The sequence below is a fragment of the Jaculus jaculus genome, chromosome 15, assembly GCF_020740685.1.
Source record: "Jaculus jaculus isolate mJacJac1 chromosome 15, mJacJac1.mat.Y.cur, whole genome shotgun sequence".
Classification (NCBI taxonomy): domain Eukaryota; kingdom Metazoa; phylum Chordata; class Mammalia; order Rodentia; family Dipodidae; genus Jaculus; species Jaculus jaculus.
Genome location: NC_059116.1, coordinates 66,870,666 through 67,014,844, shown reverse-complemented (window position 1 = coordinate 67,014,844; position 144,179 = coordinate 66,870,666). Strand labels below are relative to the sequence as shown.

The following is a 144,179-nucleotide window of genomic DNA, read 5'->3' as shown; positions in this document are numbered from 1 at the left end:
TAGGAGCAAGCTGCTGGAGATTCAGAATTCACTAAGTAGAGAATGGAACCCATCCATGGGAGTTAACTGTGCTTTCTTTTTTTTTCTTTTCTTTTCTTTTTCTTTTCTTTTCTTTTCTTTTCTTTTCTTTTCTTTTCTGTTCTGTTCTGTTCTGTTCTGTTCTGTTCTGTTCTTTTCTTTTCTTTCTTTCTTCCTTCCTTCCTTCCTTCTCTTTCTTTCTTTCTTTCTTTCTTTCTTTCTTTCTTTCTTTCTTTCTTTCTTTCTTTCTTTCTTTCTTTCTTTCTTTTTTGAGTCAGGTTCTCACTGTAGCCCAGGTTGACCTAGAACTAACTCACTCTGTATCTCAGGCTGGCCTTGAACTCATGGCAGTCCTACTACCTCAGCTTCCCAAGTGCTAGGGTTGCAGGAATGCCACCACACCCATCCTTAAGTATATTTCTTACACCCCTGAGCTGTCGCTCCGGGATCTGTACCATCTACACTGAGCTGTTCCAATCAAAGCTGATTCCTATAATGTCTCAATTTCTTCAGAAGTCTCATCAGAGGCCACTGACACTCAATTTTCCATACTCTTCTGTTTTCAGCTGCTCTTCTCTAGGGCTGTGCAGCATGCTGGTGTGCAGTGGAGGCAGCCTCCTGTACAACAGGCCAGGACACCTAAGGGAAGGAGCACATCTATTTTTTTTTTTTGTTTGTTTTTTTGTTTTGTTTTTCGAGGTGGGATCTCTGTCTGGCCCAGGCTGACCTGGAATTCACTATGGAGTCTCAGGGTGGCCTTGAACTCTCGGCGATCCTCCTACCTCTGCCTCCCGAGTGCTGGGATGAAGGGCGTGCGCCACCACGCCCAGCTGGGAAGGAGCACGTCTATAATGGCTGGGAGCAAGTCAGGAAGATTTGATATCAGAAAACCTGGTTTGAACTCTGGTATGTTCTTCTTTTTTCTTTTGGAATTCTATTTATTTATTTGACAGAGAAAGAGAGAGAGAGAATGAACGAATGCACCAGGGCTTCCAGCCACTGCAAACAAACTCCAGACGCCTGTGCCCCCCCACCCCCCCCCCGTGCATCTAACTAACATGGATACTGGGGAATCAAACCGGGTCCTTTGGCTTTGCAGGCCTTAACCCCTAAGCCATCCCTCCAGCTCCTTTAAAAAAATTTTTTTAGCCGGACATGGTGGCACACGCCTTTAATCCCAGCACTTGGGAGGCAGAGGTAAGAGGATCGCCGTGACTTCGAGGCCACCCTGAGACACCATAGTGAATTCCAGGTCAGCCTGGGCTACAGTGAGACCCTAACTCGAAAAAGCAAAAAAAAAAAAAAAAATTTTTTTTAAATATTTTATTTATTTGTTTGTTTATTGGAGAGAGGAGAAAGAAAGAGACAGAGATTGAATGGGTATGCCAGGGCAAAGCCACTCCAAACAAACTCCAGATGTATGTGCCACCTTGTGCATCTGGCATATGTGGGTACTAAATAATCAAACCTGGGTCCTTAGACTTTGCAGGCAAGTGCCTTAACTGCTAAGCCATCTCTCCACCCTCTAGATATACTCTTGAGGGTACTGGAGTCAGCACACAATAGAGACATCTGCACATATGTCTTCACTGTGGGACTATTAACAATAGCCAAGTTACGGAATCAGCCCAGGTGTCCATCAATGGATGAATAGATAAAGAAAATATGCAATATATACCCAGCAAATACCCAATTCAGCCATAAAGAATAAAATTATGAGCCGGGTGTGGTGGCGCATGCCTTTAATCCCAGCACTCGGGAGGCAGAGGTAGGAGGATTGCCATGAGTTCAAGGTCACCCTGAGATGACAGAGTTAATTCCAGGTCAGCCTGGACCAGAGTGAGACCCTACCTCGAAAAACCAAAAAAATAAAAAAAAAAAAAGAATGAAATTATGTCATTTGCATGAAAATGAATAGAAGCAGAGATTATCATATGGAGCAAAACATGACAGACTCAAAAAGACAAATACTATATGTTTTCTCTTATATACAGAATATAGGTTCTACATACACATATATGCCTATATATTATATGAAAATAGAATAGAGACTCTTTGAGGGGGTGGGAGGGATTAGAGGGAGAAAGGAGGGGAATAAGAAAGGGTGAATATGGGCTGGAGAGATGGCTTAGCGGTTAAGCCCTTGCCTGTGAAGCCTAAGGACCCCGGTTCGAGGCTCAACTCCCCAGGACCCACGTTAGCCAGACGCACAAGGGGGCACATGCGTCTGGAGTTCGTTTGCAGTGGCTGGAGGCCCTGGCGTGCCCATTCTCTCTCCCTCTCTCTCTCTGTCTCTCTCAAATAAATAAACAAAAATTACCAAAAAAAATTTTAAAAAAAGAAAGGGTGAATATGATAAAACTATATGAAATACATGTATGAAAAATTTATAATGAAACCTATTATTTCAATAATACAACTAATAAAGTCTTGGCTTGAAGTCCACAAGTAGAGAACTGTCCAGGGACATGTCTTTTGATCTTTCTCTTCTTCCATCTCAGGAAATGTACCCAAACCAGGAGCTCAGAAGCCATCCAAACTGCACAGCCCCCAAGGCCTCCCGTGTGACCTCGTGAGTCATCCATCACACCCTCAGGACTGCGCCTCTGAGACCAGTTGGGACGCTCTCTGCGGTTCTCAGGGCACCCCACCTCTCCGAGGCCAGCACTCTGGGATGGCGGCAGGAGCTCCTCTGCAGCTCGTCGCTCCAGGCTGTTCATCACGGGAGACTGATCCTTCTGAGTAGCCAGTGCTTTGTGATCAGTCAGGCAAGCAGGTCCTTGTGGATGCTCGGAGTTCACCAGCTCTCATTCCAAGGGCTTTGGCAGCTTTCATGCTAACTCCCACATCAGCTTGTGGCAGAGAGAAGGATTAAGGCAAAGTGACTTTCCAAGGCCACGAAACTGGGTGACTGCAGAGCTGGAGCTGAGCCCACGTAGACTGGCCCTGGAGTCTGTGCTCTTTTTTTTTTTTTTTAATTATTTATTTATTTGAGAGCGACAGAGAAGGGGGGCAGAGAGAGAGACACACACACAGAGAATGGGTGCCCCAGGACCTCCAGCCACTGCAAACGAACTCCAGACGCCAGCATCCTTTTGTGCATCTGGCTAACGTGGGTCCTGGGGAATCGAGCCTCGAACCGGGGTCCTTAGGCTTCACAGGCAAGTGCTTAACCGCTAAGCCATCTCTCCAGCCCGAGTCTATGCTCTTAACTGGCAGCCACTCCTTTCTGTCAGAGATTAAGACCTGACTCCTCCTGGTACCCAGGTGGTGCCTCCCTCCACGCCTACAACACAGATTTCTGAAACTAAGGGGTTTGCAGGTTATCAGGGGGTCTCCAACTGTGGGCCTGCGACAGCGTCTTCCATTCTAAAAGGGCTTCATGCATTTTCTTCAGTGTCATGAGGTCCCCTTGAGAGGAAGTTTCTGTGTGGTTCATGCCTAATACAGAGCCTCACTCAAATTGGCTGCTTCATAAAAGTTTATTGACTCAATCAAGGAAAATACTCTTGCCTGAGAACATTCTCACAGGGCTTCGGGAACCTCTTCCTTCAAGTGTCCTTCTCAGCCATCGCCTCCTCTTTGAAGACCTCACCCAATGCCGTGGTCTTTGCTGCACATGAGAATCCTGAAGCTGTTTATTACACTAGGTAATATATGTATTTTTATTATTTTGTGACAGCTTTTTTTTTTGAAATTTAATTTGCACACCATATAGTACACCCATATAGAGTGTACTGTTCAGTGGTTTTTAGTATCTCACAGAAGTATGCAACTTTCACCATAATAAATTTCAGAGCATGTTTTCTTAGCCTCAAAAGAACCTGCACAATCAGGAGCAGTCATTCACCGTTTCCCTCAGCCCCAAGTACTTAGGCAGCCACTCACATGTGGTCTGCGTCCACGGCATTGCCTAGACCAGGCGCTTTATCTGACTTTCTGTGCTTACAATATGTGGCATTCTGTGTCTGGCTTTGTTCACGTGGAATGTTTTCAAGTTTATACATGGCATTCCACCCATCAGCACTCCATTTCTTTTTATTGTTGAATAATACTGAATAATAAGGATATCCCACTTTTGTTTCTCTATCATGATAGACATTGAGTTGTTTCATATTTCCACATGTGTTTGTGTGTGAGGTACACATGTGCGTGTGTGCTTGTGTAGACGTCAGAGGCTGACATCAAGTATCTTCCTCAGTCACTCTCAGGTTGCTTTCCTGAGACACAGCCTCGTACTTAAGCCCAGGCCTAGCCAATTTGGCTAGTCTAGCTAGCTGGCTTGCTTCAGGATCCCTGTCTCCACTTCTCAGGTGCTGGGATTACAAACAGGCTGCTATGCCTTGCATTTACGTAGGTGCCAAGGATTCAATCTGGTCCTTGTGTTGCGCAGGAAGCACTTATCCACCAAGCCATCTTCCCAGCCCTGTTTCTAGCGCTCGGTTTCTATGACTATTGCTGCAGTGTACTTTTCTGTACAAGTTTTGGGGTGGGTATATGCTTTCGTCTATGTTGGGAAGATATGTGGGTTTCAAGATAACCTTGTGTTTAATGTTTTGAAGGATCCTCATAGCACATCTAAATTTCACTTCTGTAGGGTAGACATCTGGGTTACAAGATAACTTCCCTGTTTCATATTTTGAAGCATTCCTGTAGAACATCTAAAGTTTTCGTTTACTCATCTGCTTCATTGGTGCCTTGAAGTTCTTTGAGGGGATTTTCCACCTGGCTCATGCCTAAAGTACTGCTTGACACAGAGCAACTGCTTCATAAATGTTTATTGAATCAGCCAATGAAAATACTCTTGCCTGTCAGCATAAGAAAGCAACATTCATATGCTCATTTCAATGTACCATTCATGAGAAGAAAACCATACAGGGCCTGAAATTTCCACCCTTAGATGTGCCTAAAGACCCTTCTCAAGCACTAATAGTGAATTTTGGGGGGTGCTTATGAAAGATTGCCTAAGAGGATGACCTAGATGGCCTTGCTATTCCCCCCAGTTTGGCTAAACCTTAGAGAGATTTCGTTTTGCATCTAGCTCCCTGACCAACCCTTTCTTAGCACTCACTATAAAAAACTGTGATTACAAGTTCTTCCTCTGCCTCTTTCAAATATAATCACCCAGGCATAGCCACAGAGAGTAGTTCCAGGACTCCCTATGCATACCCAAATCCGTGGATGCTCAAGTCCCTTATATAAAAATGGTACTGTGGTGGAGAGATGGCTTAGCAGTTAAGTTGCTTGCCTACAAAGCCTAAGGACCCATGTTCAACTCTCCAGATCCCAAGTAAGCCAGATGCACAAAGGTGAGGCAAGCGCAAGGTTGCACATGCCCACTGGGTGGCACAAGTGTGTTGTGTTCAATTTCAGTGACTGAGGCCCTGGCATGCCAATTCTCTTTCTCTCTAAAAATAAATAAATAGAAAGGCACTGTATTTACATAAACTTACAATTATTTTCACATATACTTTATTTTTTGCTTGCTTTTTTTTTTTAAGACAAGATCTTACCATGTAGCTCAAACTGTCCTCAAACACACTATGTAGCCCAGGTTGGCATTGAACTCCCCTGTCTTGAAGGTACCTATCTTGGCTTCCCAAGTGCTGGGGGAACAGGCCTGCACCATAATGTCTGGCCTCCATGTACTTCAAGGTATCCCTAGATGGTGAGTAATGCCCAATACAATGCAAATGCTGTAGAAATAATGGTCATTGGTTAGGGAACAATGATAAGAAAAGGTCTACTTGTTTAGTACACATACAATTTTAAAAAATGTTTTTGAAGAAAAAAGAAAAAGAAAGCTGAGGACCACGTTAGAGTGCTTAAGCACGTCACAGGTCAGCGGACGCTGCACAAGACTTAAAGCAAAACATGCTTGCTTTCACTCTTAGGGGCTCTCCCATCTTTTTTTTGTTGTTGTTGTTGTTGTTTTTGTTTTTCAAGGTAGGGTCTCACTCTAGCCCAGGATGACTTGGAATCCACTATGGTGTCTCAGGGTGGCCTCGAACTCACAGCTATCCTCCTACCTCTGCCTCCCAAGTGCTGGGATTAAAGGCATGCGCCACCACCCCCTGCTCTCTTCCATCTTTTATTTGATCAATATTTCCTTTACTCAAAAAAAAATAAAATAAAATAAAAAAGTTCTTGGATGCTTTGGTTGACTCTCCAGTACATTATTCCAGTCTTAGTTGCAACTCTGAACAAAGCTCAGCTTCAGACTGCAAGTCTTGTCCCTGCTCATCGGCTTCCGTGAGTGACAGCGCCACAAACCAAAGGCTGGTACAAAAACCAAGGCGCTAAAAAGGAATTAGTGCCGGGCTGGAGAGATGGCTTAGCGGTTAAGCACTTGCCTGTGAAGCCTAAGGACCCTGGTTCGAGGCTCGATTCCCCAGGACCCACATTAGCCAGATGCACAAGGGGGCGCACGCATCTGGAGTTCATGTGCAGTGGCTGGAGGCCCTGACGTGCCCATTCTCTTCCTCTCTCTCTGTCTCTCTTTATCTACCTACCTTTCTCTGCCACTTTCAAATAAATAAATAAAAATTAAAAAAAAAAAAGAATCAGTGCCTGTGCCCCAACTGCCAAGATCCTTTTTTCTTTTCTTTTTATATAATATGATCTTAGAATGAATTTGGCTCAGTGTGCATATGATCTGGGCATCAGATATTTAAAGTGATTGCAATGAACTGGGGATATCGCTGAGATGTGTGTGTGGATATATATTTTTGCATCGCATTTTTCTTTTGTCTGTTGTTCTTATATAGAATCCCCAGATATGATCACACCATGTAATATCCAGGCTGGTGTCAAATGCGTGTGACCCTCCTACCTCAGTCTGTAAATGCTTGGGTTACAGGCCTGTGCCACCATGCCTTGCCTTTGGAACTTGTTATGTAGGCCTGGCTGACTTTGATTTTATGATCCTCCTGCCTCCACCTCCAAGAGTGCTTGGACTACAGATGTATGCCACCATACCTGGCTTCATCCAGTTTCTTATTTGAAAACACACACACACACACACACACACACAGAGTAATGGTTTATTGCAATTGTCACCTTGACTGGTTCTAGAATCATGTGGAAGACAAATGTCTGGGCTGTCTGTGAAGGAGTTTCTAGATCAGGTTAATTGAGGTGGGAATTGATGTGGGAAGCCCCATCTCATGGGCTTGGGTCCCAGTCTGAACAGAAAGGACAAACTAGATATTGAGCATCAGCATTCATCTCTCTATGCTTCCTGACTGTGCATTGAATGCTATTGCTTCATGCTATGGCCTCGCCCATGCCTTCCCCACCATGGACTGAATCCACTCCTATTGTAAGCCTGAATAAATCATTCTTCCTTTAAGCTACTTCCCATGGGGTATTTTGTCATAGCAACAAGGACCTTTTCACCTAGTAGATCTCAAAATGCACATGCATGGGTGACAAACACTTGTGCTAGGGGTGGTCTTCATTTTCTTCCTTCGTTGTTTATCTATTAAAAAGATTGCACTGTGATTGTGATTTTATAATCAAGAGGGGGGAATCCAAAAGCATTATGAAAAAATAATATGGGCTGGAGAGATGGCTTAGCAGTTAAGCGCTTGCCTATGAAGCCTAAGGACCCCGGTTCGAGGCTCGGTTCCCCAGGACCCACGTTAGCCAGATGCACAAGGATGTGCACGCATCTGGAGTTCGTTTGCAGTGGATGGAAGCCCTGGCGCACCCATTCTCTCTCTCTCCATCTGTCTTTCTCGCTGTGTCTGTTGCTCTCAAATAAATAAAAAAATGAACAAAAAATATTAAAATAATAATAATAGATCACTTCTGGGTAAGATGGTGGTGGTAGCCACACCGATGCAGCCTGAGGTGTGTGTGGGGGACACGGAATCAGCAGAAAAGCAGCAAAATACACTCTTCTACTGAAAAGTGAATATAAGGAATTAGCAACCACAGCAGAGAAGTAGGAGATAATCAGAGCTTCTAGCAACTAGCCAAAATTGTCCCCTGCCCCTGCACCAGTGGTCCCAGTGTGAATGCCTGCCTGGGCTGCCGGAGCCAGGTGAAGGATCTTCCTCTCACAGCGGCCTCCTCACAAAGTCAAGAAACCTGAAGGGAGAGAGTCAGCAGGGAGCAGACGAGCAGCTGCGGAAGGAGAACCCAATGGGAGCAGCTGAGCAGCACCAGTCCAACGCCAGGCTCCCGCACAGCCTTCCCTTCCCCAGCCGCCAGTGCTGCAAACAACCAGGAAACCACCCCGCAGCCACACAGCATGCAGCACAGCCGACCAGAACACAAGATCCAGGGACCCAGGAAGCCTAACCAAGTCCACGGCACGGCACAGAGGGCCCGAGGTGGACACGCAGTATAGGTGAGATTGGAAGCCATCCCCAAAGGTATCAGGGCTTGCTTACACACAGCCAGGCACATAGGCCGGCACGGGAAGTGCTAATCTCACCTTCCATGTCAGGACAGGTTATATGTTAGATTTGGTTAATGTATTCTTGGTCAGCTTTATCATTCTCAAATAAGCTGTATTTTGGAGTTGGCTATTGTTGCCTTTGATATTTCCTGACTACAGGCCCCTTTTCATTTTCTTCTGTCATTATTGGGGGCAGGGTCTCACTTGGCCTCAGGGTGATCTGGAACCCATTTCAGACCAGAAATCTCAGCCCTCTGGCTGACAGGATTAATTAAGGGTATGAGGCAACAAACACATGCCCTTAGGGACTTTGACTTGATTAGATTATGTGTTTGTTTGAATTGCCACTTTTGTGAAGATATTCCATGCTGATGGAAAGGGTACATTGCTCAGTTGAATTTAGAATTTGCCAGTAATTTGCTCCACCCAGCCTCCTAGAATACTAGCATAGTGACAAACTCAACGCCAAGAGTCACTTCTGCTACTACGTTGGAAGTAATAAAAGAGCCACACCTGGCACCTTAAGCTCCTACCCTGAAGATATATAAAGTCATATTTACATATCTCAGAATACTGCAGATAATTAGGAAACCCAGGTATCAAATTAACTCAAGATGCAAAAATCTCTACAATATAATACAAGAAACACAAAAAATTAAGACAATACAATTGCCACCAAAAAATATAAATCTATCAGAGACCTCCAGTGAGACTAAGTTACCTGAAATATCTGACAAAGAATGATTATATCTATGTTCAAAGGAATCAAAGAAGAAAACAAACTCCTGAATGAATCTCAAGAGAACACAGGAAAGCAACTTAATGAAATAAGGAGGTCAATATAACATATGAGTAAGGAAATAGAAATAATGAAAGGAAAACTAGAAAGGCAAAAAGAGTAAGTCAAATAGAAAACTCTGTAGAAAGTCTGACCAGTAGAATGGATGAAAGAGAAGACAGAATCTTTAAACTAGACCAGGTGGCAGATCTAATACAGTCCAACAAAGAGAAAGACAAACTAATAGGAAGGTATGAATGGGAATTTCAAAACATTCAGGACACTATGAAGAGATGAAGCATAAGAATTCAGGGCATAGTAGGAGAAGAATTTTACTCCAAAGGCATAGTAAGTATTTTCAACAAACTCATAGGACAAAATTTCCCCCAAATAGGGAAAGAGATGCCAATACAGATACAGGAAGTCTTTAGACTTAAGAATGCCAAACAGACAAACTCAGGAAAGAACCTCCCATCATCATATTATAATTAAACAACAAAACACACAAACCAAAGAAAATATGTTGGAAGCAGTTAGAGAGAAAAATCTAGTCAAGCATAATGGCAAACTCATCATGATAACAGCAGATTACTCAACCCTAACCTTAAAAGCCAGAAGGGCTGGAATGATGCATTCCAAGTTCTGAAAGATAACAACTGTCAAATAAGATTACTTTATCCAGCAAAGCTATCTATCCAAATTGATGGAGAAATAAGGACATTTCACAACAAAAGCAGGTTAAAGGAATAAATGACCATGAAACCAGCTCTACAGAAAATACTTGAAGGGATGCTTCATGCTGAAGAGAAAGAAAAGCACACATATGAGGAAACAGGAAAAAAAAATACTCAAATAATAGTTAATAAAAGAGAGTAAAGAAAAACTAGAGCAAACTATAAAATAAGAAGAATGACAAAAATAAATGCACACCTTTCAATAATACCTTTTAATATCAGTGGCCTCAATACCCCAACCAAAAGATATGGGCTTGCAGACTAGATTAAAAGGCAGGGTCCTTCTCTTTGTTGCCTCCAGAAAATTCACCTTTCCAAAAAAGATAGACACTATCTTAGGGTGAAAGTGTGGGAAAATGGTATTTCAAGCACATGGGCCTAGAAAGCAAGCAGGTGCTGCTATCCTAATATCTGACAGGATTGACTTCAAACAAATATCAGGAAAGATAAAGAGGGTTACTTTATAATAATTAAAGGAACAATCCAACAGAAGGACATTACACTTCTAAACATATATGTACCTAACACAGGTGCTCCCAATTTCATCAAACACTATTAGACTTAAAGTCACAGATAACACCAAACACAATACTTCATGCGCATCAATTGACAGTTCATCCAGGCAAAAAATAATCAGAGAAGCATCTGGATAAAATGAGCTCATACAACAAATAGACCTAACAGATATCTACAGAACTTTTCATCCTAATGCTGCAGAATACACATTCTTTTCAGAAACACATGGAACATTCTCTAAAATAGAACCTATACTAGGTCACATATCAAATCTTAACAAATATGGAAAATTGAAATAATTCTTTGTACTTTATCTTATCACAACAGGGTTCAATTACAAATCAACCACAAGAAAAGCTATAGATCATACACAAAATCATGGAAACTAAACAGTACACTACTAAATGTGAATGAAGAAATCAAGAAGGAAATTTAAAAATTGTAGAAACAAATGATAGTGAGAACACAATATACCAAAACCTTTGGGACACAATGAAGGCAGTCCTAAGAGGGAAATTTATAGCTTAATTTAAGTGCCTAGACAAATAAATTAGAAAGGTCTCAAATAAACAACTTAATGCTTCACCTTAAGTCTTTGGAAAAAGAAGAACAAGGCACACCAAAAGTCAGTAGATGGGAAGAAATAATAAATATTAGGGCAGAAACTAATGAAACAGAAACAAAAAAAAAACCCCAAAAATCAATGAGACAAACTTGATTCTTTGAAAGAATAAACAAAATTGATAAACTTTTAGCAAACTGACCAAAATAAGACAGAAGAGACATAAATCAATAAAATTCAAGATGAAAAGGCATTATCACAACAGATACCAAAGAAATGCAGGAAATAATGAGGTTATACTTTAATAACATATACTCCACTAAGTTTGAAAATCTGAAAGAAATGGATGATTTCCTTGATTTATATGACCTACCAAAATTAAATCAAGATGTGATAATCCATTTAAACAGATCTATAGCAAGCATGGAGGTCAAAATAGTTATTAAAAAATATCCCAACTAAAAAAGTCCAGGCCCTTATGGATTCACAGCTGAATTTTACCAGACCTTCATGGAAGAACTAACACCAGTGCTTTTCAAACTTTTCCAAAAAAATAGAAAAGGAAGGACTACTACCAAATTCCCTCTATGGAGCCAGCATTACCCTGATACCAAAACCAGACAGAAACAGAACAAACAAGAATATGATAAAAAGATCATCCACCCCAACCAAGTCAGCTTTATCCCAGACATGCAGGGATGGTTCAACATATGCAAATCAATAGATATAATACACCATATAAGTGGACTGAAGGACAAAAATCACAAAATCATCTCAACAGGTAGAGGAAAGGCATTTGACAAAACCCAACATCCTTTCATGGTAAAAGTCCTAAAGAACTCGGGAATAGAAAGAACATACCTCAACATACTAAAGGCTATTTATGACAAGCCTACAGCCAATATAATACTAAATGGGAGAAAACTTGAAGCTTTTCCACTAAAATCAGGAACAAGACAAGGGTGTCCACTGTCCCCACGTTTATTGCACACAGTACTGGAAGTCTTAGGTATAACAATAAAGCAAGAGACACACATAAAGAGGAATACAAATTGCAAAGGAAGAGATCAAATTATCATTATTTGCAGATGACATGATTCTATACATAAAGGACCCTAAAGACTCTACCAGCAAACTGAAAAAGCTAATAAACACTTTTAACAACATAGCAGGATACAAAATAAACACACAGAAATGAGTAACCTTCCTGTATATTAACAACAAATGTGCTGAGGATGAAATCAGGGAATCACTCCCATTCACAATTGCCTCAAAAAACAAAAACACTTTGGAATAAACTTAACCAAGGAAGTGAAGGAAACTTTAAAACACTCAAGAGAGAAATTGCAGAAAACACTAGAAAATAGAATGATAACCCATGTTCTTGGATTGGAAGAATCAATATTTGAAAATGTAAATCTTACCAAGATCAATCTACACATTTAATGCAAAATTTTGTCAAAATTCCAATGCAGTCTTCATGGAAAGAGAAAAAAAATCCTAAAATTCAGTGGGAAGCCCAAAGACACTCAAATAGCCAAAACAATTTTGAGCAACAAAAATAAGGCTGACAGTATCACCATACGTTATTCGAAGCCATGTTACACAGCCATAGTAACAAAAACAGCTCAGTAGTGGTACAAAAACAGACACGTAGATAAATTGAACAGAGGATCCAGATGTAAGCCCAATCATCTATAGCCATCTGATTTGACAAAAATGCCAAAAATGTTCAAAAATACTGGAGAAAAGACAGCCTTTTTAACAAATGGTGCTAGGAAAACTGGATATCTATATGTGGAAGAATGAACATAGATTCCTTATCTCTCTATGCACAAGAATCAAGTCCAAGTGGATCAAAGATCTTAGTATCAAACCTGAAACTGGCAGAGGTAAAAGTAGGGGAAACCCTTCAGCATATTGACCTAGGCAATGACTTTCTGACCACAACCCCATGACTCAGGAAATAAAACCACACATCAACCACTGAGACTTCATGAAGTTACAAAGCTTTTGTACAGCAAAGGACACTCTGAATAGAGCAAAGAAGCAACCTACAGAATGGGAGAAAATCTTTGCCAGCTATACATCTGGCAGAGGATTAATATCCAGGATGTACAAAGAACTCAGAAACTTAGTTAATAAATCAAAAAACCCAGTTATAAAATGGGTGATGGCCGGGTGTGGTGGCGCAGGCCTTTAATCCCAGCACTCAAGAGGCAGAGGTAAGAGGATTGCTGTGAGTTGGAGGCTACATAGTGCATTCTAGGTCAGCCTGGATTTAGCAATCAGGGAAATGCCAATTAAAACAACTTTGAGATTCTATCTCAGTCTTGTCAGGATGGTTTTCTCAAGAAAATAAATGACAGTAAATGCTGGTGAGGATGTGGAAAAAGAGGAACCCTTCTACACTGTTGGTGGGAATGAAAAGGGTCCAGCCATTGTGGAATCAGTGTGAGGTAACCCATCTCTATTACAATTTCCAAGGCTCAGGGTTCATTGAGGAAGAGATGTTGGAAAGAATATAAAAGCCAAAGAAAGGGTAGGACTTTTTACAATGCATTCTTGTCTTCTAGACCCAAAATGACCTTGATGACCTCCAATGCCAGACATAACCTACACAAAACCTTCATAATAGGAGGAAAAGATGATGACGTCGAAATAAAAGAGAGACTGATTGAGAGGGGGAGGGGATAAGATGGTGGGTGGATTTGTTAAGGGGAAAGTGGGGTTGGGGAGGGAATTATCATGGTTTATTGTCTATAATTGTGGAAGTCGTCAATAAAAAAATAACATTGTGGAAGTCGTCAATAAAAAAACAACATCTCTCTTCTCGGCCTTTCAGCTAAGATCAAGTGTAAAAAAATAATAATTTAAAGCCAGGCGTGGTGGCACATGCATTTAATCCCAGTACTTGGGAGGCAGAGGTAGGAGGATTGTCATGAGGTTGAGGCCACCTGGAGACTACATAGTGAATTCCAGGTCAGCCTGGGCTAGAGTGAGACCCTACCTCAAAAGAACAAAAGAAATTATATATATATTTAAATAGATAAAATAAAAATAAAATTGTACCAACCTTTCTAGACCCAGCTAAATCAGATTCCTGCCCATGCCAACACTGTTAGCTCTGTCTGAATTTGCCCTGGCCCTAGATAACTGTGGAGTGGACCTGGCATTTCATGGAGATTGCAGATACCTGCTTTTTGTTCTATGTTAGGATTGTCCTTCCCTTAACCTGGAAAGTGCCAGGAGGGTCAGGTATTTACACCTGACGTGAGGCCTTTGGGCAGACATGTTTTTTTGTTTTGTCTTGTTTTTGTTGAGTGTGTATGTGTGTGTATAAGTTTGATGTATATGTGTGCATGCTTGTATGTAGGTGCACATGTATCTACAGTCAGAGGTGGCTATCAAGTGTCTTCCTTAATCATTTTAAAATTTTTATTTATTTATTTGCAAGCACAGAGAGATAGAAGAGAGACAGTCAGAGAGGATAGGCATGCTAGGACCTCTAGCCGCTGCAAACAGTCTTCAGATGCACGTGCTGCTTTGTGCATTGGCTGTCTGTGGGTTCTGGGGAATTGAACTCTCATTGTTAGGCTTTTCAGACAAGCGCCCTAACCACTGAGTCATCTCTCCAGCCCCCCCCCCACCCGCCTTTTTTTTGAGACAGGGTCTCTCACAGAACTAGGGCTCACCAATTGGCCAGCAAATCCTGGGATCTTCCTACCTCTGCCTTGCCAGTGCTTGGATTACAGGATCCTGCCACCACACCTGGATTTTACATGAGTGCTGGGGATCCAAGCTCAGGTCCACATGATTGTAGCAGGCACTTTATTGATCATCTCCTCGGCCTCCAGATGTATTATTGATAGCTTGGCCTGAGCTGGTGCTGGAAGATGTGGGTGTTTCTCTAAGCTCCTCTCTGCTCCTCCCCTCTCCCTCCCTCCTCAGACACGGGCCTGTTTATTGGTCTGTGGATGGACTTTGTGCAGAATGGAAAGGGAAAAGCTATTGGCAAGGTCCATGAAGCAGCATATAAATGAAGTCTTTGATTAAGAAGTGCTGGCTGGGGCCTCAGCCTTCCAGGAATCTGTGAATGTGTGGCCTATGTTCTGAGCTCTCCACAGATCTGGGAAGCTGGGCCAGGACCATGTCTAGGCTCTGCTTGAGTTAGGCCCACCAAGGATGGAACTGAGTCACCACAGGAAACCTGGGCCAGGCTGAGCCATGCCAAGGTAAAGCAGCCGCATAGGACCCTCCTTGTCCTCCTTGTGGGGTGGCTGCGAAGGCCAGCTTGATCCAGAGGCTACTTAGCCACGTCCTAAATGGTTGGACCCCAGGAACCAAGAGGATTAGGATGTGGCAGGCCTACCCTCTGATTACTCTCATTCTCCTCCCTACTAGATCCCAAAATGCATACTCTGAAAGAGAGGCCCATGGATCTCACTTCCCAGTTGTACCCCAGCACCAGCGAAAAGGCAGGCACCTTCCCCAGTGTTTCAAGACACTGCTGTCATAAGACACTCCCTGAAGAATGGGGCTGGGGAGGTGACTCAGTAAAGTGATAACCCTGCATATGAAATGCTGGCATTGTGGTGCTGGTTTTGTTTTTGTCTTAGGGTTGACAAGAGTCTCACTCTATAGCTCAGGCTGGCCTCAAATGAAAAGCCAGCCCTCCATCTCAGCCTCCCAACTTCTGGAATTGCAAGGGTGAGCCACCATGCTCTGTTCAGTGTCCATATATATGTGTATATATATATATATATATATATATTTTTTTTTTTTTTTTTTGAGATAGGACCTCACTCTAGCTCTGACTGTCCTGGAGTTCACTATGTAATGGCAGGGTAGCTTCTAATTCACAGTGATTCTCCTACCTCTGCCTCCCAAGTGCTGGGATTAAAGGTGTGTGCCACCACACCTGGTAGTATCACTATTTTTTAATTTAACCCATCCAGTGGGGGTTACAGTGATTCCATTATGGTGTTAGTTTCCATTTCACTGTGATTAATGATATTAAGTGTTTTTCCCCATCTATTAGTTTTTCTTTTCTTAAGTATTTAATTAATTTATTTGAGAGAGAAAGAGAGAGAGAGGGAAAGAGAATGAATGGGGATCTCAGAGCCTCCAGCCACTGCAAACAAATTCCAGATGCATGTGCCACTTTGTGCATTTGGCTTACATGGGTCTATGTCCATAGGGAAATGGTATGTAGTTTCCTTTTCTTTTTTTTTCTTTTTCAAGGAAGGGTTTCACTCTGGCCCAGGAATTCACTATGTAGCTTAAAATACAGAAATCCTCCTATCTTGGCCTCCTGAGTGCTGGTATTAAAGACGTGTGCCACCATGCTTGGCTAGCTTTCTTATTTCAGTTGTGATTTTATCTGGTTTATGCATCAGGTAAATATTGGCTTCGTAGAATGAATTTTGGTGAAATTTTTCCCCTTTCTATATCATGAAACACCTTGAGAAGAGTTGGAATTATGTCTTCTTTAAAAGTTTGATAGTGAATTCACAGTGAATTAATCTATCCAAGGGCTTTGATTTGTGGAGAAATTTTTAATTACATCTTCAATCTCATTGCTTGCAATGTGTCTGCTTAAGTTATGAATGTCATCCTCTTATAGTTTTGGGAAGTTTAGAAATTGTACATATCTTCTAGATTTTCCTTTTTTTAATATATTTTAATTATTTGAGAGAGGGAGAAAGATAGAGAGAGAGAGAATGGGTGCACCAGTGCCTCCAGCTGCTGCAAACAGACTCCAGACGCTTGTGCCACCTTGTGCATCTGGTTCATGTGGGTCCTAGGGAATCAAACCTGGGTCCTTTGGCTTTGCAAGCAAGAACCTTTACCACTAAGCCATATCTCCAGCTCCCTAGATTTTTCCAACTTTTTGGAGTATAAATTTTCAAAGCATTCTCTGATATGCTTATGCCATTGGAGTCTATTGTAGCAACTCCATTTTTGTCTCTAATTTTATTACTTTGCATATGCTCCCTTATTCTGTTTGTTCTTATTTATTTTCTCAAAGAACCAACTCTTAATTTGATTAATTCTGTGCATTGTTCTTTAATTTCATTAATTTTTACCTTACTTTTTATTATATCTTGCCACCTGGATTTGGGGTTGGCTTATTTTTCTAGAGCTTTGAGGTGTGCTGTTAGGTTGTTTATTTGAAATCTAATTTCTTTTTTAAAAATTTTTATTTATTTATTTGAAAGATAGAGAGAGAGAGAGTGTTGCAGTCCGGTTCGCATTGCTGGTAGAAATCACCCAACCAAGAGCAGCTTCTGGGAAAAAGAGGCTTATTTGGCTTACAGGCTTGAGGGGAAGCTCCACGATGGCAGGGGGAAAACGATGGTATGAGCAGAGGGTGGACATCACCCCCTGGCCAACATAAGGTGGATCACAGCAATAGGAGGGTGTGCCAAACACTGGCATGGGGAAACTGGCTATAAAGCCCATAAGCCCGCCCCCAACAATACACTCCCTCCAGGAGGCATTAATTCCCAAATCTCCATCAGCTGGGAACCTAGCATTCAGAACACCTAAGTTTATGGGGGACACCTGAATCAAACCACCACAGAGAGATTGGCATGCCAGAGCCTTGAGTCACTTCAAACGAACTCCAGATGCATGTACCACCCTGTGCATCTGGCTTACATGGGTCCTGGGGAATTGAACATAGGTCCTTTGACTTTGCAGGCAAGCACCTTAACCACTAAACCATCTCTCTATCCCTCCAATTTCTTCATGTGGCACTTATATCTATGAGCTTTCAGCTTAGGACCACCTTGGTTATATTCCAGATGACCTAGTATGTTGTATAATAAATCTCATTTGCTTCTAGGAAGTTTTCAGTTTCCTCCTTGATATTTTTAATGTTGTTCACTCAAAACTGTGTTTTCCAGTCTCTAAGAATATTTTTTTTTTTTATGGGAGGGAGAGAGAGAGAGAGGGAGGGAGAATTGGCACTCCAGGGCCTCCAGCCATTGCAGTAGAACTTCAGACACATGTGCCATCTTACGTGCATGTGTGACCTTGTGCACTTGTGTCATGTTCTGCAACTGGCTTACGTGGGATCTGGAGAATCCAACATGGGTCCTTGGGCTTTGCAGACAAGTGCCTTAACCACTAAGCTATCTCTCCAGTCCAGTCTCCAAGAATTTTCATAGTTTCAGTGTTCTCTCCTTTTGTTAATTTCTACATTTATCCCACTGTGATATGACAGAATACAACAGATTACCTCAACTTTTTGTCTTTGTGAAAGCTTGTTTTGTGTTATGCATTCAATGTTGGACTAGGTTCCATGAGCTTCTGGGAAAGCTATGCTGCATGCAGCCCTATGGGAGAGAGAAGTCATCAGTGGAAATAAACAACAGTGGACACTGCAAGCCTTAAGTTTGGCCAGCTAGGCAAAATGACCTAATGGGTACAATAATGGCCTGTCTGTTATGGGAGAAACCAACCACTCTGTAATTGGACTGGAGGCCCTCTCCAGGTGAGGGAATACTTGGCCTTTAGCCACTGCAAATGAACTCCAGACGTATGTGCCACCTTGTGAATCTGGCTTATGTGGGTCCTGGGGAATTGAACTGAGGTACTTTGGCTTTGTAGACAAATGCCTTAACTGCTAAGCCATCTCTCCAGCCCCTATAAAACTTTTTTTATTGATAACCTACATAATTATAGACAACAAATGATGATAATTCTCTCCCTGGGTCTTGCTTTTTTAAAAATTAATTAAAGAGAGAAAGGGGGTTAGATAGAGAGAGAGAGAGAGAGATTGGGTGCACCAGAGTCTTCAGCCACTGCAAATGAACTGCCACCTTGTGCATCTGACTTATGTGGGATCTGGGGAATCGAATCTGGGTCCTTTGGCTTTAAAGGCAAGTGCCTTAACTGCTAAGCCACCTCTCCAGCCCCTGCTTTTTAATGTAGTTATTAAGTTTGCAAAATTTGGAAAATTGAGGCCATTTACACTTATGGTTATTATAAAAAGATACCAGCTGTTCCCCAATATTTTGTTGGGTGATGTTCTGGTTGGCTGGAGAGCTGCCTTTCCATTTTCTTTCCACTGAGAGTTTGCCGATTTGTTGCATTAGGCATAATTGAGTCTTTCCCATTTCTTTTTGCACATCTGTTTCTTTCCTGATTGTATCCAATATTGTTTTTCATAGGTTGGGCAATCTTTCTTCTTCTTCCCTGTGAAGTGTTCTCTTAAAAGACAGTTTTGCTGGGTATAGCATTCTTGGTTGGAAGTTATTTTACCTTCAGAGCTTGCAATATATCATTCCATTGTTTTCTGGTTTTTAGGGTTGCTGATGAAAAGTTTGAAGCTCTTCTGATACATTCCTGCCTTTGTAAGTGAGTTGGCATTTTTCCCCCTTCTAGAATTTTTTCTTTGCTTTGGATTTTTTTTTTTTAAGAGAGAGAGAGAGAGGGAGCGAATTGGCGTGCCAGGGCCTCAGCCACTGTAATCAACCTCCAGATGCTTGTGCCACCTATATGGTATGTGTGACCTTGCACTTGCCTTACCTTTGTGTGAGTCTGACTCACATGGGATCTGGAGAGTCAAACATTGGTCCTTAGGCTTTGCATAAAAGCACCTTAACCACTAAGCCATCTCTCCAGCCACTTTTTAATTTAAAAAAATTTTAATTTAAATTTTTTTTAGAGATAGTGTGAGAGAGACAGAAAGAGAGAAGGAGAAAGAGGGGGGAGTGTGCTTTGGGTTTTTGACATTGATACTAGTATGTGTTATGCAGAGGTCCTTCTCTGGTCAAGTCTATTTGGAGTTCTTATGTTTGGATGTCAATTTCTTTTTGTAAATTTGAGAATTTTCTCTTTAATTTCATTGAACAAATGATCAATTCCTCTTGTATTTATTTCAGCTTTTTCTTCTACCCCATGTGTTCTGAGGTTTAGTCTCTTGGAAATATTGGTCAGGTTTAAAAATTTTTTTTCTATATGTGAGTCTGTGTACATTTGAATTTGTCCTCTTCCCCCAAGATTCATTCTTCTGCATAACTGTGTCTGATAATATGGCAGTCTAGTGTAGCTTTCACTCAATTGATCATTGCTTTCATTTCCATTTTTGTTTAATTCTTTCTCAGCATTTCAATTTTCTTGCTAAATTTTCCCTCCATGTTTATGATTTTTTCCTCTAACTTACTCATTGTTTCATTTACTTTGAAGATTGTCTTGTTGAGATCTTGAATGTGTTTTTTTTAGACATTCATTGAAAAGAATCTACATGATCATTAATTGTTTTTAGGAATAGAACTCTAAATTTTACTCCCTGGAATTTCTGCTGTCTTATTTTATGTTCTCATTGTGTGGGAGATGAAAGCTTGGGGGTGTGATGGGGTGGCTTGCAGTCCCTTACTTTCTGAGTTTCTTTGTTGTGACTTGGGCGTGTAAGGATGGATGTTGTTGTTGACAGCTCCATGTTGCTGGGATGAACATCCAAACAAGATACAGTTCATTGGAAGAAGGAGTTTATTTCAAGCTTACAGATCCAGGGGAAGTTCCATTAGTAATGGACCAAGCTACTTCCATACAAGTAGAGAGGAAAAACAAACAAACAGCAAACAGCAAAAGCAGAAAACACAAATGGGCATCAAGCAATGAGGACCCCACCAGAGTTCAGACTGCTCTGCTCATCTTTGGGCTGGAAGTCAGATCCGCCCCCAAACACACCTTAGAGCTGGACCCCAGGATCCACCCCCAGTGACACCTCCTCCAGACAGGTGGCTGGACACCCAAGTTACAAACTTTAATAAAACACCTGAGTCTATGGGGGACATACATTCAAACTACCACAGGTGGATTTCCTCCCTCTTTTATTTGTTCCCTGCTTTTCCCCCTACTCTATTTAGTTGTTTCTTTTGTCTTGTGTAGTTCTGTGTCATTTTAAATACATTTCTATGAGATTTATAGGAAGTAGACCCAATGTTCAGTCCTGCAGATTCGAAGGTACGTTTGATTTTGTTCAACTGAATGGTAACCTTTTGTGTTATTGTTCTGTGTCCTTTGGATAACTTGACAATTAATATATAATAAGCCAGCTTAATATCAACATACTGTTAGAGTGGCTTGGCTACAAGAGCTTTGACATCAATGTTGAAAAACAAGAATATCAATATTAATATAAGGTAAGAGAACTGTAAAATACAGATAAGTGAGGCTAAAAAGCAAATGAGAGTGAGAAAAGTCGAAAAGGAAGGAGAAAAAGAGAAGCAAAGAGCATGATAGAGCAAACAAGAGTAATTAAACAGACCTAGGCATGGTGTCACACGATTTTAATTCCAGCACTCGGGAGGCAGAGGAGGAAGATCACCTTGATTTCGAGGCCACCCTGAGACTTAACATAGTGAATTCCAGGTCAGTCTGGGCTAGAGCGAGGCACTACCTTGAAAAACAAAAACAAAAAAGACAAAAAGAATAATTAACCAGATGAATATTTTTAAATGACAAAAATAAAAAAGGAGAATAGAGTTCAACAAACCAACAACAAAGTCACACTAAAGTTGGGTGTGTTGGTGCACACAGGAAGCTGAGTGAGGATCACCAAGAGTTCGAGGCCAGCCTGTGCTACACAGTGAGTTCTCCAAAAAAACAAAAACAGCTCCGCAGAGCAGGGCCCTCACTGAAATGGAGGTGGGGGAGAGGAAACACAAGACAATAGTCTGATGGGAATATGACCGAAATATAATATGTTCATACAGTAAAGTTCACAATTAATAAAGATAGAATTTTTTAAAAAATGAAAACAAACAATCTTGCCCCTAAAAAACTAATTACATTGAAGTTTTGGAATTGGGCTTCATGCCTATAATTTCCAGCACTCAGAAGGCTGAGGCAGGCAGATTGCCTTGACTTCAAGGCCAGAGTGATATATGTAGTGAGTTTAAGACTGCTTGGGCTACAGGGTGAGTCTTCATCTCAAAAAAAAAAAAAAAAAAATTAAAATAAGAATCACATTGATTGATTCTCTAACATTGGGGCTGGGGAGATGGCTCAGCAGGTGAGAGGACCTGCTATGGGCATGGGACCTGCTATGGGCATGGGACCTCCTATGGGCATGGGACCTGCTGTGGGCATGGGGCCTGCTATGGGCATGGGGGTCTGAGCCCTCCTGTCGCCCACGCACCCTGTGATCCCAACCATAGGGGAGTAGAGGCTGGAGCATTGCAGGGGCTCGTCTAAACTTCAGCTCTGTGTTCAGAGGAAGACGCCTCAAGAAAATATATGAATGAGCAATAAAGAAGGACACCCAGTGTTATTTTCTCATTCTCTCTCTCTCTCACACACACACACATCTTACTTACTAGACATAGAAAAACTCGGAGGGAAAATTTTCAAGTGTTGTGGCAATTTTGTATGCCTAGGGCAAACCCTCTTTAGTTATACTGAGTTATTCTAATTATTACTGAATCCTATTGCTTATATTTTCTTTAAGCTTTTTGCATCAAGGATGGGTCTTGCCCTTAACATCAGACCTGAAACTCTGAAACTGCTAGAGGAAAAAGTAGGGGAAATCCTTCAACATATTGGTCTTGGCAAAGACTTTCTGAATACAACCCAATTGCTCAGGCAATAAAACCACAGATTAATCACTGGGACCTCATGAAATTACAAAGATTTTGCACTACAAAGGACACAGTGAAAAAGCAAAGAGGCAACCTACAGAATGGGAAAAAATCTTCGCCAGCTATATATCTGATAGAGGATTAATATCTAGGATATACAAAGAACTCAAAAAGTTAAATAATAAGGAATCAAACAAGCCAATCAAAAAATGGGCTATGGAGCTAAATAGAGCATTCTCAAAGGAAGAAATACAAATGGCATATAAGCATCTAAAAAAATGTTCTACGTCACTAGTCATCAGGGAAATGCAGATTAAAACTACATCGAGATTCCATCTCACTCCTGTCAGATTGGCCACCATCATGAAAACAAATGATCATAAATGTTGGCGGGGATGTGGAAAAAAAGGAACCCTTCTGCACTGCTGGTGGGAATGCAATCTGGTCCAGCCATTGTGGAAAACAGTGTGGAGGTTCCTAAAGCAGCTAGAGATTGATCTACCATATGACCCAGCTATAGCGCTCCTAGGCATATATCCAAAGGACTCATCTCATTTCCTTAGAAGTACGTGCTCAACCATGTTTATTGCTGCTCAATTTATAATAGCTGGGAAATGGAACCAGCCTAGATGTCCCTCAACTGATGAGTGGATAATGAAGATGTGGCACATTTATACAATGGAGTTCTACTCAGCGGTAAAGAAAAATGAAGTTATGAAATTTGCAGAAAAATGGATGGGTCTGGAAAGGATTATACTAAGTGAGGTAACCCAGGCCCAGAAAGCCAAGTGCCACATGTTCTCTCTCATTTGTGGATCCTAGCTACAGATGACTGGGCTTCTGCGTGAGAATGAAAATACTTAGTAGCAGAGGCCAGTAAGTTAAAAAGGAGACATAAAGGGAAGAGAAAGGAAGGAGAAAGGTACTTAATAGGTTGCTATTGTATATATGTAAGTACAATGATTGTGATTGGGGAGGTAATATAAAGGAGAATGGAATTTCAAAGGGGAAAGTGTGGGGGGGGGAGGGAGGGAATTACCATGGGATAATTTTTTATAATCATGGAAAATGCTAATAAAAATTTAAAAGAGAGAGAGAAAAAAAAAAAAAGGATGGGTCTTGCCCTGTAGCTCAGGTTGGTGGCACCAAATGTGCTATGTGGCTCATTTGGCCTTGAACTTCCACTTCCTGCCTCAGCCATCCTGGGCTGAGACTAGAGGCAGGTACAATGCCTGGCTCTTTTTTTTCCTAGCCTGTGAGTGAAGGTTAAACCACTGCCTGGAGCCACCTCCTTTCTTCTGTTCTAACATGGATGTCCATGTTAATGGACATCCCTCTAGTCACCTTTGAATAGCACAGAATGTGATATATTTTATTTTCATTCTAATCTCCTCTGTGATTTTTTTTTCCCCAAGGTAAGGTTTTACTCTAGTCCAGGCTGACCTGGAATTCATTATGAGACTTCAGGTGGCCTCAAATGCACAGCAATCCTCCTATCACTGCTGGGGTTAAAGAAATGTCCTACACTCCCAGCTGATTTTTCTTTTCACCCAGGCCTTATTTTAAAGTGTATTGCTTAATTTTCAAATGAGTGGGAATTTTGCAGAAATTTTTTTTCCTGTGGGCTGGAGAGATTGCTTAGTGGTTAAGGTGCTTACAGGCAAAGCTAAAGGAACCAGGTTAGATTCCCCAGGACCCATATAAGCCAGATGCACAAAGTGATGCATGCATCTGGAGTTCATTTCCAGTGGCTAGAGACCTTGGTGTGCCCATTCTCTCTCTCCCTCTTTCTGTCTCTCAAATAAATAAGTTATTTAAAAAAATTAAAAAATAAATTTTCTCCTGATTAATTAAATATGCTCAGAGAACATAGTATGAACTCAGCCTTTGAAATTTAAGATGTTTGTTTGTTTGGTTTTTGTCATTTTTTAGAGAAGGGTCTCACTGTGTATCACAGGCTAGCCTGGAATTTCCTACGTAGATCAGACTGGTCTTAAACCCATGACCTTTCATCTCAGCCTCTTGAGTGCTGGGATAATAGGCATGCACCACCACGTGTGGCTAACTTATTGAGATTCGAATGTTCAGCATATGGTGTATGTTTCAATTTCACTTACAAACAGAAACAACTGTGTTCTGCAATCACTGAGCAAGTGATCTAAAAGTATCTCAATTAGACTCCAAAAGAAGTGTGAGAAACTATGATTCTCCTCACATATCTTCAGTTGAATCTACAGTTTTGTTATGAGTTTGAAAATTATAAATATTGGGCTGGGTAAATGGCTCAGTAGTTAAAGATACTTGCATGCAAAGTCTGCTGGCCTGGGCTCAATGCCTCAGCATGCACGTGTCTATGGGAAGCCAGATACATAAAGTGGCATATGCCTCTGGACTTCCTTTGCAGGGGCAAGAGGGCTGCTGTGCTTATTGCATTCATATTCGTATTTTTTCTCTTTCGCCCTCTCCTTCTCTATCACGAATAAATAATTTTTTAAAATTATAAATACTTTAGACATATTGTAGGCATTAATGTTTTGTAAAATTGCTACATTTAAAAATGTATTCTGGGGGCTAGAGAGATAGCTTAGTGGTTAATCACTTGCCTGTGAAGCCCAAGGACTCCGGTTCAAGGCTCAATTGCCCAGGACCCACGTTAACCAGATGCACAAAGGGGTGCATACATCTGGAGTTCATTTGCAGTGGCTAGAGGCCCTGGCGTGCCCATTCTCTCACTCTCTTTTTCTTTCTCTCTGCCTCTTTCTCTCTGTTGCTCTCAAATAAATAAATAATAAACAAAATTTTTTTTTAAATGTATCCTGGAAGCTCAGTGTGGTGGCACATGCCTTTAATCCCAGCACTCAGGAGGCAGAGAGGTAGGGGGGATTGCTGTGAGTTCAAGGCCACCCTGAGACTACATAGTGAATTCCAAGTCAGCCTGAGCTAGAGTGAGACCCTACCTCGAAAAACTAAAAAAAAAAAAAAAAAAAAGTAGCCTGGGCTGGAGAGGTGGCTTAGCAGTTAAGGACCCAGGTTTGATTCCTTAGAACTCACATAAGCCAGATATATACATGGTGGCTCATGTGTGTGGAGTTTGTTTGCAGTGGCTAGAGGTCCTGGTGTGCCCATTTCTCTCTTACTCTCTCTCTCTCTCTCCATATATATATATATATGTATGTATACACTTCAGGACCCACATAAGGCCAGATGCACAAGGTTGTGCATGCATCTGGAGTTCATTTGTAGTGGCTGGATGTCCTGGTGGGCCCATTCCCTCTTTCTCTCTCAAACAAATAAAATATATTAAAAATATTTTGTTTTAATTATCCAATGAGAGTGAGAGAGACACACAGAGAGAAAACATATACACCCTGTGGCTCTTACATTGTTTCTGCCCCTCTCCTCTGCAATGTCCCCTGAGATTCAGAGGGTGTGGCATAAATTTCCTTTTAGTGTTGAACTCTTGACAGCCTCTCATTTTCAAGTTTGGTGAGTTTTGAGTCTCCTCAGTTTCTGTGACCATCTCCATGGAGACAGTTGTTTGGCTATCAGTGAGCACAACCCTCACACTCTTTCCCCAACCTCCTCTGCAATGTGCCCTGAGCCCTGGCAGTGATAGACATGATGTGTTCAGTGCAAAGCTTTCTCTGCTGGTCATTTTGACAGCAGGCTATTTGTAAGCAGTCAGAAATTGGGCGTATCTTCTCCCCCTCCCCGAATTTTTTTTGTTTATTTATTTATTTATTTATTTATTTATTTGAGAGCAACAAAGAGAAAGTGGCAGAGAGAGAGAAAGAGAGAGAATGGGTGCACCAGGGCTTCCAGCCACTGCAAATGAACTCCAGACGTGTGCGCCCCCTTGTGCATCTGGCTAATGTGGGTCCTGGGGAATCGAGCCTTGAACCAGGGTCCTTAGGTTTCACAGGCAAGCGCTTAAGCGCTAAGCCATCTCTCCAGCCCTCTCCCTGAATTTTTTTTTTAATTTATTTTTATTAGAGATGGACATATATATTTAGTATGTAAACATCACATGTTGGTACCATCCTTTCCCTCCTCCCTGCCCCTTTTCTGAAGAGGTCTTCCTTGTTGGGGATGCAGGTCATTCTTGTGGGGATTCTGGGTCATGCATTATGGGGGCAGCAGTCAGTTATGGGGGAGAGGCAATGTCTCTGTGCAAAATGTCCCAACTTGTGACTCTAACAATTTTTTTGCCCCTCTTCCGCAAAATTCCCTGAGCCATGCCGGGAGCATTTTAAGTTTACTTCAGTGATGGGCTCTTGGGAGCCTCTGGATCGCTGGTTTGGTAGGTGTTGAGTGTCCTCAGTGTCTGTCTCCATCACCATTGTGCTGATATCAGATTTTCTGAGAAAGCAGCATTCTTGCTCATTTCCCCATTTCCTCTGTGGTTTCAGCTGGGGCCGGGGTGGAGTGAACTAGGTTGTTTATCTCCTCAGGTCCAGCTCCTTTTTTCTTTCCACCACCTCTTCCGCAGAAGACCCTGAGCCTTGGAGGGTGTGACAGTGATAAGTCAGTGCTGGATACTCCTCTGTCACTTCTTCTCAGCACTATGTTGCCTTTTGGGTCATCCCAGTGGTCACCGCCAACTGAAAAGAAAAGTTCTTTAACCAGAAGTGAGAGTAGCATTAATATTTAAATATGAACATTAAGTATAGTGTTTACAGAGCAGTTTAGTGAGCATAATATATGCATTTAGCCAGACAAGAGCAGGCTTTACACCCCTAAGGCTCATGACCTCCCCCGCCATAGGCTTTTGGTTATGTTTTCAGCAGCAGGCATGTATTCCCTCCCATAGAGTGGGCATCCAGTCCAATTAGAGAGCCACTGGTTTCTGTTAGAGCAGACATACCACTATTGCACCCATTCAGTCATTGGGCCTATCTGGCCAAACTTGAGGCTTCCAGTGTCCACTGTTTTCACCGCTGATGACTTCTGTCTCCCATAGGGCTACATACAGTGCAGCTTTTTCCAGCTTTCAGTCGGCTGGTCTACAGGGAGAAGGTTTTCAGCTCAGCTCCAGCTTGATTTCTCAGTGACCTTGCTGCTCAGGCATGTGGAATCTTCAACAATATGGTCTTGCCATCTGTTTCTGGTGGGAAACCAAGAGCCTTGGCAATAGCCTGTAATGTTTTGGAGGCAACAGGGACCTCCCTGGCCAACAACTCACTGGAAGGTATCCCATCTGTGGCACTGAAAATTTTCTAGTAACAATCTATGGCTTCTGGATGTGCTATTATCCAAAACGAAGGCTTTCATATGTCTTATTCAGAATATCTTGAATTTTGATTGACCCTTCCCCCACCCTTCTTTTACTCAATCTCTTCCCCTGGTCCTGCTTAAGTCATTCACTCCCTGCAATCTGCTCTTCTACTTGCACCTACACTGTCACTGCTTCTCAGCACTTTGGTGAGTTCTGAGTCTCCCCAGTGGTCACCACCACTTTTTTTTTTCCTTTTTTTTGAGGAAGTATTTCATTCAAGCCCAGGTTAACCTGGAACTTATGATGTAGTCTCAGAGTAGTCTCAAACGCAGGGTGATTCTCAACTCTGCCTCCCAAGTGCTGGGGTTAAGGGCGTGCACCCCCATGCCCTGCTAGGTGTACTTTTTTTTTTTTTCCTCAAGGGTTTCACGCTAGCCCAGGCTGACCTGGAATTCACTATGTAGTCTCAGGGTGACCTTGAACTCATGGTGATCCTCCTGCCTCTGCCTCCCAAGTGCTGGGATGGATGTACATTTAACATGATATTTTCAACCTACAACAGTTTTATCAAGATGCACCCCTACTGTACGTCAAGGAGCATTTATATTTCCCTAGATCTTAAAAATACAAAATCAAGAAAGACTGCTCAAAACACAGAACATGGGAATGAAAACCATGAACAGATACATACAGTACAATGTTTCCAATGAAGAAAAGCAGTATTCAGAATGTACTGTGGAAACATGATTCAGCCTTGGGTCAGTAAAGGCAGCGTCTTGGGGAAGGGTCTATATTTCAACTGAATCTTAAAAAGACATAAATCAGAGCTATAAGGATTGCTTAGTAGTTAAGGGACTTGCCTGCAAAGCCAAAAGAACCAAGTTTAACTCCCCAGGACCCAAGTAAGCCAGATTCACAAGGTGGCACATGCATCTGAAGTTCATTTACAGCAGCTGGAGGTCCTGATGTGGCCATTTTCTCCCTCTCCTTTTCTCTCAAACAAATAAATAAAAATAATAAAAAATAAAATAAATATTAAAAATGCATAAATTAGAGAAATTGAATCCATGGAGCAGGAAGAATTCTAGGCAGAGGGAAATGCATTAGAAGAGATAAGGCACAGACAGGAGAAACTAGAGCAGCTTGGCTTTAAATTCTTGCCCAGAAGATGGCTGGGTGTAGGAGAGATGACTCAGTGGCACACCCAGGAAGTGGACAGCAGGAGTCCCACCACTGAGCAGGCCCACAGGGGCTGCCCTGTTAGTAGGGTCTATGAAAACAATAAAAATGACTAAGTGCTAGCAATTCCAAAGGTGGCCAGGTGTACCACTGCAGGCTTTTCCTGAAGGTGGGGACAAGGAAGTAATGATGGTTAATGAGATGCCACCTAAAGTGATGCTTAAGGGACAGAACTCTTTCCTTGAATCCTCACTCTGTCCCAGACAGAGCACCTCCACCTAATGTTCTGAGCCCTGAGCACTTTCCCTTATTCACTCAGTAGCTTATAATTATATACACCAGTGGAAAGAAAACCAAGGAGGGAGAAAGAACAGGTTGTCAACAGACGCAGAGATCTGGGGACAAGTTGCACTTCAATTGGTTTGTGGACAATTAAGAAGAGATAGAGGGCTGGAGAGATAGCTTAGCTCTCCCTGAATTTTTATTTCTAGTCCACTGCATCAACTAGCACATGTCAAGGCCCTGAGGGCTTTCTGTTCTACTTCTACAGAAAACATTTTCTGTTTTGGGTACTTTTTGAGGGCAAGGGGACAAGGTTTAAGGTAGAGTCTCACTGTAGAGCAGGATGACTTGGAATTAGCCTCAGACTGACCACAAACTCACAGTATTCGCCTATTTCAGCCTCCCCTGTGCAGGAATTAAAGGCATGCACCATGCATGCGTGGCAGAGAGACAGAATGGGCACACCAGAGCCTCTCTAACCACTGCAGCAAACTCCAGATGCACGCTCCACCGTGTGCATCCGGCTTTGTATGGGTACTGGGGAATAAAACGTGGGTATTTAGGCTTTATGGACAAATGTCTTAACTGCTGGGCTATCTCTCCAGCCCCTTTGTTACTATTTTTATTTATTTATCTGGAATCAGAGGGTTGGGGGGATAGGCATACCAGGGCCTCTGGCTGTCACAAACTCCAAATGCATCCACCACCATTTTGTGCATCTATCTTTACATAGCTACTGGGCAATCTAACCCAGCCTGGGAGGCTTTGTAAGCAGTGTCTTTAACCCCTGAGTGACTTCTTCAACACCCCAAATATTTTCCTTTTTTGTTTAAATTATTTGTTGTTGTTCATTTTTTATTTATTTATTTGAGAGCGACAGACATAGGGAGAAAGACAGATAGAGGGAGAGAGAGAGTGGGTGCACCAGGGCTTCCAGCCTCTGCAAACGAACTCCAGATGCGTGCGCCCCCTTGTGCATCTGGCTAACGTGGGACCTGGGGAACCGAGCCTCGAACCGGGGTCCTTAGGCTTCACAGGCAAGCGCTTAACCGCTAAGCCATCTCTCCAGCCCAAATATTTTCTTTTTTATTTTTAAAACTTTTTGTTGTTTCTTTTTTTTTTTTTTTTTTGGTTTTTCGAGGTAGGGTCTCACTCTAGCCCAGGCTGACCTGGAATTCACCATGGAGTCTCAAGGTGGCCTCGAACTCACGGCGATCCTCCTACCTCTGCCTCCCGAGGGCTGGGATTAAAGGCGTGCGCCACCACACCCGGCTGTTGTTTCTTTTCAAAGTAAGGTCTCACTGTAGCCCAGGATGACCTGGAACTCAGTCTGTAGTTCCATGATGGCCTCAATAAAAATGTTTTTTATTTATCCATTTGCAAGTGACAGGGGGGGGCAAGGAATGGGCACAACAGGGCTCCTTGTTACTGCATATAAACTCCAAATGCACATGCTACTTTGTGCATCTGGTTTTACATGGGTACTAAGGAATATAACTCAGGCTATCAGGCTTTGCAAGCAAGTGCCTTCTATCTCTGAGCCATCTTTCCAGCCCTCAAAATATTTTCTTAGCCGGGTGTGGTGGCGCACGCCTTTAATCCCAGCACTCAGGAGGCAGAGGCAGGAGGATTGCCGTGAGTTCGAGGCCACCCTGAGACTCCATAGTGAATTCCAGGTCAGCCTGGGCTAGAGTGAGACCCTACCTCAAAAAAAAATTTTTTTTTCTTAATGCTAGCATATGTTGTAGCCTGTAAATATCATATTTATCACCCTTTTGCTTTGCCAATAGGTTTTTCAGAGACCTTAATCCCTAGTTTTAACTTTTTCTTCTAGACCAGTATGCCAGTATAATTCATGTTAGTGCACAACTGATCAAACAACATAACTATTATGTATTTAATGGTGAAATGTTAATCATTAGGCATTGCTTCACTAATTAAATGATTATGGTTATTTGTAAATTAGATTGTATATGGGTTGATAACTACTCCTTATTGTTAGACTGAAACAAGATTGAACAACAATATTCTATATTTTTTAAATTTTTACTTATTTATTTGCAAGGGGAGAGGAGTGGGAATGGGCATGTCAGGGCCTCTAGCAGCTGCAAACAAGCTCCACATGCCACCCTGTACATCTGCCTTTACGTGTCTACTAGGGAATCAGACCTGGGTGTTTAGGCTTTGCAGGCAAGCATCTTAACAGCTAAACCATCTCTCCAGCCCTCTACAGTTTTTGTTTATGAAGACAAGAGCTAAGGAAGATTCTTCTCAGAAATAGTGAGACAAAACAATCATTATAGCAAAGTCACTCAGTTATTTGAAATTTTTCTGAATTATGTTCTCCCACCAAAAGAATCACACTGATCTACCATCGAACATTATTTGTAAGGACCTGTCAGCTGACAGTTTTATTAGATCTTCTTTCAGTTTTGAGGAAAGCTAAGAATTGAAAACCACATTGTTAGAAAATAATTTGTTACTTGTCATTAAAGTCACCTGCTGTCAGAGCTTCTGGAAAATTAAAGCAAGGTGTCATCAAACTTCCTAAAATTGGCTGATGGATATCACTCAGTAGAAGAGCTCTTGCCTGGCATGTGAGAAGTTCTAGGTTTAATTCCCAGTACAGAGTAGGAAGGGTGAGACTCCTAAAAGTATTCATTATAAGCACTAATAGGGTATGTTATGCTTTCTTCTTGTTGCATGGGTGTGTGTGTGTGTGCAGACACATGCGCATGAGGGCTGGTGTGGATGTGCGTGTACGCGCGTGTACATGCAGGGGACGGAGGTTGGTACTGGAGGCCTCTGTCATTCCCCACGTTGTTTACTAAGGCAGGGCCTGTCACCGAACCCAGAGCTCAGCGCTTCAGCTGGGCTAGCCAGCCTGCTTACTCTACGGGTCCACCAGTCTCCACCTTCTTAGTACTAGGATTGAAAGTGTACGCCCCATGACCAGACTACGTGGGTGCTGGGAACCCAAACTCAGGTCCTCAGCTCAAGCTGCCCTTGAACTCACTCTGTAACCCCACGCTAGCCTCTAACTCACAACAATTCTCCTACCCAGCCTCCTAAGCGCTAGGACAAAAGTGCTGGGAAAACTGGCCTACCAATAAAATATTTAAACAACTTTTAAAAATTGTAACCATGGGCTGGAGAGATGGCTTAGCGGTTAAGCGCTTGCCTGTGAAGCCTAAGGACCCCGGTTCGCGGCTCGGTTCCCCAGGTCCCACGTTAGCCAGATGCACAAGGGGGCGCACGCGTCTGGAGTTCGTTTGCAGAGGCTGGAAGCCCTGGCGCGCCCATTCTCTCTCTCTCCCTCTATCTGTCTTTCTCTCCGTGTCTGTCGCTCTCAAATAAATAAATTTAAAAAAATTGTAACCATGTTTTAAATACACTGGAGTGCATCATTTTGGAGGAAAGGAGGTGACACAGTGTCAGGGACAGAACCCATGGCTTGCACATGCCAGGCAGGTGCTTTTCCACTGAGCCTTACCGCCTTCATACTTTACTAAATAAATCTTGCCACCTAACCACTCTGAAGAATCCATTTTATCTTTACATCATCAGATCAACTGACCGCTATCACCAAAAGCCAAGCCTTTTATTTTATTTATTTATTTATTGGAGAGAGAGAGAGTGAAAGAGAGAGAGAATGAGAACACCAGGGCCTTCAGCTGCTGTAAACAAACTCCAGAGTCATGCACCACCTTGTGCATCTGTTTTGTGTAGGTCCTAGGGAATGGAACCTGGCTCCTTTGGCTTTGCAGGCATACGCCTGATCACTAAGCATCTCTCCAGCCCAATCCAAGCTTTATTATTTATTTATTTATTTTGGTTTTTTGAGGTAGGGTCTCACTCTAGCCCAGGCTGACCTGGAATTCACTATGTAGTCTCAGGGTGGCCTCGAACTCATGGCAATCCACCTACCTCTGCCTACCAAGTGCCGGGATTAAAGACATGAGCTACCATGCCTAGCTAAGCCAAACTTTAAATTATTTTTATTTATATGTAAGAGAGAGAGAGAGACAGAGAGGAAAGAATGGGTGTGCCAGGGCCTCTTGCCACTTCAAGCGAACTCTGGATGCATGTGCCCTTATATGCATCTGGCTTATGTGGGTCCTGGGGAATTGAACCTGGGTCCTTTGGCTTTGCAGGCAAGTGCCTTAATCGCTAAGCCACCTCTCCAGGTCCAAGCTTTGTTTTTCAGATTAAATAAACCTGTTAGTAGATTTCCTATGACCACCATCTTGTTCTGAATTCTGCTTTGGGGGTCATGGGGGGAAGGCATGGGGCCTTGCTAAGAGTTGTCCTTAAAATTTTTCTCCCTGACATTTCTGTTTCCTCAGAAGCAGATGTACCTGGAGGTTTTATTCCCTTGAGAAATAAATCTCAATAACCGAAATTTCAGGTTGGGGTAGGGTTAGCTATGCTTATCTCTGTTTTACTTTTTTTTTTTTTTCTGATTCAATACACATAACATAAAATTTACTGGTATGGATTAGGGAACAAGTAAGAAATAACCTTGATATCTCATGACCACTGACATATTGCCTTTACCCTGAGCTACCAGTTATATGGGAAAAAAATGCACACTCTTTATTGGTGAAGCCTTTAGAATCAACTTTTCTTTCTTTCTTTCTCTTTTTCCTTTTCTTTACAGTTTTCATTTCTTTTCACGACAGGGTCTTATGCTGGCCCAGGCTGACCTGGCACTCACTCTGTAGTCCCAGGCTGGACTCAAACTCACAGTGATCCTCCTACCTCTGACTCCTGAATGCTGGGATTAAAGGCGTGCACCACCATGCCCGCCTACCCTATGATCAACTTTTCTATAACTTGCCACTAAAAACACCATTATGTTTTACATTAATTGTCAACTTTATAGACCTAAAAATCACCCGTGAGGGATCCCGCAGATGACATCCACCTCTGTGAGGGGTTATGTTGATTAGGTCAATGAAGGTAGGTAGACACACCTTAACCTTAGGCTCCATTCCACTGGCTAGAGTGCTGGCTGAGCAGCCGTGTTCATTGCTGTTCTTCCTCCCTGTTAATGTGATGATGGACGCCAACTTCTTGCTCCTGCCCTGCGTCCCTTCCCCCCACCATGACGGAACTGTAAGCTGAGATAAACTCTTTTCTGGCCTACGCTGCTCCTGAGCTGCTAGCAATAAAGTAAAAAGATACAGTCATTGCAGTTGAATAAGCTTGAAATGACGTGGCACGGCATGATGGAAGTTGTGTTAACTGTCTCTCTGTGCCCTCCAGCCACGTCACTGTCTTGTCCTCGGTCCTGTGGCATATCACACTCTGGGATGCCATGAATCCCCCTTTCTCCACATGTGCTGCTCAGTGCCCATCTAGCAAAATCTTTTAAAACTTTGATGATTTTCCCCCCAAACCTTGTCTTCTCTTCCATGCCTCTCTTTCTTCTTCTCTCCAGGTAGGCACCAACTGCTTTTCCTCGTGCCCCAACCCTTTTCTTCTCTGGCCACGTTTTCTCACTTCTAGCGTCAGTCTTTCCAAGAGCACAGCATTTCTTGGGTTGCCCAAACCCATTCTCCAGCAGACTCAGCAACCTAAGAAGCGCAGAACAGGCCTTCTTCAGTTCTGTTTCTCTCAGGGGTCTTGGCAGGGCCTGGCCCGTCATGCCACTCAGTAAATATTTGCCAGGGCTATTGGTGTGGGATGTTGGATGGAAGCTGTGAGAAGGGGAGACAGTGGCCAAGCAAAGCTCAGGAAATGAGGCTGGTGTTGGACACACGAGTAAGGAAACTCATGAAAGGGTGACTGTGAACAGCGCATTTGTTCACAAATGAGTGCGTGCTTGTGCAAAGGAAGTCTCCCATGAGAGGATGTATGAAAGGGGGCTTGTGCAAGGGACTGGGACCTCTGTGACATGGCTAACAGCGACACGGAGAGAAGCCCTCAAGGAATGTACCTAGATGTTTCTTGTTGCTCAACATTTTGCACAGCCTGAGATTATTTGCTCAGGCTGGCTTTCCTTTCTATGAAATCCTAGTTTCCTATCATTTAATTACGTTCCTTCCTGCTCACCTCGCCTGGGTCTCCCCCAATCCTTTCGAGGAACCCGAACTCCACAAGGCAAGTTGTCCCAATGAAAAGAAGACCATCAGTGGCTAGACAGGTGGCCCCGGGTGGCTTAGGTTGTTTGGTTTTTGTTGTGTTGTGTGTGGGCGGTTTTGTCTGTTGGGGTGTGTTTGGAGACAGTGGCTCATGCAGTACAGGCTGCTCTTGAACTTCTGATTCTCCCACCGCCACCTGAGCGCCTGGCTTGCCCCGCCTGCGCCGCCAGACCTGGTTTGCGTGGTGCTGAGCATTAAGCTGGGCGCACGCATGCGCGAAAAGCACTTTACGCTTGGGCTACGTCTCCAGCCAGCCCAGGTGGTTTTGCAAACAAAACAATTGTTTTTTTGTACTCAGTCTTGGAGTAACCTGTGGACCTACAGGCCATCCTGGGTACTGCTTGGGACTTGATGTTTTGGAGGGTGCCCGCCCCCATCACAGCAAGGAGGAACTGTAGCCCTACCAGGGACTAGCAACATTTTAGGTAGCATTGCTTGGATAAGGGATGGCTTTCTTTGCTTTTAAAGAATATTTTATTTACGGGTTTGGAGAGGTGGCTTAGCGGTTAAGCGCTTGCCTGTGAAGACTAAGGACCCTGGTTCGAGGCTCGATTCCCTAGTACCCACATAAGTCAGATGCACAAGGTGCATGCAGAGTTTGTTTGCAGTGGCTGGAGGCCCTGCTGTGCCCATTCTCTCTCTCTGCCTCTTCTCTCTCTGTGTGTCTCTCTCACACAAATATTTTTTAAGTTTTAAAAATTATTTATTTGCAGCTGGGTGTGGTGGCGCATGCCTTTAATCCCAGCACCTGAGAGGCAGAGATAGGAGGATAACCATGAGTTCATCCTGAGACTACATAGTAAATTCTAGGTCAGCCTGAGCTAGAGCGAGACCCTACCTCAAAACAACAACAACAAATGTATATATGTATTTGCAAGGGGAAAAAGTGGGAAAGAGAATGGACTCCCCAGGGCCCATTGCAAAGATTGCCGATGCAAACATACTCCAGATGTATGCACCACATTGTGCATCTGGCTTTATGTGGGTACTGTGGATTTGAACCTGGGCCAGACTCAAGCCAGAAAGTTTTGCAAACAAGCACCTGTAACAGATGAACCATTTCCCCAGTCTAGGTTTCTTTGTTTTATTGATAATATAGACTCCTGTTTTGTCAGGTTGAGGATTTTTGTTTTCTTGCCATTGATATTTAAGACAGGCTGTTGTGGGCTGGAGAGATGTCTCAGTGGTTAAGGCCCTTTCCTGAGCCTAATGACCTCGGTTCCATTTTTCAGTGCTCACGTAAAGTCAGATGTGTAAAGAATTGCATGTGTCTAGGGTTCGTCTGCAGTTGCTGGAGACCCTGGTGTGCCCTTTCTCTCTATCTCTTCTCTATATCTCTATTCTGCTTGCAAATAATATATATAGAGAGACAGATTCTTGTGGGCTGGAGATATATTTCCGTGGTGCAAGGCACTTGCTTGCAAAGCCTGAAGACCCTGATTTGATTCCCCAGTTCCTACATAAATCCAGATGCACAAAGTAGTGCCTGAGTCTGGAGGTCATTTAAGTGGCAGAAAGGCCTTGTCATACCTGTTCCCCCATCTCTTACTAAAATAATATATATATATAATTTTTCTTTAAAAAGCAGATTCTTGCTATGTGGCTTAGGTTGGCCTTGAACTCAGTGATCCTCTTGTCTACCTAGTGCAGGGATAATAATCATGTACCACCACACTGGGCATAGACTCCATTTCCAAGGTATTTAGCAGGGGCTGAGAGATGGGTTAATGGGTATAAATCTCATCATGCAACTCTGAGTACCTGAGTTCAGAGGCCCGGATGTGAAAAGACAGAGAGAGTGATGGGCTCCTGTAATCCTGTGTCCCGAAGGTGAGAAGGGAGGTAGAGACAAAAGAATTTTCAGGAAACTCAAAAACTGAGTGGTGAACAAGAGACCTTGTCTCAAAACAAGGTTGCAGGACCCCCACTAACACATGCGCACGGGAGCACGTGCACACATGCATGCGCACACATCAATAAATAACACTTTTTAAAAAAGATATTTACCAAAAACCTCTGAATGGCTGCTTAACAAATGACAAGAATGAGAAAGAAGAACACCAACACCTTTATTCTTTTATTTACTCTTCAATTTCCCCATGAAGCCCCATTTCATCAATGGAAAAGTTAAGTTCTAGAAATGTCCAGTGACATACAAAGGGTATAATGATGAAACCTCAATGGTCCCTGTCTTCTGGGTTTTCTTGGTGTTTTGCTTTTTATTTTTCCTTCTCCTTCTCCTCTTCCTAATCCTTTTTTTTTTTTTTTTTCTTTTCTGTTTTTTCAAGGTAGGGTCTCACTCTAGCTCAGGCTGACCTGTCGTTCACTATGCAGTCTCAGGGTGGCCTCAAACACTGATTCTCCTACTCTGCCTCCTGAGTGCTTGGATTAAGGGCGTGTGCCATCACGCCCGGCTTCCTCCTTTTTAAAATCCCAGTGAGGGTTCTGAGAAATGCTTGCAGAATGGGAGCGGACTCTCAAGACTTCTTCTTCAAAGGTCAGCTGGCTCCAGTGACCACCCCCAGGCCCAGCCATCAGTGCTGAAGTGTTCAGGAAAAACTGAGAAATGACCAGCTATGTCAGGAGCACCACAGGGCCTGGACAAAAAGAAGCAAAGCTTAGCTTCTGGGTGGGAGCGAATCGCCTTGGTCTGTGGTCATTTCACTGGAGTCCTCATAAAGACTGTGTGTGCACTTACACAGGCCCAGAGCAGAGCAAGCAGTCAGGACCCTGTTGCAGTCAGCAGCTTGTAGGAGGAAAGGGTTTATTTTGACTCACAGGCTCGAGGGGAAGCTCCTTGATGGCAGGGGGAAACATGGCATGAGCAGAGGGTGGACATCACCCCCTGGCCAACACCAGATGGACAAGAGCAGCAAGAGAATATGCCAAATACTGGCAAGGGGAAGTTGGCTCTAACACCTAAAAGCCCACCCCAATAATACATCACCTTCAGGAGGCTCCAATTCCCAAGTTGCCACCAGCTTGGGGAGCTAGCATTCAGAACACGTAAGTTTATGAGGGACCCCTGAATCAGACCACCACAGACCCTCTTCTGTGAATTTCGCTCTCTTGCTGTTGTTTTCTGCCTGCTGTGGCAGAAGTGGCATCCAGCCTCTGCTCTGCCATCTTTCCCTGCATCACGAAGCTTCCCCATTGAGACTGTAAGCCTCATCAGCTACTTGCGGTCAGTGCTTTGTCCCAGCAACATTATGGCAACCCCAGCAGGAAACTGGTGTCGTGGTCTGTGTCCTGTATGAATCTATGACCTGTCATATTAGTAGAAAGAAGGCACCTTAATAAGTAAAACTGTCATTATTGTGTCTGTATATCAGTCACTCAAGGTGGCAGAAGCAAGCCTGGAGTCCCGGGGGGCGGGGGGTCCCCACCTGATGCTTCAAAGTTCCCTGGTGTATGTCATGGGCTGAATTCAAGATTCCTCAGAATGTGACTGCATTGGGAGAGAGAATCTTCAAAGAACTCGTCAAGGGAAATAAAGCCTTCGTCTAATTTTACCAGTGTCTTTATAACAAGGGGAAATTTGGAAACACAGGCGCACGTGCACACACATCAAGACCATCTAGGCAAGGGAGAAGTCAAGAAGAGAGGCTCTGTTGTGTACTTTTCTTGTCACAGTGATCAAATACTTGACGAGAAGCGACGCAATGGTGGGAGAGTTTGTTTGCGCTTACAGTTTAAGAAGGACACATACAGGCTATCATGGCCGGGAAGCCATGGTAGCAGGGCCCCGAGGCAACCGGGTCCATTGTGTCTCAAGTCAGTAAGCAGAAGCAGAGTGGACAGGAACTGGGACGAGGCTACAAAACTTCAAGGCCTTTGCCCAGTCCCACTTCCTCCATCTGCTTCCACGACCTTCCAAAACAATGATACCAGCTGGGGGCCAAGTGTTCAAACACATGAACCTATGCAGGACATGTCACATCCAAACCACAATAGACACCTCATAAGGGGCCAGCCCTGCCAACAACTCCATTTCTTTGTTTTTATTTGAGAGCGACAGACACAGAGAGAAAGACAGATAGAGGGAGAGAGAGAGAATGGGCGCGCCAGGGCTTCCAGCCTCTGCAAACGAACTCCAGACGCGTGCGCCCCCTTGTGCATCTGGCTAACGTGGGACCTGGGGAACCGAGCCTCGAACCGGGGTCCTTAGGCTTCACAGGCAAGCGCTTAACCGCTAAGCCATCTCTCCAGCCCAACAACTCCATTTCTTGCTTTGGCCCTCCAAAACTGTGAAGAAATAAACATCTGCTGTTGAAGCCTCTCCGCCTGTTACATTTCACAAGGGTAGCCCTGGAAAACTGACCCAGGTGTGAGTCGTGAACCTGGCTCTTAGTTTTTGACCACATGGTCCAAAATATGTGTGCACATTTAAAACAAAACACAACATCCCTTGTATGTGCACAGCTCCCTGACCCTCTCCATTTTAAACTGTTATTCACAACTGAGAATGTATCTACTAAATTAATATGGGCAATCCCACAATGTGTCACCACCAGCTGGGTCCCAGAGGTTGACCTAATGCCAGTCTGTGTCGCTGAGAAGCCACGACATCACGTCTCAGAGGAAGCTGAGAGTGGCTATCTGCTGAGGGAAGACTCGCTGGCCCACGGAAGGTGACCCGTGTTATGTAGCCCTTTGCTCCAGTGTGATCAGAATGGGGCTCTTGCTCTGTCCAAGATGAACCAGCAGTCACATGCATCCCCAGAGCCACCAGTCCTTCTGGTCCTTTTGCATTGTCCCTGTTCCTGGCTATCCTTGGCCTCCTGTGTCACTTCTGGCCAACACAGTCTGTTTTCTGTTGCATACAGTCAAAACCAGCTTCTGCTGTTTGCAGCCACCATTTCTGATTGCTGCTATTGTGTGTGTAGTTGGAATCTATGACTGTCTCACCGTCCCCTGCACACCTCGGAGCAGTTCCTTTCTGAGCTGTAAGTGACACTTCACTTCAGAGACTTCTGGGTGAGCCTTTGTTATTAGCATACATTAATTGTACACAATAATGGGTTTCATTGTATCATTCTCATGCATCTATGTAATGTGTTTTGATCGCATACCCCCATTACCCTCTGGTTTCCTCTTCCATTGCTCCCTTCTAGGTTGTGAATCTTTTAAAATATTTTTTATGGGCTGGAGAGATGGTTTAGCAGATAAACGCTTGCCTGTGAAGCCTAAGGACCCCGGTTCGAGGCTCCATTCCCCAGGACCCACGTTAGCCAGATGCACAAGGGGGCGCACGCGTCTGGAGTTCATTTGCAGTGGCTGGAGGCCCTGGCGTGCCCATTCTCTCTTTGCCTGTTTCTCTCTCTGTCGCTCTCAAATAAATAAAAATTTTAAAAAAATTTTATTAATTTATTTAAGAGAGAGAGAAAGAGAGATAGAGGGAGAGGGAGAAGGAGAGGGAGAGAGGGAAAGAAGCAGATAGAGAATGGGCACACAAGGGCCTGTAGCTATTGCAAATGAACTCCAGATACATATACCATCTTGTGCTTCTGGCTTTCTGTGGGTTCTGAGGAATCAAACCTGGGTCCTTTGGCTTTGCAGAAAAGCACCTTAACCACTAAACCATCTCTACAGTCTATAGGCTGTGAATCTTAAATGCTGTATCAAATTTATTTATTTAAAAATGGGTTTGGGGGCTGGTGAGATGGCTTAGCGGTTAAGTGCTTGCCTGTGAAGCCTAAGGACCCCGGTTCGAGGTTCGGTTCCCCAGGTCCCACGTTAGCCAGATGCACAAGGGGGCGCACGCATCTGGAGTTCGTTTGCAGTGGCTGGAAGCCCTGGCGCGCCCATTCTCTCTCTCTCCCTCTATCTGTCTTTCTCTCTGTGTCTGTCGCTCTCAAATAAATAAATAAATAAATAAATAAATAAATAAATAAATAATTTAAAAATGGGTTTTAAAGCCGGACGTGGTGGCGCATGCCTTTAATCCCAGCACTCTGGAGGCAGGGGTAGGAGGATCACCGTGAGTTTGAGGCCACCCTGAGACTACATAGTGAATTCCAGGTCAGCCTGAGCCAGAGTGAGACCCTACCTTGAAAAACCAAAAAAAAAAAAAGGGTTTTAAAGCTGGTCATGGTGGTGCACGCCTTTAATCCCAGGACTCGGGAGGCAGAGGTAGGAGGATCGCCATAAATTCGAGGCCACCCTGAGACTACAGAGTGAATTCCAGGACAGTCTGGGCTAGAGTGAGACCCTAGCTCCAAAAACAAAAAACAACAACAAAAAAAAGATTTTAAATTTGTGTGTATATGGTGAGTGTGTTTGCAAGGGTGTCACAGCATGCGTGTGTGTGGAAGTTGGAAAACAGCCTCGTGTTGATTGGCGGGTCCTCACCTTCCACCTTGTTTGAGGCACGATCGCTCCTTGTTTATCCCTATGTTTGCCACACTAAATTTCCCGTATGCTTCTGAGGATCCCCATCTCTGCCTCCCGTCTCGTTATAGGAGAGCTGGGATGAGACACTCACTCACACTGCGCTCAGCTTTACGTGGGATCTGGGGATCCATGGTCAGCTGCTCGCACATGTGTGGTTAGCATTCTAACTACCGAGCCCTCTTCCCAGCCCCCAATTTATTTATTTATTTTTAAGGCTTGTGCCACCACGCCAGGTGACTTCTTTTTTTTTTTTTTTAATTTTTTAATTTTTTTTATTTGAGAGCGACAGAGAGAAAGAGGCAGAGAGAGAGAAAGAAAGAATGGGCACGCCAGGGCCTCCAGCCACTGCAAATGAACTCCAAACACGTGCGCCCCCTTGTGCATCTGGCTAACGTGGGTCCTGGGGAATCAAGCCTCGAACCAGGGTCTTTAGGCTTCACAGGCAAGCGCTTAACTGCTCAAAACCATCTCTCCAGCCCCGCAGCCCCCAATTTAATCTAAAGACCGGTCACTTCAAGAAAAGTAACAGCCACATTTATACAATGGAGTTCTACTCAGCGGTAAAGAAAAATGAAGTTATGAAATTTGCAGAAAAATGGATGGACCTGGAAAGTATTATACTAAGTGAGGTAACCCAGGCCCAGAAAGCCAAGTGCCACATGTTCTCTCTCATATGTGGATCCTAGCTACAGATGATTGGGCTTCTGCGTGAGAATGAAAATACTTAGTAGCAGAGGCCAGTAAGGTAAAAAGGAGACATAAAGGGTAGAGAAAGGAAGAGAGGAGGATACTTAATAGGTTGATATTGTATATATGTAAGTACAATGATTGTAATGGGGAGGTAATATGATGGAGAATGGAATTTCAAATGGGAAAGTGTGGGGTTGGGGAGGGAGGGAATTACCATGGGATATATTTTATAATCATGGAAAATGTTAATAAAAATTAAAAAAAAAAAAGAAAAGTAACAGCGAAACACATGCAGGTGAACAGGCCATTCTGCTTGGAAAGGAAGATGGGCCCAGCAGAAGCTTCCCGTGCATCCCACCACAGCATCCGGAAGCAGCATCCTGAGGCAGCAGCTATGCAAGTCCCAAAGCGTCATCGCGCCCAGGATGCTCTTTGCCAAGGTACAAGACAGTTACTTGCATAACTTAATATGCACGTTTCTTAGAGTTAGAGGGTAAGCTACAGTCTGGAGTCGAATCTGGCACGCTGTCTGTTTTTTTTGTTTGTTTGTTTGCAAACAATGTTTCTGGGTCCCAGCCGTGCTTGCCTCTGGCCACCTACCTGCTCTGCTGGCAAGAGCTGAGTTACTGCCACACATAGAACGTAGCCTGCAAAGCTGGAAATACTGACTGTTCAACGCTTCTTTGGAGAAGGTTGCCGGTTTCTGACCTAAGGCAGAGGACTCAACTAGACTGAAAGTCTTGCTCATCTTTCTGAGCGTTCATGCTCCATTCCTTCCTGTTCATTGGTTCAGGTTAAAACCTCACTTTGGTTTCTGAATAGGAGGTCCATTCGTGTAGTACAAAATCAAATAAATGTAAACATTGATCTTCTTCATCTGTCCACTAAGCCACACTTGGAAGTGTCACCTGGAGGGAGGCACAAGGGAGGGGATGGCAGGGAGAAGGGGGCTGTGCCAGCCAGGATAAGTGCCGTTGCTGCTTGCCTCTGCCCACCTATTTATATATTTCCCTGTGGACTGATTGATGAAGCAATGAGTCTATTATGATTACTTACAGAGCAGGGTGGGGGTTGTTTAACGGACCATGGGTGACTTAAAGGAAGTGGTATCATGAAAAATCTCAGCCCAGCATACATGACAACTCAGGGATGCCTCATCTCAGGAATACCCTAGAGCACTTGCTGGAAGCTCCAGGAAAGTCTCTCCCAGTTATCCCCTCTCCCTGGCCCCTTTCCAGTGAGCGTCCCCCTCAGTGAGGTTATTGGTATTCAGTGTAGGGTCCTGAAGGCATCAGTCAGTCTTGTTGAGGGGGCCATGTCTCGGGATATTCCTACCTACCCTGTGACTCTTGCAATCTTTCTGCCCCTTCTTCCATGATGTTCCCTGAGCCTCAGTGGCTGTGTAAAAGTCAGATCCAGTTTTGAGTTCTCTACAGCCTCTGGATTTAAGCTTTGATGTGCTTTGAGTGTCCTCAGTGTCTGCCACTGTCTTCTTGGAGCTAGCTGTCAGGCTAGCAGTGAGAGTAGTGCTCATTTTGACACTTCCTCTGCAATGTCTCCTGGGCTCCTAGCAGATGTGGTAGAGGAGACACTTCTCACTGTAGCCATCTTCTCTTGGAGTATTTATGGATCCTGAATCTCCCAAGCATCCTCTGTCATCTGTTCTCCAAGCAAGAGTGAGAGATGTTTGGATTGCAGGGGATAAGCATAGTTACATGTCCAATCTGAGAACAGTTGGTTACCTGCATAGGCTGTGTGCCACTATTACACAGGTGTGAACTTCTTACCTGGCTGGATGATTTCATAGTTTGCAGGACCTCCTTGGTATTCATGATATTGTTGACCATTATCTTCCAGTAGCTCCATAGTACTTCCCAGTGCTCTGAAAGTTATCCAGGAAGGAAATAGCTTCCCTGTCAGCTCCAGCATGGTCTCTCAATGTTCTGTGACCACAGGCTGTGGTGTCTTCAGCAACATTCAGCTCTCTCTTTTTTTATTTTATTTTTCTCAAATTTTAAAACATTTTCCATGATTATAAAAAATATCCTATGGTAATACCTTCCCTCTCCCCACTTTTCACCTTTGAAATTCCATTCTCCATCATATCCTCTCCCCATCTCAATAAGTCTCTCTTTTATTTAGATGTCATGATCTTTCCCTCCTCTTATGATGGTCTTGTGTAGGTAGTGTCAGGCACCATGAGGTCATGGATATCAAGGCCATTTTATGTCTGGAGGGAGCACGTTGTAAGGAGTCCTACCCTTCCTTTGGCTCTTACATTCTTTCCGCCACCTCTTCCACATTAGACCCTGTCAGCTCCCTCTTTCTAAGGCATGTTTTCATGCTTCCCTGCCTGTTCTAACTAACCTTTCAACTGCTTGCTCTACTGTGGTGATATGTCTGTATTGTCTTTGGGCATTGCTACGAGCTCACGACCAGTCTTGGCTACAGAGTAAGTTCCAGGTCAGCCTGGGCAAGAGTGAATCCCTGTCTCAAAGAACCAAACAACAGGCCAAAAAGTCATAGTCAGCAAAGTTCTTCCCTCAGCATGAGGACCTGTGACCCTCCCCAGAACACGCATGAAAGTTGGGCATAGTTGTGCACGCCTGTCCTGGCAAGATTGAGACACGAGTATCCTGGTGCCTGCTGGCCAACCAGTCTAGACTACTTGGCAAGTTCAGGCCAGTGAAAGACTCCATCTACAAACACGTAGATGGTTTCTGAGGGACAGAACCCAAGGTTGTCCTCTGGCTTCCATACACACCCACTGTGGTGGTTTGATTCAGGTGTCCCCCATAAACTTAGGTGTTCTGAATGCTAGGTTCGCAACTGATGGAGATTTGGGAATTGATGCCTCCTGGAGGGAGAGTATTGTTGGGGGTGGGCTTATGAGTGTTATAGCCAGTTTCCCCATGCCAGTGTTTGGCACACTTCCTGTTGCTATTGTCCACCTGATGTTGGCTGGGGGTGATGTCCATCCTCTGCTCATGTCATCATTTTCCCTACCATCATGGAGCTTCCCCTTGAGCCCATAAGCCAAAATAAACCTCTTTTTTTCCCACAAGCTGCTCTTAGTTGGGTGATTTCTACCAGCAATGTGAACCTGACTGTGACACCCACATACATAGACCTGAACACTCAAATATGTATGCACACACAGACAGTGCAGAATATGTGCACATGCTAATTAATTTAATTTATCCTTACAAAGGGATGAGGCATACTTCAAGCATCCCTGATGGAAAATTACATTCAAATGATTGAAATATCTTTATTTTTTAAGATTTTATTTTTATTTATACATTAGAGACAGAGAAAGGGAGGGAGAGGGAGAGTGAGAATGGGTGCACCAGGGCCTCCAGGCACTGCAAACGAACTCAAGATGCATGTACCACTATGTGCATCTGGCTTACATGGGACCTGGAGAATCGAACAGGGGTCTTTGGGCTTATCAGGCATGTGCCTCAACCACTAAGCCATCTCTCCAGCACAGACTGAGATATCTTTATTTAAATCTATACTAGATGATTTCCAATTGCCATAAGGTATGGTAGACATAGTATCTTCTGTTGTGTTGGCATTGCACATGCCAGGCAAGAGCTCTATCATGAGCAGCATCCCATGTCCTTTAGACATATTTTCTTATACATAATATGAATGGTATTTGTTTCAGTTACTTTTTCAGTGCTGGGAGCAAGTACCTGACCAGAAATTACAATATAATATAATATAATATAATATAATATAATATAATATAATATAATATAATATAAACAATATATTAGTTTCAAGGGAATGCTTCATCATGGTAGGGAAAGGATAGAAGTGTGCCCATACTGCGTGGCACACTCCCACCAGCAAGGCTCCACCTCTTAAAGATTCCACAACCTTCCTGAACAGTACCACCCGCAGGGAAGCAAGTATTCATATACATGAACCACAAGCTCATTGTACATGCAGACATTAACAGGTGTTACAAAATGTGCTTGGCTAGAAAGAACATGTGGGCTCAACTCTTGTCTCACTTAAAATGAGGAAGAAACTGTGCTAATTTGAATGTATGTCCCCTATTGACTCAATGTTTCATGAAAGCTTGTAACTTGGATCTCCAGCTGCCTGGCTGGAGGAGGTGTTGCTGGAAGCAGATCCTGGGGTCCAGCTCTAAGGAGTGTTTGGGGGCAGATCTGATTCCCAGGTTAAAGGTGTGCAGAGAGATCTGTGCTCTGGTGCAGTCCCTGCTGCTTTTCGGACTGTGTGTGTGTGTGTGTGTGTGTGCATATGTGTGTGTGCTGGTGTTTTGCTTGCTGCAGATTTTCTCTCTACTTGGATTTATAAATGGGAGCCAGTTTCTTCAGCCAGAGATGGAACTTCCCCCTGGATCTAGAAGCTGAAATAAACCCCATACAAACTGTGTCTGTGTTGGATGTTCATCCCAGCAGCGTGGAGCTGCTTACAACGCGAACGTGGTCAACAAACCTCTATGGCAAAGAACTTTAGGTCTGGTGCCCTCACTCACTGAGGACTCTGATATGACAATCAGATTAAGGGACAACTCTGATGCCAGATCACCAGCCAGAGTGGCAGAGATGGTAAGGGCAAGTCCTCTGAGGTAAATAAACCAGGGTAGATGGCTGACCCAGGTTCCATTTGCCCACAGTGGACTGATAGGCAGCATAATTTAGTTCATGATTTGCTCCTACTGTCCATGACACAGTGAATGAAAGCAGGTGCTATTAAAATGTTGATTGACAAATGGGGTGTGTCCCTGGTTTGAGCAGTCATGGAGGTGTTTCAGGCATGGTGTCCCCTGTTTGTTTGCCAGTTGGGGAAGGAAAAAGTGACTAATGAGAAATATGGGAGCAGCTGGAATGAAGAGGTGGCACTTGTGACAGTGAAGGATCTGCAGACAAGGGCTAGTTGCTGGTCATTAGAGAATTTCAGTTTGTTTTTTCTTTCTCAGTTTTTCGAGGTAGGGTCTCTCTAGCCCAGGCTGACCTGAAATTCACTCTGTATTCTCAGAGTGGCCTCAAACTCACAGTGATCCTATCTACTTCTGCCTCCTGAGTGCTGGGATTAAAGGCATGTGCCACCACACCCAGCTTCAGCATGTTTTTAATTAGCAAAGTAATGAGCTTCACTGTGACATCTTCACAAATGCTTGCCATATACTTGATCTTATTTACACTGTCCTGTCCCTCCTTCCTCTCCAGATGGTTTTAGCTTTCCCCTCAAGTAGTCTCCATTCTACTTCCACACCATACATGTATATACATACACATCTATTTATTTATTTTTTGTTTTTTTGAGATAGGGTCTCAGGCTGACCTGGAATTCACTATGGAGTCTCAGGGTGGCCTCGAACTCACAGTGATTCACTTACCTCTGCCTACCAAGTACTGGCATTAAAGGCATGTGCCACCACACCCAGCTTCTGTATATATTTTTAAAATTATTTTTATCATTGTGAACTTCACAGTATGAACATATTTGCTATTTTCCCATTCAGTTATACTATTACATCCCTCTCCCTCTCCTCCATTCTAGTAAGGGCCCTCCTCAGTGGGGTCATTGGGATTCACTGTGGGGTCATGAACACATCAGTCTCTGTGGGGAAACAATTGCCCCCTCTTCAGCAATGTTCCCTGAACTTTGATGGTCTTATTGTAAGTCTTCTTGAGTGTTGAGCTCTCTGCATCCTCTAAATTTCTGCTTTGATGAGTTTTTACCATCACATCTTTGGAGGAGGTTGTCAGGCCAGCAGTGAGAGCAGTGCTCATGTTTAAATCATCACATCCTCTGTGGTTTCTCCTGTCTTTTGTCTCTCTCCTTGTCTCTCAATCTCTTCTCCTCTCCTCTGTCTCTGATTCCACTCTCTCCTTGCCTCATTCTAGTGCCTTGCCAATACTATTAATGTTTACTATAACTTTTAAAAAATTATTTATTTATTCTCAACCAGTCAGAGATAGAAAAGAGGCAGAGAGATAGAAAATAGAAAGAATGGATCATAAACTGGATGTGGTGGCGCACGCCTTTAATCCCAGCACTTGAGAGGCAGAGGTAGGAGGATCGCCATGAGTTTGAGGCCACCCTGAGACTACATAGTGAATTCTAGGTCAGCCTGAGCTAGAGCGAGACCCTGCCTCAAAAAACAAAAAGCAAAACAAAAACAAACAAACAAAAAAGGATCATGCCAGGGCCTCTAGCCACTGCAAATGAACTCCAGACACATGTGCCACTATGCATCTGGCTTTACATGGGTACTGAGAAATCAAACATGGATTGTTAGGCTTTGCAGGCAAATGCCTTAGCTGTTGAGCCATCTCTCCAACATAGCTTATTATAACTTTAAAACAAATCAAGCAGTTCTGTGTTTAGGAACCACATATGAGAGAGAACGTGGCATTTCTTTTTCTGAGCCTGTGTGACCTCAATTAGTATGATGTTTTCCAAGTCCATCCATTTTCCTGCAAATTTCATTTTTCCTTAACCACTGAGTAAAATTCCATCGTGTATATGTGCCACGCCTTCATTATCCATTTAATAGTTGGTGGACCTATGACCTATTTCCAATCCCTAGCTATTTTGAATAGAGCAGCAACCAACATGGCTGAACAAGTATCTATGTAGTAAAGGGTAGAGTCTTTAGGGCACATGCGCAGGAATAGTACAGCTAGATCAAATGGTAAGCCTATTTTCAGATCTTTAAGGAACCTCCATATGGATTTGCATAGCAGTTGTATGTTTGCACTCCCAATGTGATGGTTTGATTCAGGTGTCCCCCATAAAGTTATGTGTTCTCAATGCTAGGTCCTCAGCTGATGGTAATTTGGGAACTGGATCCTCCTGGAGGCAGTGTATTGTTGGGGGCGGGCATATGGGTGTTATAACCAGCTTTCTCTTGCCAGTGTTTGACACACTCTCCTGTTGCTATTGTCCACCAGATGTTGACCAGGAGGTTATGTCCATCCTCTGTTCAGGTCACATTTTCTCCTGCCATCATGGAGCTTCCTCAAGTCTGTAAGCCAATATAGACACTTTTCTCCCAGCTGATAGACTCAGAATAGAAGCAGGATGAAAAGAACCAGGAGAAACCAGGGTTTATAAACAACTGCGTGTTATTAGTTTTTCCCATCCATTAAGCAAACCGCACTTACCTCACTCATATCAGTTGCTGTTTGCCCACACATCTCTCTTTGTCTTGCTAAAACACCTTGGGGCACACTGGTTGATGGGAAGTGAGCAGAAAGAGTACTTTCAGTCTCTCGTCTGTAACATTCTATGATGGTGTCCTTTCTGCACTGGTGACAGCCTTCCCATGTGTGGTTCTATACCTGAAATCACAGTGCCCATGACAACAAAAGCAAATTGATGGATATGCTGGGTCACAGTCAAGCGTGTTATTAACCTGGGTGTGACAGTGTTGAGGGGGCGAGAGAGTTTCAGGGTGGGGCAGACAGGGACCTAAGGGGCGGCTGACGCATGCCTGCACAGAGAGCGCACTCCACCCACAGCACAAGGGGCGGTCCCAACTTCAGCGAGTTCAGGCACTGAGAAGATCTGAGAGGCATGCAATTGGTGAGTTACATTTTACATCTAGGGCCTTGTCACCTGCATCCTTTAAGTCTGAGGTCCATGGCTTAATTATTTCTCTAACTTGTCCCACTCACCATGAAACAAAATAAGTATTGTCACCATTTGCTTCCTACGGCTCAGAACTTAATTACAGAGTTAGTATTTGTGAAAAAGTTTTAAAACGTAGATTTTTGAAAGCTGTTTTTTTAATATTGAGAAAGGTTTAGACGTAGAGAAGGGAGTCCAGAGAGCTCTCACCATGCGGGAGGTGACAGGGGATAAAAGCCAGCCCTGTGACCCAAAAGTGTGTCATTTATAGATTCTGAATGGGGGCTGAGCTAACCAACCACAGCGTCAGGATCAGGTTTACAGCTGTCAGGAATGCTCCTTCCCAGGGAGGGGCTCAGGTTGTTTGGGGAGAAATAGATCCAGGGAAGTCCCTTAAGCCAGAGAGGAGGAGAAGCCAGCTTCTTCCCTGGTCTCTTAGCGAAGTGGAGAGTGAGGGAAAACCCAAGGCCTTGCCTTTCACCTTCAGGCCCGTCACGGTGCTGCCTCAGTGTGTGCCACCTCCGTCCCCACTGCCTTTCCGTTCTTGTCACCCTGCCCTCCTCCCTGCCACTGCCCCGCCCACCAGCCACAGAGCTGGCCGCGCGCTGGACACGCGGGTCGGTGTTCCACGTTCTAAAGGGCTTTGCGCGCAGCGTCCACTCGGGCTCTAGACCCAAGCAACTGAGGACGGAGGCGGCCAGCGCGGAGGTGGAGCAGGGAGGGCGGCTGAAAAGTTCGGGTGCTGAGAGAATAGCAGAAAGAGGCGGAGGATACCTGGCAGCCAAGAAAAAAACCAGCCATCTTAGAGCAGGACTTCGGAGGGACAGAGCTCTGTTCCCAGGACAACGGGGCACCGGGGACAGGGCTCCCCCACCAGGAGCAGGCGCCTGACTGCAACCCCCAGGCGGCCGGGGCAGGTCTGCAGGGCGGACAGCGCCTCCATGCGGTAGTGCTCAGATGACAGCGCAGGACCCTCTTCTGACCACGGGCAGACACTGACCACAGGTGCCCAGACAGGAGGGGACAGATATGATGGGCACCCAGCATCGCCATCAGCAAGTGCTCATCCGACAGCCCAGGACACTCCACTGTCCAGGAGCAGTCACCTGACCATGAGTCCCAAGAAAGGCGTGGACAGATCTGCTGAGCCAAGTGCATCTCCAGGGGCTACTGCTCGGCTGACAGCCCAGGACACTCCACTGTCCAGGAGCAGTCACCTGACTGTGAGTCCCCAGACAGGAGGGGACAGATCTCCTGGGTCACCTGACCTCCACTGGCCAGTACTCGTGTGACAATCCAGGACTTTCCACTGTCCAGGAGCAGACACCTAACAGCAGGGGTAGGAGCTGCCGGGCCAACCATACCGTCAGATACTACGGCTCATGTGACATCGCAGGACATGCCACTGTCCAGGAGCGGACACCAAATCATGGGCCCCAGAAGACAGCCGGAGAAGTTATCGGGCCTTTCACGACGCCAGATGCCCGTGCTTCTCTGATAGTTCATGAGCAGCCCCTGACCACAGGCCCCCACACCGCTGGGGTGGTCCTGCCGGGCGGCCCACGGGGCGAGATGCCAGCGCCTGGACGACAGCAGAGGCGCCACCACGGCGAAGGAGCGGGCGCTTCCCCGAGGCCCCGCAGTCCGCGGGGGAAGGAGCTGGGGGCCAGGCACAGCAGCAGCGGGCTCACTCCGCTCCGAGAGCCCAGCAGCGCAAGAATCCGGAGACCTGGTCCGGGAAGAGGGCCACGTGCGACTTCCGGGTTGGGTGGCCGGAGCTGATTGGCCAGGCGGGAGCCGCGGCGGGGCACGTGACCCACGAGGGCGGGGCCGAGGCGCAGCTCAGCGCGCGTCAGCCTCGCGGACGGCAGCCGCCGGGCGCCTGGCTTCCCGGGGTGACGCGCCGGTGAGGGTCCCCGGAGCTCCCCTCAGACGTCTCCGTGCGTGACCCCCCGAGACAGCTGCCGGACGTGGAAATACTGACCCAGTGGGAGAAAGGAGCGAGAAAAGCCGGGAAGGTGGCGGCATTTTCCGTGTGCGGGCTGCTCGTCTGCAGATGTGGGGGTTCTGGAGCGAGGGTGGGCCCGTGTTTGAACAGCGTGCCTCATGGGGCATAGTCGAAAATGAAAAATACGAAAAAGAAACCATTCTAGAATTCAAAGTTCTGCTTATATGTAAAATGGATGACAGATTGAAAAGTGGATCAGTATTCTTTAACTGTATATCTAACCTTGGTCCTGAAATATTCATTATTAAACAGTGTTGCTGTTAAAAATAAAAAGCTGACACCTAATTATTCAAAAATGAACATACATGGAAGGATCGTGAAGCAGTGAACCCCGGCAGGCCCAGAGCAGGCACAGATCCTGAAGGTCCCGGCCGAGTGGCCTGCGTCCCTGGGCCGTGGTAAGGAGCCTGGAGGCCCCGCAGAGAAGGGCTCAGAGCCAGGTCTCAGTGTTCCTACTGCATCTTGGTGGGGATTGGGCATGCTGTGGGCATAGAGCAAAGTGGCATGGTGGGCACTGCCAGAATACAAGAGGTCCAGGATGTATTCTCTAACCAACTTCCTGTGGCTTAAAATGATGGGCAACTGTCCTGCCCAGACATCTCCAACTCCCAGCGCAGTGCTGGCTGCTGACAGGTGTGTGTGTGTGCGCGTGCGCGCTCGCTCGCTCGCTCATCTGGTGTCTTCAGTGGTCTGAAGCAAGCAGCAGAAACCCAAGGGTCCTGCTGAAGGGCTGTCATGACAGTGACCTTAGCACAGCTCACAGCTTCTCATGAAGACCTGGCCCAGCGTGATGGCTCAGGGCGATTTTGATCATTCCTTATCACCTCCAGCAGTTTCCGCTTCAACAGGCCAAACCTCTCCTAACGGCAGCTGTCTGTCTGCCTTGCACACAGGGCTCTGGTCGCAGTGCCCGGATTCCTCCTGCCAGTTTTCAGCCACAAGCGCCAGATTCCGGGAATGAAATGCTGGACAAACATCTCCTGCACACATTAGGTCCCTATAAACAGCAGGTGCTCAACACATGGCAGGAAAGAGCCTGTTAGAGTCTAACCACTGGGTAGGGCTGGCTGGTGGCAGCTCCTGACCTAAGCTGGCACAGAACCTCCTTAGCTCAAGTACCCTGAGCCATCCATTTGACAACCTTTGTTTAATTCTTTTATATTTATTTGAGAGAAGGAAAGAGGCAGACAGACACAGAGAGAGAATGGGCATGCCAGGACCTCCATCCACTGCAAATGAACTCCAGACACATATGCCACCTTGTGCATCTGCCTTACATGGGTACTGGGGAAATCGAACCTGGGTCATCAGGCTTTGCAGGCAACCACCTTAACCACTAAGCAATCTCTCCAGCCTTGAAAACTTTTTAATGTTGAATTTAATACATGTACATACGTATCTTTTTAAAATATTCATTTATTTAGGAGAGAGAAAGGGAGAGAGAGAGAGAGAGAGGATGGAGGTGCCAGGGCCTCTAGTCACTGCAAACGAACTCCAAATGCATGTTCCACCTTGTACATCTGGCTTATGTGGGTACAGGGTAACCTAACTCAGGTCCTTAGGCTTTGCAGGCAAGCACCTTAACCGCTGATCCATCTATCCAGCCCACATAATAGATTTTGATCTAAGTCCCTTGCCATTAATCTCTTTTGTCCCCTCTTCCACTGGAACCCTTTTTCTTTCAAACTAGCATCTCTTCTATTGTTACAACTTTTTTCCCCCCACCATCCGTACTGACACGTTGATGTGCCCAATTTTGTGCAGGTCATGACTGCCCCCACTACTTCACAGCAACCACTGCTCTTCCTGTGCCTCTTCCACAATGTTCCCAGAGCCTTGGTGGGTGTGGTAGAGATGTGCTATTTGGTATTCAGCACTCAGTGGTCACTTCTCAGCACTTTGATGAGATTTAGGTCTCCCCAGTAGTCACCGCCATCAACAAAAAGAAGTTTCTCTGACTAAAGGTGAGAGCAACAGTAATATGTGGGCATAAGCATAAATATTTAGGGAAATATTGATCAGCATAATATATCCATCCAAAATTCAAGGACCTTCCACCTCAGTGAAATTTCTAGTGAAATTCAGGGGTGTGGGGCATGCAGAAATATTCCCTCCGAGGTGAAGGATGAGTGGTTGTTCTTGGCCCCTCCTACCACTCCGAAAGAAGCACAACGTCTAGTGGTCCGACTTGGATTTTGGAGACAGCACGTTCCTCACTTGGGTGTGATACTCCGTCCCATACACCAGGTGACTCAGAAAGCTGCTAGTTTTCAGTGGGGCCCAGAACAAGAAAAGGCTCTTCAGCAGGTCGAGGCTGCTGTGCAGGCTGCTCTGCCCCTTGGCCCATATGATCCAGCAGATCCAGTGGTACTTGAGGTGTGGTGGCAGATAGGGATGCCATTTGGAGCCGTTGGCAGGCCCCCATAGATGAATCACAGCACAGGCCCTTGGATTTTGGGGCAAGACCTTTTTAGTGCAATTTATTCTAACGGTTCTGTTCCTGTAGAGAACCCTGACTAATATACCCACTAACAGTGCGCCCCCTTGTGCATCTGGCTAACATGGGTCCTGGGGAATTGAGCCTTGAACTGGGGTCCTTAAGCTTCCTAGGCAAGCACTTAAACCACTAAGCCATCTCTCCAGGCCCCCCCCCTTTTTTTGTGATGATAGCCATTCTGACAGGAGTGAGATGGAATCTCAAAATAGTTTTAATCTATGTTTCTCTAATGGCTAAAGATGTTGAACGCTTTCTTAGGTGTTCACTGGCCATTTGTATTTCTCCTTTTGAGAATTCTCTGTTCAGTTCCCTACCCTCATTTTTTCAATGGGTTACTTTTTTTTTTTAATTGCTTCGTTTCTTGAGTTCTTTGCATATTCCAGATATTAAACCTGTCAGATGTATAGCTGGCCAAGATTTTCTCCCATTCTGTAAGCTGCTTATTAACTCTGTTGATAATTTGCTTATCTCTTCAATAGCTTTTTAGTTTTATGAGATCCCAATGGTTGAGTGTTTGTCTAATTCCCTGGACTACTGGGTCTCATTCACAAAGTCTTTCCCCATGCCTATACCTTGAAATGTTCTATTTTTTTCTGCTAGCTGTTTTAGACTTATATTGAGGCGCTTGGTCCATTTGGAGTGTTTGTGTGTGTGTGTGTGTGTGTGTGTGTGTGTGTGTGTGTGTGTGTATGTCTGTCATGAGAGAAGTGGGTCTAGATTCATTCTTTTACATGTGGTTATCGAATTTCTTCATCACCATTTGTTGAAAATACTGTTTTTGTTTTTTTTTCTCTAGTGTTTTTGTCCCCTTTGTCACAGATCAGGTAGCTGTAGTTACTGGAATGTAAACCTGGATCTTCTGTTCTAGTCCATTAATTGATGTGACTGTTTTTGTGCCAGTGCCATTGTGTTTTTATTACTATGGCTTCATATTACATCTTCAGGGGCCTTTGGACTGGTCACCCAGTTGCTTTTGCTTTCTACTAAATCCCCCGAGGAAGACAATGTCTGGGTCCAGATTTACATGAGCAAAGGGGAAAAATAAGTTTAGCATCCCAAGATAATCCAGCCATATACAAGTTAAGCATTTCTAATCCAAAAATCTGAAACCTGAGTGCCAATGTGACCTCACAAAGGGAAAATTCCATACCTGACTTCAAGTCACCAGTCACAGTAAAAGTGAAGGTGCACTAAAACATGGCATAAATTACTTCCAGGCCATGTGTACAAATAAGTGTTGCATTTAGATTTCAGTTCCAATACCAGCATATTTCATTATATATATGACAATATTCCCATATCAAAAAAATTACAAAATGAAAAGGACTTTCTTCCCCACGCATTTCAAAGAAGAGAGATTCAACCTGTATGTATTTGTGAAATCTTCTCTCTGTCATTTCTAACATAAAATATCCTCTTGGCCCAAGAAGAAACCAACATTTGGCAGGTCAATCATGAAGATTTCTTTTAAAGCTAGTTCTGCATGGAGACACCTGGCTGGATTCCAAAAGAGAGCCAGTCCCCAGATAGCTTGTCTAGTGCTGGAAAGGGCTACATGAGCTACTGGGGGAAAGTGGCCAACAATGGTCTGAGCAACCAGAGGTTTAAGCTACTCTGAAGCAAACACCCTGATGGGATGTACACACCAGTGCAATAGTGGCACATAGCCTCAGTGGGTAACCAATAGCTTTCTGATTGGCTAAGAGATCCACTCAGTGTAAGGGACCCATATCTGAAATTGGGAACCAGATCAGAATCCTATGGAGACAAAGATTATGTTCTCCAGTGTCAAGCTCTCACTAGTCTTTGGCTATATGAGGGGTTACATACATCAAATTCTCTCTAAATTAACAATCTTATCCCATTTAAACTGTGCTGACTTCACTTTCTGTTGGAAAATCTGTTATTTTTCAGAAGGTAGTGAGACCGGACGAGATAAACTACCTCTCACACTTCAGCCAAACCACAGCTGAATCCACAGAGGAACTGGAGAGACAAGCAAGAGTGCTGCTTCCATGATGAACCTGATAATTGGCATCAGGGTGTAGGAGACAGACTCTGAAGATACTCAACACCTACCAAAGCAGAGATCCAGAGGCTCCTAAGAGCCTATCACTGAAGTAGAGTTAAAACTCACCCACCACAGCTCAGGGAATTTTGTGGAAGAGGGGGTGGAATTATGTCAGAGCCACAGGTTGAGACATCATGCCCAGAGGCATTCCCTCCCCTGCAAAAATAACTGACTGCTGCTCCCACAATGCATAACCCACACCCCCATGGGGAATACTTACAACCCCATGGAGGAGGGTTCCCAGTGAAATGAGGGCAGGGACGAGGGAAAAGAGGGTATCAGCACATGATGTTTCCACATGAAATATGTTGTTAATAATTAACGATAATAAAGGGGGGGGGAGCTGGCTTTGTGAATATAGCACTTGTCATGCATGAGGGTTAGAGCTCAGATCTCAGAACCCCCAAATCCAAGTGCACCTCAAGGGAGATGAGACACATAGAAAGAGAATCCCAGGCCAAGTATCTGGCAAATGCATCAGTCAACAAAAACAAACACACAAGAAAGACCCTGCCTCAAACAAGGTGGAAGGCAAAGACACACCCAAGGTTGTTCTCTGATCATCTCCATACCTTGCCTTGGCGTGCACATGTCTGTACTCACACGCATGAGCATGTACACACCCAGACACCAATTTTTTAAAGGTAAGCTGAGCCAGGCATGGGGCGCATGCAAATAGAGTTCATTTTTATTTGCAATGGCTAGACGCCCTGGCACTCTCTCTCTCCCCCTTGCAAATAATTTTTTTTTTTTCTTTCTGAGGTAGGGTCTCACTCTAGCCAGGCTGACCTGGAACTCACCATGGAGTCTCAGGGTGGCCTCAACTCATGGCGATCCTCCTACCTCTGCCTTCCGAGGGCTGAGATTAAAGGTGTGCACCACCAAGCCTGGCAAATAAAATATTTTTTAAACAATGTCAATGTGAAATAAAATTTTAAAAAAGAAACACAAATTAGGGCTGCAGAGATATCTCAGTGGTTAAGGAATTTGCCTGCAAAGCCTAATGACCCAGGTTCAATTCCCCAATACTCATGTAAAGCCAGATGAGCAAAGGGGGCACATGTGTCTGGGGTTTGCATGGATAGAAGCACTGGTACCCATATTCTCTTCTCGCCCTCCCTCTTCTGCTTGCAAGTAAATACAATTTTTAAAAAACACAAAAACTGTGCTTAACACATGCCAGGCACTGTATGTGACACGCACTGTACTAGACTTGAGAAGACAGCTCTCATGACATGGACTTGGTAGGGCATGAATGTAGGGAGAGGCATGCATGCCTCAGTGTACACTGAGTTTCAAATAACTCATTTTTGCTTGGGTAGAGAGTATGCTGAGTGACAGAAACCGACTACATTTAAGTTATTCTCAATCACCTTTATTAGTCGCAACTCCAAGTTAAATTTTTTAACACAGCCATCTTTCACCTTCACTGCTTTTCACTTTCATTAAAGCAACAGCACTGTACTGTCAAATTAGCTACATGCAAATAAGACTCTAGTCTACGTTCCTTGACTTTGTTAGCAAGTGATAGAAAAGAATATATTAACCCATTAAGGACGCATCTTCCTTAGACTTCTTGTTTTGCTTTGAAATTCCTTTGTTGTTGTTGTTGTTTTGAGACAGTGTCTCATGATGTAGCCCAGGTTGTCCTGGAACTTGTCATGCTCCTGCCTAGGGCCCCTGAGTGCTGGGATTGTTGACATGAGCCACTCTACATGGCTTGTGGGTCATTTCACAGGTTAACTCTTTCTCCTTTCACAAGTCGTGTTCGAAACAACATAATATCCTGGAAATAATGTCAAACAGAAAGAGTTTATGAGACATTCCCTTTGGCCATGAGACAAAGGAGATTTCTAGCTTCAATAAATGGCTAAATAGGAACAATATTTAAATTACATTGATTAGTAAATAAAACATGTCCTGAGAGTCCAATTAATCTGCATACCGGTATCTAAACTTCTGTAAGTCGGTGTGCCTGCGAGCTGCCCGAGCTCACTGACTTGGCACTTGATGACAGGTGGCATCACTGGATGGGTCAGCGCTGCGCCCTAACTTCGAGCTCTTGCTCTGCCTGCCCTCGGCGTTTTCACTATCTGCTGGAGCTGTGTGGAAGCTCCACTCCTGACAAGATCGTGGTAGAGAAAGTGATGCCAGGGGTTACTAGTTGGTTCTCTTTATTCCCTTCTTTGTTCTTCTTCTTCTTCTTTTTTTTTTTTTTGGTAGCTCACACAGGCCTGGAAATCAAAGCAATCCTCCTGCCTCAGCCCCCTCCTTAGTGTTGGGATTATAGGTATGAGCCATCACACCTGGCTCCCCTTTGCTCTTCTATTTTATTTATTTATTTATTTATTTTTGAGGCAGGGTCTCATTCTAGTCTAGGCTGACCTGGAACTCGCTCTGTAGTTCCAGGCTGGCCTCAATCCTCCTACCTCTGCCTCTGGAGTGCTGGGATTAAAGGCGTGTGTCACCATGCCTGACTTTCCCCTTTGCTCTTAAATATTCAATTTAAGATTTGCTATTTTGTTTATCTTTTTTTTTTTTTTTTTGAGGTAGGGTCTCACTGTAGCCCAAGCTGACCTGGAATTCTCTATGGAGTCTCAGGGTGGCCTCGAACTCATGGCGATCCTCCTACCTCTGCCTCTGGAGTGCTGGGATTAAAGGCGTGTGCCACCACGCCCAGCTGCAACTTGTTTATCTTTTTAGAAATATATTTTAGTTATTTGATAGAGAGAGAAAGAGGCAGAAAGAAAGAGAATGGATGTGCCAGAACATCTAACCACTGAAAATGAACTCTAGACACATGTGCCACCTTGAGCATCTGGTTTATGTGGATATAAAGAATCAAGTCCAAGTCCTTGGGCTTTGCAGGCAAGTGCCTTATCTGCTAAGCCATCTCTCCAGCCCTTGTTATCTTTTGAGGAAGCAACAAGGTTTTGTGGAAAGGATGATTTTAGAACCAAGTGTGACTCTGAAATCAGCTCTGTCACATAGGCTAACCCTGGCACATTTTGTTGGCAATGATGATGATAACTAGCCCAGGCTGACCTGGAATTCTCTATGTAGTCTCAGTGATCCTCCTACCTCTCTGCCTCCCAAGTGCTGGGATTAAAGGCACGAGCTACCATGCTGGGCTCAACCCAGCACTCTTCATAGCCTGGAGTTGTTCTGACGGTTGCCCTGGAGTTTTATGAGGAATGCAAGGGACATGAAAGTGCTTTGTGTCATAGAAGGAATTACATAGCAGAAGTTGGTATAGTTATTCTAATAAACCTGATGAACTACAATTAATATGGGATTTATTATATAATATAACCTTGACAAACTTCAAATCTAATGTACAGTCCAGCATTCTCCTTAGATTCCCAAATGCATAGAATTATAAATCCTTTATATAAAAGGGTACAGGATTTACATATAAACTGTGCAATTCTCCCATATACTATAAAACATCTCTGGATAACTTATTATATCTGATAGAATGTAAATGTCATGTGAATAGTTGTACTGTTTAAGGGAAGAATAGTAAATATATTTATTACAGATATAACTGTTTTCTAATCATGTATTTTCTAGTATTTCAGTTGATTGAGTTGGTGAATGTAGGACCTAGGACCCCAGTCAAGGAAGTATGTCCTCGGTAGACCAAAGCCCAATTTACAAATTATGTTGACTAAGTAAGTCCTGGACACAGGGAAAGGAAAGGTGAGAATTTTTAGTGTCTGAAAATGTAAAATCGGTGTCACATCTGTAGGTTCCTCTGTCTTTAATTATCCAAAGCGATTTCCTTTCTTAAAGATATTTTATTTATATATTTGAGAGAGCGAGGGAGAGAATGGACGTGCCAAGTCCTCTAGCCACTGCAAATGAACTCAAGACACATGTGCCACCTTGTGCATTTGGCTTTATGTGGTTACTAGGGGATCAAACTTGGGCCCTTTGGCTTTGCAGGCAAGCACCTTGACCACTAAGCCATCTCTCCAGCTCCCAAAGTGATTTCTTTATTGAGATTAAGAAACCAAATAGATTCCATGGTCCCACAGTTGTAAGTTTTAAAGGAAGACTTAAGATGGTCCATCTTATGGAAGAGAGCATAGGCTCAGCTCACTCCTTGAGGAGTTACTGGCAGTTACTGTTGCTGGGAGAGGAGAAAACATTTGCCTTTTCTACAGTGGTGTAGCCACTAGTAAGTTACTCATGCTTTGGTAAATAAACCCATTCATGCTCAGGCAAGCAATCCTAATTACACCCAGTTGGGAAGAAGGGGGAAGGAAAAGGTGAAGTTGGCTCAGTGGGAGAAAGAGGGGAAAACAGAAGGTAATGGAAGTAATTATGAACAAGATACATGTTTAAAATTGAAAAAATTCAAATCAATAAGAAAACACAAATAAAACATGCTCTATCTGGAAGTTATGCATGAAGATGGTGCCAGGTGACATGCCATCAGTGTGACCTGCAGTGCACTGGGTGGCCTACGCTTATCACTGAGCTCAAGGTCCTCAGGGCAGCATGCCTGCATTCCTGACTATCCAATCAAATAAAATAAAACAGGATCAACTCCTTGGTTCAAGGACTCCGATGTGTGTATTCAATAAAGAGAATATGATTATTCATTTACCTTGACTGATACTACCTCTATTGATCAGCAACAGTATTGAATATGCACTAGCTAAAAACAATTAACAAAGGATGTGTATTTATTTTAAAAGCATATGAAAATAGTGCCACATGATCATGTTGATTAGTGTTACTGATCTGTCCCATGCAAATTATGCCATTTAGAAGACTCCAGTTACAAGTTTTCCAAGAGAAAAACTTGTTCAGATGGGAATTTGATATCCCAATGCATACTCCTTTTTACACAAGTCAAAGGTTTCTGGTTAGCTTACGATGTAATAGTTTGAATGTGGTAGTTTGAACACATGGCCCCATAGACTCAGGTGTTTTTGATTGAGAACTGAGCCGGTAACTTGGGTTTCCAGGAGCCAGGTTGGAGGAGGCGTCACAAAGGGTGGGTCCTGAGGTGTGTTTGGGGCAGATCTTGAGCTCAGCCCTATCAGGTGTGTTCAGAGCAGTCTGAGCTTTGTGGTGCTGGCCAGCTGGGGATATCTCTCTGCTGTGATCTATGGATGTGTGCCAGCTTCTTGCCACCGATGGCAGTCCCTGGGATTTGTAAGCTCAGAATAAACCCTTCCCTCCTGTAAGCTGCTTCTGGTTGGATGTTTGTCCCAACAACACAAAGATGACCGCAACAATCACAAACTTAACTTTTCTCTGCCTTTAAAAAGTCCTATGCCCTTCATTTCTTCTCTGCTAAAGCTCTTTGCCTGTCCTGTGTGGGACAGCATTTCCAGTTGTCATTAGACCACAAAAGACCTAAGAAACTGCAAGTTCTCAAGTCCCTTCCTGGGGAAGCAGGTGCAAACTGAAACCAAGTTGTCATGACTCCTGACCCAAGAAGCCCTCATGCCTAAGAGGCAAGTGTTCTTAACTACTGAGCCATCTCCTCAGCCTTGAATTGTCATTTCTAGTGGGGCTTAGCAATGAAATGAGCCATAACCCTAAAGCTATGTGCTCTGAACTTAAATTAAGTAATGCCCATAGGAAGAAAAGTGAAAGCCAGCATCTTTACTTTGTGGTTTCAAACACACATACCTTGAAGTTGACAGCTCCTTTAAGTCCAAGCCTTTTCTCAGCTACCTCTATAACTTCATTCCTGATGTTTTCTTGACTGGTACCCTCCACATCAATACAATGGCAGTTGGCACTGGCATAATGGCAGGAAATTGCCTGTGTGGAATGAACAGATTGATACTGGAGAAAACATCTCATTAGTCCTGTTAACTACAGCAGCCAAGAAAAGAGTCATCCTTCTAGAAAGTAAGCTATTTCACTCACGATTTGCTATCTTGATTGGAAGCCTGCTTCATGGTATCCTCAATCAGTCTCCTTGTAGCTCAGTGGTCCTCCCTAGCCCTGGCTAATGGGTAATTGAGAAATTACAAAAGATATTTATTTATTTTTGGCAGGGGTTCGAGGTAAGGTTTCACTCTATCCCAAGCTGACCTGGAATTCACTATGTAGTCAAGCTCAGGGTGGCCTTGAACTCACGGTGATCCTCCTACCTCTGCCTGCTGAGTGCTGGGATAAAAGGCTTGTGCCACCACGCCCGGCTCTAAGATACTTATTTTTAACAAGGAAGTATAATCACCTAAGAGATCTTCAGTTATTTAATAAATTTAAAATATTCTGTATCCTAAAGTCCTAAAAAAAAATGTCCCATTGTTACTTGTCATCTTCATCCATTTCCTTTTGGGACAAGGTCTGGTCTCACTATGTAGCCAAGGCTGGTCTGGAACTCACTGTCTCACAAACTAGCTTCAAACTATGATCCTCCTGCCTCAGTATCCTGAGGGTGGGGACTATGGGTATGCAGCACCACACCTAATATGGTCTTGTTCTTAGACATAAAACTTACTCAGTTGAATAGGGAACAGATTATTACTTCAATAGCAATAGGTATGAAAATTGAAAATTGTTTGAGAAGGAGAATAACACACATATCCTCTCAAATCAAAAGGAGCATTTAGGGATAGACAGGTGGCTTAGCAGTTAAGGTACTTGCCTACAAAGCATAAGGACCCAGGCTCAATTCCCCAATACCCACATAAGCCAGATGCACACGGTAGCACATGCATCTGGAGTTCAGTTGTAGTGGCTACAGGTCCTGGCATGCACATTTTCTCCCACTCTTAAATAAATTAATTAATTTAATTAATTTTTTTTTTTTTTTTTTGGTTTTTCTAGGTAGGGCCTTACTCTAGTACAGGCTGACCTAGAGTTCACTATGCAGTCTCAGGGTGGCTTTGAACTTGTGGTTATCATCCTAACTCTGCCTCCCAAATGCTTGAATTAAAGGCATGTACCACCAAGCATGGCTGAAATACTTTTTTTTAAAGGAACATTTATAGGTCAATACCATTGACCCATCTAACTTACTTGTGATGGTAAAGCTGAAATTAGTTCTAGAAATGTATCCATTCTATAAAAATATATAAGCATCTTTAAGCTTGAAAAGTAGTCATTAAAACTCTTCGGTGGGGTGGGGGGCCTGGAGGGATGCTGTGAAGGCATTTGCCTGCAAAGCTAAAGGACCCAAGTTCAATTCCCCAGGACCCACGTTAGCCAGATGCACAAGGGGGTGCATGCATCTGGAGTTCACTTGCAGTGGCTGGAGTCCCTGGCATGCCCATTCTCTTTCTCTCTCTCCCTCTTTCTCTGTCAAATAAATAAATAAATAAATAATAAAATATTTAAAAAAAAAAACTCTTCTGGCGGTTGGAGAGATGGCTTAGCAGTTAAGGCTCTTGTCTACGAAACCAAAGGATCTAAGTTTGGTTCACCGGTACCCATGTAAGCCAAATAGACAAGGTGGCACATGCGTCTGGAGTTTGTGTGCAGCAGCTGAAGGCCCTGGTACAACCATTCGCCCTCATCTGTCTCTTTCTCTCTCTCTCAAATAAATAAAATATTTTTTTTTAAAAAAAAGAAAGAGGAAAAATCAAAACCTCTCCACGCCTAGAGAGATGGCTCAGCAGTTAAGGTACTTGTCTGTAAAGCCTAACAACCCAGGTTCAATTCCCCAGTACCCACATAAAGCCAGATGCACAAAATGGTGCATGCACTTGTAGTCTGTTTACAGTGATTAAAAGCCTTGGCACTCCCAATTAATGTCTCTCATCAGGAATTTTACATCAATTTTTATTTATTTATGAGAGAGAAAAAGAGAGAGAGAGAGAGAATAGATGCACCAGGGCCTCCAGCTACTGCAACTGAACTCCAGACGCGTGCACCCCCTTGTGCATCTGGCTAACGTAGTTCAGTGGAGCAATACTTGCATGACTTATTATGGGGGTAACCAACTGCCTTTTGATTGGCTCTGAGGCCTGCTCCATTACAGGCAATTTATATTTAATACTCTTAATCTAGTCAAAAGCCTATGGTCAAAGAAAAACCTAACATGATAAAACCAAACTTTAGGAATATATAACCGCTAAGCCAATCCTACAGAGAATACTGCCTGGAATATTCCACACTGAAGAGAAGAAAAACACATTCAAAAGGCTGCATAAGGGAAAACATAACAAAATCTAGAACAGGCATAAAAAATATAATGATGAAGAAAACAGCAAACTCTACCCCAAAGTCTTCAGCTTGACAGGGATTAACTTGCACCTCACAGTTGTAACTCTGAACATGAACAGACTCAACTCTCCAATCAAAAGACACAGGTTGGGCTGGAGAGATGGCTTAGCAGGTAAGCGCTTGCCTGTGAAGTCTAAGGACCCTGGTTCGAGGCTTGATTCCCCAGGACCCACGTTAGCCAGATGCACAAGGGGGCGCACACGTCTGGAGTTCGTTAGCAGGGGCTGGAAGCCCTGGCTTGCCCATTTTTTTTTTTCTCTCTCTCTCTGTCACTTTCACACTCAAATAAATAAATAAAAATGAACAAAAAATTTAAAAAAAAAGACACAGGTGGCCGGGCATGGTGGCGCATGCCTTTAATCCCAGCACTGGGGAGGCAGAGGTAGGAGGATCACCATGAGTTCAAGGCAACCCTGAGACTACAGAGTGAATTCCCGGACAGCATGAGCTAGAGTGAGGCCCTAACTTAAAAAAAAAAAAAAAAAAAAAAAAGACACAGGTTAACAGGCCAGATCCATCCATTTGCTGACTATAAGAAACCACCCTACCATTAAAGATAGGTACCACTTTAGGGTGAAGGATGGAAAAATAAATTTTAAGCAAATGGAAAAAAAGAAACAAGGAGGTGTGACTATACTACTATTGCACAAAGTAGACTTTCAAACAAAAATTATCAAAATACATAAAGAAAAGAAAGAAAACTGATAAACCCCAGTCCAAATGGATCAAAATAACAGGGAAGACTCAAACCAACAAGATTAGAAATGGAAAAGGAGATGTTACAACAGATACCAATGAAATTGGGAGAATCATCAGGACATATTTCAAAAACCTGTATTTCACAAAATGGGAAAATCTGGAAGAAATGGATGGATTCTTTGACTCATACCACCTACCAAAACTAACACTAGAAGAGATAAGTTAGAACAAAGCTGTAACATCAAATAAGATTTAACAATGTAATTAAATGCCTCCAAACAAGCAAGCAAACAAACAAACAAACAAACAAAAAAGCGCTCAAGACTAGAGGTATTCACTGATGAATTTTACCAGAACTTCATTGCAGAATCAAAACCACTATGTCTCAAGTTATTTCACACAATTGAAAAGGAGGGGATGCTCCCTGACTCTTTCTATGAAGCCAGCGTGACACTAATACTCAAAACAGACAGAGATGCAGCAAGAATATTGTACAGACATCCCTGATGAACTTAGATACAAAAATAGTCAACAAAATTCTTACAAACCAAATCCAAGAACACATCAAAAGTGTCATCCACCTTGATCAAGTAGATTACATCCTAGGGATGGTTCAACATATGGAACTCAATAAATATGATATATCACATAAATAAAGACAGAAATCACATAATCATTTCCAAAGATGCAGAAAAGGCTTTCAACAAAATGCAACATCTCTTCATGACTAAAACACTGGAGAGAGGGGGATGGGGAAATGATATCCCAACATAAGAAGGGCTATATGTAAAACACACCTAAGACATATATCATCCTAAGTGGGTAAAAACTTGAAGCATTCGCATTAAGATCTGGAACAAGACAGAGGTACCCATTCTCATCACTGCTTTTCAACATAGTACTTGAAGTCTTACATCAAGCAACAAGACAAGAGAAAGAAATAAGAAATAAGTGGGATACAAATTAGAAAGGAAGAAGTCAAATTTGGCCCATTTGCAGATGGCATGATTCTATATATGTCACCAAAAACTCTACCTAAAACATCCTTAAGTGGCAGAATATAAAATCAACACACAAAAATCAGTAGCCTTAGTATATACTAATGACAAAAATATGGAGAAATAAATCAATGAAGCAGTACCATGAATAATAGCCACCAAAAATTAACTATCCCTAACTAAGGAAATGAAATACAATGAAAACATTAAAAAGAAATAAAAGATACAAGAAGATGGAGTGACCTAAGATGATCATTGATTGGAGAATTAGTATCATGAAAATGGCCATCCAACTAAAAGTAATAGACAGATTCAATACAATTCCAATCAAAATTGTAGCAATACTCTCAAAATTCATATGAAATCACAAAAGGGCTCAGATACCCAAAAAGTATCCTCGGCAAAAGGAATAGTTTCCATGGTATTACTATATTATATTATTATAGTTATACTATATGGCCACAGGAATAAAAACAGCATGGTACTAGCAAAAAACTGGATATACAGATCAATGGACTAGAGAAGAAGATGTAGGTGTAAATGCTAGTGTAAATGCTAGTAACTACAGCCACTTGACTTTAACAAAAGGGTCAAAAACACACACTGGAAAAAAAGATAGCATTTTCAACAAATGGTGCTGGAGAAACTGTGTGGACACGTATATAAGAACGAACTTGTACCGGTTCTCTCACCCTGCACAGCAGTGAGCTCCAGACGGGTCAAGAACCTCAATATAAGACCCGAAACTTTAAAACGACCAAGAGAAAAAGTAGGGAGAGTATCCCGAGATACACACATAGGGGATGACTTTCTGAAGGAGACCCCAGCAGACTAGGGAATTAGACAAACATTCCAGCACTGGAACCTCATGAAACTAAGAAGCTCGTGTACAGCTCAGCAAACCATCAACAGAGTCAACAGACAACCTACAGGCTGGGAAGACATCTTCACCAGGCATACATCCGCAAAGTGGCGGACTTATAACCCACCCACTGAGGCTGAGGGAACATCTGGAACAGGGGTGGAAGACTAGAAGATCCCCAGGGTGTGAGGAGCATCCTGAGGACGGACTTCCTCCCCGTCCCCTCCCCAGAGACGGAGGACTTATGACCCCACGGTGAACAGCAATAACTCCACTGAGGAGGGCCTTGGTGTGTGGACTGGGGCAGGAGAGGGGATGTAAGAGTGTAACACGATGGGAATATGAACAATACATGATTTGTTCATACAATAAAGTGCGTAATTAATAAAATATTTTTTAAAAGATACGAAAGGATCGAGATTTTTTTTTTTCGTTGTTTCTAACTCATTCATCTTTGGAAATATAGCAATGTGACTACGTACTTTTCGGAATCCTTTAGTTCTGTTCTGACCAGATCCATGAATGAGCAGAGGATGAAAGAAAACAGTGTCTCCTTTCTCCATCACAAGGTGTACCCGAGCACTGTCCGGCTGGTAATCCTGGATGCCATGGTACATTTTGTTAACTCCACCCTAGAACACAAAAGAGAATCACAGCCATGGTTACTGAAACCATGTCAACGGTCCAGCAGAGAAGGAAAAACTTTTCTAACTTCCAAGGCAGACATATCTAACTGATTTTTTAATATACAAAACCTTCTCACATGTCTTTCTTTTTTTTTTTTTTTTTTGGTTTTTTGAGGTAGGGTGCCTAACCCAGACTGACCTGGAATTCACTATATAGTCTCAGGGTGGCCTCAAACTCATGGTGATCCTCCTACCTCTGCCTCCTGAGTGCTGGGATTAAAGGTGTGTACCACTGTGCCTGGCTAGTTTTCTTTTTTTTTTTTTTTTTGGCATGTGAGATGCGTGCAGGTGTGTGTACCTCATGTGCCGGAGAAGAACCTTATGGTTTACCCATGTTTTCCTTCAGCCTGGAGCTGCTAGCCCTTGGCAACTTTCACTGATTCTCCACCCTGCCCGGCCCCTGGACTGAGGTTATAGGTATGTGTGGCCATGCCTAGCTTTGATGTGGTTCAAGGTCAGGTTCGCTACCAAGGCTCAGACTCCAATACCATCACATACTACCAAGCACCAGGGCAAGAATTCATTTTTTCCCCAAAGGACAGCTTTAGTCATGGTGCTGGGCTATTTACAGACTTCCCAGAGTGCTTGGGTGTCTGAAGGGCCCCTTTGGGACAACGCTGGGTAGCATTTACACTGGAGGGACATAAATAAAGCGTTGGGGTGAAAAGGTTTTCAAGAAAGGGCTTAGGTAATGCCAAACTTCACACAACACCAGCTCTCAATGAGAACTGGGGTTTTGGCCAAGGGGATAACTTCTAAATTGTCTGGCACTGCCAGGCACAGGCTGGAGCCTTCAGGAGAGGGCCCTGAGCTTCCAGGCATGGCTAAGGACCCCCAAGCTACAGGAGGCCACTCCTTCTCTAAGCCCAGCACTCCTGATTAGGCTCTGCCCATAGCTCTGTGACCTTTGGCCAGTTGCCTAGGAAACTCCTTATCAGCCTTCACATAGCCCATCCTCCTGGGACCCTAGAGCATCTGACCCCCTCCCCCACCCCCGCCATTGCCTATGTGCTAGAATGAATGTCCCATATGCTAATTAGGCATCAGAAATGAACCTGGTATGTCTGATCCCCTTAGGACCCTCCCCCCACCCTCAGATGCTTATAAACCCATTTTCACTGACAATAAACTGAGAGAGCTGTTCGACTATCTCCGGGGAATCTTTCTCTTGTCACGGGCTCACCCACCGTGGTTGCCTGGGTGCCTTCGGGGGGCACCATGGCCGGCCCTGGAGGATATAGGAACCCACAGTAAATGACTCAACATGGGGCTATGGCTGTGCTGGCACCGAGGGGCAGGAGGGTGCCTAGGGCCAAGGTGCTTTGTGGCCCTGTATCTCCCCACTTTCCTCAAAGTGCTTCTTCTCATCCTCAGCATTGCGCACAAGCTGTGGCATGGGCACATCACCCTACACATACATGCACACGCAAACACACACACACACACACACACACACACACACACACACGTAAAGAAGGCACCGGCTGCCTTGCAGTGCTTCTTGTTCATCATATTGTACACAGGGACCATGGAGCCGGCGTCCACCAGGACCTCAATTCCCATGGAACCTCCTGATCTTCTGACGGTAACGACCGAGCCTTTCCAGTTCTTCTCGTGAAAGTTGATGGCATTCACAGAAGCCGTGACTGAGATGGTCCTGCGGTGGTGTTAAGGCCAGGATCCCTGCCACCTCAGCCGTGAGCTTCGTGGAGACACCTCCAGGAGGGAAGCCTTGCGGGGTACAGTCCAAGTGCTTCACGGTGGAGATCAGGCTAGACTGGCTGGAGCTCACTGTGTTTGGCTCTGGGTTAAGGACAGGGTGCATATTGTCCCTGTTCCTCCACTTGGTCTCCAAACACTCCAGCTTCTGAGCTGCGCAGCACCTACAATCCTTCCTGCTGGGGTTTTGCTGTTCAACAAATGCTGCAAAAGTGGGGGGGAGTCACTGGATGTGCAACATAGTTTTTAAAGAAATGGCCCCTGTGCAAAGTGAAGCCGATTTGAAATCCCTGTGTGAACTGGAGCTGTTAAAAATTTCTTGGGAAGCAAAGTTGAAATCTCTCTGTGGAGACCAAGTAAAGCCATTGTATGGAGCTATGAAAATGAACCATGGTTTGCAGTGTTTTGGATCTACCAGGTCTGTGGAATAGCTGCCAACTAGAGAAGTGGAATTGGAGTCCAGAAATTTTTCTCATGGGTTATGGATGTTGGACATGGCGCCGTTTGAAGCTGGGCTGAATACAGTTTGCACTGTGGGATGGTCATGAGTCTATGGGGGCCAGGATTGGAATGTGGTGGTTTGAATGCAAGTGGATGTCCCTCATAGCCTGAGGAATTTTTGATTAAGCTAGAAACTTAAGTCTCCAGCAGCCTGCTGGAGAAAGTGTCACTGGGGATGGATTTTAAGTTCAGAGCAGTGTGAGCCCTGGCTTTTCGTGTTTGCTGGCTGTTGGTGATGTCCTTCTGCTATGAATCACAGAAGTGCACGCCAGCTTCTTCCACCACTGATGACGCTTACCCTGGATTCTGTCTGAAACAGAACCATTCCTCCCATAACCTGCTTCTAGTTGGATGTTTGTGCAACTTGAAGGCAACTGCAACACACTCCCAGTGCATCTTGCACTAGAACTTGGGACTACTGTTTTTAAAGAATTGATTTGGAGCTGGAGATATGTCTTAATGGTTAAGTGCTTGCCTGTGAAGCCCAGGGACCTTGGTTCAAGGCTTGCTTCCCCAGGACCCACGTAAGGCAGATGCACAAGGGGCATGTGTGTCTGGAGTTCATTTGCAGTGGCTGGAGGCTCTGGTGTGCCCATTCTCTATCTGCCTCTTTCTCTCTCTCTCTGCTGCTCTCAAATAAATAAATAAAAACAACAAAAAAAATTTTTTTAATTGATTTGATCCTGTTATATGGATGCAAAACCATTTAACATCCACAGCATCAAGAGCTGAATGGATAAGCAAACCATGGTGCAGCCATGCAACAAACTACTTCTCAATAACACAAAGGACTGAGCTGCTGAGACATACACAGCATTGGTGAATCTCTAAATAAGTATGCTAAGAAAAAGAAGCCACAGTAAAAATATTTTTACAACAGAGTTGTATTTATGTAACATTTTAGAAAATAAAAACTAACCTATAAAAAAATAAAAAGCAACATAGTGGTTACCTGTGTCTGGAGATGTAGGGAAATGTTCTCTTTTTTTCCCTCCTTTCTTTCCTTCCTTCCTTCCTTTTTGAGACAGGATCTCACTTTAGATCCTAGATTGGCTTGGAATTTACCATGTCCTACTTCAGCCTCTCAAATGCTAGGATTGCAGGCATGTTCAACCATGCCAAGCTGGAGTGATTTCTCTTGGTGACGGTAACAGGGATGTACATGAATGTGAGAGGCCAAAATGATCACATTATACTAATATATATGTACAGTTTATTATATGACAATTTTACTCCAAATGGAGAATAAAAAAATTTTAAATGAAAGCTTTTCCAGTTTCTTAAAAACAAGAATGCCCTATTCCTTCCCCCCAAAAAACTAGCCTCAGTATAAAAGTCCTTTCTTTCTTTTTCTTTTAAAAAAATTTGTTTTTTTTAGAGGTAAGGTTTCACTCTAGCTCAGGCTGTCCTGGAATTAACTCTGTAGTCTCAGGGTGGCCTCAAACTCAGGGCAATTCTCCTACCTCTGCCTCCTGTGTGCTGGGATTAAAGGCGTACACCACCATGCCTGGCTAAAAGTCCTTTCTAATCTGGTCTTTTCAAGAATCCCCAAAATATGCTTGCAGCCCAGCCCATCTGGCTCTTTAGCAGTTCTGGGCTCGTCCTTGACCTACATGACTCTTCTCTACAGGAAGTTCAACCATGACTTTCAAGGCTTGACTCAACCACTAGCCCTCCCCCAAGCTTCTGCTGGTCTTGACAGTTATAGGGACCATCTTCACTGAGAGACATCAGTCAGTAAGACCAACTTGACACTTATCACATACATCTAAGATTGAGATGTTTATGACTGATATGAGACTTTAAAATCATGTATCCAAGTCCCTCACATTGGCTGGCTTTCAAACAGAAATCAATGTGATGGATATTTTATGTGACATTCTTGAATTTGTTGATTCTGGCTACAAATCTCAATAGAAGGCTTTGATAAGAAAGAAAATGACGTATTATCTTGATTATTATCTTTATGTATGCTGATGTGAAAAGAATTTTGAAGAGGGCTGGAGAGATGGTAAAGCCAAAGGACCTTGATTGGATTCCCCATGACCCATGTAAGCCAGATGCACAAGGGGGCACATGCATCTGGAGTTCATTTGCAGTGGCTGGAAGCCCTGGTGCACCCAATTCTCTCTCGCTCTCTCTCTCTCTCTCTCCCTCCTCTTTCACACTCTCAAATAAATAAATAAAAATATTTAAAACAAAAAAGGATTTTGAAGACTTGGCAGTTAGGCAGACCTACCTCCCACTGGGGGTAATCATGTGGCTTCAGGGATCCTTTGTGTGTGCCTGGGAGCACGACCAGACAGCCGTTGTTCCTGTCAATGTGCTCCATGGCAGTCCAAGAGCAAACTATGTGATTGCTGGGCCGGAAGGGGAAGTAGTGTAGATCCTGATGCAAGGGATGCCTGGATGTCTTCTTACCTGAAAGAGATTTTTTTTTTTGGTCAAAATATACTCAGGGACTGGCTCAGTGTTTAAAGGCACTTGCTTGTAAAGCCTGCTGGCTTGGGTTCAATTCTCAAACCATGTTTTTCTAGTACGTCCAACGTATGTTGTTGTTTCTATCATACTTCATTATTTTGTCACTATGGATATGGCACAGAGCTAGCAGGCAGTGAGGAACTGAGTGTGTGTGTGTGTGTGTGTGTGTGGACATGCATGTTACGCATGTGTATGCGCAGATGCATGAGCCCCAGGCACATGCATGTGGAGGCCAGAGGAGGACACTGGGCGTCTTTCTCTATCCCTCTTCTGTCTTATTTCTTCGAGAGAGGGTCTGTTACTGAAGTCTCTATTCTTTGGTCAGACCGGCTGGCCAGTGATTCCCCAGTAACCCTGCCTCCACCCATGTTACTGATGTGCATAGTGCTGTTTGACTTTTTACATGGGTGCTGGGGATTGAACTCACGTTCCTATGTCTTTTTTAACATTTTAAAAATTTTTATTGATGAGTGAGAAATACAGAAAGAGAATTGGCATGCCAGACTGTAACTGAACTCCAGACATGTACTCCACCTTATGCGCATGCATCACCTTGAGCATCTGCCTTACAGGGGTTCTGGGGAGTCAAACCTGGGGCCTTCCGCTTTACAAACATGTACCTTAACCACTAAGCCATATCTCCAGCCCATGTTCTTATGTTTGCACTGAAGCTCTCTTATCCACTGAGACATCCCAGTCCCCGGACTATTTTTTTAAAGTTGGATTAATTAGGGTCTGGAGAGATAGCTCAGCAGTTAAGTTGCTTGCCTGCAAAGCCTAATGACCTGGGTTTGATTCCTCAGTACCCACATAAAGCCAGATGCACAAAGTGGCACATGCATCTGGAGTTTGTCTGCCACAGTTAGAGGCCCTGATGCACCCATTCTCATTCTCATTCTTTCTCTCTACCCTTTTGTCTCTATCTCTCTGCTTGTAAATATTTTTTTTTTAATTTAAGTTAGATTAACTAAAGAGAATAGTATAACATCAAGCTTGAGGTCCTTTCCTAAGTGGCTAAAGGTTCTCTATGAGGTCTCCTTTACAGTATGATAAATATCCTGTGTCCAGCCAGGGTCCAGGTACTATTACTGACCACTTGGCTTCTTCCCCTGGCTTTGCCCTTGGAACTTGGTTCCAAACCATCTGATCTCTCCACAGCAAGAAATCCATGGAAGAAGAAGCATTGTGACTGTATGCCTTAGTCCTATCATGTGAACCTTGCTTGTTGTCAAAGGTAGAATGAGAAGAAAGGGTAAAAAACTCTCATGGCCGACTTTTTCAGCTAAGGGAAAGATTTCTCAGTGGGGTCCAATAGCCAACCACCATAGACCCTCTGGGGAGAGTTACTAAAACGCAGGTATCTAGATTCTATTTCTGAAACAGTATCTGTGGGAGGGAGGTCTTAGAATCTATAGTTTGACAAGTACAAGACATTTTAAGAACTCAAGTGTGTGATTTATAGTAATAGCTTTAAACATGCTAGTCTTAATGTCTTTAGACTAGAAAATGCAGAACACATGCTATCATAGCTAGAATGGCTAACAAAGCTTATAGACATTAAATAAAAAGAGTTTATGATATGCAAATAATTTTGTTTGTTAAGCTATGTCTTAGGGAAGCCCATCATCTAAAAATGTAGTAATAATCCTACATTCAGTATCTGAAATCATATTATACTTTAGTGCTCTTATCATGTTAATTATAATAAGACTTAACATCTGCACATTCACTCATCTAAAGTTTGATATTTATAGAAATGACCTGCGTTAGAACATCAACTTTACACATTTGTTAAGAGGTTTACCAAGTAGGCAAGAGCTTCTTTTTAAAATTTTTTTTTTTGTTGATTTTTATTTATTTATTTGAGAGCGACAGACAGAGAAAGAAAGAGGCAGAGAGAGAGAGAGAGGAGAGTGGGCGCACCAGGGTCTCCAGCCACTGCAAACAAACTCCAGACGCGTGCACCCCCTTGTGCATCTGGCTAACATGGGTCCTGGGGAATTGAGCCTTGAACCGGGGTCCTTAGGCTTCACAGGCACTTAACCGCTAAGCCATCTCTCCAGCCCCTTTACACATTTTTTATTAAACAATTCCCAAACGAAAAGCTCTTTACCAGAGTCTGGGGGCTTGTTGATCAGCATTGTGTGTATGGACATGATATTGGGTCCAGTGAAGCATTCCACGTATTTCAGAATCTAAAGCAAACAAACAAAAAGAGCTTCATGGGAAATCAGAAGAATAAGCAAGTGGCATAAAGAACAACCCTCTGCACGAGAACCAAGATGACCTAGCAGGGCATGCTGGCACATGCCTGTAATCCCAGTCTGCATGAGGCTGAGGCTGCAGGTTCTTAAGTTTTAGGTCAGTCTGGGCTACAAGGTGAGACCCTGTCTAAAAAACAAGCAGGGGCTGGAGAGATGGCTCAGAAGTTAAAGGTGCTTGCTTGCAAAGCTTGAAGGTCTGGGTTTAATTCCCCAGTACCCATGTAAAGCCAGATGTGCAAAAGTGGAGCATGTGTCTGGAGCTCATTTCCAGTAGTAGGTGGCCCTGGCATGCCCATACTCACTCTGTCTCTCTATCTACCCCATTTTCTCTCTCTGTCTCTCAAGTAAATAAAAATGTTTTTTTGTTTTTTTCTTAAAACCTATGATAGACCTGGGTATGGTGGCGCACACCTTTAATCCCAGCACTCAGGAGGCAAAGGATTGCCATGAGTTCGAGGCTAGCCTGAGATTACATAGTAAATTCCAGGTCAGCCTGAGCTACAGTGAACTCAGTGGTGAGCGCTTACCTAGTGTGTATAAAGCCCTGGGTCTGGGCTGCAGAGATGGCTTTAGTGGTTAAGCTACTTGGCTGCAAAGCCCAAGGACTCGGGTTTAATTCCCCAGTGCCCATGTAAGCCAGATGCACAAGGTGGTGCATATGTCTGGAGCTCATTTGCAGTGGCTAAAGGCCCTGAGGTGCCCATTCTCTCTCTCTCTCAAATAAATAAATAAATAAATATTTTTTTAAGCCCTGGATTTAATCACCACAAGAAACAAACAAGTCTATCTTTTACTCTCTCTACTGACTAGATTATGTAAATAAATGAAAAACTAAACAAATTTACAAACAATATCCTCAGTCTCCCTATTTGTACTCTGGTATTGAGTCAGGTGAGGGTCTCGTGTATTAGCAGCAAAGCATCCTCACCGCAGACTTTCTCAGTCTTGGCACTGTGAGTGGGGGGCTGGATGACTCTGTGTTTGGATAAGGCGCTTTCTGTGAATGTAGAATCCTTGCGCTCCATTAGCAGTATTCTTGGCCCATACCCACCAGAAGCTAGCAGCATACTCTCCCTCATTATGGAGGTTTCCAGTGGGGGTAAGGGGCTGTGTCGCCTTCCGTTGAGAGGTGTAGACAGAGATTGGATGGAGTAGGCCCAGCAGATTTGGGAGGCCATTAAGCGAGAGGAAAGGCAAGTGGGACTGTCACCTGGGGGAGAGTGCAGTATCGAAAGAGCTCCTCATCTTCCTGGAAATCTTGGATCTTCGAAACCACTTGTTCACTCAGAGTACATTGTGACTGTACAGTGGACACATCTCTCATTATCACTAACCCTGTTGGTGACACTTCCTTTTGGCAGATTTTTTCAAATTCAGCCCTAGAAAATAAAATTGACAGTGTTATTACCATGGGCTCCAAGCACCCAGCTGGAAGACTTGCAGATTCTGGGGTGACTGCTTTGCAAAAAGTTGCCCTTTGGCCCTGGAAGAATAATTCTGATGGGAGGGGGGTTAAAATGGCCAAGTCACAAGTCCTTGCCTGATGGCCAAAACCACTACCACAATTAAAATATTCCTTAGCATATCAACAGGGAAATATTCTTGTGATATGGTAGCTATAATAATACAGATTGAGTTTCCCTTATCTGAATTGCTTGGGAATAGAAGTGGTTTAGATTTTGGACTCTGAACAAATATATATATAAAGATATCCTGGGGTGGGACCAAGTCTACACACAGAATTCACTTGTGTCTTCTACATGCCTTATGCACATAGCCTGTGGCAATTTTTATACAATATTATAGTAAGCCTGTGTGTATTTCTTTTTTTTTTTTTCTGTCTGCATGAAGAATTTTCAAAACCTTTTAAACACATTTTGATTTCATATATAAACCTTTTTTTAAATTTTTTATTAGCATTTTCCATGATTATAAAAATTATCCCATGGTAATTCCCTCCCCCCACACTTTCTCCTTTGAAATTCCATTCTCCATCATATTACCTCCCCATAACAATCATTGTACTTACATATATACAATATCAACCTATTAAGTACCCTCCTCCCTTCCTTTCTCTTCCCTTTATGTCTCCTTTTTAACTTACTGGCCTCTGCTACTAAGTATTTTCATTCTCATGCAGAAGCCCAGTCATCTGTAGCTAGGATCCACATATGAGAGAGAACATGTGGCGCTTGGCTTTCTGGGCCTGGGTTACCTCACTTAGTATAATCCTTTCCAGGTCCATCCATTTTTCTGCAAATTTCATAACTTCATTTTTCTTTACCGCTGAGTAGAACTCCATTGTATAAATGTGCCACATCTTCATTATCCACTCATCAGTTGAGGGACATCTAGGCTGGTTCCATTTCCCAGCTCTGTGTGTATTTCTAAACTAACAACTGCTAATGCTTCCTACATACACACTATATTTCAAGTACTACTCTATGTCTCGATTCGTCCATTTCTTACACCAGCCCTTTGGGGTAGAGGTCAGTGAGCCACAGTGATTCTCCCGTATCCACTGCCCACAGCACTGGGGCTATGGACATGTGTGGTCATGGCCAGGTGTTTAGATGGGTGCTGAGGAATGGAACTCAGGAGTTCTCAGGCCCTCTCCAGGCCCCCACGCTTGAGCAGCAAGTGTTCTCTTCTGCTGAGCCACTGCAAATGAACTCCAGGTACATGCACCACTTTGTGCATCTGGCATTCACGTAGGTACTGGGGAATGGAACTCAGATGTGATGATTTGATTCAGGTGTCCCCCATAAACTTAGGTGTTCTGAACACTAGTCTCCCCAGCTGATGGCAATTGGGAACTAACGCCTCCTGGAGGCTGTGTATTGTTGTGAGCGAGCTTATGGGTGTTATAGCCAGTTTCCCCTTGCCAGTGTTTGGCACACTCTCCTGTTCCTGTTGTCCACCTTATGTGGGCCAGGGGGTGATGTCCACCCTCTGCTCATGCCATTGTTTCCACTTGCCATCAGGGAGCTTTCCCTCAAGCCTGTAACCTCTTTTCCCCACAAGCTGCTCTTAGTTGGGTGATTTCTACCAGCAATATGAACCTGACTGCAACACTGGATCATTAGGTTTTGCAGGCAAGTGACTTAACCACTGAGCCATCTCTCCAGCCCATCCTCCACATATTTACCGTGCTTTGTCCTAACAATTATACTAGAACATCCATCTTAGCAAGATGCCTGTTTTAAAAATGGTGACAGTGGGCTGGAGAGATGGCTTAGCGGTTAAGCGCTTGCCTGTGAAGCCTAAGGACCCCGGTTCGAGGCTCAGTTCCCCAGGTCCCAGATGCACAAGGGGGCGCACGCGTCTGGAGTTCGTTTGCAGAGGCTGGAAGCCCTGGCGCGCCCATTCTCTTTCTCTCCCTCTATCTGTCTTTCTGTGTCTGTCTCTCTCAAATAAATAAATAAATAAAAAATGGTGACAGTGATAAGGCATATGTGGATTGCCACAGGGCACAACTTGTTAAGCAACAGAGCCGAGATTAGAGCCAGACCATGTGGCTGCGGAACCTATGCTCCTAAACACTCCCAAACAAGCCACATCATGAACAAGACCTGAATCTGCAAAAGCTACCCTCACGTGTGTTCCCATTACATGCACATGATGCATATCTTTGTAAAATATCAGAGCATTACTGTACCTAAAGCGTTCAATATCCTCATCAGATACGAGATTTTTAATGACAAGAAACCCATTTTCTTCATAAAATTGTCTCTGCTCCAGGCTTAGGACATTATTATCCAAAGTATACCTAAAGGAGAAAAAATATCCTCAAATAAGTCTCAACTTTAAATTACAAGCTAACAGTATATATATATGCCAAGAACTGAAATATGCCCATACTTTTAAATCTAGCATTTCTGCTTCTAAGGCTTAAAGAAAGTAATCTGGGAAGAGTTCAAAGAGTTTTAAGTCCAAAGCATTTACTATTATCACCCCCCCAAAAAAGGTGCATTAATGGAAGAAAAATGACTCATGAATTATATATGACCCTGGCATTAGAGAACACAGACTATCACAGATGCACTTGTTATAATACAATATAATTACAACAGAATGAGATGAGATACTATGAGGCAGAGGAGAAAGAAAGTGTATCAGAGAAAGGACTGGAGATCTAGCTGAGTGGTAGAGCACTTGCCTTGCTTGAGGCCTTGGGTTCAACCTCCAATATGGAAAAGAGAGAGAGAGAGAAATTGACCAAACAAAGAAAAAAAAAATGCTTTAAAACAACTGCTGTCAGACATGCCTTTAATCCCAGTATTTAAGGAGGGAGAGGTAGAAGAATCACTGTAAGTCTGAGACCATCTGGGCTTAAGTAAGACTCTACCTCGAAAAAAAATTCCTTTCAGCAATGACTCAAATCACTTCTATTTCTTGTTTTAAAATTTTAAATAATAATGGGCTGGAGAGATGGCATAGTGGTTAAGTGCTTGCCTGTGAAGCCTATGGACCCCGGTTCAAGGCTCGGTTCCCCAGGTCCCACGTTAGCCAGATGCACAAGGGGGCGCACGCGTCTGGAGTTCATTTGCAGTGGCTGGAAGCCCTGGCGCGCCCATTCTCTCTCTCCCTCTCTATCTGCCTCTTTCTCTCTCTGTCACTCTCAACTAATCAAATAAATAAATAAATAAAAATTTAAAAATTTTAAATAATGAACACATATGTTGTTTATAAAAGGGAAAATCAAATAAATTACATATATATAAAATTATACATAAATATACGTTGAAAAAAGTGTTTCAATTTTGTACCCTGGGCTAGCTTTGAACTCAAAATCCTTCTGCCTTATATTCTCCCAAGTACTACAGCCTCAGGCATGCATTAATGTACTCCATGCAAAAATTTTATTTGTAAAAATATTTTTGGCACAGTACTGGGAATTGAACCGAGCGTTTCACATATGATAGATAAGTGCTCTATCACTGAGCTATATTCACTGCCCACAAGATATATATAATTTTTATTTATTTATTTGACAGAGAAAGAGAGAGAGACAATGGGTGTGCCAGGGCTTCCAGCCACTGCAAACAAACTCCATGAGCCCCCTGTGCTAACATGGGTCCTGGGGAATCGAACCTGGGTCCTTTGGCTTTGCAGGCAAACACCTTAACCGCTAAGGCATCCTTCCAGCCCAAGTTTTACATATATATACACATACATATACAAATATACAAATATACACACATACATATATATATGCATATATATATGTATTTATATATATGTATGTATGTGTATATATATGTGTGTGTGTGTGTGTGTATATATGTATGTGTATGTATATGTATATATATATGTATATATAATTTTTGGGGGGAGGAAGGCTGAGGTAGGGTCTCACTCTAGCTCAGGCTGACCTGGAATTCATTATGTAGTCTCAGGGTGCCCTTTAACTCATGGCGATCCTCCTATCTCTGCCTTCCAAGTGCTGGGATTAAAGGAGTGCGCCACCATGCCCAGCTTCAAGTTATATATTTTTAATTGTCTAGTGAATACATTTTCAGAAATAATCAAAATAATACAATCCAAACAAGCAAATAATAGACCCGCAAATTCTAATCACTTAACCCACTGCTTAAAATTGGAATTAAGGCTGTATGAGGCTATATCACGTCTTCTTTGATAGTGACAAACATGACAGTGTAATATACCTGTAATCACAACTGCTTGAGGAGCCAAATTCAATGCATGCCTAGTGTGGTAGTTTTAATATGTCCCCCACTGACTCAAGTTAAATCTCTAGGACCCCTGGCTGGAGGAGGTATCACTGGGGACAGATCCTGGGGTCCAGCACTAAGGTGTCACTGAGGTGTAAGAGACGTTGGAGCTCTGCTTAGGTCCCTGATTGTTACTTTTGGTGTGTGCTGGCTGCTGGTGGTTCTTCTCTCTGCTTGGATGTATGGGAAGCAGCTTATTGCACTACTGATGGAATTTCCTCTTGGATCTGTAAGCTTGAAATAAATCTCTTTCTCCTATATACTGTGTCTCATTTGGATGTTCATCCTAGCAACATGTAGCTACAGAAATTTGGTACCACAGTGGGGTGTTGATGAGATGAATATGATCATGTGATCATTTGGTCTTTTGGAACTTGTCTACTGGAGAAGAAGTATGTATGGACTTGGTACTTGTGGCTACAGAAGCCTCACAGGGTGGTAAGCCAGATTTTATGGGCTATTCTGGTGAGAGTTTGAAAATGGAAAATGCAAAAAGAATTGTATTTGGAGCTTTGCTTTTGAACTTTCAAAGGGGAAGGAGAGATCACAGAGAATTTTGTTGGGATTGTTCTGCTACCCATGCCTTGAGAGTTTGAAAATATATATATATATATATATATATATATATATATATATATATATATATATAGAAAATTTAGTTTTCAACAGTTGCACTAATTAAGGCAAATTTTGGAAATAGGATTTATACAATGAATTCTAATGAGGCAATATGTATATTATGTCCTACTTGTATACTGTATATTATATCCTATGTATGACTGGAAAGAGCTTTTCTGTACCTAGTGTATGGCTATGGATGAAAATGAGCTCTACTTACTGGAATTGCTGAGGGCGGGAGCTGGCAGAGGGAGCAGTCTCAGCAGCAGGGTGCGCTCTCTAGGGTATAAGTTAAGGCAGACAAAGTAAAAAAGCAGGAGGCAGGGCTGGAGAGATGGCTTAGCGGTTAAGCGCTCGCCTATGAAGCCTAAGGACCCCGGTTCGAGGCTCGATTCCCCAGGTCCCATGTCAGCCAGATGCACACGTCTGGAGTTCGTTTTCAGTGGCTGGAGGCCCTGGCGCGCCCATTCTCTCTCTCTCTCTCTCTGCCTCTTTCTCTGTCTGTCACTTTCAAATAAATAAAAAAATAAAAATTAAAAAAAAAAAGCAGGAGGCAGCCTTTTTGTGAAACAGCTTCCTGCTTGGATTTGTTCTTACTAGAGGAGGGTTTTCCACGTAAGCATGCTGCTGCTAAAGCCCTATTTCTTTTTCCCCTTTTAAAAAATATTATTCATTTATTTATTTATTTGAGAGAGAGATGCAGAAAAAGGCTTGCAGAAATGGGTTTATAAGCAGTTGAGGACCCTAAGGGGATTGGATATACAAGGTTGTTTGCTGATGCCTAATTAGCAGATGGCGACATACATTCCAGCACCTAGGCAATGGAAGGGGGATGGGCTGTGCAAAAGTACCAGCTGATACCATATAATAAGTTTCCTAGGTAACTGGCCAAAGGCCACAGGGTTATTGGCAAAGCCTAAGTCTTATCTGAATATCCAGATATCCCATGCTTGGAGAGGGAGTGGCCTTACTTCTTGCCAATCTGATCTTGGGGTTGGAGATTTTTGTTGGGGGAAATCCAGCCCCACCGCAACCCCCAACAATGGGGGGAGGATCCTGTCTCACTGCAACCCCTGAGAATGGGGGGAGGAGCTCCCCTGCTGGTTTGGTCCTGAAATATGACCTAGGCTCAGGCTCCTGTAGTTCAGGCTGCTATGACGGCTCCATAGCCTGGGGCGGTCGGGTCAAACAGCTTAGGTTTGCTTTAACTCAGAGCCCTGCCTATGTCCAACAGTCAAGTATAATTTTATTAAAAAAAAAAAAAAAAAGCTGGGCATGGTGGCGGACGCCTTTAATCCCAGCACTGAGGAGGCAGAGGTAGGAGGATTGCCTTGAGTTCGAGGCCACCTGAGACTACATACTGAATTCCAGGTCAGCCTGGGCTAGAGCGAGACCCTACCTTGAAAACCAAAAGAAAAAAAAAAATACTAGGGCAAGAGAGACGGCTTAGCAGTTAAAGTTCTTGCCTGCAAAGCCTAAGGAGCCAGGTTTGATTCCCCAGATCCCACGTAAGCCAGACACACAAGATAGCACATGTGTCTGGAGTTTGTTTGCAGTGGCTAGAGGCCCTGGTGCAGCCATTCTCTCTCTCTCTCTCTCTCTCTCTAAAACAAGTGACTGACAAAACACTTCTTCCTTAATGTTTCCATTAGGTGGCTCATAAACTTCTTGTTTGTTAGGAAAAGTTCTATGTAGTTCAGACTGGCCTGGAACTCCATGCTGGTCTCAAACTCCTGCTTCGGTCTCCAGACTGAAGTGATGTCTTTATTTAACTTGCTGACAATACAGAAGGGAGTCCAGTGAGGATTCAGAATTATTAAGTACTGTGTGTACTTAATACAATAGAAGCAGGCAGGCTTATAGCTTTGGTCAGCTGTTCCCAAGGAAGTTATCATGGCAAAGGACATACAGTTCTCAATCCTTGGGGCCAGTGTCCTTGTTCCCTCTCACTATTTTTCTTTATTTGAGAAAGAAGAGAAAAAGAGGCAGGCAGAGAGAGGGAGGGAGGGTGGGAGAGAGAGAGAGGGAGAGAGAGAGAGGGAGGGAGGGAGGGAGAGGGAGGGAGGGAGGGAGAGAGAGAGAGAGCCACTGCAAATTAACGCCAGACACATACACCACCTTGTGCATCTGGCTTACATGGGTCCCGGGGAATCGAACCTAGATCCTTTGACTTTGCAGGCAAGCACCTTAACCGCTAAGCTACCTCTCCAGCGCTGGTCTCAATTTCTAAAAACATTTCGTTTTTATTAGCGAGGGAGAGACGCAGATTGAGTCAAGAGGAAAAGCAGTTGAAATGCTGATTTGTTGTGTCCAGTACCGAGGTCCTGCTTATTCTGGCACATCCCTGCTGGGATTCACTGCTGAAGGACAACCTGTGCAGACCCATGTGACACCAGGGCTAAGGGGGGGCCCACCTGCAGAGAGAGCCCCCCTCCCCGGGACTAGCATCCCGCGGGGCCTCAGCGAAGCCCTGTCGCCCGCCCGCCCCGGTCCCCTCGGGCAGCCGGCACGCCGGTCTGCAGTGTCCGCGGACGCTCGGAGGAGCGCGGGCGGCCCGGGGCCAGGCACCCCGCGCGCAGACGATGACGCGGCGACGAAAACGGCTCGGTGCCCTTCGCGAGCTCGCCCTGGAAGAGCTCCACGTCAACAAGAAGCGCGGCCTACGCGGACTCGGGACCGAGCCGAGCCTCGTCACCGGCCGCCGCGGCCAGCCCGGTCCCGGTCCCGCGCCCGCCCGGGGCAGGGTCCCCTGGGGAGGTGGGTCCCGCGCCCGCCGCCGCCTCCCGCAGATCCTGGACGCGGGCGGCGGGGTCCGGGGGGCAGGGAAGGGCCCCGGAGGTCACCGTCCAAGGTGACCACGGTGGCGGCGGCCCGTGCGGCGCGAGGGCCCCGCAGCCCAAAGGATACGACGGCCGGGCCCGCGGGGCGGCCGAGGTGCCGCAGGACGACGTGCAGGCGCGCGCGGGCGCGGTCCATGGCGGGGCGCGGGCCCCCGCCGCCCGCCGCTCTTAACCCGGCGCTCGCCCCGCCCCGCGCCGCCGCGCCGGGACGCGGAAGCCACCGTGGCTCGCCCGGGATCCGAGCCACACTCTGGATGTCGTAATTTATTGATTGTTTTTCTTTCCCTGCCCCGGTTTTCCGAGGTCTCATTTTAGTCTAGGCTAATCTGGAGCTCACTATGGAGTCTCAGGGTGGCCTGGAACTCACAGTGATCCCCCTACCTCTGCCTGCCGAGTACTAGGATTAAAGGCGTGTGCCACCACAACTGGCTGATTAAAAAAAAAAAAAAATTACTTATTTATTTACAAGCAGAGAGGGAGGAGGAGAGAGATAAACCGAGAGAGAATGGGCGCACAGGGGCCTCCAGCCACTGTAAATGAACTCCAGATGCATGCGTCCCCTGGGCATCTGGTTTACGTGGGTCCTGTAATTGTACCTAGGTCTTTTCGCTTCGCAGGCAAGTGCCTTAACCGCTAAACCATCTCTCCAGCCAGACTTAAAGGTTTCAATCCTTCCACTCCTGAACCAGTAGAAATTCAAATGTTTACCTCTAACAATCACACGTGCTGTTGAAGAGACATTTGCCAATGCGGCCAGAAATAGTAGGGACAATTTAGCAGTTGTTTTTTAAGTGTGTAAAATAAATGACTCCCAGAAAAGTCCAGTCCATTCAAGTGTAATGTAATTTAAATTTTCTTACAGCTCTAAAAACAAATTTACTTGTAAGATCACTTTGCAATTCGGTAACTATAGATAATTGAGCTTACACTTTCCTTTAGCTTAGAGTTTACTTCTAGGATAAACACGTCATCATTTCTTACATAATGTCTTTGCAAAATTTGGTATGAGTGCCCTAGTCCAGAGAGCCACAGGCAGGTAGCCAAAATAACTGTGTGCCCAACAGAAATGTCAGCAACTAGCTCAAAGACCCGCCCTTTGCCCTTGACTTTTGTGTTAATCTTTTTTCTATGATAGCTTCATGTCATCCATGGGCCCTGGGCCCAGATGCCCAAAGCAGAAGCACCCAGGATTTCCTGATTGTCTTAATCTCTCGTAACCTCACTGGTCATGCTCTTGAGCATCCAACGGGACTGTGACTATGAAATAGCACCTGGCACCACCTAGGTTCTCCAGAGACATACCCCATGTGGACCCCAGCTTAAACTAAGTGTGTGGCTTCTGGCGGACACCCGATAAACTGCATGGTTTTTACGCCATCAGGATGAAAAGCATCTTTTTACTGCCCTCTACTGATGAAAAGTGGGGAGAATAGCAATCTGAATTCAGCTCGCTCCTGAGGCTCAAGGAAAGATCAAGACCTCTTCTTTGAGCGTTGTCTTCACTGAATAGCCGGGCGGGGATGTAGACTGGAGGGTGAGGGTGGCAGGAACGGGGTGCAGCCCCAGGGAGAGGGAGTGACGGTGCTTACCTCTACCAGACAGTCTCTGGGGTTTCTTGCTGTAAGTAGGCTTGGAACCCCAAGCGCACTAACATGAGCTGTGCTGCCGGCCTCGCGTCTGTTTTTACTGGTTACTGTTGAGATTGGGCATCTCCCTATTTGCCCAGGCTGGCCTCTGACTACTGGCTTAAAGTGAACCTCCTGCCTTCATCTCCCATGCTCCACCGGCCCAGGATTACACCTATTAAAAAAAAAAAAAAATATATATATATATATACACATATACATACATACATATATATATACACATATATATACATATATATATATTTATTTATTTATTTGTAAGGGCACAGAGAGAGAGAGAGAGAGAGAGAGAGAGAGAGAGAGAGAGAATGAGCATGTGCACCAAGGTCTCTTGCCTCTGCAAATGAACTTTAGACACGTGCACTTTATGCATCTGGCTTTGTGTGGATACTAGGGAATCTAACCCTGGCCAACCCAGGCCCACAGGCTTTGCCAGCAAATGCCTTTAACTGCTAAGCCATCAGTCCAGCCCTAAAATTTATATTTCTTTTATTTTAATATTTTTATTTTATTTATTTGAGGGAGAGATAGTGAGAATGAGAATGGACACACCAGGGCCTTCCGCCACTGTAACAAACTCCAGATGCACGTGCCATTTTATGCATCTGGCTTATGTGGATCCTGGGGAATCAAACCTGAGTCCTTGGGCTTCGCAGGCAAATACCTTAACCCTAAGCCATCTCTTTGGCGCCATTTTTATATTTTTTGAGATAAAGTCTTACTACATTGTTCAGACTGGCCTAGAACTCACTATGTGTGACTCATGCTGGCCTCAAACTCATGGCAATCCTCACATTAGCCTTCAGAAGGCTAGAATTTTGTAGGTATGAGCCACCCTACACTTGTATTTTTTTTTTTTCTCCCTAAAACAAGGTCTCATGTGGTCCTGGCCAGCCTTGACCTTGCTATGCAGCCAAGGAACTTGAACTTCTGATCACCTGTTCCCACCTCTCAAGTGCCACACTTACAGGTGCGTACCACACCCTTGGCTTATGTAGTGCTGGGGGCCAGCACTCATTCACTGAGCTATCTCCCTGGGTCCCAGATTCAAAATGCCCGAGAAGGCATAGGACTCTAGACAGATAATTTGGTGGCATTGGTGTAGAAATTCTCTGGAAAGATCACTCTAATGCCAGAATGAGTGAAAATAGAGTTTATTACCCAGGGGCCAAGAAGCTTGAGATAGCCCTCCAAAGAGGCTTTTGGCCCCAAGTTGAGATTTTATTTTCATTTTACAGTTTTCATAGCCAAGGGGAGGGGTAAGGAAACGAATAAGATGTGGCAATTTGCATATCAATCATTTCTATAGTCAGGCCACCCTAACAATGAACCCCATTTTACTTGGTTTTAGCCTAAACTGTTGTGGTGGTTTGATTCAGGTGTCCCCCTTAAACTTAGGTGTTCTGGATGCTAGGTTCCCCAGCTGATGGCAATTGGAAATTAAAACCTCCTGGAGGCAGTATATTGTCGGGGGCAGGCTTATGGGTCTTATACCATTTCCCCAGGCCAGTGTTTGGCACACTCTCCTGTTGCTATCGTTCACCTGATGTTGGCCAGGGGGTGATGTCCACCCTCTGCTCACGCCATCGTTTTCCCCTGCCATCGCAGAGCTTCCCCTTGAGCCCATAAGCCAAAATAAACCTCTTTTGCCCACAAGCTGCTCTTGGTTGGGTGACTTGTACCAGCAATGTGAACCTGACTGCTACAACTGTCTTTCTTTCTTATACCTTTGGGCCCTTTCTGGACAGTTCCTGCTTTGGGATTTTTCCATCTGCTGACAAAAAAAAAAAAAAAAAGTTTTAGCACCTCAGCAATTAACTCTTACAGTAACTCAGCGAATCAGTAATTAACTGTCTGTAAATCTCAGCCCTGCTAGGGACAAAGTCAGAGGCAGACATAAGGGAGTCCATGAAAGAGCTTAGGTCAGTGAGCCTGGTGTATGCAGCAACAAAGAAAGAAAGGCTGCCTCAAGCAAGGTGGAAGATGAGGACAGAAGCTCACGGTTGTCCTCCACACGTGCTGTGCACACACACATGTACCTTCACTCCCCCACACACGTGTTTCCCTTCCACTTCCACAGGACTGTTCAGTACCTTCAGTGGAAGCTAGCCTTCTCATGTGTTTATGCCCATGCTCCATCTCACCTATTTTAGAGCCTTGTTCCAACAGTCCTCCTCTCCTTTATCTTCCTTGGATCTCCTCTTCCCCACACCAACATGGAAAGATGCTGCAATGTCCTCCAGTTTATAAAAGCCCTCTTTAAAAAAATATTTTATTTTTATTTATTTATTTAAGAGAGAGAGAGAGCGAGAATGGGCACACCAGGGCCTCCTGCTACTGTAAATGAACTCCAGACGCATGTGCCACCGTATGTGTGGCTTACATGGGTCCTGCAGAATCAAACCTGGGTCCCTTAGCTTTGCAGGCAAGTGCCTTAATGGCTAAGCCATCTCTCCAGCCCTAAAAGCTCTCTTTTGATCAACTTCCCTTCCAATTATCACTTAGACTGGAGAGATGGTTCACCAGTTAATGGCACTTATTTGCAAACTCTAATAGTCCAGGTTCAAATTCCCCAGTACTTACGTAAAGCCAGACACACACAAAGTGGCTGAGGCTCTGGTGTGCTCATATTCTCCCTGCCTCTCTCTCTGCTTGCAAATAAATTAATAAATAATAATAATCACTTATAGGGCTGGAGAGATGGCTTAGCGGTTAAGCACTTGCCTGTGAAGCCTAAGGACCCCGGTTCAAGGCTCAATTCCCCAGGACCCACATTAGCCAGTTGCACAAGGGGTGCATGCATCTGGAGTTCATTTGTAGCAGCTGGAGGCCCTGGCATGCCCATTCTCTATCTCTTTGCCTCTTTCTCTCACTGTCTGTCTGTCATTCTCAAATAAATAAATAAAAAATAAGAAATGTAGAGAAATAAAACATTTAAAACATAATCACTTATAAAGCTGATAGAAAGTTCTCTATCCTATGCAACCAGTCTCCAATCTCCCATTCTTCATTTGCTTTAGAACCTAGCTAACCCCTGACTTTCACAGCTCACTGAAATTTTCTATTGAGGTCGCTAGTGGCTACCATGTGACCATGCACTGTTTATTCCGTTCCACATCTTACCTAACACATGAGCAGGGGGGAACAAAACAAGACTTCCCTCCCTGCTCCTATCAGCCTCACTTCCAGACTGACCTTTCCTCCTTCCCTGAACTTTGTGCTTTAACATCTCATTTCTGTAAACACCAGTTTCCTGAATCATCTCTTCCAGGCTCAGACTTTAAGTTCCCTCTACAATGTGGAATCCTATTCCTCTCTCTGTTGTGGACCCCGTTACATGTCAGAATCTGTGGGCTCAGTGGTCTTCTTGACATCATCACTGGAATTTCTACCTTTTCATTTTCTTTCTTCTTCTCTCTCTCTCTCTTTTGGTGTGATAGATGTGCGTGCATGTTCGAGTGTGTGAGAATGGGTGTGTGGATGCTAGGGAGCATGTGTGAAGGTCAGAGGACAACTTCGAGTTATTCTCCCACCTCACATCAAGGCAGGGTCTTTCCATGTTAGTCAGCCGAGCTGGCCTGTGAGTTCTGAGATTCTCCACGTCTCATTTTGTCACGCGTGCCTACTAGCACAGACGCTGGCTCCGTCACCCCTGTTTCATACGGGGTCCATATTCAGATACTCACACTTGCACAGAAAGCACATACCACGGAGCCCCCTCCCCAGCCCAGCACTAGGCTGTCTAACACATCTTAAAGTAGGATTTCTGGTCTCACTCCAGTAAAGATGACACCAACAGCCCACATCTTGCCCCTTAGGAAAGGGTGAATGTGACCTTACTTGGAAAAGGGGTCCTTGCAGAAATGATCAAGGAGTTCCAGAGATGCTCAGAGTTTCAATACAAAATGTCTGCTACCGGCTTATGGTGTTTCCTCTGTTTGGTTGACTGGGTTCTGTCTTTGAGACAGGACCTCATGCAGCCCAAGCTGGTCTTGAACTAACTATGCTGCTAAAAATGACTTTGCCTGTCCCATGAACAGCAGTGGAGAGCTGTTGAACTTGAACTCCTCCTGCCAAATGCCGGGGTTGCAGGCGTTTGTTTGCAATGTTTAGCTCCCAGATCGTGGTGCTATTCTGGGAGGTTGTGGAAACTGGTGGTGGGGGCTACGGAGAGGGAACAGGTCACTGGGGATGACCCTCGGGTTCATTATCCATGGACTTTTTTTTTTTTTTTTTGAGGTAGGGTCTCACTCTAGCTCTCAGGCTGATCTGAAACTCACTATGGAGTCTCAGAGTGGCCTCAAACTCATGGTGATCCTCCTTCCTCTGCCTCCCGCGTGCTGGGATTAAAGGCGTGCACCACCATGCCCGGCCCATAGATTTTTCTATCCTGCTGTCTTCTGCCTGCCAAGAAGTGAAGAGTTTCCATCACGTGCCTGCCACCGTGATGTTCTGCCCAAGAACATGGTGCCAGACAACCGCAGAGTGAACCTTTTGAAACTGGACCCCTTGGGTCGGCTCACCCTGGCCCTCAGGATTAGGACTACTGCACAGGTAGGTAGATACAGTGACAGGTCTCCCAGGTGACTTCCTCGTTCTGCTGTCACTCCCATCTGGACGAGAACAGCTGTGCAGTGTTCTGTAACAAAGGCGGACAGCAAGGAAGGAAAACAAGGAAAAAATAACACACATTTCCCATTTATTACCATCCTTTACATCTGACTTACAATTTCAGACTGTCACATAAAAACCATGGTCTTCTCTTACAGGAATAACTTAAGAAAAACAAGACAAAGATATTTCAAAGAACACAAATATGACAAGTTGTGGCTATAAACCAAAATTTTTCATAAATCACTTTGGGACAAAGAGAGGCTGATTTTCTCTCTGCCTGTTTCTGATGTCAGCATGAACAATGAAACAGTAAGTGGTGCAAAGACATTTTTAATCCTCATCTTAAAATTGAAAACTAAAAGATATGCATGTATAAATCTGAGAGAAGATGAGAGAATAAAATCTCTTATGGGATTATTTGGATTGAGAAATACCAAAAGAACCAGGGCAAACTGCTTAGCATGAAATGAAGACAAATCAACCTGTGAAGTGCTCCGTGACCACGGAGTACCCATTCTGCACTTGTCTACCAAGTACGGGGCGTAGCCATGGACAGAGCAATGGTCCATGTCAGCAACAGGCTCTCAAGCTGCTGAGGTGTAGGAAGCCTAACAGTAGAAGCCAGGGGACCCTGCTTGGGAGTGTTTGCAACAAGACCAGAGGTGGGAGGCTGAAACCAGGGAGGAAGGGGAAGTGCTGTCGTAATACTAGCAAGGTTTTTTTTTTTTTTTTTTTTTAAATATTTTACTTATCTATTTTATTTGAGAGGCAGAATGGGAGGGACAGAGAGAAAGAGGCAGATAGAGAATGGACACATCAGGGCCACCAGCCACAAACACAAACATACTTCAGATGCATGTGCCACCTTGTGCATCTGACTTACATGGGTCCTGGGGAGTTGAACCTGGGTCCTTTGGCTTTGCGGGCAAGCGCCTGAACTGCTAAGCCATTCCTCTAGACCCTAGCAAGGCTTTTTGTATGGTTGGGTTAAGTTAATTTTTTTTTTTTACTTGTGGTGCCTGGGATCAATCCGGGCCTCACGCCAGGTAAGCACTGTACCACTGAGCTCATTGAACCACTGGCCTCAGCGCCTGCTGCCATTCTGAACAGCCCATAAATGCAGAAAGGTACTGTAAGTCTCACTGAAAACCCCTTTATTTCAATGGCCCTTCATGTGTACATTCATCCGGCATGAACCAGATTGGTCTCATTACTTGTTACATATAAACGCATAGGTAGCTGGGCATGATGGTGAACATGTCACTCCAGCACATGAGAAACCAGACAGGAGGAGGAACACCCCGAGAGACCAGGCAGGGCTACACAGAGTGCCAGGCCAGCTAGAGCTAGTGACCCCCCACTCTGTTTCTAAATACACAAACACACATATGTACATACATGCCCAGCCTCTTCTAAGTGAAAACAGCACACCCCAGCACTTGAAAGGCTAAGACAAGAAGATTATAAATTCAAGGCCACCCTCAGCTACATGGTGACACTTTTTCTCAAAACAACAAAATAAAACAGAAAATACATATTGTAAAAAAGAAGTAGAAACTTAAAATTTGTTCATGTGACTGCCTTTGCAGAGAAAACCTTTGTTAACATTTGCTTTTTTCCCCACTTATATAGAGAAACTCTACATGCATTTGTTTTGTTTTTTTTTTAATATAACTTATTTGAGAGGGAGAAAGAAGCAGAGAATGAGAATGGGCACACCAGGGCCTCCAGCCACTGCAAACTCCAGATGCATGCATCCCCTTGTGCATCTGGCTTACATGCGTCCTGGAGAGTTGATCAGGGATCCTCTGGCTTTGCAGGCAAATGCCTGAACCACTAAGCCATCTCTCCAGCCTGCATTTGTTTCTTCTTTGTATTACTTTCTGTGGTTGAAATAAAAAAAAAAAAATCCTTACTAAACCAGGCGTGGTGGTGCACGCCTTTAATCCCAGCATTTAGGAGGCAGAGGTAGGATTGCTGTGAATTCGAGAACACCCTGAGACTACACAGTGAATTCCAGGTCAGCCTGAGTCAGAGTGAGACCCTACCTCAGGAAAAAAAAAAAAAAAAAATCCTTACCAGCACTTGGGAGGCAGAGGTAGGAGGATCACCATGAGTTTGAGGCCACCCTGAGACTACATGCTCATTTTCTCCCTGCCTCCTCCCTCTCTCAAAAACAAAACAAAGTTCTCTTTGCTTTTAAAAACTTTTTTTTTTTAAAAAAAAGAAAAGAAACCATACTCTTTTGCAATGAAACCATTAATTTGGTGATTTATTCTTTCCATGAAGGTGTGTGTGCATGTGGTATTGGGGATTTAACTCGGAGCTCCGTGCACCCTCTACCATAGCTATATCCCCATCCTACTTTGGGGGCAGGGCAGGACCTCCCGGAGCTGCCCAGGCCAGGGAGCATGTTGGTAGCCGCGGCAGTGGGAGATCGCAGTCCTTCAGCTTCCAAGTAGCTGGAGTTATAGGGCCTGCGACACCAGGTCCAGTTCTATGGACTTTGACGGGCTTCGTTACATGCAGTTCTTCTAAGCATGAAACTCCCTTTACAGCCAACGTGACTTAGCTACGATGACAATCAACTTCGGCTGTGGAACTAACTCGGTCTTTGAGGGCTGTGAACTATAGAAAACCCTACAGGTAATTGTAGCAAGCTCTATGCACCTCACACCCTCTGACCAAACCACAACCCCTTGCCTGTGACGGCCGACTTGAATGCCGGTGGCTCTTGATCGCACCGAGAGGCCTGGCTTGCCAGGTGCACTGCCCACTTTCTTGATAAAGGCCTGGTCTTAAGCATCCACCTTGCTTTTTCATAGAAGTCAGAATTTGAGCAAAGACAAAACAATATCCCCAGGCTCCAGTTTTCATGCCACTCTGGATTTACCATGATTTCTGGCATATGTAGATTCTTAGACAAAAGGTACAAATGACTGTAACAGAGTAATTTGTTGTTTACGGAACTGGCTTGGTCAGAAGGGCAGGCTGGGAGTAGACAGGTGGAGCTCACGATGTGCGTGTGCGCATGTAACTGTTAGGTCTCCAAACCCCCGCGCCATGCTTATCACTTCTAAAATGAGTTTAGTTATATTCTTGTCTCCACAGAATAAAAACTAAGATCTAAAGCTCAGATGTGGTGATTTTTAAAGACAATACTAAATTCAGACTGGAAGTGGCTAACTCATATGCCTACAATCAGAACAATGAAAAACACTTTCATTTATTCATTATAATGCATGCAGAGCTTGGAAGACTATTACATAATAGGTTATTTCCAAATACTGAGCCAAAAGACATTAGTATATTATTGCTTATACAACACTTTTTCTTAGACTCAAACACAACATATGCTTCCACATGGCCTGTGCAAACTAGATAAACTTTGATATTCCTTTGTAAAGAACTCTGGAGTCTAGAAAAAAACTGACTCCGGTTGAGTGCAGCTTCATGAGGGTGCATGTATTCCACCCTTTTTTTTTTTCCCCCCAAGGTAGGGTCTCACTGTAGCCCAGGCTGACCTGGAATTCACTATGGAGTCTCAGGGTGGCCTTGAACTCATGGCGATCCTCCTACCTCTGCCTCCCAAGTGCTGGGATTAAAGGCGTGCGCCACCACGCCCGGCCTCACCCGATGGTTTTGATGACACTGCGCCACAGATCTACAGAAGCAAGATGAATGCACTTCAGTGTCAGTTTTGAAGTTCTACCAGGAAGTCAAATAATTGTTCACTAAATCTTAAGAGTTTGTCAGACTGTCCCAAGAACTCATTCAATGACAATCATTTGATTCAAACAGAGAGACAGGACAGAGGAAATGGGGAGAGAGTGAGAGAAAGAGAGCACCGGAGCCTCCAGCCACAGCAAAGGAACTCCAGCCACAGGGGCCACTGTAGGCCACCTGGCTTACCTGGGTTCCAGAGATCGAACCAGGGTCATTAAGCTTTGCAGGAAAGCTCTTTAATTGCTAAGCCATCTCTCCAAACCCCAAAGTTAACTTTCTTGTCTCTAGTTGCTGAGCCACAGCTCAGACATGGGAAATATATGGTTAAGATTTAAAAAGAAAAATTCCTGTCAGGCTCCACTGTCTTTCTCTCCCTTTCTGCAACCTTGCTTTTGCAATTAGTGGCTCTCAATCTTTAGTTCAGTATACCCCCAAAGGTTACACACTTAAGACAGACTACCTTATCCTTCAGCTCCAGAATTCCCATTCTGCCTGTCTCAGGAAAAGGGCAAGAACATCTCTTTCGACAAGCACCCCTGGGTGATTCTAAAGCAGGGTTATCAGACCACTCTGAAAAACACAGCTGTTAAGACAAGATTTTCTCCGGGGACAGTATGAATTACACAGGCCTTAAGTCCCTGACATTGTTATAATATGATCTTAACTTCCTCTCCACAGGCACCATGACAAGCACCAGTGTTTGCGAGACTATACAGAGTTCTTTCAGATTTCATTGCCACCTACTTAAGAAAAAAATAATTAAAAAGCAAGCCCAACAGGATATTTTCTGTACTCAAAGGGTTCCAACACATTTTATTTTGCAGACCACTGGCGTGTAGCTTGAGGACCAACAACTGTATAAATTCCTAAAAACAATGTTCAATTAGTGTCCATCCTGGGCCGCTGTCTCTGCCCAGCCCACCAGACCTGTGGCTTCAGTTCCAGCTCTGTGTGCTTGTAGGTGGCCCTTTGGCTCCTGAGGACACAACCATGCCTCGGCCTCTTCCTTCTGGGAGCTTCTGCCCAGCAGCCCGGGGCAGGAAGCGTTCGTTGGGTACTCTTCTCTCTTGAAGGCAGGTGCTGGCAGCCCAGTGCCCTTGTGCTTGATGGGAATCCCTGACTGCTTAGTAGCTAAATTATAGGAAGCCTGTTTTTAAGAAACACAGGTTACACCTTTTCAGATTGCCTATTTGTTCTACACTACAAAATTTAATTCAGCAAAATATAGGTCCCGTGAAAGACTTAAAAGTTTTATAAAACTAAAATCTAGTTTTCCCCAATAAATTGTACTTTTAGGCAAAACCCTCCCAATACTTCTAAAATAATACCAAAAAGGGCATCTGATTATACAAGAGCAATTAAAAAATTAAATATTTATTTGAATAACAACTTTTAAGTTCAAGCTGCAATGTTGGCAATGCAGATCCTTAACACAGTTCACAAAAGCGTGCACACACAAATAAAGTACTGGAGCAAAGGACAAAATAATGCTGAAAATTAGGCTAAAGAGCTGCTGATTTTAAGAAAACAAAAGGCCTGAAATCACTATACAAAATATAAAATGTATTAAACACTACCATCCACAGAACAGTCTTTATTACTGATTATATTTAAAAATTATCCGTGTAATTATATATTGAGTTGTAAATGAGTATTATACACGAAGCCCCCAACGGAAGGCAATTGTTGCACTATAGAACATCTAATTACATTGCAAAAAGTATCCTTTTTTGCTATCAGTAAAGAAAACCATTAATGGTATCAGGAAAGCTACCAAAAAAACCCCAAAAACGACGACAACAACAACAAAAAAACAAAAACAAAAATGGAGGGTAGTTTCTTTTGTTTTCAAAGTGCTTTCCATGCGGAGTCAAGCACTTGCCTTATTAACTGAATGCACTATTGGAGATTGGAGAATGTCCCGGGCCAAAGAAATGCTCTTGAATTATTAGACTCAGCTTCACAAGCCAAAGACCCAAAGGGAGCATGCAACCTTCCTGCTACCACAAGACGGCCATGTCACTCACGAACTGTCTTTCCAGAACACCATCCAAGACAGTTAAAAGAAAAAGACTGATATGATAAATATACATGAAGTGAAGACACAAACTGCCATGTGACACTACTCACGGTAATGTCTGTGCTGTGTGAAAGCACCTTTAGAAAGAGCCTATGCGGCAAGAGATACGTGTCTAAAGATTCAAAATGAATCAACAGTATTGGATAACAATATAATTCTCAACTCAGAAGCTGCCTCAAGATTGGGTGCATCTTCAGTTAATGTAACAGGAAAAGAAGGCCATGGATTTCATTTTATTAATTGCATCCACTCACAAACCGACCTAAGGTCATCAGATGTGTAGACACAATGAAATTTGTGTTGTTCTTAGTCTTTTAATTGAAGTAATGATAAAGGAAATAGATCTATTTAAAAACAAAACCAAATAGCTAGTTCTATCTAGATTAAGAGGCAGCGCCAGGCGTAGGATTCACGTTTTGAGTGGCCACTTGAGGTGCGACTTCGATGATCCGGGGTTTGTCTATGATTCTGGCGGTACGGTTGCCCTTTTCTACAATCCCAATAATCCATGCTTGATGGCCTTCACCGTATTTGGGGGACTTTATCTCTGCACAGAACCGAGCTGCTTGCTCACGTGGTAAACAGATTAGAAGGCCTCCTGGGCAAAGGGAAAAAAAGAATTACTATTTGTATGACACAGTGAGAGCAGCACTTGTGCCTCAATGAGAACAGATTCGGCTGTTTCCATAAACTGTTGGTATGTCAAAACCCTGCCATGGATCCGCAAACTTGAAAGCGTGCGATGCACACAGCCGGGTCAGGAGGGCCTCGTCAGCACACTGGAGGTACGCTGCCACCGCACACGCAAGGAAAGCACTGCGCCGTGACTTCACCCACCAAGAACGCTGCTTCTGTACTGTTTTAAACTTAAAACTCACACAGTACGTATTTTAACGAATCCACACTCTAGTCTTGAACCTTGTCACACACAGAAGGTACAAAGTAGAGTATAGCAAACTTTCCTTGCTATTCCAAGAAGCAGACCAGGAAGTTTATATGTTTCTAAGTAAAAACAACAATCAGGAAAAAAGTATATACAGTGTTTTCTACTTTTATTTTATTTTTCAGTCTAGCCCAGGCTGATGTGGAATTCACTATGTAGTTTCAGGGTGGCCTCGAACTCACAGAGATCCTCCTACCTCTGCTGGGATTAAAGGCATGCGCCACCATGACTGGTCTCTACTTTTATTTTTTAATAATTTATTTATGAGAGAGAGAGAAAATATGAGTGGGCACACCAGGGCCTCTAATCACTGCAATGAACTCCAGACACATGCACTACCATGTGCATCTGGCTTATGTGGGTTATGGGGAGTAGAGCCTGGGTCCCTGGGCTTCGCAGACAAGCGCCTTAACTGCTAAGCCTTTCTCGAGTCCAATTTTCAGAAAAAAACTCCTATTCGAATAAAGGAAACAAATTTCAATGACTAGGCCATGAACTCATTTCATATTTGCTCAGTGCCCATAGGCAGCAGAAGCATCTCCAGGTACCAGGACCCCTCCTGAGCTACTTCTAGAAATGTCAGTCAGAAGCAGGAAGTTGCAAGTCCTCCCACGGGCGTGAGGCCTGGAAGCCCTGGATGCAAGAGCAGCTAATGTGGCAGGGCTCTGTGTCCCCACCTCCACCCGACATCAGAATCTTCAAAGGAGGCAGGTCCACTCCAGACCGCACACCACATGGCTCCCGGTCAAGTCTAGGCATGTGTATACAGTAGTTAGTGAGAAAACCCAGAAAATAAGGGATAAGGGAAACTGAGGTGTAACACAGAAGCCAAGGTAAACATGACAAGAGACAAGGGGCAAAAAGAAAACGGCCCCCTGCAAAGAGGGCACACTCTTCTACCCTTTACTCCAGGCTGACCTAGAGCCTTCTATGTCCTCCCTACTTCAGTGCTAGGATTACAGGCGTGTGCCACCACGGCCGACTTTTTTGTTTTGTTTTGTAGTCCAGGCTAATGTCAGACTTGAAATCCTCCTGCCTCAGCTTCCCAAGCAGTGGGATTATAGGCCTGTGCTATCTACCATGCCTGGCCAAAACACCAATTTTAGACACCTTTTAAGAAAAAAAGCTGCAGCCTGTAATGTCACCTGTGGTTGTTAACAGTTTATTTCAAGCAGTCAGCTTCCAATGAAAATCACACGGCTTATCTTCCCCAAACTCTAGTCTCCCACACCATTACCGCACCCCAATCAAAACACACCACACAGAACACCCAACTCAAAGTGTGGCTCTGGGGTGGTTGGAATGTGATGGCCCGCCGTCTCAGCTATTTCTGATTAAGCAGGTGTGACACTGAGGACAGGTCTTGCGCCCAGTCCTATGCTGCGCTCACAGTTAACTTGAGCTCTGGCTGTCCCTCTGCTGTGGATGAGTGATGAACTAAGCCAGCTTCTCTCACAATAATGAAGCGTCCCCTGAAATCTGAAAGCCTAACATACACCCTTTTCTCCCATAAGCTATTTCTGGTCAGGTCCCAGCAACAAGAGGTTCCTGCAACAGTCAAAAGAGGACAGAGAGCCTGGAGACCCACAGCAGAGGCAGCGGCCCTCATCAGGACTGACCTCACACACTGGGGACACACTCATGCCTGTGTCTGTGCTTCCTCAGGGAGCTTTCCATCAGCCTCACTGAGTTTAACCCCCAGCTCTGGAACGGGATTCTTGTACCTGATGTCTCCGGGCAGGTCCCATGCATGAGGCCAAACATGTTTCCACAGGCTTTGCTCACGGCAGCCATCTTGGCAAGCACAGGAAGGTTATGAATCACAAACGATACCTCATTCCTCTGCTGCTTGGCCAGGTTCTGTGCGTGGCCCAAAATCCCAAAGCCTGTGATGTCGGTGGCTGCGTGGGCATTGAATGTGTGCATAAGTCCTGCAGCTAAGAGAAGGCAGAAAAAAACCATTTTTCCTCCACTCAAAACCTCACACAGGTAGAGATGATATACAATGCGTGATGAAAATACAGTGTAAACAAAAGCCAATGTAGAATATTGAAAATGATTTCTTATTTCAATTTAAAAAACTAAGAAACTTGGGACATATCAGCAGTTCCTATCAAGCTAACTTCCCAGTAAAGTAAGAAACAAACAAAAAACTGTCCTTTTTTTTGAGGTAGGGTCTCACTCTAGCCCAGGCTGACCTGGAATTCACTATGTGGTCTCAGGGTGGCCTAACAGCAATCCCTCCTACCTCTGCCTCCCAAGTGCTGGGATTAAAGATGTGTGACACTATACCTGGCTCCCAAGTAAGCTTATTTTTTAAAATCTATCCAGGCCAGGTATGGTGGTACATGCCTTTATTATTATTTTTTGTTCACTTTTATTTATTTATTTGAGAGTGACATACAGAGAGAAAGAGGCAGATAGAGAGAGAGAATGGGCACGCCAGGGCTTCCAGCCACTGCAAATGAACTCCAGATGCATGCGCCCCCTTGTGCATCTGGGTAATGTGGGCCCTGGGGAATCGAGCCTCGAACCAGGGTTCTTAAGCTTCACAGGCAAGCACTTAACTGCTAAGCCATCTCTCTAGTCCCCAAGACTTTTATTTTTTTTTAAAGAAAGGAGAGCCAGGTATGGTGACACATGCCTTTATTTTTTTATTTTTTTGTTATTTTATTTATTTGAGAGTGACATACAGAGAGCGAAAGAGGCAGATAGAAAGGGACAGAGAGAATGGGTGCGCCAGGGCTTCCAGCCACTGAAAACAAACTCTGGATGCATGTGGGCCCTCGTGCATCTGGCTAATGAATCGAGCCTTGAACCGGGGTCCTTAGGCTTCACAGGCAAACACTTAACCGCTAAGCCATCTCTCCAGGCCCCAAGTAAGACTTTTAAGGAATGCTTGACTTAAAGATAATTCTTGGGACTGGAAAGATGACTCAGTGGTCAAGATGCTTATCTGTAAAGCCTAAAGACCAGGGTTCAATCAATGCCCCAAAACCTATGTAAAGCCAGATGTACAAGGTGGTGCATGCATCTGGAGTTTGTTTGCGGTGGCTGGGGGCCCTGGTACACCCATTCTCTCTCTCTCTCTACTTGCAAATAAATAAATATTTTTTAAAAAAGATAATTCTTGCTAGAGATGAATTATCTGAAAACACTTTTAGTAATATATATATACATATATATATACACACATATATATATACACACACACACACACGTATGTATGTACGTATGTATATTCCCCTGTCCCAGTGTTCTACCTAAAAAGTCCTCTTCAAACCCAAGGTCACTTACATTTTCTTCCATCTTAACCTCTTAGAGGGCTACAGTTGTATTGTTTTTATATATATATTTGCTAGCAGAGAGAGGAAAGTAAGTTTAAGGCCAGTGTGGGCTACAGTGAGACACTGCCTCAGAAGACAAACACACAAACAAATGAACAAAAGGAAATTAAGCACTACGGACTAAACCATCTCCTCAGCTTTTTTTTTAAGACAGGGTCACATTATGCAGCCCTGGCTGGTTTCTGACTTGCATCCTGCTCCTGCCTCCTCCTGAATGTACAGATTACAGTATACACCACTATCCTAGGCTATACGATGTTAATTTTCTTATAATAGAAAAAAAAAACCACATAAAATAGCCAGATCTGGAGGTATAAGTTTACGGAACAGATACTCAGGAGGGTCATAAGGTCAAGGCCTGCCTGAGCTACAGAGTAAGTTCAGGGCCAGCCTAGACAACTTAGTGGTAAAAAGTGGATTGGGATCTAGCTCAGTGGTAGACTATTGGAGCAGCATGCATGAGGACCTGTGTTCAGTCCCCAGGATTGCAAATAAATAAAAGTAAGTAAGTAGCAAGACAAACACATGAACAAAAGTTAACTGTGTACACCGTGAGAAAGGACTTCACAACACTGTCAATGGAGCGTGAAGGTGAGCTGTGCAGCACACGACACAAGGAAGAATCCCAACAACAATGACCAGCGGACAGAGCGTAACAGAGCTGCACAAACAATTTACTCTTCTAAGGACACTTACGTGATAAAAATATTTTGAAAAGATCATAAACTCATAAAAGATCCTAAAACTCAACAGCTACCCTAACCAAAAATGCAAGGGATGAGACAGGAGTGGGGTCCAGGGGTCCTTGAGGCTTCCAAGTCATTTTCTTTCTCTTTTCTATATGTTATAGTGGGCCTACTGGTACTGTAGTCATTCTGTTTTTAGAGTGATTTTAAGCCTTGTACATATTTTATAAAATGTTCTTATATCTATTCCATATCTAATTTAAAATTTTAATAAAGGAAAGGGTGAAGGACAGATGTTAGGAAGATAAATACAGTTCAGCTTTTTTGAGGTACAGTCTCACACTAGTCCAGGCTGACTGGAATTCACTATGTAGTTTAGGCTGGCCTCAAATTGACAGTGATTTTGCTATCTCTACCTCCCAAGTGCTGAGACTGGCTTCTTTTTATATTTTTAAGTAACTTTCTACTAGAGTAAAACATTAAGTGTTACGTATATTTGGCTCAGTCATGTGGAGGAAGTGGAAGAACAGGAAGGAAGACACAAAGCAGGCTCATGTCCATTTCCATGCTTAGGAGAGCCCAAGAAATCAACTCACAAGTAACTTTAAAAAAATTTTTTTTTTTAGCCGGGCATGGTGGCACATGCCTTTAATCCCAGCACTCAGAAGGCAGAAGTAGGAGGATCACCATGAGTTCAAGGCCACCCTGGGACTACATAGTGAATTCCAGATCAACCTGGGCTAGAGTGAGACCTTACTTTGAAAAAAAAAACAAAAAAAAAAAAAACCACACACACACAATTTATTTTGAGACCTTACTTTGAAAAAAAAAACAAAAAAAAAAAAAACCACACACACACAATTTATTTTGAGAGAGAGAGAGATTGGGGGGGGGGGGGGAGAGGGAGAGAAAGGGAATGCCAGGGCCTTCAGCTGCTGCCAAAGAACTTCAGATGTGCGGCCCCTTGTGCACATGTGTAACATTGCACATTCGCGTCAATGTGTGTCTGGATATGTGGGACCTGGAGATTCAAACATGAGTTCTTAGGCTTCACAGGAAAGCACCTTAATCTCTAAACCATCTCTCCAGCCCTTACTTTTAAAATTTTTATTTATTTATTTGAGAGAGAGACAGAGAGACAGAGAGAGACAGACAGACAGACACGGGGAGAGAATGAGCATAGCAGGGGCCTTCAGCTATTGCAAACGAACTCCAGATACATGCACCACCTGTGCATTTGGCTTACATGGGTCCTGGGGAATTGAACCTGGGTCCTTTGGCTTTGCAAGCAAGCACCTTAACTGCAAATCCATGTCTCCAGCCCAACTTTGTTTTTAAGGACTTCCTGTTTTTTGAGGAGTATTACTGTGCTGCCTGGACTGGTCACAAAGTCCCAAGTTCAAATAACCCTCCCCATTTCAGCCTCCTAAACAGCTAGGACTATAGGCACAGGCTACCATGCCAGGCTTGAACATCATAGGTACTTCCAGAATATAAACTGTCAAAATCTCTGTCCTTTTCATGTGTGTGTGCATGGTTTGTGATGCACACGCACAGAGACATGACACTTGGACGTCTTCCTCTATCCCTCAACCACGTATGTCCTTGAGATAGGGTCTCTTCTTCACCTTGGAGCCACTGTCCATCAGCAAGCTCCATGGACTCCTCACTTTCTGCAGCTGTACACCGGAGTTACAGATGCACATGGCCATGCCCAACTTTCTTTCTTGTTTTGCATGGGTTCTAAGGGACTGAGCTTGGGCTGTCTCTGGGGCAAGTGTTCTTAACCACTGAGCCATCTAGTCAGCCCCAAATCTCCATCCTTAATGATGGTTTGCTTCCACATCATTTGAAAAAACTTACAAAAATACTTTCTAGGGGCTGGAGAGATGGCTTAGCAGTTAAGGTGCACGGCTGCAAAGACCAAGGCCCCAAGTTCGATTCTCCAGGACCCACATAAGCCAGATGCACATGGTGGCGCATGCATCTGGAGTTCGTTTGCAGTGGCTGAAGCCCCTGGCACTCCCATTCTCTCTCTTGTTCTGTCTCTAATAAATAAATAAATCTTTTAAAAAGTGCTTTCTAGAACAGTGGCTAGGATTTACAAAGGCTCACAAGAAGTGCTTCCTGCTTAATTATGACAAATTTACTGGCACTGCCCAAGTTTTTAAAATTAACTTATTTATTTTAGAAAATTGTGAATAAAATAATTTCAGAAACTAAGTTCATCATTTACAAATATACTCAAGCACAGGGCACACAAAGTTAGCCTGTACCTAAGTAGAGTATTTTAATAAAATGACAATTTTTCTAAAGGTCACAGGCAAATGAGTGATTTGTCTCAGATTATTTAGTTGATTTGAAATTTGAAAAAGAAATAAACAAAAAAGCCCCCACCTTTTTGACCTTCAAAACTTTGATGTCACATTGTTAAAAGAATCTGCCAACTGAGAATGCATGCTGATGTCCCTATAATGATACAACTTGGAAGTGAGGCTGACTTCCCTACCACAGAAGAAATCTAAACTCTTAAGGCTTACTCTCACAACTTACTATTCCAAGTGCCTTGCCTGTTAAACCACCTCGTCAAAGAATCTTGGCTGTAATTTGATCGCAAGAGGAATCAGCATGCATGTCACGACTGAGCTGTGTAGAGCAGACACTAAACCAGAAGCATGGCATTATGTCAACAGGACATCTGCCGTCAATGTGTGATACCATGCCCTGAGTCAATCATAAACCCTGGTTCACAAACCTGGACCTAATTTCAAGGCGCTCGTGATAAATAGTTGGGATAACTCTGGGTTACCTGCCCATGTGAAGTTTAAATGTAAACATCTAAATTGGTAAAGTTCTCATGCCCAAATTACCCACAAAACTGACACTCCACCTCTGTTCTCCACAATGTTTTCAAATGCCTCGTCTTTCTTATAATAAACAGCTAGCTTCTAGAATATTCTTTCCTCAACATACTTTGAAGCTAGTTAAAAAGTGCTCAAGTCAGACATGGTGGCACATGCCTTTAATCTCAGCACTTAGGAGACAAAGGTAGGAAGATCACTGTCAGCCTGGACTACATAGTAAATTCCAGGAAAGATCCTATCTTGACCAAAAACAAAACAAAACAAAACAAAAAACCCACTCAGCAAAAATGGCTTAACCTCTATCTTCTATTTATGGATTTTGTCTGACAACCACAAGTCATTTTGCTATAATTAAGGCAACATTTAACTATAACACAGCACCTGATTTGTATGATTTTGTTTATTATTTTATTTTATTTATTTGAGAGAGAGAAAGGTAGACACAGAGAGATTCTGGGCATACCCGGGCTTCCTGCTGCAGCAAACAAACTTCAGATGCATGTGCCACTTAGTGTATCTGACTTTATGTGGGTACTGGAGATTCATCCTTGAGCCCATTGGCTTTGCAGGCAAGCGCCTTAACCACTGAGCTACCTCTTTAGCCTGATTTGTGGATTTTATAAAACTGGATTAACAAGCCTACAGAATAGGTGTTCATCTTTCCCATTCCAGTAAAACAAATCACTATATCCTAACCTTGAAAAATAAACAAAGCACACACAAAGCTTTACAGTTATGAATCAAAGTCTGACTAAAATGGCTACTTCTAATGCACTTCATAAACTGAACAATGGGAGAGACACATCCTGATGTCAGGTGAAACCTTTTCTAAACAAGTCACACTGAACAGTGCTGGCTGAGAAAATGCAGTTTTGAGGTGCCCTCTGACTTCTGGTGAAATGGAATTCTGCAGAATCTATGTGTCAGAAAAGAGGGAAACCCACCTGGAGTTTGTCTGCTGCAGCAGAAGGAGGCCTTGTCGTGCCCATTCTTATTCTCTCTTCCTGTCCCCTCCCACCCTCTCACCCCCCCTCCTTGCAAATAAATAAACAACAAATAAATTAACAACAACAACAAACATTTGACTTTGGGTTCCCAGTAGTAACCTACTGAGGCCAAACCAGGCACCAGAAAAAGATGGTCTATGGTCATCAGACAAAATGGGCCGCTTCTTCCCACAAAGATGACTTCCTGTAGGACGGGCAGCTGTGGGAGGGCGGGGTCACTACACAGCCGAGAGTGGAATTACCACTAACCCTAACGCACGCAGCCTTGGCCCTTCAGAACACTCACCAACCCCTAACACAACAGCCTTTGCCCCGTACCTGTCCTGTTGAGCCGTGCCATGTTCATCATTGCCTCTTGGTATGCCAACTCTACATCTTCTTGAGTGACCACTAGCTTAATTTTATTCCATTTTTCAGGCTAATCATAGGAACATAGAGGGAGAAAGAGGGGGAAAATGATCTTTACTTCTCACTACCAATACATGGAGCATTTTTTCCCTGAAGTCATCTTCTGGGATTGTGATGAGTACAGTAGTGTGGACCAAACCCAGGACCCTGCACATGCTCTGCACTCTCTATCATGAGCTACACCGCACAGGGATTTTATCTGCCTATTTTGTACAGACACGCACGTGCTCTAACTGGGCCCCTCTGTGATTTCACGCGCCCTACTGAACCGCTATCCCGCATCTTTCCCACCTGTGGCCGTTTGAAGGCAAGGCTCCGTAGACTCAGGCGCTTTTATCATTGCGTTTGCAGCTCTGTGACCTAGCAGTCAGACTCCTGCTACAGGGGAATGTCATGGGGCAGACCAGATCCCAGCCCAAAGGGAGGCGAGAGCACGTCTGCACTCTGCAGGGCTTTGGGCTTGCTTGGATCTATGGCAGCACACAGCTCCTTCAGCCGCTGATGGAACTTCCCCTGGACTTGTAAGCCTGAAATGAACCCCTGCCTCCATAAACTGTCTGTCTGCAAGTCTGTCCTGGTAATGTGGAGCTGTCAGTACTGTTCATCCCACATTTCCATCAATATTGTAAATTTTTGGCTGTGCAACCCTAACAGGACACAGCTGTACTTTGCTCCCCTTGAGCCAGGTGTAAATCACGTATGTTATTGGTTCCTAAGGGCTGGAGACGCCCCACTACATCAGTGCTTTACTTACAATGTCCAGCCACTGGTGCACAGCGACGGCGACCTGCGTCCCCAGAGGCTTTGTCAAAACCAGCACGTCCCCTGGCACTGCATTATCTGGCCTGAAGAAAAAGAAAAAAAGAAAGAGCATGCTCAAATTGAATTAACCACGGAGTTGAACCAATTATTAAAATAAGAAAAAAAGAACTATAAAAATAAGCATTGTTTGCAGTTAAGTTTAAACAACTCCCACTGTGTACTAGAGAGAGCCTTACTATCTGCTACTCTGGGTGCAGCTAGAACAAAATATTTACAAGAAAAATGGAAGTACATACAGACACAGAGACACAGGTCAGACACCTGTGCAGTTTAAAGATGACAACGAGCAATGCTCTGTTACTGTCTCAAATGCAGTTGATGTTTGGCATACACACGTTTATTTTAAGTGTGTAAACGAGAACAGTAATTGAGGAGTGTTGTTACTGGTGAATAAGCGGCAAAATTACCAATGCATGCATGTATCATTAGCCTTTATTTGCCAGAGCTTTCTAGAACACAGTTTGATGTTCTCTATAAATATGCAGTCCGCCCGGAGGATTCAACCCGGTGGCGCGCGTCCGGCTGTGCCGGCGGATCTTTCCTGCTCCCCGTTCCTCCCGACCCCTCCACCCGGCCGTCTCCCGTCCCGCTCCGGCGGTCGCGGGGAGGGGCGGGGCCGGGGGTGGGGTCGGTGGAGGACCGCCCCCCGGCCGGCGCACTTCCACCGCAATCAACCCAGATGTCCATCATTAGAAGAATGGAAAACAAAGATGTGGTATATCTACACAATGGAATTCTATACAGCAGTAAGAAAAAACGACATAAAGAAATTTGAGGAAAAATGGTTGAACCTGGAACAGATCATTCTCAGCGAACTTACCCAATCACAGAAAAAAAAATCGACACATAGTCTCACTCATCTGCAACACCTAACCTGAATTTGCCCAAGATGCCTTACATACCCAGCAAGCACCTCATGGACTAGACAATAAGATGGATGGGAGGGCGGGGAGGGAATCAAAGGGTGGAAAACAGTAATCCGGACCCAAACGGCAATGGTACCATAAAATTCTACTTCCTAAAAGACAGACCAAATGACTGAACCTTCACTAGTCCCTTACAGGAAACACCTGAACCACAAGACACTGGAGAGGGTAGGATCAAGACTGACCTAAATCTCCTACATCTTCCTTCCCTCCCTCTCCCCCTCTCCCCTCTATCTCTCTCCTCTCTAACTCTTGTATATTAGTTATCTTTTTCCTCAATTTCTTAGTGGACACTGACCTGTAACCCCCACTTCCAGCTTGGGCCTACAATCCACAATGAGCTTTTGATCAGAGAAATCTACAAGGTTTCCCAAAACAATGACAGACTTCTGTCAGAGTACTTGATGACCCACCAAAGGCCAGTGGTAAGACCCTATTGCTGAAGACTCCATACGCAGCTGACACGTAAAATGGAATGACATGGCTGGAAGCCAGGAGAGAGTCAGTCCCCAGACAGTCAGCGTGTCTAGTGCCAGAAGGCGCTACATAGGCGACTGGGGGAAGTGACCAAGATCTGTCCAAGCAACACATTGTTTAACCTAAGTAGCAACAATTAACCGGATGTGATACCCACACAAGTGCAATAGTGGTACACAGCCATGGTGAGGAATCAATTGCTCTTGATTTGGCTAACTGATCCACTCAGTGGTACTAGACCCTTAGCTGGAGCTGGGAAACAAGTCAGAACCATACCCAAACACAAGCCCACTCTACAATATCAAGCTACCATCAATCACGGGGTATAAGAGGGCCTACACCTATCAAACTGTCTATCAAAAAAGTAAGTGTTATCTCAATTTTCTGGGTGCTAACTTACTCTCCGTTGGAGAATCTGCTTCTCTTTTCCAGATAGATGCAGATCCTAAGAAGAGAGCTGCCCCAACATACCTCAGAAGGGGCCCAACTGAAACTAAGGACAACTGGCGAAATAAGCAAGGGTGATGTTTTCCTGTGAACTGGATACCAGCACAAAGGGGAAGGAGATCAATGCAGAGAAAAATCAGCTCCTACCAAATCAGAGAGCCAGAGCCTCAGAGGCCCCCAACACCTCAGCACTGAAGCAGACCAAAAATGAACCCAACATGGCTCAGGGAAATCTTGCGGAAGAGGGGGCGGAAAGAATGTCAGAGTTACAAGTTGGGTCATGATTTTCAGAGACATTTATCATACTAATAACTGGGGGCTAACTCCACAATGCACGACCCATTTTCAATAATAAGGAGGGTCTAATGGGAGGGGGTAGATCACAGATGAGCCTAAATAATGGTACCAAGCTGCCTGTATTTACTGAAAAGAAAACTAATAAATTAAATTAAAAAAAAAAAAAAAGAAAAAAAAATATGCAGTGCTAACTGTTGCACAACCAACTTATGTACAGTAGGGTCTGCTACTACATTCCTTGTTCCTGGCATTAGTATATTTATGAATCTTCACAAGTTTGTTTATATGTGAAAAGAAGATGCCTAAAACATGGTAACTGAAAATAGAAATGAAAATGACACACAGTTTTGTTTTAGTTGGCAAGAACATCTGTTTCCGTGAACGTGTCTGTAGCAGCCCCTGCACAAGGCTGCAGGTCTGTATCCCCACCACTGTTCACTTCGGCACCAAGTGCGACCTCACTGGCCAGTGCTCTGGTGGCAGCTGCGCTGCGTGGGCACTGCTTCCCTCTGTGGGACGTTTCTTCCTGCTGTCCCAGTCACGGTATGTTCATGGTGCCTGTTAAGTTCAGGGAGTGATTTTAACATTGGCATATTGAAATGTACAGTGTCATTAAATGGATATATACCTATGTTTGTATTTTATATGAAACCTCTTCATAAGATTCTCTGCAATAGGTAATCAGCTATCTAAGCATGAAATAGACTTATATGGAAAAAAAGAAAGCCTATCCACGCCCCAAAAGATACCAAATCATAAATAAAAGTTGCACATCAAGCATGGTGGCACACGCCTTTACTCTCAACATTTGGAAGGCACAGGTAGGAGGATCATTGTGAGTTCGAGGCCAGCCTGGGACTACAAAGTGAGATCCAGGTTAGGTGGGACTAGAGTGAGACCCTACCTCCAAAAAACAAAACAGTTACATGGTGCGGTGGTTTGAATGGATGGCCCCGACATTCAGGACTTAAGTTTGTGGCTGAGATCTGCAGCCACGTGCTGGAGGAGGTGTCCCTGGGTGGAGGCTGGGGTGAGTCCTGCGGTGTTTTGGGTGGATGTGGAGTTCCATGTAAGGCGCAGAGTCCCTGGAGTGGGCTTGCCTGCGCTGCTGTGCTGGCTTCTCTCTGCCTGGTTCTGGGAAAGGGGGCCAACTTCTGCCATCACGAACTGTCCCTGGATCTATAAGCTTTAAACAAATCCCTTTTCCTCCCATAAACTACGTCTGCTCTCAGCAGCATGAGGCTGTCTACTACACATGGCCTAAAAACTTTAAAAGACCAACCAGCAAGTCAACCAAGTCATGTGGCCTTGAGATGCTGTGCAAGCCAGTTTCAGCCATGAGGGCAACTCAGAGACCCACCTGAAGTCCACACGATCTGAAACAGTGACTCCAGAAAATGCTTTTTCACCTCCTATCCCAACCCTGGCTTGGCTCTTGCTCTCTTTCTGCTTCAGCCTCTTGAGTGTTGGGGTGACAGGCCTACACCACCACACCCGATTATGGTCACTTGTTTGACAGAGACTCAGGTGGGCTTTTGGGGTAATGGAATTGCTGGAATCTGCGTCTTTTTCTTTGTTTGTTTGTTTGTTTATTTTTGTTTTTCAAGGTAGGATTTCACTCTAGCTCAGGATGACCTGGAATTTACTATGTAGTCTCAGGGTGGCCTCAACTCACGGTGATCCTCCTACCTCTGCCTCCAGAGTGCGGGGATTAAAGGAGTGTGCCACCATGCCCGGCATGAAAACAGACTGCCCAGTAATAAGTTTCCTACTTGGTACCCAAGGGCCAGGTGGTGAGAAAGGCTGGTTGATGGATTGATACACATCCTAGTAGAAGGAATACTAATGCCAAAATCAGTTCTTAGGGAAGGTGACTCCTGTCTTTTCAGGGCTGCCTTTTTAGTACTTGCCTCTGTCTTAAACAGCTCTACAAGCCAATTTCTCTCAGCCCTTCTCACCTCAGCTCATGAAGCTGTGCCCAAACCATCCCATCCTGACACTGGGCCACCAAAACACTCAATTAGACAGATGCAACAAGAAGTTAGGGCAGACTTCAGAATCAACACCTCACTTCCCAAGTCAACCCAGTCTATTTGTATCCACCATCAGCTTTGAACAATGTAGTTCTGTAATGTTATACAGGAAACCCATTTCTAAATACTAGATCTTCAGACAGAAATGCCTTTGTTCAGCCATACCTGAAAACTGGTGAGTTGATCTCTCTCACTGGTTATCATATGGCAAGCTGGGCGTGCTGGCGCATGCCTTTAATCCTAGCACTCGGGAGGCAGAGATAGGAGGATCGTCATGAGTTCGAGGCCACCCTGAGACTCCTTAGTGAATTTCAGGTCAGCCTGGGCTACAGTGAGACCCTACCTCAAACAAACAAAACAAAACAAAACAAAAAAAAAGATGTATAACCTATGGATTTATCTCAAGTATGGGGATACTTGTTTATGAGCAATATTTGATGGAATATAATTATGTCCACCAACTCATTCATCTCTTATAAAGCAAAAAGACAAGTTATTGGTGAAAACTCAATGAAGCTTACTTTGTTCTTTCTCCTCTAATTTTTTCCTGCCACGATGTGCTTTTTCTACTAGAAAGCAGGAATGGGTGAGACTTTACAATCTAACTGGAAAGTTCAAGAACTATCAAAATAACATATGTCATTTGTTAGGCAAATAAAGCCTCCAAGTAGGTAAAATGCAGGATCCTTAATGGTAAAGCTGTTAGCTATTGGTTCTAAAAAGAGTGTCCATCGAAGCCAGAGAGACTGCACAGTGGTTAAGGTGCTTGCTGGCAAAAGCCAAAGGAACCAGATTCAATTTCCCAGTGCCCACATAAAACCAGATGCACAAAATGGCACATATATCTGGAGTTCATATGCAATGGCTAGAGGCCCTGGTGTGCCCATTCTTTCTCTCAAATAAATAAATGTTGTGTTCATTAATTAAAACAAAAGCAAAATATATTAATACCTGAAAAATATGTTAAGGTTAACACCACAAAGCAGCAGAGACTAAAGGTGCTTGCTTACCAGCCTCCTGGCTGGAGTTCACCTTGCCAGCACCCACACAAGCCCAACAAAATCTGAGATCCTCAAGTGGCGACGTCAAAGGAGAGTAAAGCCAGGAGGACCCAGAAGCTTATAGCCAGCTGGACTGGCGCATGAGAAGCAGCAAACGAACAAATGAATGAATAAGTGACAAGGGAGACCCTGTCTCAAAGAGGGTGGAGAGAGAGAACAAACACCCCAAGATTGTCTTCAGACTTCCACATGTGCACCATGGCACACACATGTCCCTCATCCCCACACCACACACCAAACCCACACATACCACACACATCCCTAAATACAATAAAATGAAATAAAATAAAAAGCACCACAGAGCAGATGTGCATGGTCGTGTAAATCAGCTACTCTGACTGAGGTAGGAAGATCAAGGCTTCCCTGTGCAATGTATTTTAAGACTCTGTTTCAAAATAACAATTTGAAAGAAGACCTACGATGTCATTCAGTGCCTAGGAAACACAAGACAGCCAGTGCCTAGGAAATACAAGGTTGAGTGTTCAATCCCAAAGCAAACAAAATAACCAAGAAAAGCAGCAAAGACTGAGAAGGTGGTTAACCCACGGTGTCAGTCTCAAGATGTGGAGGAACCGCCAGGCTTGCTCACTGCTGTGGAGTGTAATTAGGTAGAATCTTTATGAAGGGCAACCTGGAGACAGCGCTCAGACTCAGGAGCACATACCATCTGACCTAGTGATTCCTAGGAATTTCTTATCAGCAATTTCACCAGCTTAAGATCTTGACTACTCTACGGCACTCACTGCAGAACTGGGCCTATAACTGAGTGTCAGCAGCAGGCTAGTAAACACTATGGGCTGGGAAGAGAGTGCTTCAATTGGGGTCTGTAGCCCGACTGACGGACGGCCAAGAGACACAGATTTTCTTACACCTTTTCAATTCTGAACCAGTTTAACAGTCCCTACCCATGCCTAATTTTTTAAAAAGTGGAATTGCCTTAAAAAAAATGAGGACAGAGTAATTTTTTCCTAGCATAAAAGATAGAACCTGACAACCTGTGCTGACATTCTTTCCCGAATGGTTCCCAAAGACCTAAGAAGTTGCATTACATAGTAAGTCAGCTGGAGATGTGAACAAAAACCACACTGGGATACAACCTCACTCAGCCAGGTTGGGTGCTGTCTCGGTGACACAATCAACTCCCAGAGGGAACACGGAGACTGTCTGTACAAGCTCACTCAGCCAAGCTGAGCAACGTCACAGTGACACAATCAACTCCCAGAGGGGACAAGGAGACTGTCTGTACAACCTCACTCAGCCAAGCTGGGCGCCTTCACAGTGACACAATCAAACAACTTCTAGAGGGGACATGGAGACCGCGTTTGTACCAAAAACATAACAAATCTTGAACCCACGTGTTCAGATCATCATCCTCCATAATAGGCATAGAAAATGTGGTATACCAAACAATAGATTAGTCAGTCATTTGGGGGTGGGGGTAGCATTACAGACTGATGCAACAACTTGCAAACATCATGCTAAGCGAATGAAGCCAGATACAGAATGTTATACAGTGTATGAGTCCACTGATATAAAACAGTCTACCGGCCAATCCCTATAGACAAAAAGCACACCGGCAGTGTCAGAGCACGTGGCGGAGGGGCTGGGAATGACGGCTAAGGCACACAGGCTTGCCGGGAGACGTGACGTAAACACCCTGGGGCCTGGATAGCGGTGATGGTTGTCAGCCCTGTACTCACAAAACCAGTCCATGTACACTTTAAATTTAATGCTCAGTGGCGGAACACCTACCTCACAGGTATAAGGATTCCTGTTCAACTTCAACTTCACCAAAGAAAGAGAGCTAGACTGGTGGTACTGAACTGTAATTCCTGCACTGGGGAGGTTGAGGCAGAAGGATCTTTAGTGTGAGGCCAGCCTGGGCTATATACACTGACACCATGTCTCAAAAAATCAAATGAAAAGTAAATAAAATTCTCAATTATTGTTATGTGATATTTAGTCATGTGAATTACCTACTTCAACTTGAAAACAAAATTGCTTAAGACAAGGATCAAAGTATTGATGTATGCTACAAAATGCTTGAGCATAAAATACTATGCTAACATGCAAAGCCAAGATGGACATAAAGGCCTGCTAACACTTGAGGGGAACAGTTTCCCGTGAGGGTGATGAAAATGTTATAAAACTGACTTTTGTACTCTGACCAGACCAAGACCCACTGAACTGCATACCTTCAGTGGGTACTGTATTGAGGTAGCATTCACTTACTGCGTATCTACTCTGAAAGACAGAATGAGAACAACAGGCCAGATGACATGAAACAAAAGTCAACTTACATGATAAACTCATTGGGTTGGCAGACAGTTGTTGCCACTCCTCCCAGAACAATCCAGGGATTTAATACCGTTTGGCCACCTGTTACAGATGTTCCCGCTTCCTCGGCTGCGTCTTTAAAACCCTGTATAATTAGGGGTATCACTTTATCCCTTTCCTAGGGTTTAAAAGGACACAAATGAAAAGTCACATACTTATATTCAAAACCCCAAAAGAAGGCTTCTATACATGTAGCTATAAAAAGCCCTAAGTAAGGGCTGGAGAGATGGCTTAGTGGTTAAGGCACTTGCCTGAAGCCTAAGGACCCATGTTCAACTCTCCAGGTGCCAGATACACAAAGTGACACAAGCATTCAAGGTTGCACATGCACATAAGGGGACGCATGTGTCTGGAGGCCCTGGTGAGCCAATTCCCTCCCCCACCTCCCCCACCACTCTCACTCTCTCATAAAAAATAAATTAAAAGGCCAGTCTCTTGGGCTTGCCTTAAAAAAAAAAAATCCTAAATGAAGTCCCAAGGTAATAATAGGACAGGGAGTAACAAAAGCAAGGGAGTGTTTCCCACTGACCATGTTATCAACTGATGGAAGCCGTTCTATGGTGCAAAGTGAATGAAGCCCTGATAATACAGTGCAGACTGTAAGACCACCACCAAGACTAGCTACCTGTGCATATACACACACAGTCAGCACTTTTTTGGGAGAAGGGGGTCTCAAGATTGAACAGAAAAAGAAAATAAAAACAAATGCTTGTCAAAATCAACCTAAACAAGAACTTGGCTCTGGCACAGAAGCATGAGCACGTGAACACGCGGGGGCTGAGCCCCAAAGGAGGTTGCGCGTGCTCCACGTGTAAGGGGCCTGGCTAGTGGGGCGGTGTCTGAGCCACAGGTGTGCAGCTGAGGTACAATTACTGAAGAAACCAACCAAACAAAATGTCTCATCATTTCCAGTCCATTCAGAGGAGGAAGGAGCAGGCAGTAGAAATGAAGAGGGCAATGTTCTCACTTTCATTTATGAAGTGACCAAAAGTGAAGAGCCAAGAGAAATAGCGGTGAGCAGGTGGGGGTCTCCTACTTACCCTGTCGGTCATCTTATTACTGACTCCAAGGAGCATTAGCATATTGTCACACTCTGTGACTCCCATTGCGTAGAGGTCACTGAGGACATTGGCACATGCTATCCTGCCCTGGGAAGACAGCAGAGAAGTAAGAAAGGACAACCAGGGACTTTCCATCTGTAGAAACAAACTGGAGCCTCTAAAGTGGTGGCCTCCAAGGAGAACTGGGGACTTTCCAGGAAGGGCAGCTCTGGCATGTGGCCCTCCAACTCCAAATCTGCACCTTCCCTTACTCCAAAGCCATCAGACCATCCGCTCTCCCACATGCTCTGATTTACCTTCTTCTCTTGCGTATGCAGAACCAAGAACTTATAAGTTCATTTCTATGCAGAGACACAGGGGCTGAATAACTCAACTAGGGGGGAGTGTGGGGGATGTCAGCAAGGGAAGCAAGGTTAGAACAGACGGTATAGGGTGAACAGCCAGGGAGTGAGTCTGCATACAAGCAAACTGGAAGCAGCCACTTGTTCTAAACAGACTCTACAAAAGCACTGGTTTGATGGGCTAAAGAAAAGGAGATGGTTTTTATGTTGGATTGAAAATTCTTTGTAACTTCTTTATAGGCTGTAAGAAATAAACAGGAAAATTATCTTGCTTGAGAAATACAACACTGCTGTGAATATAGCTCGGTTGGCAGAGTGTGCTTGCCCTGAGCCTGATCCCCAGTACTGCATAAAATGGGGCACGGTTTACATGTTTATAATGCCAGCACTCCAACTACAGTTATCTGGAGACCAGCCTGAGCGACAAAAATGTTATCTCAGAAAAGAAAAGAAACAAAACATACACATAGGCCTAAAGTTAAAACTGTTTTCTAAAAGGAAAAAAAAAAAAAAAAAAGATTTTCCCATAAACTCCCCATCATTTTATGAGGAATTTAAAACTGTATCTGTAAGCCAGGTGTGGTGGTGCACGCCTTTAATCTCAGCACTTGGAAGGCAGAGGTAGGTGGATCACTGTGAGCTGGAGGCCAGCCTGAGACTACATAGTGAATTCCAGGTCAGCCTGGGTTAGAGCGTGAGACATTACCTCAAAAAAAAAAACAAACAAACCCAAAAACAAACAAAAAAAAAAAACCTGTATTTAGTAGAAATGTAGTAATAAATTAAATCTTTTTAGTGCCATAGGAGTTCTTAAATGTTACTCTTAACTAAATTATATGTTTTGTACGTAGTAAAGAGAAAATGACAAAGTAAAGAAAAAATGGCAAGTTTTCTTTCCAACATAAAGATAACCTAACAGGAATGGTTAAGGCGACTGCTTACAAAGCCAAAAGTTTGAATCTCCTGGACCCACAAAGAGGCACATGCATCTGGAGTCCATCTGCAGCAGCTAAAGGCCCAGACATGCCCTTACTCTTCCTTGCTCTCTTCTTCCTTCTCTCCCTTTCCTCCTCCCTCCCTTTTTCTCTCAAGTAAATAAAACAATAATCAAACACCATAGTTTAATATTTTCAGTGGCCATTTGCTTTTGTATTTTTATCTTTTAGTGATGTGCATATGGTGTTCATTTTTAAGTGTGTGCATGTGCATATGTGTGCACGTGGAGGCCAGGTGTCTTAATTGCTCTCCACCGTATTTACCGAGATTGGATCTCTGACTTGAATCCCGAGCACTGATTTGCTTAGTCTAGAAACCTTTCTCTGTCTCCAGAGTGCTGCAAACCTAGACTCCGGTACACCCCTTGCACAGCAAGCACCTGGCCACCTGGGCATCTCCCCAGCCCCTGCTTGTTGTACATTCTGAAGAATTCCTTGAAGATCAACAGAATTCTGCAGACCCATGTTCAACATCACTGGCCCTAGTTATCAAGGTCAACAGATGGTCTGCATTGACTTGCTATTCACTAGTCACAGAGATTCTGGGAAAGGGATGAATTCTGCTTTTAACCTTTCTGTCACTTCATGTGGTATATGTAAGAGACTTAAGTGTGGTTCAACTGCCCACCTCTAAACAATGTTGTTCTAGAGGAGGAACACACAGGGCTCTGAAGAAATATTATTTCCTAACCACCTGTTCACTCATGCTGGTACTTTAGAGGTTTAGGAAACAACACCTCTTGGTTGGTTTTTTTAAAAAAAAGTGAGGTTAAGGACTGAATAAAGGCTTGCTGGCTAAAAACATGCAATACATGACTGGTAAATGTATCTACACAGTGCATGATCAGTAACTAGAACTTAAATTTGGTGGTCACATAGTTATCATATGCAGTAATATATAATATGTAATGGGTAAGCAAGCCGGTGGCTCGATGTGTACTAACCAATTTATTCTAACTTTACAATAACAAATGTTAAAGAAGGTTAATTGTAAAGAGTGGCTGACGTCCTTTATCTGGAAGGAACATTTAGGTTTAGTCTTATTACAAAGTATAGCAACATCTCTAGCCTGAAACCCAGGAGTAGTAAACCTTACAAATGTTCAAGGCAGACAGGTACAAAGAGAGAAAGCAGAAAGTGATGTCAGTCAACAGCACTTTTCGACAACCGAAGTTCTTATGCACAGACACACACAGGTACAAAAGCAGCAAGGCGATTTCCCGGCTCTACCTGATCGATGCATAGTCAAGTGTGAGCAGAGGACACATCAGACTACAGAGGTGGAGGGGTGCGTGGAGGTGGCTAGGGTAATGTAATTTGGATGTAGCATAACAAGAAACCAAAAATTACCACAGATATATATAAAACCCATCCACAACCCAAAGTTAAACGCATAAGTAGTTCCAGTTATAAAAAATACGAGGTCACACTTACCATCATATAAGGGTCATCTACAATAGGATAAATGTAATCTGTGGTTTGAACCAAGGAAAGACCACCATGCCTCAGAGGAATGACGCAAGTATCCATTCCAATGCCTGGGAAGATGGAGGCCGCCAGCATCCAAAAATAAAAGGAGAAAGTCACTTAAAATTGTATGACCTATATTCTAAACAGGAAGATTACCGTATTAAGAGAGACACTTATGGAAACTACACACTGCCAATGAAAGCATGTGTTTCCTATCAAGATGTGTAACTGAATATACATGAAACACCGCTTAGGATAGAAAATATGAATAGGAATTGACTACAAATAAATATGGTGCAGTTTTTTTTTTCTTTTTTTGAGGTAGGGTCTCACTCTAGCCCAGGCTGACCTGGAATTCACTATGGAGTCTCAGGGTGGCCTTGAACTCACGGCAATCCTCCTACCTCTGCCTCCCAAGTGCTGGGATTAAAGGCATGCGCCACCATGCCCGGCTTATGGTACAGGTACAGTTTTTAAACCTTAATGATACCTTGAGCAAAATTTTATTTTTGTTGTATTTTTTAACTTTATTACTTTGAATTTCTTTAGAGGTGATAATAGCACAAACGAAACTTGGGTTATTATTTTATCAATAGTTACTTTGAGAACTTACTTACCTAGATGTTACTATAATATCTTTATATAGTAATCTCTTTTTCTCAATAAAATATTTGTGCTCTAGTTTACATACAAAAATGCTGTTACTATTACATCTTAGTCAAAATGAAAATGGCAAAGAAAAGTACAAAGCCAGAACAGGAATTATAACTTCCAAACCAAACATGTACATAAATACCCAGCCATATATGTGATTCATTTATTTTACAGCTTCCCAAAAGTGCTTTTTAAGAGGAAACCTTAAATTCTGTTATTCCCATAGTGAAAAACTTATAAATGCCACCTTTCCTGACCTAACAAACAAGGACTGGCCTTAAATTTATTTTCTATGTATTAAAGGGCAATTTCTCAACAAACCTGTAAGAAACATTTCAGCTTATTAAAAATCATTCCTAAATAATTAAGAATGATAATATGACTCAAAAACAAACAAACAAAAACAGAGGCTTGCAAGGAGCACTGATGAACTAATAACGAATTCTCCTTTCCGGCTCAGCAGCCTAAGGCACTTTCTTCAAAGCCTGCCAGCCTGGGTTCAATTCCCCAATACCCATGTAAAGCTAAATGCACAAAGTAGAGCATGCATCTGGAATTCATTTGCAGCAAGAGGCCTAAGATGCCCATTCTCTTGCTTGCCTCCTTCCCTCTCTCCTCTCAAATAAATAAATAATTGTTTTAAAAAGAATTCTTTTTTCCTGATATCAGTTTTATTATTGCCAAAACTAATCTCAGTAAGGTAGATTCCTTTGAAGATGCTGTTTAGTGCAGGCATTGTGCAAATTCAGATTAGCATGGCCGCGTAAACAGAATCTAGTTTTCCTACATCTTTCTCAAAGATTCCCTTCTGCCCACTTGGCAGTCCAAGAGCCGGAGGTGGGAAAACCCCAGGATGAAGTGCCAAAGGAAAGAAGTGGACTTTACCCTTAAGACAGGAATTCCAAAGCAAGCCAGAATAAGCGCGATCGTGACCACACGAAGTGATGGTTTCTATTTTACAGAGCGCAGCGTCAGGGAGCAGCATCCCTCCCGCCCCAGCACAGCACGCGGCTGGCGGCTAGGCTGTCCGCGCGCTTTCCTGGCACTGCCTATGGTTACCAATGCAAAGTCAAAAGCAAGCTTACTAAAAAAGCAGTTCAAAGAGAGCATGATTTTATACCAAACTTGATGAAAAGCAGAAACCCTTGGAAGATCCAGCTAGAAAACAGACTTCACCTCAGAACGTCGATCTCACAGACCAGAGACAACAGAAGACTCCTGGCTTATGTTCAGTTTTCACTTGCTGGACAATGAAATGTGCAGTAATGCATCACAACGACACGTGGGCAGATTCTCAACAGGGCACTAGTCACACCTTAGCTCAGTTTCTCTGAACTGACAATTCTAACAACTGGCTACACTGGAAGCATTACTATTCACTTTGAAAAATAGTTTTCTATTTGAACTCCAGGGTTATTGAAAGAGCCACTAAACAGCTGCTGAATGCTGGCTTTCAGTCTCCCTACTATGGGTAATCTTTGGTATATTTGCTTTGTAGAGCATTCAATTCTCTACCTAGCTCCGAGAAACCGAGCACGTCCCAGCGCTGCAAAGCTCCACACTGTCCCTTTCCCAACTGTGGCACCACCTACTAAAATGGGCGACAGTACTTCCCACAGTACACCACGGGGTTACTGAGCCCTTGAAGCATGCCTCTTCTACACCGAGATGTGCCGTTAAGTATAAAACAGACATGACACTTTAATACCAACTGCCCCAACATATAATTAATGTTTTATATGTTAACATATATTTTTAATATACCGAGTTAAACAAAAGAGAATTTATCACTTTTTAATGCTAGACTAGGAATTCATTTTAAAAGATGTGACTAGATTTTAAAATTATACATGACGCTTGCTTCATTCTTGTGGACAGCACTGGATTATACTAGTTCATTTAAAAACTACTTCTTGGGGAAAAAATAACTTCTTAATGCCTTCTGAAGTAGAGAAGTTGGGAACTTGGTACAGCTCATTAATCTGGTACTTGGAAAGACTTTCCCAATTTAAGGACTTCTTAAAGAATTATAAGAAGCCAGGTGTAGTGGCACATGCCTAGTCCTGGGAGGCAGAGGTAAGAGGTAAGAGGATCACTGTGAGTTTGAGGCCAGTTTGAGATTACATAGTAAATTCCAGGTTAGCCTGGGCTAGAGTGAAACCCAACCTCAAAAAACCAAATCCAGATCATGGCTGGCATATTTTGAACTAAAGAACAAATCATAGTTTAGACTTCTATTCCACATGTCACCAAAGCAGCTAGCCATTATGTTCACACATATACAAGGCTGCATTCCACTGTCCCTAATTTTACTAACATGACCTCATGGGGGCTAGATCTGTACCAGGGTCCAGTGTACACAGTGCTGATCTAAGGAGATCTGGTTAAGGTGGGAGAGTGGTTGGAACCACTGAACACAGGTCAAACACAAGGAGAAAAAGAAAGTACCTCTTGCAATTTGGATATATAGTCAACAGAAAGCTCAAAGTGCCATCCTGGTTGTAAATACCCAGCATTCCTAAGGCCCTAGGTTTGACCTCCAACACCACAAAAGCAATAAATATAACCTCTCAACTTTTAAGGAAGGGAGACAGGATAAGCTTGAGATGGCCTATGTATGGCCTATGAAAAACTAAGTTCCGATGGAAAGTCGGGAAGAAGACACACAGGAACCACTGAGAAGTCAGTTTAAAGCAGCACGAATTCTAGGTCTTCGGCAAGCTTGAAACTGCATCAAGAAAAACAGCACTCATCAAACACCAGCACCAGTGATCCAACCTACTACCACACGACAAACAGACCGTTTTCTAAGACACACCTATTTTTAACATTTCTTTAGTTAGAAACTATCTAGTAATTATGTAACTTTTAAGAGCTGTTTTGGTCCATCCTTCAATTAGCACCATTTTGCAACCCAGAAAATATTACATTTGACTGGGAAGAAAAACAGATAAACACACACTCATACTTGTGTGCATATATGCATAAAAATACACACATCTAATATACATGTGTGTGTTACATGCACAGGCACTCACCCACACAAATTCTGACAACGACCTCAAACAGTAAAGCATTATAGTATACTTTATGGACTGTGAACCAGGGTTAGAAATGTGCGCTCCAGTGTCTGATGAGGTTATGAATCTAGCTGATTTTAAGGTAATGTTTTGCCCACTAAGATATACCACTTCTATAGAAGGCTTATCACTCCACTGCCTCTTTTTTTTGTTTGTTTGTTCTTTTGAGGTAGGGGTAGGCTCACTCTAGCTCAGGCTGACCTGGAATTCACTATGTAGTCTCAGCTGGCTTTGAACTCACAGCGCTAACTCCAACCTAAGCCTCCCAAGTGCTGGAATTAAAAGTCATGTGCCACTATGCCCAGCTCCTTTCCCCACGTCCAAACAAATCAGAAAGCCAGCATGAATGGGGGAACTGGAAGAGATAGACCCATGTTTTGATCTCAACTCTGTCCACATACTGGGTCCCATAGCCATGACTTCAGAACTGATGGAAGGCGCATTAATTCAAGGAGTGCTCAGGGCTACAAGGCAGGCCTAAGTAAGTACTCAAGATCAACAGGGGGGGCTGGAGAGATGGCTTTGTGGTGAAGTGCTTGCTTGGAAAGCCTAAGGACCCCAGTTCTAGGCTCAACTCCCCAGGACCCACATTAGCCAGATGCACAAGGGGGTGCAGGCATCTGGAGTTCGTTTGCAGTGGCTGGAGGCCCTGGCGCGCCCGTTCTCTCTCTCTCTCTCTGCCTCTTTCTCTGTCTGTTGCTGTCAAATAAATAAATAAAAATTTTTTTAAAAAGACTTAAATTAAAAAAAAAAAGATCAACAGGGGAAGCTGTAACCAAGAATGATCACTTTTCTCATTTGGTTTTGGTTGTTAAGTGTCTTGTGGCCAGACTTCCAGGCTGCAGAACATCAATCAACAGCAACTCCAACTCATTTATGTTCAGGTTTCCTCTCCTCTTTAACAGCAGTGGGAGGAGGGAAGACTTGAAGTCTCGAAGGCCCGGGGAAGGGCGTGGAGACAGAGCCGGGTTAGTTTTCCTCCCTCCCAACCTCAGAGACTGTTTTCACGATCTGCTTTGTATACCAGGAAGAAAGGGGTATCTTAGGGTGCTAAGATAGCACTTTACAAGAAAATGCGCAAAAATAAATGAAATGAGGACCTTCAGTGAGAAAGCTGATCAAGTCACTCTGCAACTCCGAGACTGGCTATCGAACCGTCAGAGCCATTCCATATGCTCACTGTCTTCTTGTCACACACCGAGCAGTGAACAAAGCCCCAGCCTACACCTGCGTCCTAACCAAGTTTAGAAAAACGAAAACCACCAACCACACAAGAAATTTAGAAAAGAAAAGTAATAGACTAGAATAGATGACACCCAAAGTCAAATACAGATTCACCCCATCTTCTCCTCTTCCGAGTGCGCAACGTGCCTTGAGTCCTACCCTCAGCTTCTCAACCCGGGCACCCTGTGGGGGGACCTTTACTTCACCCTCTGAAGCACTGACTCCCTTCCTAGGGCATCACTGAAAGGTAGAAGGGAGATTACCGCTTATCCTCAGCTAACCAGAAAATTCAATTTAGGGTAAAAATATTTTCCTGTACTCTAGTGTTAACAGTTCTTTCAAGTTTCAAGTTCTTTTAGATACGTGACAGTAACAACACAGCAACAGTGGATTGCTTCTCGAGTTTTTCCCGGGGAAATTTTAAAAGAAAAGCACCATGAGAAGCGGAAGGATGGTTGGTGACCACACTCACAGAAGGTAGAAGACTCAATAAACAAGGGTTCACATACCAAGCCGTGGCATGACCGCTCCCAGAAACTGCTCATCTTCTTGGAAGTGGTTCTCTTGCAAAGATTCCAGCAATTTCTGCAGGACATCTTGGGGCACTTTGCAGCCTGTGCCCTTCAACTCAGTAAACCTGGTTAGTCGGAAGCTTTTGTCCAATTCATAACTTTCCGGGTTAAAGGACTCCCGAGCAGACATGGTTCTGGGGCCAAACACCTCACAGCCCCACCACGTCCTCTCTCACAACCAACTGGGCTTTCTACTTCCGATCCACCTAAAACACAAAGACACAGTTAAATGAATCTGAACTCATACTTACCAAGAATCAAGCAAATGCGCCCTAGGTAAAGGGACACATAACAAAAGCTGTAGTCACCAAGACCACACTGGGAACCCTGTTCATCGTCATGATAGGTAAGCTAAAGTAGACCATCTAAAAAGCGGGCAATACCATCATGGGTACCTATGATGCCGGCAGTGGGGTTAGAAATGTGGCTCTGAGGGCCACGGAGCTCATGTGGCAACTGCCACTTGAACAATAAATCCCCAAGGCTTTTTTTTTTTTGTTTTGGTTTTTCCAGGTAGGGTCTCACTCTAGCTCAGGCTGACCTGGAATTCACTATGTAGTCTCAGGGTGGCTTCAAACTCATGGTGATCCTCCTACCTCTGCCTCCCAAGTGCTGGGATTAAAGGCATGCACCACCATGCCCAGCTCTCAAGGCTTTTTAAAATATATACTTTTTATTTATTTATTTGGGAAAGAAGGCACAGAAGCAGATAAGAGAGAGAATGGGCACCCCAGGGCCTCTAGCCACTGCAAATAAACTCCCCCAAAGGGCTTTCTAGGGTGCATGTTACCCATTAATCTGTAAGAACTATGGTTTAGAAAGTAGAGGTCCTACCAAGAATGGCTTTTCTGGAAAACCTCTCGGTAGCTTTTGCTCTTTTATGCAGAATAAAATGCCTAGCAGAAACTGCAGAAAATGGCACACAAATACATTTGATGAAATTGCTAAGAGGATAAATGTTTAGAAATGTTTCCCTCTGAGCCTACACACAATGCAAAACTAACCCGAATACCTCACTAAAGGACACAACTTAAAACAACTGCAAAAGGAAGTCAGGGCTTTTCAATAGAGTACTTAGAAAGTTCTCATACTAATGCAGTGCTATTTCCTAGAAAGCAAATATCCTGCCCAACACACATCTTTGACAAGACAAGCTCAAGCTCACTACCACTTCACTACAGAACTAAAACAGTAAAATTTAATCATATGAACCGGTAGCATTTATGGTACTGGGTTTGTGGTACTCGGTACCGGTGTTGCGTTCTTGGAACAAGCTCCTTTCCAGCTAAAGCAAAAACCCAACCTGTGCTCCTGGGGTTTACAAACTGCACACTGATGCTTTACAGGGCACAGACCTCCAGATAAGGTCAGTCTCCGCTATAAAATGTATGATTAAGAACATAACTCCCATTTATATATAGTTTCCCATCCCCTAGGAAGCACATCACTCATTTAAAAATAAGTTTAACAAAGCCAAACTTTGGGCAATAATCCAAACCGACTTTACAAGCAAAAATAATAATAAGGGATGAGCAATAACGATTTCAGCAGGCAAGTACAGGTACGAACTTCACATGCCAGGCTGAGAAACCAACGTGCCCAAAGAGAGCAGTGCATCCAGGCAAGTGCCTGGGACAGTCATCTTTCGAGGCCGTCTTAGTTTGGGAAAATGTCTGACTAACTCTTCAACCTCGAAGGGTTTGGACCCCCCACCGCGTCGCAAAATGCCTTGGGATTTAACGCCCGCCTCACTCGAACACAGAAGGCATCCAGTTACTTTCCTCTATCAATCCCCATCAAAAGGAGAAGCATTTTGGAGATTAACTTTCTTCCAGATTTAAAATGTATATTTTCCTATACTTTGGTGATGGGGGGGGGGCATGGAGGGAAGAAAGTTTCAAACACCTTTTATCAAGAAAACGCTCCGCAGCGTTAACACTCCAAGTGGAATGATAAGAGGGGGGAGAAAAGTCACAGATTCACATCCCAACCTGACGGGGAATTAAACATTTTTTTTTTGGGGGGGGGAATTCCTGTAATGCAAACGGGGTGCGACGGGAGGGGAGGAGAAAGCGGAGCGAAGGGCGCTCAAGGGGGCACCCGAGTCAACGCGGACCCAGAAGGCGCGTGTTTACAGCTTTAAAACAATGCCATGAATATGTAAAGAACGCTTAACCCTTCCGTGGCGCGGCGCGGCGCGGGGACGGGCGCCGGGCGCCGCCGCCGGGGACCTACCTAGCCGCAGCCCCCAGGCCCGGGCGGGCGCCCCGGGGCCGGCGCCGCGCGCTCCATGAGCCCCGCGCCGCCGCCGCCGCCGCCCGGGACACCTTCAGGCTCGGGCCGCCGCTTTTAAAGGCGCCGCGGGGCTCGGGCCGCGCTCTTTGTGCGCCGCGGCCCGGCGTGGACGGCGCGGCCGGCAGGGTCATCCCGCTGGGCCCGGGCGTCCGAGGACGGCGGCCGCGGGGACCCGGCGGGCGCGGGCCGTGGGGGAAGGGGGGCGGCGGGCAGGCCCGGGCGCCGCGCCAGGGGCGACGGGACCGGCTGCTCGGCCGGCGCTGCGCGCGCACGGGACCCCGCCGCCGCCGCCGCCGCCGCCACCGCCGCCGCCGCCGCACGAAAATGTCGGCGGGCGAAAAGATTAACCCCTGCGTCGCCGCCCTCCCCCTCCACTGCTCCCCGCCTCCTCCTCCCTCCTTCCTTCCCCGGCCCCGCGCGCGCGGCGGTGGCGGCGGCGGCGGCGGCGGCGGCAGCGGCGCGGGCGGTGCTTCTTTTTAAAGCGGCCCCACCAAGCCCTTGGCTCTGCCCCTCTCCAGGCAGGGCTGGGCAGGAGCGCCGTGCACGGTTCCCCGGCCGTCCCGGGCGGCCCGGAGGGGGATTTGCAACGGCCGCCGCGGGGGGCCTGCGGACCGATATTCCCCTTTAAGCCTGCTGTCTCGCCCCCCCTCGCCAGGCCCGCCGCTTACCGGCTCGCTTTGCGCCCTCCGCCTCCTCCCGAAAACGGGCCGCGGCGCTCCCACAATGCACCGGGCGCGGCGGGCTCCCTTAAGCGTCGCCTGAATAAAAATGCAGCTCCCGGCGGCGGCGGCGGCGGCGGCGGCCTGGGCGGCGCGCGGGGCTCGGCGTGGCGGGGTGCGTGCGGGGCCCTGCGGGAACCCGGCCGCCGCGCTCCCGCCTTCCGGGCGGAAGGGTCCTTTAAGAGCGGACCCCCCTCCTCTCGAGAGGCTGCGGGCCGCTCCGGCCCGGTGGCTGGCGTGCGGCCGGGGGAAGGGGGCGGGGGCGCTGTGCAGGCCCGAGCGCGGCAATGATTGGTCTCGGGGGAGGGGTGGGGGGTTGCAAACCCCAGGACCCCAGGAGCGGTGGCATCCGTTGTGTGATGCAAAAAAAAAAAAAAAAAAAAAAAAAGGATGGATTTCAAAAGTTGCGAGTTGCATTGGCAGCAGCTCTGGGCGCCAGGGCCACCTACTTTTTTTTTTTTTTTTTCTTCCCTCCTCCGACCGCCTTGCAAGAGCCGGGACGGTGTCTGCACGACCTGGCCGGGCGCGATCCCGCAGCGCCCACGGGGTGATGCAGTGCCCGCTCCCGGATCCGACCGGCCGGAGGCTGCTGTGAGACAATGACCGAGGAAAGAGAGAATTTGCACAAGAGCGGGAGCCGAGGATAAGCGCCTCTGGTCCAGTGAGACATTTGAAAAAACCAACGGCACTGGGTGACTCCCATCGTTTCTTTTACCTATTGTTTAGCGTGGCTCCGGAATTCACAGGAGTCCCAGGGAATGCCAGTGCCCTGCAGAGTTTCTTAAATATTTGATGTGTTGGTCGGAAAGTCTTGGGGGTGTGAAGCGGGGGTGGGGGTGGGGGAGCGGCTTACGGATGTCTGGTGACATCGTTTGTTCTTTACATGTCCCAGTAAACATGGCAGACTGCGTTTCGGTGTGCTGCAGTTGACATTGGGGTTGCTGCTCACCTGAAATAACTTTAGGGTTTCCACTTTGTTGATGCACAAAAAGCAAAACGCTCCCATTTGACATCTTGTAGAGCTTCCCGTAAAGCTGAGGGGCGTGAAGAAACACCAGTCCAAATTTTGGAGTTGGCCAGCATTTTCCAAACCATCTGGGAGCAGAAATGTTGGGGAGACGAGCTTTTATGAGGGTGTTCAGGTTTGCACGCTACGCAGACACCCTTTTCGTTCTTGAAATACCTGTTTGCTGGTTTCCTAAGGTTCGAATCTAGCGGCTCAGAAGCGATGCAGGTGAACACAGGCTGCTGTCTTTGTGTCTGTTCTCCACAATACGTTTGGGGAGGACACAGTAGCTCCCGGATCAAAGTGCGAGACTTTAACGAAGCTGCGGATCGGCGCACAACATCACCAGCCATCCACTCTAGAGCTCCAGAAACGTTGAAGGGTTATGGCAGCAGCTTTATCCGTCTCCCCCTTTTAAGATTAATTTTTCATTTTTTAACAATGTGACCCTTCCCTTTTTTCCACTTAATCTTAGCCAAAAGTAACTTTGTAAACTTTTATTTGAGAGAGAGAGAGAGACCGACCGTGTGTGCCAGGGCCACTAGCCACTGCAAACGAATTCCAGGAGCATGTACCACCTTGTGCATTTGGCTTACATGGGTATTGGAGAATCGAATCTTGGTCCTCAGACTTAGCAGACAAGCACCTTAACCGCTAAGCCATCTCTCCAGCCCCAAAAGTGAATTTTTAAGCAAAAGATTTCACAATTAGGAATACGCTTTGGGATATGTGAGAAACAAGACACAACAGAAGCCATCAGGACTCCATATCAAGTATCTGTGTGTTACACTAAGCAATTTTAGTGAGTGACAGTGTTGGAGGATGTTCACTCCCAGAGGAGACAAGGCAGCCACATTCTGGTTAAGGGGTGACTGCTAACTGCAGCCTACACTAAGCCTGCAAGACGTACTTGAACTGAAAGCAGGAAGGTTGTAGCCACAGGCAATGGTTTGCTGTGATTTCATGTGTCTGAGAGGAAGAAGCTTCAGATGCCCCCTCCCACCACAATTTTTTTTTTTTTTTAAATTGCAGGCTGAAGAGATGGCTTAGCAGTTAAGGCACTTGCCTGCAAAGCCAAAGGACCCAGGTTCAATTCCGCAGGACCCACATAAGCCAGATGCACAAGAGGGCGCATGCTTCGAGTTTGTTTGCTGTGGCTGGAGGCCATGGAGTGCCATTCTCTTCTCTTCTCTTCCCTCCCTCCCTCTCTCTCTCTCTCTCTCTCTCTCTTTCTCTGCCTTTCTCTCAAATAAATAAATAATAAAATATTTATTTGTAAGCAGAGATAGGTTGAGAGTGTCAGGGCCTTGTTGCCACTACATAAGAACTCCAGATGCGTCACCTTGGGCATCTAGTTTTATGGGAGCACTGGGAATTTGAACCCAGGCAGTCTGGCTTTATTGGCAAATGCCTTTAACCACTGAGCAGTCTCTCCAGCCCCCCACCATGGTTTCTACTGGAAGGGTGTTCAATGGATAGTCTTGCTATTGATGAGGAGCTGCTGGGAGACAAACAAGATTGGTAGGAGAGTTCAGCTTTCCACATGCTGAATTCACACCTGTGGGATGCTCAGAATAATTAGGAAACTAGTTTGAGATGCAAATCTATCTTTCATCAGCATATAAATGGAACCTTAAGCCTCTCGGAGAGGTTAGATTTGCACTGAATGGGGGAGGCCTTGGACGGAGCTCGTGGAATTTGCATGAACTTGGATTCCAGGGTGAGCCAAAAACCAGCTCTTGCCAAGCGTCTCTACACCCAGCCCATCCTTCCTGGAACCACCAGGCTGGACTCTTCTTTACCAGCCTAAAAACAGTTTCTGTCTCTTACAGTGCTAGGACCTAGAGCTTGGTATAATGCTAAGCAAGTGACCTGCCACTGAGCTACATTTCAACCCCCCTACAGTTCTCTGGAGTCTAGGCTGTAGATTCCTGACTGAACCACAGATGCCTTGTGTCATTGGGGCCTTGCTGCACTGTGGGTCCAGCTAATTCCGCAGCCCTCAGCCCTCCCCGCCCTTTGCCCTAGATGATGTTTTACTCCTGTGTACTACTTTGCTCTTGACTTCCCCTTAGTCAGCCTTTCTCCTGCCAACTTGTCTTTTTTCTGAGGGCACCCCAGAAGCCCTTCCAGGGAGCCTCCTCCCTAGGGTTCTCAAGATCTACTAGCTTCACCTGAGAGGTAGTCCCCTTGGTTGTACTACCTGGCTGTGGTTTATTAAAAACACTAATTGACCAACAACACCTAAAGAGGGACTTGGTCAGGGTGTCCAGGATTCCCGTACACTAGCAGGCGTTGAGTTGTCCTCCCAAAAAGATATGTTGAAGTCCTACCTCTGGTTGCCTGTGAATATAATTTTATTTAGAAATAGCTTCAACTATCAGGGCGTGGTAGCACACACCTTTAATCCCAGCACTTGGGAGGCAGAGAAAGTGGATCGCCGTGAGTTCAAGGCCAGCCAGAGACTACATAGTGAAATAATGAATTCCAGATCAGCCTGACCTAAAGTGAGACCCTACCTAAAAAAAAGAAAGAAAGAAAGAAAGAAAGAAAGAAAAAATTAGCCTCAACTGTCCTGAAGAGATGGCTCAGCAATGAAAACATTTGCCTGCAAAGCCTCTAAGGACCCAGGTTCGTTCACATAAAGCCAGATGCACAAGGTGGTACATGCATCTGGAGTTCCTTTGCAATGGCTAGAGGCCCTGGCATGCCCATTCTTTCTTGCTCTCTCTCCCTTCCTCCTGTGTCATAAATAAATTTTTCAAAAAATGAAATGCAGGGCTGGAGAAATGGCTTAGTGGTTAAGGCACTTGGCAGCAAAGCCTAAGGACCCAGGTTCAATTCTCTAGTACCCATGTAAGCCAGATGCACAAGGTGGTACATGTGTCTGAAGTTCATTTGCAATGACTGGATGCCCTGGCATGCCCATTCTCTCTCTATCTATTTGCCTCTTTCTCAAATAAATAATTAAATAAATAAAATATTTTTAAAAAGAAAAAGCTGGGTGAGGTGGTGCAGGCCATTTAATCCCAGCAGAGGGCGGCAGAGGTAAGATGATCATTGTGAGTGCAAGGCCAGCCTGGAACTATGGAGTGAGTTCCAGGCAGCCTGGACTAAAGCAAGACCCTACTTTGGAAAAATAAATAAGAAAGAAAGCGGGGCATGATAGCGCACACCTTTAATCTCTGCACTGGGGAGGCACAGGTAGGAGGATCACCATGAGCTCGAGGCCACCCTGAGGCTATGTAGTGAATTCCAGGTCAGCCTGGGCCAGAGTGAGACTCTACCTTGAAAAACCAAAACAAAAAAAGAAAGAAAGAAAGAGGGTCTACTGGGATTTAGCTTAGTGGTAGAGTGGTTATCCAACATTTATATCACTCTGGCTTCCATTCCCACCATTTTCAATAACAACACAAAAAGCCTAGTGGATTTAGGGTGTTTACAGATTAAACCAAATTTAAATGATTCAGGGTGAATTAGAAACTGTCTTAAATCCAATGACTGGTGTCTTATTAAGAAAAGGGATCTGGGCCCATCAGTTAAGGTGCTTGCTTGCAAAGCCTACTGGGTTGGGTTCAATCCCCCAGTATCCACATAAAGCCAGATACACTGGCAAATGCATCTGGAGTTTATCTGCAGCAGCAAGAGGCCCAGGTGTGCATGCTCACACTCTCCCTCTCTGTCAAATAAATCAATAAGTATATTACAATAAAAAAAGCTGGGCGTGGTGGCGCAAGCCTTTAATCCCAGCACTTGGGAGGCAGAGGTAGGATTGCCATGAGTTCAAAGCCACCCTGGGACTACATAGTGAATTCCAGGTCAGCCTGGACTAGAGTGTAACTTTACCTCAAAAAACTAAAAAAAATAAGAAAAGAAAAGGGAGTTGAACATGGAGACACAAAGCTGTGATTCTGTTATGCCCAGTTCTCGGCACCCCCAGTGACCACCAAGGAGAACCAAACATGTATTCAAGGGCAAGGAGCTTCAGTGGTTCCGTACAAGAGCCCTTAGTAGCGGGAGGGTGGGGTTTTTATAGGGATTTGAACATAGAAGAAGGGGACGGGTACGTGATTGGTTGATTTAAACAGTGTTCTCTTCTGATTGGCTTAGGATTTTGGCAGGCAAAGTTGGCGGGCTGGGGCTATGGCAATTGAACTTATCTATGACTACAGGAATGTATGCCATAATCAGTTTCCAGTAAGTGTTAAACCCACCCTTATTAGAAGATAAAACCTTAGACCTTGCCAGAAACAGAAACTTAGGCCTACTGAGGACTCTGAAGCCTCCATCTGGTTCCTGAGTCCTTCAGTCCAGCACTTCGGAAGCAGAAGCAGGAGAATCATGAGTTTGAGACCAGCCTGGGCCACATGGTGAGACCCTGACAATAAATAAAAAATAAGTAGACAGACATGGCCTAGGCCTGTAATTACATCTACTTGGGAGGCTAATGTAGGAGAATTCAAGTTCAAGGCCTGCTTGGGCCACAGAGAAAGTTCAAAGCCAACCTGGACAACTTATTGAGACCCTGCCTCAAAATAAAAAATAAAAACAGGTCTGGGGATGTTGCTCAGGGTTAGAAGGCTTGCCTAGGATACATGTGGCCCTGGATATAAAAACAAAACAGGGGGCTGGAGAGATGGCTTAGCGGTTAAGCGCTTGCCTGTGAAGCCTAAGGACCCTGGTTCGAGGCTTGGTTCCCCAGGTCCCACGTTAGCCAGATGCACAAGGGGGCGCACGCGTCTGGAGTTCGTTTGCAGAGGCCTGGAGGCCCTGGCGCGCCCATTCTCTCTCCCTCCCTCTATCTGTCTTTCTCTCTGTGTCTGTCGCTCTCAAATAAATAAATAAAAATTAAAAAAAATATAAAAAAAACAAAACAAAACAGGAAGAGATGGAAATTAAAAGAACCAGAGAGATGGCCGCATGAGAAGACTCTGGCCCAATGCTGGAGTGTTGAACATGGAGGAAAGGGGTCCCGAATCAAGGAAACAGCTGCCTGGGGAGGAGGAAAAGGCCAGGGAGCCCATTTACTCCATGACCCAACCTCCAGAGTGGAAAGCTTCCTGCACGGACCTCTACCTCGGCTCTGCGCCAAGCTAGTCCGATTATCACTCGGATGATAATCAGATTTGTGGACCATAGGATTGTCAGATAACAATTCAAGGTGGGGGAGCTTGTGGTAATTTATTGTCAAGGCAAGAGAAAATTAATCTGCTCCCTTATGTCTGTACCACTGGCAGGAAGGGAGGATGAGCTGTTCACCCACTACCTGCTATCCTCCTTAAGTTGAGGTTCTCCTGCCAGGGTTGGCTCTCCTGCTTGTTCCTTCCCTGGCTCAAAGAAACTCGGAACTTTGGGGATCAGCAGAGCAGCCCTGGGGACCAGGCAGGAGGTGACCTGGTGAGATGCTCTTCGTGGGCTGCACACTGTAGCTTCAAGTGGAAGCTGAGGAGGGCCAGGCTTCCATGGTTTGGACAGCCCTGCCACAGTGCCCAGCTGGGAGCAGTGAGGCCAGTGAGCTGCCTTGAGTCTGGAGCCCATGGAAACCTGGCTGAGAGGGTCTTCTTCCAGGGTTTACCCTCCTCTTCATTTGTTTTATCTTTATTTTATTTTATTTTTGCCTTTTCAAATTTTTATTTTTATACATTTTTTTGTATTAGAAAGAAAAGCATAATTACCACAAATTACAAAGGATCTTTGTTTGTTTTAAATGGTACTAAGTATTAACCCAACGCTCAGGCATGCTAGTCAAGACCTCTACCAATAAGCTATCTCCTCTGTCTTTTTGTAACTTTTATTTTGAGACAGGGTCTTGCTAAGTTGCTCATGCTGGTCTGGAATTCTCCATGTAACCTAGGCTGGCCTTGAACTCTAAATTCTCCTGCCTCAACCTCCTGAGTAATTGAAACTATAGACATGTGCAACCATGCCCGGATTTACACTTTTTTCTTTTCTTTTCTCTCTTTCTCTCTTTCTTTCTTTCTTTCTCTCTTTCTTTCTTTCTCTCTTTCTTTCTTTCTTTCTCTCTTTCTTTCTTTCTTTCTTTCTTTCTTTCTTTCTTTCTTTCTTTCTTTCTTTCTTTCTTTCTTTCTTTCTTTTTTTTCAACGTAGGATCTCACTCTAGCTCAGGCTGACCTGGAATTCACTATGTCGTCTCAGGGTGGCCTTGAACTCACCATGATCCTTCTACCTTTGGGCTTAATGTTATCTTAAGGGTCTGTGGTGGTCTGATTCAGGTGTCCCCCATAAACTTAGGTGTTCTGAACGCTAGATTCCCTGCTGATGGAGATTTGGGAATTAACACCTCCTGGAAGCACTGTATTGTTGGGGTGGAGGGTGGGGGCTTATGGGTGTTTTAGCCAGTTTCCCCTTGCTAGTGTTTGGCACACTCTCCTGTTGCTATTGTCCACCTTATGTTGACCAGGGGGTGATGTTTACTCTCTGCTCATGCCATCATTTCCCCCTGCTACCAAGAAGATTCCCCTCTTGTCTCTAAGCCAAAATAAACCTTTTTCCACTCCCCCAAAACTGATCTTGGTCAAATGATTTCTACCAGCAGTGCGAACTTGACTGCAACAGGGTCCTTATAAAGAAAAAAGGTACAGGAGAATCCAGAATGGATTTCCCCCTGGACTTCCAGAAGAAGCACTGTGATGCCAATCCATTTTGTACTTCTGACCTCCAGACCTATGAGACAATCAACGTGTCATCTTGTTACAGCAGCCATGGGGAACTCATGCTCATCTGGGTCAGTCAGCTTTACATAAACAGCTCATGAAGAGAAAAGGGTTATTTGGACTCCCAATTTTGGAGGTCATAGTCCATGATTGGTTTGCACTAAAAGATCTCATATCATGGTGGGAGTATGTATCACAGGAAAATCACTCACTTCATGGTGAGCCAGCAAACAAAAAAGAGAGACAGAGAAAGATCCTGGGGTCCCACTGTACATACCGTCAAAGGGAACAGCCCCAGTGACCTCAAGGCTTCCTACTAGCTCCCATGTTCTCGAGATTCCACCACTCTTCAACAGTACTGTGGGCTAGGACCAAACCATTTATGGAGAGATACACCTTTAGGAAACACTTAAGAGCTAATATATTTTTTTAATTTTTATTTATTTATTTATTTGAGAGTGTCAGACACAGAGAGAAAGACAGAGGGAGAGAGAGAGAATGGGCGCGCCAGGGCTTCCAGCCTCTGCAAACGAACTCCAGACGCGTGCGCCCCCTTGTGCATCTGGCTAACGTGGGACCTGGGGAACCGAGCCTCGAACCGGGGTCCTTAGGCTTCAGAGGCAAGCGCTTAACCGCTAAGCCATCTCTCCAGCCCAAGAGCTAATATTTTTGTTTATTTTTATTTATTTATTCGAGAGTGACAGACAGAGAGAAAGAGGCAGAGAGGGCGTATCAAGGCCTCCAGCCACTGCAAACGAACTCCAGATGCGTGTGTCCCCTTGTGCTTCTGGTTTACATGGAATCCAGCCTCAAACCAGGGTCCTTAGGCTGCATAGGTAAGCGCTTAACCGCTAAGCCATCTCTTCAGCCCAAGAGTTAACATTCTTCATACTTTATTTTTATTTATTTATTTGAGAGAGAGAGAGAGGGAGAGGCAGGCAGCTAGAGAGAAAATGGGTATGCCAGGGCCTCTAGGCATTGCAAATGAACTCCAGGTGCCTGTGCCACTGTGCATCTGGCTTACATGGATACTGGGGAATCAAACCTGAGTCCTTAGGCTTCCTAGGCAAGTGCCTTAACCACTAAGCCATCTCTCCAGCCCCAAGTGCTAGCATTTTAAGCAGCAAAGTTTATGGTTGTTTGTCGTAGCAGCCATAGGAAGCTCATACGTCATGCTGTGTGCAACTCTGTGCCTTGTACAGTTCTCACAGAACCCTTCCTGCGGAGTTGCAGCGATGTTCCACAGGCCCAGTGTGTCTCTTCCACGCTCCCCATCAAACCATGAGAACCTTGAAGACTTGATGCATATCTTTGTCTCCCTGTGTCTCCTTCATTGCTTGTACCATGATAGGAATGGCAGGAAGTTTGCATTCTGGAATCCGAGGACAAAGACAATTGTAAACTGCTAGGAAAAACTTATGTTGATGAAATGGTGAAGTCGGAGGACAAATTAAAAAGAGTTCACTCGGGGCTGGAGAGATGGCCTAGCGGTTGAGGTGCTTGCCCGCAAAGCCCAAGAACCCCTGTTGGAATCCTACAGATCCCACATATAGCCAGACACACCAGTGATGCTAGTGGGGACAATGGGGCACATGCATCTGGAGGTCATTCTCCACAGCTGAAAGGCCCTGGTGTGCCCATTCTCTCCCTCCCTACCTCTCTCTCTCTCTCTCTCTCTCAAAACAAAACAAAACAAAAAGGTCACTGGGTTAATCACTGGGTGGTCCTGGAGACTGATGATTTCCATACCACAACCACCATTTCCTGTCCAGTCGATCTGGTTTTGTAGTCCTTAGACCCGGCCCAGCTCTGCTCAGTGGTGTCGAGTGTGAGAACCTTGCTGAAGGGGAGGCATAGTTCAGATCCAAAGCCAAGAGGTCCAGAGGCCAGAAGGTTAGGGCCAAGACAAGCCTGGAAGGATGAGGACTTGACGTGGGAGAGTGTGTGTCTGGAACTGCCCACTGTCCTGAAAGCCACCGTTTTCCTCGTGGGCTGATGCTGTAACAGAACAAGACTTTTTAGAGGCTGAGGAGATGTGCAAGATGCTTTCTGTTTCCTTAGCATCTGCACAAATGCTGCGCACAGTGGCACTTGACCATAAGCCTGGGTAGAGACAGGCAGATCCTTTGGGAAACTTGCTAGCTAGACTAGCCAAATCAGTGAGCCAGGGCTTCAGTAAGAGCCCTTGCCTCAGGAAATAAGGTGGAGAGTAGCAGAGCAAGGTACCTGACATGGACATCTGGCTTCCACATGCACACGAGCACATGTGAACCTCACACACACATATGAACATGTATACATGTTTGTGCTTACACACACACACCCCAAGAATAAGACCATTAAGGTAAGTTCTAGGCTGCATCATGATCTTCTGAGGACCCACTCTGTTTTCCTCTAGGCCTTGCTAAGGGGTAGTATTTTTTTTTTTTTTTAACTAACTGCATGCTTTCTTTTTGCTCTTGTTTTGTTATTGCTTTTAAAGAAACAAACTGCATTCTGTTTTTATTATTTAGTGTGTGTGTGTGTGTGTGTGTGTGTGTGTGTGTGTGTGTGTAAAGCGGGGTCCCTCTTAGCTTCCCAGAAAAATTTCCTGTCTCTACCTCCCATCCTGCCACAAGCATGCTGGGATTATAGAAAGCCACCAGAGTTCTTTGTGTGAGGTCTGGGGATTGAACTTGGTTACTTAGGTTTGAGTGGCAAGGACTTTATTCTCTCCTAGACATCTCCCATCCTTGTTTAGAGAGGGGTGTTCCCTTTTCTTTAGGACAAGGTCTAATGTCGCCTAGGTTGGCCTCAAATTTTCTCTGTAGCTGAGGATAACCTTGAACTCCTGATCCTCCTGTTTCCACCTTCTAAGTGCCGGGGTGACAGGTGTACACCCTCACATCCAGCTTAACTACGTACTTTTCCAGATCAGTTTCACTCTTCCATGCACAAAAATTTCAGATCCCTATCTATATAAAAGGAACTGGCACTGTTTTTGCCTGCTATGAAAATTTCCAGGTAATCCAAATCCTGATGAAACTGGAAATAGCTGAAAGACCAATTTTTTTTCTTTTTCTTTAATAGCATAAATACTTTCTCCCTACTTTCAAATATTACTTCTGAGCCGAACATGCTACTGTACTTCTCTAATCCTGTACTTGGGAAACTGAGGCAGGAGGACCATGAGTTCAAGGCTAGTCTGGGCTATATAGTAAGACCTTGTATCAAACAACAACAGGGCTGGAGAGATGGCTCAGCAGGGAAAAGTGCTTCCTAGACAAGCGTGAGGGTGGTCCTGAGACTTCCCAGTTCACATCTCCAAAGATCCCATGTAAAACAGCTGGGCACGGCCACACGCACCCACAGCCCCAGTCCTGCAGGGGAGCAGATCCAAGAATCTTCAGAGCCCTACAAGCTCCAGGATTGAAAAAAAGGGAGACTCTGGCTCAAAACAAGACCAGGCAGATAAGCAATGGAGCGGTTTACCCCCACGTTCCACTCCATCCTTGGCTGTGGAGTGACCCTCAGTGGTGCATACACCATACAAACCACATCACACACACACACACACACACACACACACACACACACACATGCACGCACAAAAATATAAAAAAGAAAGGTGGAGTGGAAGAAAGAATTAAAATGCATAAATTAAATATCATTTTTCACTTTTTAACCACTCGCTAACAGCATGACCTCTTACTAAGTAAGCCCTACTCCTCCTGGCCTGGGCTGGGTGGGGGGTGGGTTGGGGGATGGGACGGGGGTGGGGGAGGGGGGGTGCCACGAACAGGTCAGAATCTGAGTCAGTGAAAGCTGCTTGGGCTAAGAGTACTAAGTCCATGCTTCAAGATTTTGTTTTGTAACTCAGAGGTGAGGAGGGAAAGCAATGAACCATGTGACATGATGTGCAAAATTGTGCCTCCTGATGTTTCTGAGAGGGGACTGCTTCCATTTTGCCAGCTGCTCTATGCCAGGGGTCTATGATGCCCAAACAGAGTAATATGGACATAAGTGCTGTGGGAGAACAGAATTTTGATTTCAGGGAGAAATGTGACCTGTAAGGAGTACATTACCATTCTGTTACTTCATTAAGGCTTCACTAATTTTAATAATAGTCATTCACTTTCATTCCAGGCCTTTTATGATCTTCAGCAAACCGTAGCTTTCTGAACAAGAAAAAAGAACTCAAGAACTTTGAGTCATGATTAAATATTTTCTAAATAGAGAAAAGGACTGGAAGAAATCCCCTCTGGGTGGTCGCCTTGTCCCCAGTCTCAGGCTGTTAACTGTGCCCCATGCCTTGTGCTTCGGCACTGAAAGGTCATCCGACCACATGCTGTGGCAGAATGGTGTCAGGACACACGGATCAAACACAGCCCAAGTCCCAACACGAGAGACATCTGCGCTGATGAAGACGGACAGACTCGTGCCTCAAATGTGGCAGAGTGAGGTGCTACTCTTCATTGGAAATGATCAATAATAAGATGCTTTCTGAAATTTTGGCTCTGCACATTCCACGTGGAGCACAAAGATCACAGTAGCTGTACCCTGATGTCTGCTATTGGATTTCTTTTTTCTTTTTTTTCGAGGTAGGGTCTCACTCTAGCTCAGGCTGACCTGGAATTCACTATGTAGTCTCAGGGTGGCCTCGAACTCAGGAACTCACGGTGATCCTCCTACCTCTGCCTCTCAAGTGCTGGGATTAAAGGCATATGCCACCATGCCCGGCTTGGATTCCATCTTTTAAAAATTTTATTGGTTTATTTTTATTTATTTGAGAATGACAGAGAGAGAATAGGCACGCCAGGGCCTCCAGCCACTGCAAATAAACTCCAGACGCATGTGCCCCTTGTGCATCTGGCTAACGTGGGTCCTGGGGAATTGAGCCTTGAACCGGGGTCCTTAGGCTTCACAGGCAAGTGCTTAACTGCTAAGCCATCTCTCCAGCCTGGATTCCATTTTTTTTTTTAATGGTTGTTTTGAGACATGTGGCCCAGTGTTGTAGTTACCTTTGCACTGCTGAGACAAAATGCCTGATTCTGAAGAAGCTTCATGAAGGCAGGAAAAGAGGGGAGGGAGCAGAGGCTGGACACCACCTCTACCACAGCAGCAAGAGAGCGAGCTGAACTCTTGCAAGGGGGCCTTGGCTATAACACCTCAAAGCCCATCCCAGAACACACTTCCCCCAGCAAGGCTCCTCCTCCCAATTGCCACCAGATGGGAACCAAGCATTCAAAACACATGAACTTATTCATGACAGCTAGGTTGGCCTTGAACTTGATATGTGGCTGAGGATGACCTTAACTTCTGATTCTTCTGCCTGTACCTACCAGGTGTTGAGATATAGGCATGTGCTTCCATGTCCAGCTGGGAGTTGATTTTTTTTCTCCTGAGGTAGGGTCTCACTTTAGTCCAGGCAGTCTGGGATGTATTCTGTAGCTCCAGGCTAGTTTCCAATTGACAGCAAACCTCCTACTTCTGTCTCCTAGATTAATGGCATGTGCCACCACACTTGGTTTGGGATTGGATACATTTTTTACATTTTTATTTATTTATTTGCAAGGAGAGAGAGTAAGGGAGAGAGAATGAGAAAGGACTCACCAGGGCTTCTAGCTGCTGCAAACGAACTCTTGACACATGTGCCACCTTGTGCATCTTCCTTTACATGGGTCCTGGGGAATCGAATCCAGGTTGTTAGGCTTTGCATACAAGCTCCTTAACCACTGAGCAATCTCTCCAGCCTACAATTTGATTTTTTTTAAGCACAAAACTGTATTTGTATTTAGGGCTAGGAAATGGAGATTTCTTTGTTTGTGCCCATGGTTTACGAAAGTGTTCTTTTTGGATCATTGAAGTTACCATCAGAAAATGAATGATTCATTTTCTTTGAGTGTATCTTCACGCTCCCTTCCCTCTGCCTCAATAAATGAAAGCGAGTGGAGGTTTCCCCATTATTTCCAAAACTACTGAAACTCTGCCCGCCTTTGAGGTTTTGGGATCCACTTACCTTTAATTATTATCCAGGACATTCGCTCAAACATTCCATCACCTCTTCTTTTTTTTTTAATTATTTATTTATTTATTTGAGAGTAACAGACACAGAGAGAAAGACAGATAGAGGGAGAGAGAGAGAATGGGCGCGCCAGGGCCTCCAGCCTCTGCAAACGAACTCCAGACACGTGCGCCCCCTTGTGCATCTGGCTAACGTGGGACCTGGGGAACCGAGCCTCGAACCGGGGTCCTTAGGCTTCACAGGCAAGCGCTTAACCACTAAGCCATCTCTCCAGCCCCACCTCTTCTTTTAAGACAAGCAACGTCATTAGCTTGTGTTGTGCCCCAGTGCCACAAGCCCAGGCACAGGCTACTTATGAAGAAAAGAAGTTTACTTAGCTCCTGGTTTGGGGAGGCTGAAAGCCCAGTGGCGTAGCGCATAGGCTTGGAGAGGCTGCCTTGGGTTTCCGTATCTCCTTATGATGCTGATAATAATATTGCAAGATGTGTGGGAACGCACATGATGACATCTACAGCCGGACAAGAGAAATCGGTGTCTCACAATTCCTTTTGAGGGCATGTTTCAATGTACGCAAGGACCTCCCACTAGGCCCCACTTCTGATAAGTTCATAGCACCTCCCTGGGGAGCCTGCAACCAGAACAAAGCCTTGCCTTCCAGCCAGGTCCAACCACCCACCATCATCTCTAGCCTCTTGGGAATCTAAGAGACCTGATTCTTATGGTTCAGGTATATTAATCTACATTTTTTTTTTCTGGATTAAACACAATAGATCCTCTTTCAGTTCTTAATGTTTAGGACTGTCTGCATGTGGTCAACTTCTAGAGGTCAGACTCCCCCAGTAGTATTGTTTTGAGGGGGGTAGAGGGGGAAGGTAGAATACAGGGGAGAAGGAAAAGAGATTTTCAGAGAGATAGATGCAGAAGACTGCCTACTGCCTGCTCTAAGAGCTCATTATGTAATAATTGGCTCCAGAGTTTTCCAGACTTAACTACAGTTCACTGCTCTCTAAGTAAAGGTCTAGCTATCCATCCTTAATCTTTGTCGCCAATGTGTAACCCATGGCAGCGTTTAACCTTTGCCCAAGGTGTGCCATTTTGATTATCTCTTCTGGTCCAGAGCCACTTGAGGTAAGTACAAAGTGAGTTCATCCTACCCACTGGCACTGTTTTTGATATCCACCCTAGGTTGGCAAGGTGTTAGGCCTTATGCTGGCGAGGGTCCAGGAGCTAGATGTGGCTTCTGCACCTCCAGAATTGAAACACTTTACAGAGAAGGTAGAAGATGAGCTGGTCATGGTGGTTCAGGCTTGTAATAAGCACTTGGGAGGCTGAGGCAGGAGGATTATAAATCCAAGTCTAGCTGGGTTGTATAATGAGTTTCAAGCCAGCACTGAGAACCTGTATAAACAACAATAACAACAACAGCAACATCTCTCATAATGTGCAAACCTAGGGGGGACATCAGCAATCCCACTGAGGAGGGCCCCAGCAGCATGGGGACAGGGAGAACAGAAATGATGGTACTAACATATGATATATCCATACAACTTCCTGCTTAATAAAAAAAAAAAGAACAAAAAATAGGGGGCTCAGTCAGTAAAGTGCTTGCAGGGTGTGAAAACATGGATTTGGATCCCCAGCACCCATGTAAAAATGCTGGGCATTGTGGTACATACCTGTAATCTGAGCTCTCAGGAGGGAGAGACAGGCTGATTGCGCAAGCTGGCTAGCTAGAGTAGCTGAATGAGTTAGCTCTGGGTTCAGTGTGAGGAAGACATCCAACACTGGCCTCATCACCTATACACATACAATCCTGTACACACACAAGCATGGAAACCCACACACACACCACACCACACACATGCACACATAAAAAACTCCCAAACAAAGCCGGGCGTGGTGGCACACGCCTTTAAACTCAGCACTCAGGAGGCAGAGGTAGGAGGATCGCCGTGAGTTCAAGGCCACCCTGAGACTCCATAGTGAATTCCAGGTCAGCCTGGGCTACAGTGAGACCCTACCTTGAAAAACAAAACAAACAAACAAAAAAAAAAAAACAAAAAAAAACTTCCAAACAAGGGCAGGAGAGATGGCTTAGCGGTTAAGGCACATCCTTGAAAAGCCCAAGAACTCATGTTTGAATCTCCAGGTCCCATGTAGCCAGACACAGTGACACAAGCATGCAATATTGCACATGCACCACAAGGGGGCGCACACGGCTGGCGTTCATTCACAGCATCTACAGGCCCTAGTGTGCCCATTCTCTCTCTCTCTGTCTGTCTCTCTGCCTCTCTCTCTCTCTCTCTTGCTGTCTCAAACAAAACAAAACAATAACAACAAAGAAACCAACTCCCAAACAAAATAAATAACCCCAAACAAATAGAAACACAAGGGGAGGGTAATAAACAGTTGTTTTTTAGTTTAATGAACAGTTTATTTACTTATTATAGATTATTGCTTTATTAAATCAGGGTCTCATGTAATCCAAGCTGGTCTTGAACTTACTTTGTAGTTCAGGATACTCTAGAACTTCTGAGCCTCTTGCCTCCTCAAAGGATTTATCTTAACTCGGAGGACCCCGAGCTGGGACACAGGCGGCATTCTGCTCCTGGCTGTCATTCAGCTGAGCACAGCCAGTCCTCCTCCTTTCACAGCACTCCGTTTCCCCCAGAGAGAATGAGGGGGACTGCTTCTATCCACATGCTGGGCAGGGCCATCCAAGTGGCAGGTGGGTAGTTGTGCTGGGCAAGCCTTAGGATCCTGTTTTAGCTTGGAGAGTCCGCCATTCATGAGAGAGGGAGGTTCACCTCCACCCTTGACTCAATCTGGCTTCTAATTCATTTTGCTTGTCTGAATCCTTCTCGGCTGCACCCTTTCCACCTGATCTGCGCTAAGCCCAGAACCACGTGGAGCGGTTTCCTAGCACGGGTCTCTCCTCCATCCTCCATCCCAGCCTTCCGTGTGTCCCCAGAGCTTCTCTTCTAGGCACAGATCTTTGTGGAGTCGAAAAGTAAGGCCACTACCTATCCTAGAAACCTTGGAGCAGCCACAAAAACACCTCCATCTTTGAACACAACATGCTAAGCTAGTGGTGAGACGCACATGACTCTGTTGTATTCATGCCCAATGTCAGTACTCCAGGACCCCACCTGAGTGGTGAAGGAAAGTCCAGCCTTTTATCAGAATGAAATTTCTAGGAAAGCCCAAGGCTCTGTCATGGCCCCATGGCAAATCCAGCCCAGTGACATCTCACGTTGAGGCTCATTGCATGCTCAGTCCAGTGCTGGACACTCTTGAAATGCAAAAGTCAAACACCAGAGTATACAGAGGCCAAGAAGAGCCAGACTCCTTTTCCTGTTTAAACCTTTAATTTTGTTTGTTTGTTCTTGAGACAGAGTCTTATCTAGTCCATGCTGACCTTGAACTTCTGGTGCAGCTGAGGTTGCCCTTGAATTTGTGACGTTCCTACCACTGGCTCCCAAGTGCTGGGATTATAGGCACAATCCTGGCACACCTCCATGCCTGGCTAAGCTTTAATTTTAAAAATCGAAAGTTCCAAAAGTGGTATACTTAATGGATTAATAGATAAAGAAAACATGGCATCCATATGATAGAATCAATAAAAATCATATTACAATAAAATCATATTCACCCACTAACAAGATGAATTTTTGTTTTGTTTTGTTTTGTTTTTTGAGGTGGGGTCTCACTAGCTCATGCTGACCTGGAATTCACTATGTAGTCTCAGGGTGGCGTCAAACTCCCAGCCATCCTCCTACCTCTGCCTCCTGAGTGCTGGGATTAAAGGCATGTGCCACCACGCCCAGCTAAGGTGAATTCTTTTATATGGATGGTACTTGAAACATTATAACCAGTGAAAGACAAGAAGCACCTGTTCTCATTGTGGAGTGTGAAATGATGATCCCACAAAAGTAGAGAAGAGTGGGTGCTGGAGAGGAAGGAGTAGAGAGAAATTGGATAAATACCAAAATGCAATCAGGTAGAAAGAGCTTTTAGTGTTCTGTATCACAGTAGAATGACCACAGTT

General features: G+C 44.5%; 2 protein-coding genes and 1 long non-coding RNA gene across 6 annotated transcripts; 1 reads left to right on the top strand and 2 right to left on the bottom strand.

The window, feature by feature from the left end:
* Positions 1-58,063: 58,063 nt before the first annotated feature.
* Positions 58,064-84,451, bottom strand: Phyh (phytanoyl-CoA 2-hydroxylase). The gene is made up of 9 exons (XM_045134991.1): positions 84,383-84,451; positions 81,696-81,754; positions 78,781-78,891; positions 76,333-76,501; positions 74,972-75,053; positions 72,617-72,798; positions 67,954-68,103; positions 62,363-62,497; positions 58,064-58,496 (listed from the first exon to the last, which is right to left on the bottom strand). Exons 1-9 carry the CDS (start codon positions 84,449-84,451, stop codon positions 58,443-58,445), a joined length of 1,011 nt encoding a protein of 336 aa, XP_044990926.1. The 3' UTR covers positions 58,064-58,442.
* Positions 84,452-95,659: 11,208 nt separating this feature from the next.
* On the bottom strand, positions 95,660-127,496 carry Sephs1 (selenophosphate synthetase 1). Of its 4 annotated transcripts, none has more exons than XM_045134860.1 (9): positions 127,397-127,496; positions 123,371-123,639; positions 117,868-117,971; positions 115,077-115,184; positions 114,000-114,154; positions 106,391-106,481; positions 105,547-105,646; positions 99,049-99,261; positions 95,660-96,979 (listed from the first exon to the last, which is right to left on the bottom strand). In XM_045134860.1, the coding sequence occupies exons 2-9, from the start codon at positions 123,561-123,563 to the stop codon at positions 96,765-96,767; spliced, it is 1,179 nt and encodes a 392-aa protein (XP_044990795.1). In that variant the 5' UTR covers positions 123,564-123,639; positions 127,397-127,496; the 3' UTR covers positions 95,660-96,764. The 4 variants fall into 4 exon arrangements, with proteins under 4 accessions (XP_044990795.1, XP_044990794.1, XP_044990796.1 ...); XM_045134859.1 differs by lacking the exon at positions 127,397-127,496 and adding an exon at positions 126,397-126,540; XM_045134861.1 differs by lacking the exon at positions 127,397-127,496 and adding an exon at positions 125,669-125,689.
* Positions 126,909-138,615, top strand: LOC123455075. Its single transcript, XR_006633660.1, has 2 exons — positions 126,909-127,139; positions 138,253-138,615. It is a non-coding gene; the product is annotated as an uncharacterized LOC123455075 (long non-coding RNA).
* Positions 138,616-144,179: the final 5,564 nt, after the last annotated feature.

Bases quoted from the DNA above. Each gene is read 5' to 3' on its own strand.
- Sephs1 (XM_045134860.1), bottom strand. From the start codon at position 123,563: ATGTCTGCTCGGGAGTCCTTTAACCCGGAAAGTTATGAATTGGACAAA. The intron at 115,185-117,867 runs GTAAGTGTGACC...CTGTCTTCCCAG, and splicing joins TAGATGACCCTTATATGATG to GGCAGGATAGCATGTGCCAA. The intron at 96,980-99,048 runs GTACAAGAATCC...CCCTTTGCCCAG, and splicing joins GACCTGCCCGGAGACATCAG to GAGGCCTTCTAATCTGTTTA.
- Phyh (XM_045134991.1), bottom strand. From the start codon at position 84,451: ATGGACCGCGCCCGCGCGCGCCTGCACGTCGTCCTGCGGCACCTCGGC. The intron at 81,755-84,382 runs GTATCCTTTGGG...CTTATACCCTAG, and splicing joins GCCCCGCGGGCCCGGCCGTC to AGAGCGCACCCTGCTGCTGA. The intron at 72,799-74,971 runs GTAAAGAGCTTT...AATCTCTTTCAG, and splicing joins CAACAAGCCCCCAGACTCTG to GTAAGAAGACATCCAGGCAT.